The sequence below is a fragment of the Ptychodera flava genome, chromosome 1 (assembly GCF_041260155.1).
Source record: "Ptychodera flava strain L36383 chromosome 1, AS_Pfla_20210202, whole genome shotgun sequence".
Lineage (NCBI taxonomy): Eukaryota > Metazoa > Hemichordata > Enteropneusta > Ptychoderidae > Ptychodera > Ptychodera flava.
The window spans coordinates 38062136-38188208 of record NC_091928.1 but is presented as its reverse complement, the minus strand read 5'-3'; the positions used below and the strand labels follow the sequence as shown (position 1 = coordinate 38188208).

At 38.6% G+C, this 126073-nt stretch overlaps 7 protein-coding genes across 13 annotated transcripts; 5 read left to right on the top strand and 2 right to left on the bottom strand.

The window, feature by feature from the left end:
• Nucleotides 1–34061: 34061 nt before the first annotated feature.
• Nucleotides 34062–47169, bottom strand: LOC139136685 (aminopeptidase N-like). The gene is made up of 15 exons (XM_070704478.1): nucleotides 46272–47169; nucleotides 44965–45235; nucleotides 44606–44726; nucleotides 43873–44030; nucleotides 43112–43225; nucleotides 42655–42795; nucleotides 42243–42374; nucleotides 38858–39030; nucleotides 38477–38565; nucleotides 37788–38128; nucleotides 37421–37500; nucleotides 36605–36715; nucleotides 35857–36231; nucleotides 35476–35548; nucleotides 34062–34970 (listed from the first exon to the last, which is right to left on the bottom strand). The coding sequence occupies exons 1-15, from the start codon at nucleotides 46880–46882 to the stop codon at nucleotides 34818–34820; spliced, it is 2943 nt and encodes a 980-aa protein (XP_070560579.1). The 5' UTR covers nucleotides 46883–47169; the 3' UTR covers nucleotides 34062–34817.
• Nucleotides 47170–51452: 4283 nt separating this feature from the next.
• LOC139136613 (aminopeptidase N-like) lies at nucleotides 51453–66768 on the top strand. 2 transcript variants are annotated; one of them, XM_070704383.1, is made up of 16 exons: nucleotides 51453–52275; nucleotides 55154–55424; nucleotides 55740–55860; nucleotides 56204–56358; nucleotides 57273–57386; nucleotides 57786–57926; nucleotides 58340–58471; nucleotides 58996–59165; nucleotides 59551–59639; nucleotides 60012–60349; nucleotides 60775–60854; nucleotides 61417–61527; nucleotides 62265–62633; nucleotides 63461–63533; nucleotides 64545–66083; nucleotides 66305–66768. In XM_070704383.1, exons 1-15 carry the CDS (start codon nucleotides 51665–51667, stop codon nucleotides 64680–64682), a joined length of 2913 nt encoding a protein of 970 aa, XP_070560484.1. In that variant the 5' UTR covers nucleotides 51453–51664; the 3' UTR covers nucleotides 64683–66083; nucleotides 66305–66768. The 2 variants fall into 2 exon arrangements, with proteins under 2 accessions (XP_070560484.1, XP_070560492.1); XM_070704391.1 differs by having other exon boundaries at nucleotides 51457–52275; nucleotides 66297–66768.
• Nucleotides 66548–75559, bottom strand: LOC139136625 (patched domain-containing protein 3-like). Its single transcript, XM_070704402.1, has 2 exons — nucleotides 74273–75559; nucleotides 66548–70317 (listed from the first exon to the last, which is right to left on the bottom strand). The coding sequence occupies exons 1-2, from the start codon at nucleotides 74289–74291 to the stop codon at nucleotides 68243–68245; spliced, it is 2094 nt and encodes a 697-aa protein (XP_070560503.1). The 5' UTR covers nucleotides 74292–75559; the 3' UTR covers nucleotides 66548–68242.
• On the top strand, nucleotides 74748–88934 carry LOC139136647 (leukotriene-B4 omega-hydroxylase 3-like). Of its 6 annotated transcripts, XM_070704454.1 has the most exons (12): nucleotides 75503–75627; nucleotides 76095–76157; nucleotides 77636–77753; nucleotides 79380–79510; nucleotides 80428–80572; nucleotides 81313–81485; nucleotides 81899–82035; nucleotides 82577–82838; nucleotides 83647–83843; nucleotides 83996–84129; nucleotides 84441–84588; nucleotides 85952–87137. In XM_070704454.1, exons 5-12 carry the CDS (start codon nucleotides 80548–80550, stop codon nucleotides 86136–86138), a joined length of 1263 nt encoding a protein of 420 aa, XP_070560555.1. In that variant the 5' UTR covers nucleotides 75503–75627; nucleotides 76095–76157; nucleotides 77636–77753; nucleotides 79380–79510; nucleotides 80428–80547; the 3' UTR covers nucleotides 86139–87137. The 6 variants fall into 6 exon arrangements, 5 of the variants coding, with proteins under 5 accessions (XP_070560548.1, XP_070560555.1, XP_070560535.1 ...); XM_070704447.1 differs by lacking the exon at nucleotides 77636–77753 and having other exon boundaries at nucleotides 74748–75627; XM_070704434.1 differs by lacking the exons at nucleotides 76095–76157; nucleotides 77636–77753 and having other exon boundaries at nucleotides 75540–75627.
• On the top strand, nucleotides 88664–96528 carry LOC139136678 (leukotriene-B4 omega-hydroxylase 3-like). The gene is made up of 9 exons (XM_070704466.1): nucleotides 88664–88955; nucleotides 89492–89636; nucleotides 90002–90174; nucleotides 90813–90955; nucleotides 91337–91598; nucleotides 92979–93175; nucleotides 94024–94157; nucleotides 94439–94586; nucleotides 95279–96528. Exons 1-9 carry the CDS (start codon nucleotides 88728–88730, stop codon nucleotides 95463–95465), a joined length of 1617 nt encoding a protein of 538 aa, XP_070560567.1. The 5' UTR covers nucleotides 88664–88727; the 3' UTR covers nucleotides 95466–96528.
• A 464-nt stretch (nucleotides 96529–96992) lies between these two features.
• Nucleotides 96993–104717, top strand: LOC139136636 (cytochrome P450 4F4-like). The gene is made up of 9 exons (XM_070704409.1): nucleotides 96993–97356; nucleotides 98372–98516; nucleotides 99598–99770; nucleotides 100297–100433; nucleotides 100603–100864; nucleotides 101530–101726; nucleotides 101851–101984; nucleotides 102547–102694; nucleotides 103511–104717. The coding sequence occupies exons 1-9, from the start codon at nucleotides 97138–97140 to the stop codon at nucleotides 103680–103682; spliced, it is 1587 nt and encodes a 528-aa protein (XP_070560510.1). The 5' UTR covers nucleotides 96993–97137; the 3' UTR covers nucleotides 103683–104717.
• A 624-nt stretch (nucleotides 104718–105341) lies between these two features.
• On the top strand, nucleotides 105342–117638 carry LOC139144724 (uncharacterized). Its single transcript, XM_070715451.1, has 5 exons — nucleotides 105342–105414; nucleotides 108858–110079; nucleotides 110744–110854; nucleotides 111238–111720; nucleotides 112159–117638. Exons 2-5 carry the CDS (start codon nucleotides 108882–108884, stop codon nucleotides 115329–115331), a joined length of 4965 nt encoding a protein of 1654 aa, XP_070571552.1. The 5' UTR covers nucleotides 105342–105414; nucleotides 108858–108881; the 3' UTR covers nucleotides 115332–117638.
• The last annotated feature ends 8435 nt before the right edge of the window (nucleotides 117639–126073 follow it).

The window sequence follows — 126073 nt, the reverse complement described above, 5'->3', positions numbered from 1 at the left end:
TACCTGCTTGATCTTCGAGACAGCTACCCCCATTCGTTCACCGATGCAGTTAATACAGAAGAAATGAAGCAGTTACAACAGAAATACACAGACCACATACAGAAGTGCTGTGAAACAGAAGTGCTGTGAAAGCAACGTCAATTATGCTTTCTGGAGTTCGTATTTGAACATGGTACAGCTACTACTCCTATTCATCAGAGGTACACGTGAGGGGGACTGGCATTTACATCTAGCTGCTATACGACAGATGTTACCATGGTACTTTGCATATGGGAAGGTCAATTATTCACGTTATCTTCCAGTCTATCTGCAGGAAATGTTAGCTCTGCCACAAGCACATCCCCATGTATATGAGAAATTTTGTGAAGGTGAATTTGCTGTACAGCGATCATGTGACCATCCATTTTCAATGACAGCATGTGATCAAGTCATCGAGCAGACTTTTAATCGCGAGTCGAAGACCAAAGGTGGTCTGGTTGGTTTCACGCAGAACAAGGGGCACTCAACCGATGGATTCTCAGTCATCCTGCACGTTCAGCTATCACAACAGGTTGCTTCACCCAAGCTGGTAAGACAGACAAGCAGTCAGAATACAAAGACCTGACACAATCTAGAATGAAGAGAGATGAGTCTGATGTGCAGGAAGTGATGTCAACTTTGCTGTCAGTCGGGTCACCGTTCACAAGTGATAAAGATAGTCAATTAGTTCATCTTACAGCTGGTGCCCTAGCTAGTGAAGAGATCACATCAGATCTTACCAATGCATATTCAAGAGGTGAAGAGGCCTACCTACAGTTTGAGAATGAGCGTCTGACACAAGGAGTAAAAGATTTGTTTGACAAAATGTCCGTGGTACGAGGGAAAACGTTTGCAGATATATCCAAGAAACCAAAGTCAAAAGTAACCATGAACTGCTTGTCACTGAAAGAAAATAGAAATCTTCTCCAGAGAATGCTGTTGATTGCACAGGTACGACAACTTGATCTTCATGATGCCCTGACATACCCACTAGGCCCTGTTCCAGCAATGTTGGCTAACTTTGATGAGACAATGACCAAGACAAATAAAGCTGTTCTTGCTCATTATCTGGAGGCAACATTTCGAGAAGCTGTTGTTGTCCTCAGTTTCAAAGGCAAGACTGCCATTATGGTTGATCTATGGCGACGATACAAATACAGAGTAGGATACCGGCCACATTTGGAGAATTTGCATCCAGCATATTTTACCAGTTGAGAGCAATGGCCGCTAAGTATGGTGCCACAAAAATTGACTTTGTCATCGATCAGTAGAGAGAACAGTCTATAAAAGATGCAGAGAGAAAATGTAGGGCAACAATAGGTACTCTTACTGAGATCCGGATCACAAGACCAACTCTAAATATGCCAAGGCAGTTCAAAAAGTATCTTGCCTCTGGTAAGAATAAGGAATCTCTCCTACTCTTTCTGTTTGAATCATGGAAGAATATGAATCAGAATGCCTGCAGGGTATCACCATGTATGTTACCAATGGCGAGTTATGCTACAGATTGCAATCTGCAGATGGTGTCATGGATGTAACTGAAATACCAGAATTGTATTGTGACCATGAAGAGGCTGACACAAGACTACTACTCCATGCTCAACATGCATCATACATTGGGGAGGCAGACAACATTGTCATTCGCAGTCCTGATACAGATGTCTTGATGTTAGCTGTGAGTTGTGCTCATCAATTACAGGGCCAGCTGTTCCTTCATCAAACCAGCAAAAATGGTAAAATACTGCATGTAAACAAAATATCAGAGTCTTTGGGAGACAAGACTGCCCTGGCTCTCCTCAGCCTTCATGTGTTCTCTGGCTGTGATAGCGTGAGTGCTTTCAAAGGCAAAGGCAAGAAGAAGATGATAAAACTGCTGCTGGGAAGTGCTACCTACACTTGTACATTCCATGAGTTAGGAATGTCATGGACATTGTCTGATACACTGATGACACAAATAGAGTCCTTTGTCTGTGATTTGTATGGACAAAGCCGATGCAGTAATGTGAATGAAGCAAGATACAATTGCTTTCGTCTTGGCCTACAAAGTGATGGTGCCCTCCCTCCAAACAAAGACAGCCTGAAATTGCATACACAGCGTGCAAACTACCAAACAGCAATCTACAGGCGATGTTTGCAAGCCAAAATGGATGCACCAAGCCCACATGGACATGGATGGATAGTGCAAGACTCGGATGTATCAATCCAGTGGATGACACTTCCCCTGCACCAGATTCTATCATCAATTTTGTAAGCTGTAAATGCAAGAAGTCTGGATGCTCATCAAGATGTTCGTGTAGAGAAGTGGAATTGTTTTGCACAGAGCTGTGTCAGTGTGTTTCCTGTACAAACACAACAAACATTGATGAAAGTGAACTGGGAGATGAAGAGAATGATAGCTTCTCAGACATAGAAAGTGACATTGAATGAACTAATTAACTGTATGGGAGACAAAATAGAACGCTCAGTCATAGTGATAACAAATTGGACAATACTTGCTAATGAAAGAGAAATATGAGGAATATCTGTGTCTTTTAAATGCAGAAAATTTCAAATTTCAAATTTTTCAGCCTATCGAAATGTATTTCTGCTGATTGATGCATTCACGAAAACAGGGAGAATAAAAACCTGTTAAAAGTCTAACAAATGTGGTCATTTCTCCTTCACATATTTTCATACGTCCATTTTATTTTGATCATATACTCTGAAAGAGTTTAGCACATAATGGTCAAAATTACTAGAATGGTAGATCCTAAGATTTCTCCATATTTGGTAATTACGAATACTTTTGCACAAAAAATAAACACTAATCAGTTTTTTTCAAGAAGGAATAACAAAACACATAACACCTTTTCATATCGGATCAGTAACCATTTCACTAAAATCATTTGAAATGCCCTTTAAGTATGTCTTCAATTTTAGTGAAAAAAGCTTAAAAACTGCAGTTTTGGTTAAAATATACATTTTAGACATTTCCAATAAATGAATGTGGATGTCATGTCATGAAAAGGGAGATGTTTCAACGTTTTTTTCACTGAAAGTAAACCATTAAACCATTTGAAATGCCCTTTAAGTATGTCTTCAATTTTAGTGAAAAAAGCTTAAAAACTGCAGTTTTGGTTAAAATATACATTTTAGACATTTCCAATAAATGAATGTGGATGTCATGTCATGAAAAGGGAGATGTTTCAATGTTTTTTCACTGAAAGTAAACCATTAAACATCGCCTCACTCTTTACTTGAAAAAAAATGCAAATTTACGGTGTTTTTTTGTAAAAACAGCTTTTTTGTGGTTTTTTAATGAAAAAAAACTGGTTTTAATTATTTTCATGGATTTAATCAGTAAACTCTGCAATAAATATCATTAACAGAGCAACAACATACATTTCTCCGTTTTTACTGAAAATATCAAAAAATGAGCTTTTTGGTCAAAAACTCTAGTTATTGCTCCAGATCTTGCAATTGAAGCATGTGATTCCATACAAGCATGTTGTCAACTGTCATTTCCCATCATATCAATATGCCCTAATACCCTGAAATAAAAAATCACTTCCAGAGCCTTTTCAAAGGGTTTGGACCACAGCTCACTATAGTCCTTTGTCTTTATATTTCTCAGAGGTATGGCTTCTGGAACCGAGTTGATGTACACATTATTGTCAACATGTACTCATTTCCTGATCTTGTTTTTGGTAGGGGCCCAACACAGTCTATTAGTATCCTACTAAATGGTTCTTGAAATGCAGGAATTGGCTGTAAAGGGGCCTTTGGAATGGTCTGATTTGGCTTTCCTACCATTTGACATGTGTGACAAGTTTTACAGAAATGTGCTACATCCTGCCTGAGATTAGGCCAATAAAAGTGACTGAGAATTTTATGATAAGTTTTTCTTACTCCTAAATGACCAGCCCAGGGGGTTTCATGGGCCAGGCGCAATATTTCAGCACAATAGGGCTTTGGAACCACAATTTGATGTTTTATAGCCCAATCGTCATCAACCAAGACATCTGGAGGTCTCCATTTACGCATGAGAATACCAGATTTTGTATAATAGGAAACAGAGCTATCTGAAGTTTTATCTCATCAGCTACCCTGTCAACAAACACAAAATATCTGGGTCTTTGTGTTGTTCTGCAATGAGATTTGATCTAGAAAATGTCTGACTTTTGGTCAGCAGAAGAGAAGTTTTCAAATCCACGAGGATAACGGAATGATCCGTGTCAAACACCTGACTGAGAAAGGTGTCATTTAAGTCAACATCTGTGACATTATTTTTGAGAGTATTTTGATTCTCAGAAGTTTTCTTTGACATGGCTCGAGTAATGGCACATGAAGGAAATAAATCGGGATCTCTTTTCAATTGGCTCGGATCCTGATCTAAACTAGGATTATCAGTCACAAGTGGATTAGTAATGACCTTGTCCCCAGCAAGGTCTTTTCCAAGAAGAAGGTGAATCCCTCACAAGGCAAAAAAGGCCTAATACCTAAAGCCACAGGTCCAGAAACAAGTCCGAAGACAAATAGACATTATGGAGAGGAACAGGAATGTAGTCATTACAATCTACCCCCTTAATAAGAAAACTTTAGAACCTGAAAATGACTTTTCAGAAAACGGCAGGGTATCTGCCAACAAAAGAGACTGGGAAGCCCCGGTATCTCTTAAAATTTTGACAGGGGTAGCGGAAGAAAAATCACTAGAAAGTTGATATAAAACCATCATGAATAAATGGTTCGAAAATACCCATAATGCTATCTTGAGAAGAATTGACCTTGACCTCATTAATTGGGGATAAGAGGGGTTTAACCTCAGAAAATGTGTTACACACATTATTAGACTCTAATTGAGTTGATGAAGAAATAAAGCCGGTTGGCTTAGATCCACTTTGACCACTTTGACCTTCACGTTTTCTTTTCAATTTGAAACAATCTGACATTAAATGGCCGTCTTTCTTACAATAATTACAAGAAAGTGTACCAAACTGTTTGTCAGAAGGAGATTGAGACTTGGGATCTGATGATGTGGAAGTGTTACTTGAACTATGTGAATGTTGTCATTTGATTTTCTACTCTCCTTTGAAAAATTCTTGGATGAAAGGAGGAGTTAAATTTACCTGCATTGTTTCTGTATGAAAAGGACTGGGATGGTTTGCTGAGGAATGAAGATTTGTGGGTCAATGAATAATCATCGGCCAAACGTGCAGCAACCTCCAATGTATCTGCCTTTGTTCATTGATAAATGTCTTGATGTCACTCCGAATGCACCTTTTAAATTCCTCAATCAAACAAGTTGTCGTAATTTGTCATAATTCTGACTGACCTTTACAGAAGACACCAACGATCAAACAGTTGTTCTTTTGTTCGAGCAAATTCAACACAAGTTTGATCTTCGCCTTCTCACAATCCCTAAATTTCTGACGGTAAGCTTCAGGCACCAACTCATAGCCCTTGAGAATTAATTCCTTCACAGAATCATAATTCTGAAACCTGCTCTACTGACAACTGAATATAAATTTCTCTGACTTTACCCACCAAAGCACTCTGCAAAAGCAGACCATGACTCCTTAGGCCAATTCAGATTCTGAGCAATTTTTCTCAAAGTCAAGAAGATATTTATCAACATCCTTTTCTTTGAAAGGGGGAACTAACCTGAAATGCTTAGTGATGTCAAAACCGTCTGAAGGGAAGAATTTTCCTGACTGTCCAAGCTCTAAACGTCTCATTTCTAACTGCAGTCGGTTCTGCTAATTCTCTTTCCTTTTCTTTTTCCTTTCTCTCTCTTTTTCTCCCTTTGTCTTTCTTCCATTTGCAATTCTTTTTCCCTCTGTCTTTCTTCCATTTCTAATCTTTCCTGCCTATCTTTCTCTCTCTGTCTTTCTTCCATTTCCAAATTTTCCTTTTCTAATGCCTGTCTCTCTTATTCCATTTGTAATTCCATTGTAATTGTAATTTTCTTAATCTCCAAATTTGCCTGCATTTCTAATTCTAATTTTCTGAGTTCAAAGGAAGACTCAGGCTCATAATCATGCAAGCGGATTCCTCAAATATGCCTAAATTAACTAAATTTTTTGCGATATCATACTGTATTTCCCTCTTGCGCATAGATCTTTTGACTTCTACTTTAAGAGAAATTGGCCAGTGCTATGAGGTTGTCTTTTTTGAGGGAATCAAATGTGTCCTGATCAAGGTCATCCATAAATTCATCTGGCTTGAATTCCGCCATGATTGAATTTCACTTAGTTCACCGTATATAGTAGTTTGGAAAGGCTGGCAAAATGTTGTCAAACGGCTCAAAATATTCGTATCCCGGACAAGCCCCCAATTTGTTACGTGCAGAGAAAACGAACAAAAGGGTGAACTCAGCAGTTTCCGTTTAAACTAAATTTATTACGAAAAATAAAACTAATTGCTAAGTCAGGGATAGAATACAAGCTGTAAAAGTGTACAGACTACTTATCTCAGCTGGGACGGCACAGCTCCGATCTCAGAGTTGTAACAGTCAGTCGGATGAATGAACAGTCCTTTGGCTTGCAGGCTTGAAGTTTGCACAAAGTCCAACAGTATAAATCCAGCGTTGGCAGTGAAGGTCTTGAAAAGTCTTGAAAATAATACTGCTGGAGTTTGAGTATTGAAGTAACATGCAAGAGACACGATCCCAAAAGTCTGACTGGAAGCTGTGTACGTCCCTTTTATACCCGTGTGCTTACATAAGAGCATATAAGAACAATCTAGAACTTTTATTGACATGCTAGTCACTGTTCTAAAATTATCTCTCTTACACAACCAATTAAATTTCCAGAACATTCCAAATGTGACTAATTGAATTCAAGGTTGTGAGTTCATTAAGGGCAGTGACCTTGAGAATGTTCTAGACTGATAAGACTCAGGTCATGATGAGTGTGGGGGAAAATGACATACATAACACATTCCAAAAATCCTGCTCAGGACTTTTTCAATGGCTTTGATATATGATGAATTCCGACCTAGTGTTATTAGACTATGGATTGGTATTATTGCCCGATATTATACACGGACATATTCCTAGAAATACTCAATTTTAAATCTTGTCTCCGGCCATATTTAAAAAAAATTGTCTTTCCTAGTAACCTGATCAATTATATTTTAAACCTTTCCATGCCCTAAACTTCATAACATTTTCAAAAATCGTGTATGCTTTTATCAAACAGCCACCGCTTTCTGATGGCTCACATCCACATGAAATGAAAATAAATCCTTACGTACATGCTCTTACCCTATTTCTTCAGGGCATCTAAACAGATAAACAAATTATGCCCAGTTTACAGATAAATGTTTACATTTGGAAATTTAGGAATATTTTACAATTTCTGTTATATAAGTATACATAATATCTATCTATCTATCTATCTATCTATCTATCTATCTATCTATCTATCTATCTATCTATCTATCTATCTATCTATCTATCTATCTTTCTATTTATTGCTATCTACCTCAAAGTAAACAGATGTACTCGTGGGAAATTAGAGTGTTCGAGCGGAAAGCAAAGCATTATAAATAATACTAAAAATTACTTCATATGAAAAGTAACATATATTAAATAATAGATATAATTACGTTGTACTTGAAGTAATTTGTATTATATATATATATATATATATATATATATATATATATATATTATGTATGTATGTATGTATATATATATATATATATATATATATATATATGTGTGTGTGTGTGTGTGTGTGTGTGTGTGGTGTGTGTGTGTGTGTGTGTGTGTGTGTGTGTGTGTGAGAGAGTAGATTGCTCTACAATGAAGCAGCGCTTGATAAGTAACTGTCTTTACAAGGAGAAACCAGTTGACATTCCCTCTTCAAATTTGTTCAGTATAGTCAGCAACCTGTTAACATGCGAACGTTCATTTCTTTTCTAATAAGAGCGAATAAGATCAGAAAAAGGGATATGGTCAACACTTCATTGTCAACATAAACAGACTGTAAATTCAACAGATTTTTAGTGGGAATATAGACTGGTTTATCCTAGCAAAATTAGAGAGAGAGAGAGAGAGAGAGAGAGAGAGAGAAGAGAGAGAGAGAGAGAGAGAGAGAGAGAGAGAGAGGAGAGAGAGAGAGAGAGAGAGAGAGAGGGGAGAGAGAGAGAGAGAGAGAGAGAGAGAGAGAGAGAGACAGAGACAGAGCAGACAGACAAAGACAGACAGACAGACAGACAGACAGACAGACAGACAGACAGGCAGGCAGAAAGATTCCTTACTTTAATTGCCAGCTTCTTGTTCACGTTGAATACCCTGCACGACAATACACATCCTTATTTGCATTCAAATGCGATCTGTAAGTGATTTGAGGTAGGCTTTACTACACAGAAGGGATCAATAGAAATACAGTTCTCTAAAACTAAGGACTGTACAATATTAGTGATAGCATTTACTGCGATTTTTCTGCACCAGTGGCAACGTGTAACAAATAACAAAAACGTATTATACGAGTCTTTACGTTTAAAGTGAGTAGGCTGTATGACATGGTCAATGGTGCACGAAGTGTCCAGGTATTCCTGTTAGGTATACTCACGTCAATTTTGTCCGATATTCTACGTCTGTATGACGTGCGACACTGTAGGTACAACAGCTTGTCCCGAAGATGATTCACTAGAGGTCATCTGACACAGGTAACTATCGTATTCTCTACTGCGGGTTGAACGAAAAGAGCGTTGATACTCCAGCTGCGTAGGACTATCTTCTGACCTGGCTGTAGACAATGATAGAATGGGGTACAAGCACATGTCATGTGACAAATAAAGACGTATAATGTAAAAGAACTTGATACTTACACAAATATTAAATGTGAATATGACAAAGAAATATTTTACAACAACAATGATCGATCAAAATTACTATTCTTTACGAGAACAAGAACTATGTTTTGACATGGTCTGACCAACTGAAACAATTGAATCAAGACGACGAAGATAGCGATCCAGTCACACAGTGCATTTGGTCCAATCCAAACATTCAAATCGATAATAAATCAGTGCATTATGTTAAGTGGCATAGACATGGTATCTGCAATTTGGAAGATTTACTAGATGAAAATCACTGTGTCATGACATTTAATCAATTTAGTCATAAATACAATATACCACAATCAGAAAGGTTGAAGTTCATAAGTATTATTGATGCTATTCCTAAGCAATTGAAAGCAAAAATAAAAAATAAAACACATAATCGATTAATAAACCAGCGTTTTTCAGAAAAAATATGTAGGAAAGTATATTTAAGTCTTTTTCAAAGTACGGTAATGAACAAAGTTAAAACACAAGTCAGTACGACCAAGTGGATAGAAAGATTTCATGTCGGTGACCTAAAAAAATTCTTTCCATTGACCTTCAAAATTACAGACGATACTGCCCTGCAAAGCTTTCAGTACAAGATTCTTACACGTACAATAGCTACCAATAAATTTTTAAAAATAAGAAATGTAATCACAAATGACAAATGTACTTTTTGTAATGAATGGGTGGAAGACATAGTCCATCTTTTTTTTGAGTGCAAACATATTCTTCAATTTTGGAGTGATGTAGAATCGCTTTTGCTGAAAAATTGTAATATTCCAATAACACTGATTCCAGAGAACCGTTATATTGGGAATTATAACGAAAGATGATACATTCACTGTTAATGTTTTAGTAATTTTAGGTAAGAAATACATATATGATTGCAGAAGATTGCACAGAATACCAAAGATTCAACAATTTACAATATGGGTACAAGAAAGAATAACAGTAGAAAAACATAAACATAAATTAAGTTTCTTTGATAAAGATGACACGGATTCAAAATGGTCAAAATTAAGTCTATTTTGCCAATAGAATTTTGAGATTTTAAACCGAAGCACTGTCCTGCTTTTTTGTTTTTTTCTTTGTTTGGTTTTTCATTTCTGTTGTTGTTACCACTGTATTTATGTTTTGTCTTTCTTTTTCTGAAAGCCAATAAAAAAATTAAAAAAAAGAAGAAATATTTTACAACAACAATGATCGAACAAAATTACTATTCTTTACGAAACAAGAACTATGTTTTGAGCAGCGAAGAGTTCTCATACCTCAACGAAGCGTCTTGTGGGCCTTTGAGGAACCGTATAAAATTATTTATGTTTCGCGTCTGTCGTAGCGAACACAGTCGTATTGTCACAACAAATACGTCTTTGTTGTGTCGGCAGATTGCCAACGGCGACCATTGTCAGGTTTGCTCGTTAAATTGTAAACAGCAAACTATTGGTGCTTATTTAAACCAACTATTGGTCTTTGTACTGCGCTCCGTGGCTTTCAAAAATGTGCATTCATTTTTGGTTGAACTCACTAGATCGGCATTCAGATAAGTGGCCCGATACTGATTCGCACCTCTATGCTTAACGAGAACAGGCTGGACAACCTCCAAAATGACTTTTTTAAGACCTTTGTAATATCTAATAAAGAATAAATATTTATATTTCAGCTTGTCTTGCTATTTCAGGAATAACTTAGTAGATTATAATAACAAAAGTACTGCCACAATTGCGGCTTCGTTGTCATTAAATCTACCACGTAAACCATATTTACTATAAAACCTGTATAATCACACATTTCCAATTTCAAAGGAAGAAACTTTATAATCAGTTCGAAAACATAAAGCAGTCAATTCTCAACGAGGATTGAACCGAATTACCATTCTATATAAACAACGTTGACGACACAGTACTTGCTATTCTCTACAGAGCTCAGGTCAGTCTATTGTCAATAGCTTAGCTAGACTCTTGAACCAACCCATTTCAAAAGGTTTGGATACCAAACGTGCTTTTTGTATGCCGAGCTCACTGCGAGGCCTCTTAGATTGCAGGCTAATAAAATTTGAATTTCAATCGCAGAGTCTATCGTTAAAATTGAAATCTAGTAGTACAAATTTATACATTTATTAATTTTCTCATTTGACATACGGGCTCTCACGTCGTTCCGAGTAAGATCTGTCGGCGTCTGAAAAGCTTGCATGTATTATCCATATCAGTGCGTCAAATTTCCAGACTAATAAAAAATATGCTTCTTTCCTGTAATCAAAAGTATCCCTAAACTTTGGTTTTCTCATTTTGAAAAATCACCAATGATATGCGAAATGTTTCATCTGTTTGATTCGCACACCTAGTAAAAGTAGAAATACAAAAGTTCCTGACCGACCTACCTAATTTAATTTGGGCATTTGACAGAACGGTCAATCTGTATTTAAAACAGACATACATTCGGATGTCATGGCATTCTCTAGAAAAATTATCGTAATTGGCAAATTGTGTACTTACCAGTGACACGTAAACAATGTTCATATAATTAAAGATTTGATATTGGCAATCTATAACCAAGCAATAACGTAGCAAAAGACTATAAAATGCGTTTTATTTAATACGTTTACCGACTTATTTATCTATTTTATGAAGCTTATTTCCTTGCCAGGGTTTGCACAGAATAGGCCTTTTGGATGGTGTGCAGTTTCTTGAGCGTTGACGTTGCTTTCAACGGTGCGATAGATTACAAAACTATATAATTACAGCAACGCGGCGAGTGATAACATGTGGACTGAACTCAGTCAGGTAAGAAATAAACATAAATCATTAATTTTATAGAAGAGTGAGAGAAAGAGAGAGTGAGAGTGAGAGAGAGTGTGCAAGAGAGAGAGAGAGAAGAGAGAGAGAGAGAGAGAGAGAGAGAGAGAGAGAGAGAGAGAGAGAGAGAGAGAAGAGACAGACAGACAGACAGATAGACAGATAGACAGACAGACAGACAGACAGACAGACAGACAGATCAGACAGACAGGCAGAAAGATTCTTTACTTTAAATGCCAGCTTCTTGTTCACGTTGAATACCTGTACGACAATACACACCCTTATTTGCATTCAAATGCGATCTGTAGCTAAGTGATTTGAGGTAGGCTTTACAACACAGAAGGGATCTATAGAAATACAGTTCTCTAAACTAAAGGATTTTACAATATCTATATGACATTGACAGCATTTAATGCGATTTGTCTGTATCAGTGACAACGTGTAAAAAGGGACCGTTTAATAAAGACTGATCAAAGTCGTATTACACGAGTCTTTACGTTTAAAGTGAGTAGGCTCTGTGCCATGGTCAATGACGAACGAAGTGTCCAGGTATTCCTGTTAGGTATACTCACGTCAATTTTGTCCTCTATACTACGTCTTTACAACTGCGATACTGAAGATACAAAAGCTTTTCCCGAAGATGATTCACTAAAGGTCATCTGAGAAAGGTAACTATCGTATTCTCTACTACGCGTTGAATGAAACGAGCGTCGATACTCCAGCTGCGTAGGACTATCTTCTGACCTGGCTGTCCATAATAATAGAATGGGGTACAAGCACTTGTCACGTGACAAATCAAGATTCTACAATAATAAAGAATTTTATACCTACACAAGTATTAAATTTGAATATGACAAAGAAATAATTTACAACAAAAATGATCGAACAAAGTTACTATTTTTTACGAAAACAAGAACTATTTTTTAGCAGCGAAGAGTTCTCGCACCTTGGTAGCGAAGCGTCTTGTGGCCTTTGAGGAAGCGTATAAACTTTTTATGATCCATGTCTGTTGTAGCGAACACAGCCGTAACGTCACAACAAGTAGGCCTATATTGTGTCGGCAGATTGCCATCGGCGACCATTGTTAGGTTTGCTCGTTTAATTGTAAACAGCAAACTATTGGTCTTTGTACTTGCGCTTCATGGCTTTCAAAAATGTGCATTCATTTTTGGTTGAACTCACTAGATCGGCATTCAGATAAGTGGCCCGATACTGATTCGCACCTCTATGCTTAACGAGAACAGGCTGGACAACCTCCAAAATGACTTTTTTGAAAGAATAAATATTTACATTTCAGCTTGTCTTGCTATTTCAGGAATAACTTAGTAGATTATAATAACAAAGGTACTGCTATAATTGCGGCTGTGTTGTCATTATATCTACCACGTAAACCATATTTAATATAAAACCTGCATAATCACACATTTCCAATTTCAAAGGAAGAAACTCTATAATCAGTTCGAAAACATAAATCAGTCAATTCTCAACGAGGATTGAACCGAATTACCATTCTATATCAACAACGTTGACGACACAGTACTTGGTGCTTCTCTTCAGAGCTCAGGTCAGTCCATTGTCAATAGCTTAGCTAGACTCTTGAACCAACTCATTTCAAAAGGTTTGGATACCAAACGTGCTTTTTGTATGCCGACCTCACTGCGAGGCCTCTTAGATTGCAGGCTAATAACTTTTGAATTTCAATCGCAGAGTCTATCGTTAAAATTGAAATCTAGTTGTACAAATTTATACATTTATTAATTTCTCTCATTGGACATACGGGCTCTCACGTCGTTCCGTGTAAGATCTGTCGGCTTCTGACAAGCTTACATGTATTATCCATATCAGTGCGTCAAATTTCCAGACTAAATAAAAAAATATGCGTGTTTTCTGTAATCAAAAGTATCCCTAAACTTTGGTTTTCTCATTTTTAAAAATCACGCATGATTTTGCGAAATGCTTCTGTTTGATTCGCACACCTAGTAAAAGTAAGAAATACAAAAGTTCCTGGCCGACCTACCTTATTTAATTAGGGCATTTTGACAAAACGTTACTCTATATTTCAAACAGACATTCGGATGTCGTGGCATTCTCTTGAAAAATTATCATAATTGGTAAATTGTGTACTTACCAGTGACACGTAAACAATGTTCATATCATTACAGATTTGATATCGGCAATCCATAACCAAGCAATAACGTAGCAAAAGACTATAAAATGCGTTTTATTTAATACGTTTACCGACTTATTTATCTATTTTATTAACTTATTTCCTTGCCAGGGTTCGCACAGAATAAGCCTTTGGGATGGTGTGTAGTTTCTTGAGAGTTGATGTTGCTTTCAACGGTGCCATAGATTACAAAAACTAATATAATTACAGCAACGCAGCGAGTGATAACATGTGGACTGAACTCACTCAGGTAAGAAATAAACATAAATAAATCATTGATTTTATAGAAGAGAGAGAGAGAGAGAGAGAGAGAGAGAGAGAGAGAGAGAGAGAGAGAGAGAGAGAGAGAGAGAGAGAGAGAGAGAAGAGAGAGAGAGACAAGACAGACAGACAGACAGACAGACAGACAGACAGACAGACAGACAGACAGACAGGCAGAAAGATTCCTTACTTTATTTGCCAGCTTCTTGTTCACGTTAAATACCCTGCACGACAGTACACACCCTTATTTGCATTCAAATGCGATCTGTAAGTGATTTGAGGTAGGCTTTACTACACAGAAGGGATCAATAGAAATACAGTTCTCTAAAACTAAAGGACTGTACAATATTTATATGACATTGACAGCATTTAATGCGATTTGTCTGCATCAGTGACAACGTGTAAAAAGAGACCGTTTACTAAAGACTGATCAAAAGTCGTATTAGACGAGTCTTTACGTTTAAAGTGAGTAGACTCTGTGCCATGGTCAATGACGAACGAAGTGTCCAGGAATTCCTCTTAGGTATACTCACGTCAATTTTGTCCTCTATACTACGTCTGTACAACTGCGATACTGAAGGTACAAAAGCTTTTCCCGAAGATGATTCACTAAAGGTCATCTGAGACAGGTAACTATGGTATTCTCTACTACGGGTTGAATGAAACGAGCGTCGATATTGCAGCTGCGTAGGACTATCTTCTGACCTGGCTGTAGACAATAATAGAATGGGGTACAAGCACTTGTCATGTGACAAATCAAGACGCTAAAATGTAGAAGAACTTGATACTTACACAAATATTAAATTTGAATATGACAAAGAAATAATTTACAACAACAATGATCGAACAAAATTACTATTGTTTACGAAAACAAGAACTATGTTTTGAGCAGCGAAGAGTTCTCGTACCTCAGCGAAGCCTCTTGCGGCCTTTGAGGAACCGTATAAAATTATTTATGTTCCGTGTCTGTCGTAGCGAACACAGTCGTATGGTCACAACAAATAGGTCTATATTGTGTCGGCAGATTGCCAACGGCGACCATTGTCAGGTTTGCTCGTTCAATTGTAAACAGCAAACTATTGGTGACCCAGTCTTTGTGCTTCGCTCCGTGGCTTTCAAAAATGTGCATTCATTTTTGGTTGAACTCACTAGATCGGCATTCAGATAAGTGGCCCGATACTGATTCGCACCTCTATGCTTAACGAGAACAGGCTGGGAAATCTCCAAAATGACTTTTTTGAAAGAATAAATATTTATATTTCAGCTTGTCTTGCTATTTCAGGAATAACTTAGTAGATTATAATAACAAAAGTACTGCCACAATGCGGCTTCGTTGTCATTAAATCTACCACGTAAACCATATTTACTATAAAACCTGTATAATCACACATTTCCAATTTCAAAGGAGGTAACTTTATAATCAGTTCGAAAACATAAAGCAGTCAATTCTCAACGAGGATTGAACCGAATTACCATTATATATGAACATTGTTGACGACGCAGTACTTGTTAATTCTCTACAGAGCTCAGGTCAGTCCATTGTCAAAATATCAATAGCTTAGCTAGACTCTTGAACCTTCCCATTTCAATTAAAGGTTTGGATACCAAACGTGCTTTTTGTATGCCGAGCTCACTGCGAGGCCTCTTAGATTGCAGGCTAATAATTTTTGAATTTCAATCGCAGAGTCTATCGTTAAATTGAAATCTTGTAGTACAAATTTATACATTTATTAATTTCTCTCATTGGACATACGGGCTCTCACGTCGTTCCGTGTAAGACTGTCGGCTTTTGACAAGCTTGCATGTATTATCCATATCGGTGCGTCAAATTTCCAGACTAAATAAAAAATATGCGTGTTTCCTGTAATCAAAAGTATCCCTAAACTTTGGTTTTCTCATTTTTAAAAATCACCCATGATTTTGCGAAATGCTTCTGTTTGATTCGCACACCTAGTAAAAGTAAGAAATACAAAAGTTCCTGGCCGACCTACCTAATTTAATTAGGGCATTTTGACAAAACGCTCACTCTATATTTCAAACAGACATACATTCGGATGTCGTGGCATTCTCTAGAGAAATTTGGCAAATTATGTACTTACAAGTGACACGTAATCAATGTTCATATAATCACAGATTTGATATTGGCAATCCATAACCAAGCAATAACGTAGCAAAAGACTATAAAATGCGTTTTATTTAATACGTTTACCGACTTATTTATCTATTTTATTAACTTATTTCCTTGCCAGGGTTCGCACAGAATAAGCCTTTGGGATGGTGTGTAGTTTCTTGAGAGTTGATGTTGCTTTCAACGGTGCCATAGATTACAAAAACTAATATAATTACAGCAACGCAGCGAGTGATAACATGTGGACTGAACTCACTCAGGTAAGAAATAACATAATTATATTATATCATGCTACCATGTGCCATTCTGATCGGACGAAAGTTCATTCCACCGATACTAAAATAATGTTTTAGCACTGATAGCATTGATAAAACGGGCCCCTAAACCAGCATTTTCGAAAATTGCCCGGTCGGTGCATTTGAACGTACCTATCTGAACCATAAACCCTCGAGAAATACCGAAACAGTCCACTTTGTTTCAAAGACCGAAGACTGAATTTTGATACACAGATAAAGTGAGGGTCTGTACTCACCTTTTGGTGTAAATAAGTCGGGATCGATGATGAAAGACATCTCTGAAGCAGCACATTTGGGGTGTGATGCACACAAATATTAGGGCGACAGCGCACCGTGCACTTTGCTTGATATTGGTGAGTCGAGATGCGATATATCCTACCGCTCTTTTAAAATGAAGATAGTATTCGTTCATACACAAATAAATTGACTCCTCACAGTAACGGTATGTCAGATATTCTTTACCAAAGTCTGGGCTGTAACAGACTGGGGTGTCCTAAAGATGTACACCAAGAAGTCCAAATAACAATGGGATGACTCCTGGCGACTGCGACGAAATTAAATTTGACAACACAATGCAACGAGCAGTGTCAGCGTCCACCTCTCCCTGCATCGAGCTGCACACTCTGCACAATTGTTCATCACAGTTGCAGTCATCGCAAGTCTCGATTATTTCAGAACTGCTTGTTTTCTGGTACAATTAACGTCCAAATCATTCATCAAAAAACATGTAGATCCTGTAACTTCACTGTACCACTGAATGTCGCGACGGGTTGAAGTATACCGTATACGCATATGCGGTACAGAATGAGACAAATCTATTTTTAGTATGCTAAGAAAGTTTGGACTATTGTTCTTATGTAAATTTAAAAAAATGTTACTTTTTTTTCTTTTGATTTGAACTCTTGACCCATTTTCTGTTTGACTGCAACAGGTATTTTTGACAGGTATAGTGTTCGTGTTGCATGCGAATAAAATGCAATGACGATATGAACGTAATGCGCATTTGTCGTAGGATACTGTGTGCCTGTGCGTAATCGTAACTTATAAAAATGCTCGGTCTCGGGCGCAGAATTTCCGACGTTCGATCTCAGACATCCGTTTTCTGCATTTGGCGCTTAGAGTGATGAAAATACCCGAGTAAGACAACAAAGACACGCAAGTTGATATAATATAATAGCAATAACCCCCTTTGCAGTCGGGTATACACTCGATTTTGGTACAATTCGCTCCATATAGCACTCGCCTCTATCGGCTCGTGCTATATGTCGCGCATGGTACCAAAATCTCTTATATACCCTCCTGCGGCGGGGGTTATTGGTTAAAGTGTGAGTCCCGCCAAATTTTGAGGCTTTTTTCGTTTGACTTGAGGCCTATACTCTAGTTCTGGTTGTCAATGAAATTGGTATTAATAAAACAAACATTTACACTCAAACTGAAGCTTATTTGAGCGGTTTTTAGACGGTTGTATTGTGTTATTTTGACGAAAACATGGGAAAAGTTGCACGTTTTGACTTCAATCATGGCGACATTTTCCGGAAATTGCCGAGCTCGCCCCGTTTTGGCGAAAGTAGCTGTGACGTCACTAATAGGACGCGCGATGGTGACTTAGTGCATTGACTATGGTGACAGTGATAATTTCATGAGGGAAAGCAGTGCAACTGAGAATGTCATCGTCACAGAAAAACTGACAAAGCTGTTCAGAATTTACAGGCCTGCAGATTTTAACAGGCGGGACCTTAACCTAAACGAGAACAAGAGCGGAACTCTTGTTGACCGTCTATGACGAGCCCACCACAGCAGTCCAACACACATGTGAACTACCGTACACACAACCGCAAGCTACCAAAATATGAACGAAGTCTGGAGTTGCCATCCCACCTCATTATTACTTATCAACATAAATTGCCTCGTTCAAAATCTGTATACAAAAATTTGTAGAGATCAAGTTGAAAATTGTCCACCGTTTAACACACATCTTTGGAACCGGCTGAGGGTCACGTTAGCATAAAAACCAAAGTAGTATTCACGCCGCAAAAATCTTCAGTTTGGCGTTATAAAACCTCACATGAAGTTTGGCACTTTTACATGTAAAAACATGTGACCGTGAAGACATGTCTAGCCAAATTCTCGGGAAGAGATAAATGAAAATTGACGTGATGTAAATATCGGGCACACTGGCAACCGAGGCCGGGCGGCTCAGCTGGCCATTTCTGTGACGGAGTGATCAACAACGCTTCCGCAGGTTTTTTCTTGATTAAGTGTCAGCGATATAAAGCACAGTCTTCATTGTTTCATGGCTGTGAAATTCTCAAAGAAGCTAAAATATTTTAGGGGAGACTTAGTCGGGCAGAAGGGAACAGATGATGACGACAACGCGACTGCTTCGTCAGCAGTATGAAACTTCTTCGCTACACGTTGTGTCACTTTTACTGGCAGCGCCGTGCTGTATTATACACAACCTATCGTTCAGCCTGAGTCTCGCAAAGAGGAAGTCAATCACTACGTAAACTTTTTAGGAATAAGTTAGATGTCTCCCAACGTTACTAATTATAGAGTCACACATACATGAGATGTAGTACTTGTATATTTTTTATTTACAATCACTTTCGTAAAGCAGCTGAATCGGCGTTCAGTCCTGGTGGATGTAAACACGGTCATACTTCTACGGCCCCGCATCCCCTCGACATGTTTTGGGTAACCTGTCGCAGTCTTGCTGCTGTTCTCGCTCTTGTCCACAGTTGATGATGATACACGCGAACGCTTTCTGGTGACAATGGTCATACTGGTACGGCATTGCGATCACATAATCGATGTAGTAGCTCCAGGAATTAAATACTATCTTACCGTACATCTGGCTTCCGAACCGTGTGTATTCGACGCGAAGTTACAAGGCCAATGCACGGCATGCGAGGCACTCGAAAATGTGCACCGCAGAAAACGCTTGTCTGAATGCCTCTTTTCCGACCCTTCCTTGTAATTTTGGCAAATACGGCATCCTAAATAAAGTGCATGTTAAACTGGCAATGGCTGCGGTTACTTCAGCCACCAAAAGGGTAACTAATTCTCACCATGTTGAAGCCTCAGCGGTAAGCATTCGCTATGGCCGTGGTGAACACGCTCACTCGTACGTTCAATTAGTTACGTCATTTCCGGTGGCAATGCCCGCGAATTCCGAAACGACCCGAAAGGCAGCCAACTTCAAAATCGCACAACATAATGCATTTTACAATATTTAACCGCGTCGTTTTCCTTGGGATGATGCATTTATTTGATAATGTAGGGATGGCAATATCATATAGCATGGCTCATTTTAAGAAAAATTAACTTTGAATTTATGCGGGACATACACTTTAAATAAATCATTGATTTTATAAGAGAGCGAGAGAGAGAGAGAGAGAGAGAGAGAGAGAGAGAGAGAGAGAGAGAGAGAGAGAGAGAGAGAGAGAGAGAGAGAGAGAGAGAGGAGACAGACAGACAGATAGACAGACAGACAGACAGACAGACAGACAGGCAGACAGAAAGATTCCTTACTTTATTTGCCAGCTTCTTGTTCACGTTGAATACCCTGCACGACAATACACACCCTTATTTGCATTAAAATGTGATCTGTAAGTGATTTGAGGTAGGCTTTACTACACAGAAGAGATCAATAGAAATACAGTTCTCTAAAACTAAGGACTGTACAATATTTATATGACATTGACAGCATTGATTGCGATTTGTCTGCATCAGTGACAACGTGTAAAAATAGACCGTTTACTAAAGACTGATCAAAAGTCGTATTACACGAGTCTTTACGTTTAAAGTGAGTAGGCTGTGTGACATGGTCAATGGTGCACGAAGTGTCCAGGTGTTCCTGTTATGTATACTCACGTCGATTTTGTCCGCTATTCTACGTCTACACGACATGCGACACTGAAGGCACAACAGTTTGTCTCGATGGAGATTTACTAAAGGTCATCTGACACAGGTAACTATCGTTTTCTCTACTACGTATTGAACGAAAAGTGCGTTGATACTCTAGCTGCGAAGGGCTACCTTATGACCTGGCTGCCCATAATAATAGAATGGGGTACAAGCACTTGTCACGTGACAAATCAAGATTCTACAATAATAAAGAATTTTATACTTACACAAATATTAAATTTGAATATGACAAAGAAATAATTTACAACAAAAATGATCGAACAAAGTTACTATTTTTTACGAAAACAAGAACTATTTTTTAGCAGCGAAGAGTTCTCGCACCTTAGCGAAGCGTCTTGCGGCCTTTGAGGAACCGTATAAAATTATTTATGTTCCGTGTCTGTCGTAGCGAACACAGTCGTATGGTCACAACAAATAGGTCTATATTGTGTCGGCAGATTGCCAACGGCGACCATTGTCAGGTTTGCTCGTTCAATTGTAAACAGCAAACTATTGGTGACCCAGTCTTTGTGCTGCGCTCCGTGGCTTTCAAAAATGTGCATTCATTTTTGGTTGAACTCACTAGATCGGCATTTAGATGAGTGGCCCGATACTGATTCGCCACCTCTTTGCTTAACGAGAACAGGCTGGACGACCTACGAAAGGACTTTTTGAAGACCTTTGTAATATCTAATAGGAATAAATATTTATATTTCAGCTTGTCTTGCTATTTCAGGAATAACTTAGTAGATTATAATAACAAAAGTACTGCCACAATGCAGCTTCGTTGTCATTAAATCTACCACGTAAACCATATTTACTACAAAACCTGTACAATAACACATTTCCAATTTCAAAGGAAGAAACTTTATAATCAGTTCGAAAACATAAAGCACTCAATTCTCAACGAGGATTGAACCGAATTACCATTATATATGGACAACGTTGACGACACAGTACTTACTGATTCTCTACAGAGCTCAGGTCAGTCCATTGTCAAAATATCAATAGCTTAGCTAGACTCTTGAACCAACCCATTTCAAAAGCTTTGGATACCAAACGTGCTTTTTGTATGCCAACCTCATTGCGAGGCCTCTTACATTGCAGGCTAATAACTTTTGAATTTCAATCGCAGAGTCTATCGTTAAAATTGAAATCTAGTTGTACAAACTTATACATTTATTAATTGCTCTCATTGGACATACGGGCTCTCACGTCGTTCGTGTAAGATCTGTCGGCTTCTGACAAGCTTGCATGTATTATCCATATTAGTGTGTCAAATTTCCAGACTAAATAAAAAATATGCTTGTTTCCTGTAATCAAAAGAATCCCTAAACTTTGGTTTTCTCATTTTTAAAAATCACCCATGATTTTGCGAAATGCTTCTGTTTGATTCGCACACCTAGTAAAAGTAAGAAATACAAAAGTTCCTGGCCGACCTACCTTATTTAATTAGGGCATTTTGACAAAACGCTCACTCTATATTTCAAACAGACATACATTCGGATGTCGTGGCATTCTCTTGAAAAATTATCATAATTGGTAAATTGTGTACTTACCAGTGACACGTAAACAATGTTCATATCATTACAGATTTTGATATTGGCAATTTATTACCAAGCAATAACGTAGCAAAAGACTATAAAATGCGTTTTATTTGATACGTTTACCTACTTATTTATCTATTTTATTAATTATTTCCTTGCCAGGGTTCGCACAGAATAGGCCTTTTGGAAAAGTACGAAATACAAAAGTTCCTGGCCGACCTATCTTATTTAATTAGGGCATTTTGACAAAACGCTCACTATATATTTCAAACAGACATACATTCAGATGTCGTGGCATTCTAATCCGTGGCACAATTCGGCCAACCAATAAACCAATTTGCATTTTCAAAAAAGAAAATCGAAATGGAGCTAATTTTCAATTTTCAAATGGTTTTATCATCTTGATTATTAACTTTTAGGCCTATTTCTAAATTTAAAATCTTTGGGCTGAGATTGAAATATAGGAAACAGGTGTATACTGCTGTGAGGATGGCACTTTACGGCCATTCAAATTTCCCTCTGACAAACTCTATTTCCCACAATTCGTATTTCCGTTTTTTCAATATCCAATATACCAAATGTCCGATTTTCCCATTTCATTTAGGGCGTGGCCCAGTATCTTTTCATACGGAAATAATTGTATCGAACTAAGGTGTAACATTTATCTCAGTGTGACCAAATGTACTGGGGCGGGGCTTGGTTACGATACTTAGCACAAGATACTTTTAAACATTAGCGGGAATGAGGGACTGGTCATTTTCTTCGGCCTTGGAGGCCGGTGGATTCATGGGGGTCACCCTGTTTTCACTTTGGTGATGGGGTCACCTATTTTTAAATGCCCAATTAGGGGGTCAGTGTGTTTTTAAATTTCGACACGGGCTCATACTTGCCTAAAATGCATCGTGCTAGCCATGAATTTCATCATTCAGTTTCATATTTCGGCGCGCCCTTCGGGCGCGTAACTTTCCTAATATGAGGTTTACGAAAATACCGCAAAGGATGCACGAGGACAATGGCGCAGCGTATCGCTCGACGCCAAGCGGAAGTTGATGCACGGCGCCGATGTCATAGTGCATCCTTTGCGGTATTTTCGTGATAATCTTATTACATCTTACATTCTTCACTGGGACATCAAATTGTCTAGCTGTGCAGCTATCTGTTGGCGGGGTAGGGTGCATGGCTATGCAGGTCATCAAAAGGTCGACCCCGCTTTTTGATGATCCGCATAGCGGCGCACGCTACCCCGCCATGCGCCAACAATAGCTGCGTTTCCACAGCTACAAATTGTCAGAGTAGTGACCGTTTTAGTGCAATATCAACATTTTTTCTTCCGATTTATAGTGCAAATGTAGAACGCTATCTCAGACGGCTTCTGCAAGCTCTGGAGTGTGTGTACTAGTACTACACACGTACGTACAGAGCGCGCGAGGCTGAACAAACTGGTCAGTCCCTAACATCGTATCACATCATACTGGAAGACAAGAAAAAAACTGTTCTTTGGTTGGTAGAGTGCGCGTGCACTTCAGGCAATGAATTTAAGTTGGTGCGTTCAGCCGCAAGAAAGTCAAGAAATGGGTGATAAAGAAAGAAGTCACCTCGAAATAGGTGTTCATCTCCAAAATGTTTTAAAAAGGGCAAGTGGTATCTCTGAACGAACTGTTAGACGATGATGTCTCACACATGATATATCAAACGCCGGGTCAAGATTTTGATCGGGTTGGAACAGGTGCAATTTATAAAGTGAGCCGGCATACGGATTAAAACTATAATTGGTTATGAGGAGAACATCATTGCGTACAAAGATTGACAGCTGAATAAATTGATCAGATAAAATTAAATGTGGATGCCGCGCTCTGATTGGGCTGATGACTGTCACAATTTACACAATGTTCCAGTTTGCGACGTTGACGGGAAGCGCGCAAAACTTCAGCAGGTCAGGTCTAAGTGATTATATCGGACTCGCCCTTCCGGCGGCCGCAACACTATTGTTCTTTGTATGTTCGTTACTCGATCCATTGAACGAGTTGCCCGCGCAAATAACTGTCACAATTTGATGCATTCCTAGGCCAAAGATAGATACTATCAGCTGCCACGCCCCAAATGAAATGGGAAAATCGGACATTTGGTATATTGGAAATTGAAAAAACGGAAATACGAATTGTGGGAAATAGAGTTTGTCAGAGGGAAATTTGAATGGCCGTAAAGTGCCATCCTCACAGCAGTATACACCTGTTTTCTATATTTCAATCTCAGCCCAAAGATTTTAAATTTGGAAATAGGCCTAAAAGTTAATAATCAAGATGATAAAACCATTTGAAAATTGAAAATTAGCTCCACTTCGATTTTCTTTTTTGAAAATGCAAATTGGTTTATTGGTTGGCCGAATTGTGCCACGGATTCATTCTCTAGAAACAATATCGTAATTGGCAAATTATGCACTTACCAAGACACGTAATGAATGTTCATATCATTACAGATTTGATATTGGCAATCTATAACAAAGCAATAACGTAACAAAAGACCATAAATGCGTTTTATTTATAATGTTTACCGACTTATTTATCTATTTTATTAACTTATTTCCATGCCAGGGTTCGCACAGAATAAGCCTTTGGGGTGGTGTGCAGTTTCTTGAGAGTTGATTTTGCTTTCAACGGTGCCATAGATTACAAAAAGTAATATAATTACAGCAACGCAGCGAATGATAACATGTGGACTGAACTCACTCAGCTAAGAAATAAACATAAATAAATCATTGATTTTATAGAAGAGAGAGACACAGACACAGACAGACTAGACAGACAGACAGACAGACAGGCAGAAAGATTTCTTACTTTAATTGCCAGCTTCTTGTTCACGTTGAATATCCTGCACGACAATACACACCCTTATTTGCATTCAAATGCGATCTGTAAGTCATTTGAGGTAGGCTTTACTACACAGAAAGGATCAATAGAAATACAGTTCTCTAAAACTAAAGGACTGTACAATACTTATATGACATTGACAGCATTTAATGCGATTTGTCTGCATCACTGACAACGTGAGGTAAAAAGAGACCGTTTAATAAAGACGGTTCAAAGTCGTATTACACGAGTCTTTACGTTTAAAGTGAGTAGGCTCTGTGCCATGGTCAATGACGAACGAAGTGTTCAGGTATTTCTGTTAGGTATACTCACGTCTATTTTACGTCTGTACAACGTGCAATACTATAGGTACAAAAGCTTGTCCCGAAGATGATTCACTTAAGGTCATCTGACGCAGGTAACTATAGTATTCTCTACTGCGGGTTGAACGAAAAAAGGGTCAATACTCCAGCTGCGTAGGACTATCTTCTGACCTGGCTGTAGACAATAATAGAATGGGGTACAAGCACATGTCATGTGACAAATCAAGACGCTAAAATGCAGAAGAACTTGATACTTACACAAATATTAAATTTGAATATGACAAAAATAATTTACGACAACAATGATCGAACAAAATTACTATTGTTTACGAAAACAAGAACTATGTTTTGAGCAGCAAAGAGTTCTCGTACCTAAGCGAGGCGTCTTGTGGCCTTTGAGGAACCGTATAAAATTATTCATGTTCCGTGTCTGTCGTAGCGAACACAGTTGATGGTCACAACAAATAGGTCTATACTGTGTTGGCAGATTGCCAACGGCGACCATTGTCAGGTTTGCTCGTTCAATTGTAAACAGCAAACTATTGGTGACCCAGTCTTTGTGCTTCGCTCCGTGGCTTTCAAAAATGTGCATTCATTTTTGGTTGAACTTACTAGATCGGCATTCAGATAAGTGGCCCGATACTGATTCGCACCTCTATGCTTAACGAGAACAGGCTGGACAACCTCCAAAATGACTTTTTTAAGACCTTTGTAATATCTAATAAAGAATAAATATTTATATTTCAGCTTGTCTTGCTATTTCAGGAATAACTTAGTAGATCATAATATAAAACGTACTGCCACAATGCGGCTTCGTTATCATTAAATCTACCACGTAAACCATATGTACTATAAAACCTGTATAATCACACATTTCCAATTTCAAAGGAAGAAACTTTATAATCAGTTCGAAAACATAAAGCAGTCAATTCTCAACGAGGATTGAACCGGATTACCATTATATATGAACAACGTAGACGACACAGTACTTACTGATTCTCTACAGAGCTCAGGTCAGTCCATTGTCAAAATATCAATAGCTTAGCTAGACTCTTGAACCAACCCATTTCAAAAGGTTTGGATACCAAACGTGCTTTTTGTATGCCGACCTCACTGCGAGGCCTCTTAGATTGCAGGCTAATAACTTTTGAATTTCAATCGCAGAGTCTATCGTTAAAATTGAAATCTAGTTGTACAAATTTATACATTTTTTAATTTCTCTCATTTGACATACGGGCTCTCACGCATATTTATTGTTCCGTGTAAGATCTGTCGGCTTCTGACAAGCTTGCATGTATTATCCATATCAGTGCGTCAAATTTTGCAGACTAAATAAAAAAATATGCGTGTTTCCTGTAATCAAAAGTATCCCTAAACTTTGGTTTTCTCATTTTAAAAATCACCCACGATTTTGCGAAATGCTTCTATTTGATTCGCACACCTAGTAAAAGTAAGAAATACAAAAGTTCCTGGCCGACCTACCTTATTTAATTAACACAACTCTCACTCTATATTTCAAGCAGACATACATTCGGATGTCGTGGCATTCTCTAGAAAAGTTATCGTAATTGGCAATTACTTACCAGTGCCACGTAAACAATGTTCATATAATTACATATATTGGCAATCTATAACCAAGCAATAACGTAGCAAAAGACTATAAAAATACGTTTTATTTAATACGTTTACCGACTTGTTTATCTATTTTATTAACTTATTTCATTGCCAGGGTTCGCACAGAATAAGCCTTTGGGATGGTGCGTAGTTTCTTGAGAGTTGATGTTGCTTTCAACGGTGCCATAGATTACAAAAACTAATATAATTACAGCAACGCAGCGAGTGATAACATGTGGACTGAACTCACTCAGGTAAGAAATAAACATAAAAAAAATCATTGATTTTATAGAAGACAGAGACAGAGACAGAGACAGAGACAGACAGACAGACAGACAGACAGACAGACAGACAGACAGACAGGCAGAGAGATTTCTTACTTTAATTGCCGGCTTCTTGTCTACGTTGAATACCCTGCACGACAATACACAATCCTTATTTACATTCAAATGCGATCTGTAAGTGATTTGGGGTAGGCTTTACTACACAGAAGGGATCAATAGAAATGCATTTCTCTAAAACTAAAGAAGTGTACAATATTTATATGACATTCAAAGCATTTAATGCGATTTGTCTGCATCAGTGACAACGTGTAAAAAGAGACCATTTACGAAAGACTGATCAAAAGTCGTATTACACGAGTCTTTACGTTTAAAGTGAGTAGGCTCTGTGCCATGGTCAATGACGAACGAAGTGTCCAGGTATTCCTGTTAGGTATACTCACGTCAATTTTGTCCGCTATTCTACGTCTGTACGACGTGCGACACTGTAGGTACAACAGCTTGTCCTGATGGAGATTCACTAGAGGTCATCTGACACAGGTAACTATCGTATTCTCTACTACGGGTTGAACGATACTCCAGCTGCGTAGGACTATCTTCTGACCTGGCTGTAGACAATGATAGAATGGGGTACAAGGCACTTGTCACGTGACAAATCAAGACGCTAAAATGTAGAAGAACGTGATACTTACACAAATATTACATTTGAATATGACAAAGAAATAATTTACAACAACAATGATCGAACAAAGTTACTATTGTTTACGAAAACAAGAACTATTTCTTAGCAGCGAAGAGTTCTCGTACCTCAGCAAAGCCTCTTGCGGCCTTTGAAAAAGCGTAAACAATTATCTGTTCCCTGCCTGTCGTAGCGAACACAGCCGTCTTGTCACAACAAATAGGTCTATATTGTGTCGGCAGATTGCCAACGGCGACCATTGTTAGGTTTGCTCGTTCAATTGTAAACAGCAAACTATTGGTGACCCAGTCTTTGTGGTGAAAACGTTCAATGTTTGCTTCTCTTAAAACTTTAACAGTGTTAGGTCCAACAAAATATAATTTCATGCATTTCAAATCACACGTTTCCGTACGAATGATGATCTATTTGAAAGCCATTTATTGCAAAGATTTTTGGAACACCAATGCGTGGTCTCTATATCCGTTTTACGCTAAGCCAGCGTGTTTTTCTTGTTAGTAAGATTTACAAACAGGCTTTATTTATTATACTGCTAACGGCATATCAAGAGATGGTCACGAGAAGACGCACAAAGTCCGACATCCGAATGCCTACACGCTCTTTACTATTATTCTTCGAGGCCAAACGAGCCCAATTATTACCCGTCAAAGACGCGAGGATTATTTTTAGGTTAATAGCGATCATGCATTTTATGATTTTAAATCATACGTGTTTCAGACTTTCTTTTAAAGAAATGTACTTTGTCATATTCTCAACTCAGAGGGAACGGACGTATTATTTTGAAAATTAGGTCATTTTCTATTTCGAAATTGGCCAATGTCATAATCTTCCAGATTGGCGCACAGTATAGTAACATTTTACGCTCACAATACATTAGCGTTCTGGGACGCGAGTGATCAAGCTGACGTTTCTTTGTTTGGACTCTGACAATGCTGGCGCCACGAAATACCAGCACAGTATCGACAACATGATCTCGCTCATTTATACATTTGAAAGAATTACCCAGTAACTATTTTTTATAATGGAGGTACTCTGCGTACTACCCCCATGTTCTATTGTGTTTCAACCAATCGTAATATTGAGCCGTTGTTATCATTTTAATTTATTCATGGCCTGGGTTTGATACAAAAGAATTGTAGCAAACCACGCACGGGCATGTGATAATTTATTTATTTATTTATTTATTTATTTATTTATTTATTTATTTCACATTAAAGGATTTCCCATTTACATACTCAAACAGGGGTAAAGACTCCTATAAGGTTGTAATCTACCATGGGGTCCGACATAAAGAGTAAAATATTCAAGTTTTAAACGTGAAAATAACTATAAAAAAATCAAATAAAAAATAAAATCAGTACAAGTAAAATGTAGAGCAGTGACTACTGGTAGAAACATACATAAAAAACTGCTGAAATGCGAATAGTCTATCTGCTTACATTGTCTCTGATGTAAGAGTTCAACTGGGATTTGAAATTATTCATGTTCGTACTGCATCTAACCACATCAGGCAGAGAATTCCAAGCTCGAGCTGCACGCATGGCAAAAGTCCTTTGACCCGTTTCAGTACGAAATCGAGGCAGTAATAATTTACAAGTTGAGGCTCCTCGTGTTTGATAAGCATGAACGTCATTCAGCGTAACAATTTTTTCGATAAGATAACTTGGAGCAGTATTGCTGAAACATTTGTACACCATGATACAAGTAAAGTAAAAAATACGTTGTCTAACAGATAGCACATTGAACCTTTCAAAAAGTACTTCAGTTGGGGTATCAAAATCAGCATTAAGTATCACTCTTAAGGCACGCTTCTGCATTTTATAAACCTTATCTATATTTTTAGAAGTCGTATTGCCCCAAACAAATAGAGCAATAATCAATGGCAGATTGAATCAAACCGTAATATAAAACTTTTCTAAGGTGCAAAGGAATAAAATACACAGGCGCCTAAGTAGACCAACTCTCCGACTCAAAGTAAGACACAAATTATCAATATGTTTGTCCCAAGAAATAAACTGTCTAATGTTAGTCCTAGTATCTTTTCAGAAGAGACACATGAAATTTGTTTGCCATTAATAGAGATGTCTAATTGTTCACCAGAAATATTAGCGTCTTTTATTTTTTGACGAGATCCGACTAACATGGCTTTCGTTTTGCCCTCATTTATGATCATTCCATTACTACGAATCCAGTTATTTGACGACATTACATCATTTTGAAGGGATCATTAACATGTGGAACAGAAATACCAGAGGTAAGAAGGGTCTGGTCATCAGCGTACATATCAAGTTGTGAATTATGCAAAGTAAATGGTAAATCATTGATAAAAATAGTAAATAGTAGTGGTCCCAACAACGATCCCTGAGGCACACCTACAGTCACCTTTTGAATATTCGAAATTTTACCCGTGTAAGTAACTACTTGAGAACGATTTGATAAAAACGATTTAAACCAGTTTAACCCATTAATTTCTAATCCATATAAAGATAACTTTTTAAGAAGGGTTTGGTGATTAACTAGATCAAATGCTTTTGACAAATCCAAAAATAGAATACCAGAATTTGACCATTGTCAATATTTTCTAACAGTTCATCACACATTCTTAATAAAGCTGTTTGACAGGAATGGTGTCTTCTAAATCCGGATTGTGTTTTATGAAGTAAATCCTTACTAGACAAAAACTCATAAAAGCTACAATGTACATGTCTTTCAATAACTTTAAAAATAGCAGGTAAAATTGAAATCGGTCTATAGTTGGACATTTCGGTGACACAGCCAGAACCTTTATAAATAGGAACAACTCTTGCACATTTAAAAATATCAGGGACGACTGCACTGTCAATACTTAAATTTAACACCTTTGTCAACGAATCTGATATTACTTTTGTAATCTTTTCTAATGTCGGTAAATCAAAGTATTGTCTTATTACATTCTTTATGGCGTTGGCATCCGACATAGCCAAGATACTGTATAAATAGACACACTAACTCAGAGGAAAAACTAGGAGAACTGAAGGACCGATAACCACGGTCACTCCTTGTGGAGTGACCGAGACAGGACATTCACTCAGAATCGAAGGAGAACAGACACTAAGGAGAACTTGGACCACGGTCACTCCCTGTGGAGTGACCGTGGTCCAACAGAGGACAAACTAACTTGATCCGACTGACACACGGGCAGAATCATGTATCAGCGGCTGGGCCGAGAGGCCCAGTCATGGTTTCGTATATTTCCAGTTATACATCAGCACTCGTCGTCAGATCCAGCTTCTTTCCTTTATGTTATGACACATACATACATACATACATACATACATACATACATACATACATACATACATACATACATACATACATACATACATACATACATACATACATACATACATAAAGACAAACGGACACATGTGGAAAAACAAGAAAGAAAAGCGAAAAAAATAACAGAAAAACAAAAAAGAGAATAAAATTGGTCCAGTGATATTATTTTTGTTGCATTCTCTCATTTCGCTAATATTTACTCATGTATTCTCATTATTTATTGCTCAGACGCAGGGAGCCACAAAATGTTCTGTATGTTGCGAAATTTAGACCAAAATGTACACGAAACAGGGAAAAACCAAAAAAACTAAAGAATAAAAGTTGTCAAGTTTTGTTTCCTTATCATACGCTCTTGTTATACTAATATTTATACATCTTTATTAGTGGCTCCCTAGTGGTTGTATCATTTATGCTCTCATAGTACCCATATTGTGTAACTATTGGCGTTTTGACGTAGTTCACACATCACTGATGTTATCTTCACTGTTCCACGACATGATATGCAAGTAAGTACACAAGAAATCAATAGAGGTTCTAACTGGCACATTGCAATCATAAGTCTGAGATAAGTAGTTGATGCTGATTAACACGATAGGTTTGTCAAAAATAATTCGAAAATGGCAATCTTTAAAAATTTCTGTTTTGAAGAGTCACCAGGGTAATGAATGTATACAATTAGGTGCGTAGTTCCATAGGAACACACATCACAGGAACGACAAAAATGGAAGACGATTTAAAGAGATGTTCGCATTATGTAAATAGTAATGTTTAACGAAAGGAAGTGGGTCACGACATATTCTGATATGAAGTATATACTCAATTCATTTGGTAGTTCCTATTCCATTCCGTATGTACGTGTATGTATGCATTCCATTGTGACTTTACGTACTTGATTTTTGAGCTGTAAGCTTAAATACCTTTCGACACTGGTATGCCAAAGCTTGAACGGGGAGGGGGTCATATCAACTTATGCCGTTGAGAGTAATGATGCTGAAGGAAGGTCGCAACGAGACATAATTTGTCCCTCTGGTGTTGAGTAACATAGAGGCAACTTGTCGGAAAAAGTGGGATTTTACGTGCTTGGTTGTCTAGAACTGCTTGACAATCGATTTGTGATGATTATCCCGCAATGCAAAGCTTCAAAGCTCTTATACAGTACACTGGTCCATTTAAACTTTAGAAAAGAGCACGTTGATATATTAAACATTTGTACATATTTGGGATGTCTTATTCGTCTGGTCGTTGTTGTAGCGTTTGAAGATAGATGTTTATACCATTCTAGGGTTTACAACATGTCTCAGTATATCAGTATCTCGTGTAAATCAATTTATCGTGATTGCTAACCTTTTAGCATGCACAATTACAGACTTACAAAATTGTTATCGTCACTACCACGTCACAACAACTAGCATCATCATAATCATCGAATTTATAGAAATGCAATCTGAACCTTTCTGATTGAGTATCACGAGTTGCCAATGTCACAAGTGATTCTTGAACTGTCTTCAATTTCGAACCATGAACTTTATGGTGACCACTATGTTCTAAATCCTTTCCTATCCTTGAATCGATCAAGCACTCATTCAGTGCAAGTTTCCCGTTACACTGATCCATAAATGCAACGACTAGCTGTATTCCATGACAGATATTTCAATAAATTTCCCTCAGAAATGCCATTCCGAATTGATTTATAGTAACTTGAAGTAGGAACGGAAAATGATTTATAACAACTCAAAAAATTATCGGCCGGAGTGTAAGGTACTTTCTAGGTCATTACATAAACTTTGAAGTTGAAAAGCGTTTGCCAAGGTTTTCTGTCGTTCAGTACAGAACTATTCATATTCAACAAAGCTCTTGTACATCTGGTCACTGGTGTTGTTAATAAGTCGCTTAGCATTTCACTGATGAGCAACTTCACTTTGAATTTTGGAAAAGACACCATTAATTCGTTAAAGCAGTCAAACCTGCAACTGACCTCATGAGATATCGAGACAAATGATCCACATTAGAGTAATACTAACAGCCTTCCGTGCAAACTACAAAGCAGGCATTACGAGATACTAGAACTCCCAGCTGTTCAAGTAATCAACGCTTTCTGTAGCAAACCTTTGAATGACACAAAGCAGACCAGTTTTCAGACACAACATTTCTGAAACAGTACTATTCCTGATCATTATTCAAGAACTTTTAGAAATCCTGAATATCCTGAATATACGTGTATCAGCATTTTTCAGTATTTTCAAATATCGGTATTACTCCGTTTTTGTAATCCTCTTTGTATACATAGTCAGAACCTTCCTCGACGATGGAGCCTTTGCTTCGACTCCGTACAGGACCTCCCCGAAGTCTATCTCGTGGCATTTGATGACCCTGCCTTGCCATCCTTAACTTCCCTCCATTCCCTTTATATATCTCAAAGATATCCATTGATAACAGTGTGTTTTGGCAAAACCTTGACGGTGAAATGGTTAAGATCAAGAACTATTTGTTCTTCGTATGTACTGGCCTATAAAACACACCCATCAAGGCCTAAGTTAGCTGCATATACAGGTAAAAGACCTTTCCTGACGTAGATTAACCCAAATTTTAAGCCGCTGCTACAACGCCACTCGTATACACATCTTCAGTACACTTTCTCATATTTGCTGGTTGGGACTTTTTCGAGCTTACATGCTGCATGTTCCGTAAAATGACTAACGAGCCATTTATATCACGCAGCTGACTTCCATTAAACTTTGCGGAGAAAAAATATTGCTCAGTTTGAAAAATTCCCTGTGAACCTTTAGGTACAACCATTATATCTTTTTATTTTACACTATCTTCTGAGATTAAATTATTGGAATTTTCTTTCGGTTGTTAAATTATTCATATACCTAAACTTAAAAATGTTTTATATATTTTTATGGTTGTTTTATGAATATTTCACCCAATTTGCGAAAGCTGTCTTTTCTCTCTCTATTTAGTGATTTTCCTCAATGAGATAATCGGCTGCTGACAAAACACAGAGTTAAGCCTATTTGCATAGGCGGCATTCAGGTCGCTCAAGGGTATTGGTTTCCGCAAACTTTATTATTTTAATTACTACAAATGCAGCAAAACGAAACATAAAACAAAATACAAGTAAAAAAGGTAAGTTGTTAACCTGGGTATAAGAAACTGAAAGAAAAACACCAGAACGTTAATATCGTGTCATTGAATGATAAATAATCTGGTCAAAACAAGAAGCCTCGAGAAAGCCTTTTTTACATCTAGATCAAGTTTCTACTTAAAGTATTGCAGATAAAATATTCACAACTGATGAGTATGCAGCACGCAAACTATGCATACCAATGGCATGCAGCAGGTCGCGTAACGGGTAACAGTGGTGAGTGGATAAATTAATATGGAGAAGCAGTAATGGAGAACAAAGTACAGTAAACACCATACCACTATAGCAATTTGACGTACGGCTTCCTTAAATGCTGTTAACAACGTAACATACATCTCAAAGGCAAGGATAAGTGAATTGTTGACAAAGAAAATAATCAAGTAAATAATCGTAATCGCTACAATTGTCGTTTTGTGAAATTTCGTAAAAGACACGGTAACAGAAATGTTGAAAAACGTATTCAAAATATTGGTGTGACCACGCTTAAAAAAAGACAGGATTATCCTCTCTGTGGTTCATTGATAATATGAAAAAGGATACAGTATGAACATGAAGTATACATTAAGTACATTCCAGTTTTACTTGTATGATTTGAACTATTCCTTTACTCAAATTCAGGTTATTCGAATTCTTTTAAAGTTTTTCTCTAACTTCTTTGTCATTGCTGGGTATTTTGTTCAAACCATTCCTCAAGGCCCGCATAGTTACGCGTCATCCATTGAATGTTAGCATTGACTTGACGCAAAGTCTTGTAGAACTTCGTGACCTGGTTGTCTGGCATGTCACTATATTTCCTAGCAAAGTCCTCGAGCTGTAAAAATAAGGATAAAAGAGTACAATTGTTGCAGACAAGTGCTATTATTTGCCGTTTTAAAATATACTATATGTTCACAAATAATACAAAAGGTATGAATGTTTTCCTTACAGCATCTCTTATACATTGTTCTTACCCTTTCTGTAAAGAGGTTCTATCCATTACATAATGCATACAGCAAGCGACAATTGTTAGGTTATCTTTAAACAAAAGCTCCAGCAAGCAGTATATTTATGAATTAAATAAGATGTCAAACATTTTAAAGATTTTACAACAGTGTACACCTTCGGCTGTACCAACCCCAATATCCCGTTAAAATATCGTGAGAAATATGGACTGTTTTATCTGAGATAATTGTGGTGGTTAACTGTAGGCATTTTTACCAATCAGGCTTTCGTTTTAAAATATCTAATACATAACTATCTTTTTTTCACAATTAATAAGATGAAGCAAGGAAGACACTGTGGATTAAACTATACAACTGGATGAATTTATGATTCACCTCCATTAGTTGCTTGGCAGTGTTCATCTTCCTTGCAAAATCCCAGATAAAACTGTAAGCTTTGTCTTCATCACTGTGAGAGAAAACAGAATAGTAATTGACTATGATATCAACTCTAGCTGCTGCTTTTAGACTAAGCCCTTACCTTATAGGCCATTATATAGTATATGACAAGGACTTAAAAATGAAAATGCCTCAGAAATATTTCGAAAGTAATATTTGGTTCAGCCACAGCATATTGATAATAGCCAACGCACTGTCAGAAATTAACATTCGGACAGACAGTGAGACTAATGGACAAACAGAAGATAAAAAAAATTCAATATCTAGTTTTATCTTGTCTTACGGTTCAGATTTTTACAAGAAATACAGATATCTTACATTGATCGCAGTTCATCGAAGTGGTTCCTCATAAATTTCCACATGGTCAAAAAGCCAAGCGGTGATTGGTCCCTGACAAATCCACACATTCGGTAGAAGTCGTTGACTGGACCCAGTGAGGTCAGCTCTGTTGGCATTATGACATCATCATTTTTTACAGAAGACACGTTCTTGTAATGCTGCAATGATTCTGCTAAATACATGTGGAGAATCCAGAGTCTTGGAGTACAGGCCAGGGCATATGCAATGTCACTCTGTAGTGCATATGTATAGTCAGAGGTGTTGGCGAAAACCTCATATGCAAATTTCCACTCTTCGTAGTCGCCATGTTTGATCGCTGTGCACATCACTGTGGCCCGGATGTCGTCACGTATACTGCGGAGAGAAACGTGTGCATTGCAGCTAATGAATTTATTAAAAGCACTATTATTGTCATAATATTTTTTTACCTGTACGATGGTAAAGTGTAAAGAACGTAGAGATTTTCTTCCGTAACTTTCAGGCAAAGTATTTATTTTCGAGGAAAAATAATATTTACCAGTCTGGCGGGAACAAACAATTGTTCAGAATATCATAAACAGTGATATTCATTTTACTAAGACCGAGAAGCAGAGATCTCTGGTATATTATAGTTTTTGCTTTGCTTTGTTTTGACAACGCTGATAAGGTAGGACTTGTGTTTCTTTGAAACAATTCTATTGATTATGTCACAAAGTAACATTACGTTTTTCAGCACATATATATTTACCTGTTCGTTTCCTGGTCATCCATCCACCTTGAATATATATCCCTGGCTTTCTGTACACAGTCTCTCTTGTTCAATTGACAGGACAGTTTAATGGAGTCTAGTCTCAGATAACTGAGATTGTAAAAGAAAGAAAAATGTCCAGCGTGAGGTGACAAAGATTCAAGAGAGCACCTAAATTTATTATTATTATTATTATTATTTTATTATTATTATTATTATTATTATTATTATTATTATTATTATTATTATTATTATTATTATTATTATTAATAATAATAATAATTCTTTATTTCGGACAATGAGCATGTCCATATATATAAATGGTTACAGGATTGGGAGAAAAGAATGATACAAAAAAGGTGACAATCTTTATTATGAAAACTTTGGGGTTTTCTCATGGGTCCCTGTTTTTTAAGCATTCCACCCTCCTACCGAAAAAAAAACCAGCTGTAAAATGTTCGGAGTGGGTCTAGTATTGTTTAATCTTTCTGGTGTTACGAATTATTAGTAGAATCTCATCCCAAATGAATTTCAAAAGCCAAACAGCTTCTTTATCTCTTTTATATGAACCTCACAGCTCCTAGATTAAAAAACGCTCTTATCTTTTAAATGTTAACATTGACGTGCAAATAAAGTGCGAAGCACATGTCGAACCTCGAATTTTTCTACGTATATCTGTGTTGCACAGATTATTATAAAATGTTTTGGAGTCTGCGTGAGTGCAAAGTAGGTCATGTTACATAAAAGATGTTTTTCATTTTTTTTCTCCATAAGTAAAATTTGATTTGAGGCTCAGTCTGTTATATGTGTACTTACTACTGTATGTGAGTGTCGTCATTTGAGAAGGCCCAACCAAGATCTTCATATAATGGCTCTATCAGTTCTCGAATATAACTCTTAAAATGAAAAGATGCTTATTAAAATATGAATATATGAAAATATGAATGCTAATGAACACTTGCTATCATGTCGATCGCAGGAAAGTCAAGACCACAAATATGTCGGATTGAAGACTGTTTGATAGTCATCATTCAAAATTTATGTCAATTTAATATCTTGTAATAAGCCTCCTAGACGCGACTAAGAACATTAAATTTTCCTTCTAACGATTCTCAACAAAAAGTCATCAAAAAATGACCAGAACATTATGTATAATTCGCTTATTATTTATTCTTTCTTTTACCTGCAGGTTTCCATATGAGGGCGATGTCTCCAACATATCCCTTATATAACGTAAATTCCGGATTGCAGCATTCCAAGGTGAATACTCTTTCTCATCTCTGAGATAGCCAATGGCACTCAAAGCCAATACCGCGTCTACGTCACCGGATCTCGCGAGATTGAAAGCGTCATCTATCATAGCAGCACTGGTTCGGACAGGTATCGACTTGTGGTCCGTCTTTAGCTGACTTATCAACTTATTCCAGTTTTCGTCATCGTATTTGACACGATAGTAACCATTGTGGCGAATGTTGGCCAGGATCCAATTGTTTTTGCCATCATCATCAAGGTTTATCACTTTATCTGAATTAAGATTAGGATGGTTGTATAAAGAGTAGTTGTCCATACTGAATTATAAAAGCAGCCAAGAGTTTCAAAGGCCTGTGTCAGGTGTCAGATTGTCTTGCCAGGAAATTTATTTACTACATCACAATTCCCATGAAAAACAATAGGCTACGACACCTCCATAATCCTCTTACAGACTAGAACAAACGCAGTCCCTGTGATCGAGTTCCCTACCTTTAAAGAATGACTATTTCAATTTAATATAAAAATTCTTCACATCCATGACCGTTCAAATATGACAGATGATTTTTCAGTGTGTATAATAAGTGTGTCATAATAATGTTCTATAAGAAGTTACATGTGTACCTGTCGATTTGTTAAGCCATGTCATCGAAGGATCACCGTAGTTCAGGTTACCAGAATGCATATATGTCAGTGGAACATGCCAAGAGAAGCTATCATAGTAGAAAGAGTTTTAGTTAAAAGAATATTGTTTTCGGATTCGCAAAGAACAACGAATGAAGACTCTATGCTGCCGAGAATGAAGTATGTAAACAGAAGCCGACGTTAAGAAAAGTGCCATCTTCTTTCAGCTTGTTTTAATACTGTCATTGTACATATTTCCTTTAACTCCTTTTATTTTTATTTTCCAGTTGTTTACTTAGTAGACGCACTAACACTATCAGTAGCTCTGTTATTGCAAATTGTACAATACTTAATAAACTTCACTGTTTATCGTATACTTACTCGTCGCCTCCCGGAATGTCGTCGTCAGGGTCAAGTTTGAACAGCCATTGAGAAGCAGATGCTCTGTTCACACCGTCACGTGACACCGTTACCACGGGGAACCCAAGTTGCAGTATCCACGGGTTCATGATGTCTGCCACGTTGATTTGGCCCTTCCCAGCATCCTTTGCACTCTTAGATCAGCAAAATATGATATTTTCTTTAATAATAGTCGCACACTCCATCACTGAATTGATCTGTACTCTCCGATTACGTATGTTTTGACGGACTCTTACCTTAAGTAGAACTAAACGTCGATAAAAGGAAACAAAACGCAACGGACCCGCCATATTGGCAACCTGGACAATCATGCAAATATCTAGTTAATACTGAGATTATCGTACGATGAGAACAAATTTAAAAAAAAACCTTTCATTTCCTTCTCTCTCTCCATCTATCTGAATCTGTTTCATGTCTATCTGTCTGTCTCTGTCTGCCTCTATCTCCGCCTCACTGTCCCTGGTACCGGCCTTCCCTCCCTCCCATCCCCCCCCTTCTCTCTGTACATATGTATACAGACAGTTGTTACTACTATAAAGTAAAAAGAATTCAGGTTGACCCAATTACGCCCGGATCTTTTTTTCACCCCGTTCTCCAAGCACAGATCGTAAAGAGAACCTGTTTTGTAGCCACACGTTCTCTTCTCCTTCAGGAACACGGTGGTACAGAAATATGTTGATAAAAATTCATAATTTTGATAAAAAAAATGCGATTTTTCAAAATCTCTCGCAAAATCCCGTGTACTCTCGCTTACCCTAACAATTGACGGTGCCCCCGCGCGAGAAATTATAATAAAGGCAAATATAAACAAACACAATCGCATTTAATGAGGTACATTTTGGTAAGTTTCTTGCGGATTATTTTGACATTCACCTGGTTTAATTTGTTTGCTTAAATAATCTCCGTGTTTGCGATTAATAATTATTATATCCCGTCTCCGGTGGGGGGCTCGTGACCGACTTTTTGTTTGTAAGTGCGTCCGACCGCTATACGTGACCCCCGTCGCTTACCCTATGTTCTAACGGAACAAATTCATCACAAACGAAAACCGCTAATTTCAAGTATCTTTACGCGTATAATGTCCCGAAACATGTTAATTTACTCCAGCCATAGCTTTGTTTACTCGTCCCGTCTTTCAAATTGTGAATGGGTTTGATTTAATGTGAATTAGCGACATCAAACGAACACTCCGGACAAGCCGCGGAGTCGCACCCCCGACGATGTTTCGCCAGTGCAGACAAAAATGAACCTGTTGACCGAAACGGCATACGCTCGTATAAGAGGCGTAGATTTAGATCAATAGATATGAATATGATAGGAGCCATGAACTTTTAAAAATTGTAACCTTTAAACAACATGAACTATTCAAACTTCCAATTTTTAAACGATATTTCGATTTCGCGCGCGTCGCCCAGTCGGTCGCCCAGACGTACAATGAGGTCAACGAACTCCTATGTATTTTGCAAGCCGATGAAAGGCGCGCCGTATCTCCTGGCCTGGGAAAACGTATATTTATGTGCATATCCAGCATATCGCGCAAAGTGAGGAGTTTGTGAAAGGATGTTTGGATAATAATGTCAGAAAGATAAAGTTTTACAATGAGTAGGGATGTAGTGTATTTCTTTTCAAGTAATGCTGTCAAATTGCCGTGATACATCCAGTCCGGCCGGGGCTGACACCGGGATGGAGTGGCGAAGGTCGATCATCACACGAAAGGACGTGAAAATGTTCTTATGCGACGTAGTCCGTCCCTTGGTTTATTCTCAGTGCATGGAGCATAAGCTTATTATTTACGCGATTGGAAATGTGTGATTTATAAAATATCCGCAAAAAAGTAATGCGAGGTAGTAGTAAGAAAACTTTACATGGTATGATCTATCAACGCCAACGCCGGTCTCTGGGGTGATTGTAAAGGCTGGGTGATCGTACTCAAACATCCCCCCCCCCGGGCTCTCGCTTTGTTCAAAGTTGTGACTTGGCATCAATGGATGTCGACTTTCCTTCAAGATGTCTATAAAATAAGTCCAAACTATCATTGGACGATATTTTAAAAATAAAGCCCTCCCATATCCCTCGGGTTGATTGTCTTCTCTAAAACTTGCGCCATGATTGGCCCTTTCCGAATATTGTCTCAATTTTATACCACATGGGGGAAGTTTATCAATAACAAGGTCTGTGGGTGGTTCACAAATTGCAACTTTCGTCTCACAAGATTATCAATCGAACAGTGTGGCGTCCCACAACGTTTTGTCGCCGCACTCCACAGGGTGAAAAAGAATCACTTTGCGAGCAGACAACGAACATCTAACGCCGCACATCGAGTCAGAAAATCCTATCGAAAGTACTGAATCGTTTTTTTTTACTCACCAATCCGAATTTATTCTACCTTCTTTTCTACACTGAACTAATTTTAATCAACTAACCACATTAGCCTACAGCGAAGTTATATTTTGGTTTTATCATACATTTTACACTTTACCAATTATCTGTGATGACAAAATGCAGAAAAAAATGAAATATTCGATGTCTAAAGGTTTTATTACATTTTTCAATCTGCAGCATCAATGACTGATTGCCAGTCTGAGACTCAAACTTCAACAAAAATAGTTCCGGGTCAAAATTGGTAAATACTCATTAACATAAAGGAATGGCATAATGTTTTTGGTATTGCACTGCAGTGCAAATACCGGTAGTACGAGCGGGCTTCGATGCAAGTAAACTGTGGTACATATGTAAAGTATTTTTTCGCTCAGACAAGTTTATAGACCGCGTCTGAGGTCATGACCTTTATCCAACCAAAGAGACGTACGAGGCGAGGCACACTCAGCATGCTCAGTAATTACTGGCAACAATTTCAAAAAAGTGATTTGGAGACGAATATGTGCTTGAAGACGTAGGTATTTAGTGAATATCACTTTGAATTTTGTGTCCTAATTGACCACATGCAAAGTAGAATTAATGATATTAAGCTGAAGTTCAGATCCCGAGGAAAATTTATAACCTACTAGACAGAGCCGGACTCATTGAACAATCTTCAAAAATTAGCACAATCAAATGGAATACAAAAGAAATTCAAAGAAAAAAATTGAGTATAATGATATTAAACACTAGGACGTAATCTAAATTAAATTAATTAGACTGCAGAGTCTAAATTCGGTATTAAATTACTAACTATTCCAAGGCAAAGCACTTCAGCAATTTTGGATCTGACGCTTCGCTTCTCAATCGTTTTGGTAGCGCAGTTTAGCTCTTACACAACATAATCGGGAACTATTTCACTCAGAAGGGTTTTGCATGCGAAGCATCTTGTTAACAGTAAGTTTCACTGTTCGTGTTATTGTCTCACCTGTTCGAGTTCAGCCCATACGTCATCACTGACTGCGTTGCTGTAATTGTATTTGTTTTGATAAGCTCTCAAACCATTGAAGACTGCATCATGTCCAAGGAAACTACGCACCATCTGTATTATGTGCGCGCCCTGGGGTAAAAGACGCATACGGTGGATTTAAGTGAGCCCAAAGTGACAATCCCATAATTTAATATCGATCTACGCTAAGTTGACTTACTATATTTTGTTTTTTATATGTTATATACTTTAACATCTGCAGTCGCCAGACTCTAAAAATAATTGTCGCGTGAATGTCGTTCACATTATTCAATAGATCGCGTGCTGTTTTATCACTTTTTTGTAAACCATATGACCTTATTTCTTTCCTCACCGTTATTGCCAGAGCAAAATGCATAGCGTAAAAACTTACCCTTTCGTAGATTCTGGTATCATATTGGGTCCATATTTCTTCCCGCCATCCGACTTTTGACTGCACCGTTGGGTGAGATTCGCTGCTGGCGTCGTCGTCCATTGATTTGAAAGTCACTGCATCTTGGTAAAACTGATTGTACTGATAAAGGAAAAACGAACAGTTTTGTCATACTGGGAACTCGCCATTTCACGACATTTATGTCACGCCTGGACCAAAGTCATACGCAAACCTTCTTCCGTTGCAGTTTTACGTTGAAGTCAGACCTAACTTAAATTGCATTTCAGTCCATCTGCTGGACCTCACCTGCTGGAAGCTTTATTTACACTTAGTTTGTATACAGCATATGTCTTTGAAGAATGGACAGAGATATGGTCGGTTGCGAGTCGTGGTACTAGTACAAAGTACGACAAATGATGTTTACTCGACTCAAACAAAAATGCATCTTTCGACTTACGATGTCCCATTCAGGCAAGACTTCGTCCACAGCGATGAACTCAAAGTGTCTTCCGAAACCTTCATTCAACCAAGACACGTTCCACCACCTCAGGGTCACAAGGTTACCAAACCACTGTCGACGATGTACGCAGACACAATTCGTGAATTTTTGGGAAAGAAAGAAAGCACCTTCTGTTGTTTACGCAAACTGTTTTATCAAAAATGTTTTGGATCGTGTAACTTTACATTTCTGATACAAATCAAGAGCCTATAGACACAGCGTTTACGCCTTATAGCAAAACTGTGATCCCTCCATGTTTATTTGCTTTTCAATTTATGTGTGTATTTGTTTGTTTGTTGATTTGTTTGTTATAATAATGACATAGGCATATCATGTTGGATTATTTTACTCCCATATAGAACTTAACTGCAACACGATATGAACTAATTTGGGATAATTGGATGGTGAAGTGATGTCGATTTCATCTGCAAATGTAACCTCATCTACTTTTCGTTTTAAGTTACAAACTTGTTTTTGGGAGTAATTTGTAATATTGCCTCATTGAGCTATATAGGGCACCAAACACTTTTAAGAAATTTGAGAAATGTGAAGATCCAATTATCCAAAATTAGTTCCAATCGTGTTCTGCGTATATTTTAGTTTCTTCCAGTATTGAATTTGTACGGCCCGTCCTGGTGCGACATATTGTTTGCCAGTTATGTATAATTTACATGTTTCGATAACGTCATCGGAAGTTAGAGTTCAAGATAACACTTTACCATGTGAGCAAGTTCATGGGCGACAATCCTGGCGACTCGTTGAGCTCTGGGTGGATGATGTACTGCTTCGTCGTATAACATCCAATCGTGTTTGTACATTATCAAACCCCAGTTCTCCATCGCTCCGTAATCCATGAAAACCGGCAGAGAGACCATGTCTGAGATCAGGAACAATAATGCAATGTTTACAGTCACCTCATATGATATTAATCGATGTAAATGTAAGTAAAGTGTATCCGAACTCTATCCCTGCAATACTAAAAATATCAACGTTACACATGATACAGTTTTAAATGTTTTAAACGTTCATTTCAGAAAATACGGTATTTTCAACCGGGATTCGAACATCACAACGTACGGCACCCAGTCAGCGAAGAGGCCACAGGCAGAACCGCTCGGCTAAATCCCCAGTTATCTCAAAAAGAGTGGATCAATAACCGACCTTGTATATATATAATAGTTACAATTTCTGACTGCGACCGCTCCACACGTTTTAGAGTTCATGAAGCACTCACGCTCGCACACTCACCATTACACATCGCACACAGACTTAATCGAAGCAATGAATACATCGCTTAAACGAATCATCGTATTTTAAGCCTTAGGCCGCTTTCCCAGTTGTATTTTACGTTATAAAAGCGCAGTGCAACTTTTCTCCTGTATTTATCTCTCTAAAATCCAAGAAACGTGAGACTTACGATACGTTCTTTTGATGCAACAATTACATACTCACCAAGTTTTGGAAGTGGATATGGAATCTGTAACAAGTCTTCAAAGTGCTGCAACGACTTGACACCGACGTCCAGAGCAAAGTCCGTGGCATTGATGTTAGTTTTAGAAGCCCAAACTCGAAACTGTGTGGAGCAAAAAGCCAGAATTGTGTAAAAAGTTCCGTATTACTTCAGACAGAAAATGCGAAGTCGACTGACAGACGTATGATTGAGAGCATTTTAATCACTAACGAAACTGTAAAACCACAACAAAGCTTAAAATATGGTGTAGTGTCTGTGTTATCCCCGCTACGAGAAAGATGGGATGGCTGTAACCAGTCGATTAAGTACACTTTATATGAATATTCATGATTACGATTACCTTGACTCCAAGGTTCGTTGTCGCTTCTTTGCAGACGAAATCGGAGACTAGCACAGCCAGCAAATAGACTGGCATTACCGGCGTTGTGTTGAAATACGCCGTATTCCAATCTCCGTCGGTTTCATTTCTGATGTTCGGCATGTTGGACAGAGCTGATCTCTTAGTACGGTGCTTGATGATGACGTCAAACGTGGCTTTCAAGGCAGGCTCGTCGAAACACGGAAACACTCGACGACCGTCTGTAACGGCTAGTTGGCTTGCAAGTAGATATCTGCAGAGAAACCGACAAATTTAACAAAACAACAGAAGGCGGCTTGCACAAACATGAATATGTGATGTTGAACAATAGAATCGATCCCTGATGTTTGTATTGCTACTGAGCCTGGCTAGGGAGTAACAATGATGAAGTGTGCATTGGAACTAATTTGGGATGATTGGATGGTGGAATAATGTCTATTTGATCTGCAAATGTAAGCTCATCTGCTTTTCTTTTTAAGTTACACACTTGTTTTATGAGTAATTTGTTATGTTAGAACATTAAGCTATAGAGCACTTAACACTTTTGAGAAATTTGAAAAATATGAAAATGCAATTATACCAAATTAGCTCCAGTGGTGTTTTAAAATGTTCTCAATTTACGATGTCTGTAAATTCCAATCTGTCAGCCAGAGTTTGTTGGAAATGACTGCATCAGAAAATGATAACTTTACGAGAGTTGTGCTTTACCATCATGATAAAGGATATCTCGAGTGATCTGATATGTTCATCATCTTTTCTACGCCATGTAACTGTAACGAACATGTATGGATGGGTAGACCTCGTAATTCATGACGCTTTTCGTTCTGTCTCTGTTTAAGTCTAGGGGCCGATATTTGACTCAAACTACGGTTAAATAGAAGGAAAGCCATTGATACATTGCCGAGGGCTTTCAATCGGAAGAAAAATTGAAAAGTACACACAGCGTTGCATCACAACTTCCCATTCAATGCCTTTCAAAAATTAATGTAGGTCTGGCCTTTGAACAATATCATACATGTACATAGCTTCACATACATTGCGTTACTACCAAAAAAACGCATCTCTGAATTGAGTATTAGCTTTGAGTGCCCAACTTCCTCTTTCCATTTTCCCACATCCAACTGTATAGGCTCGGAGATGTATACGTGACGCTTTGAAAGCTTTCGTATATCAATGATATGGGCCGCATGCTTACTTTGTGTTTTGTCTTGCTGTAAGCACGAACGCTCTACTTCCATTTATCAGAACCCAGCCTGCTTGCCGCAACAAGCTGGCGCACAAAAACTCACCTTGGTTGACCGTTTTCTTCGTAGACATTCAGAAAAAGAGCCATTAAATCGGTGTTGTTCATTAATGCCACATAGCTCATCGATATGTGATACTCTTTACCCCTTTCCAAAGTTGCTGCTGTATTAATGATGAAGAAATCATATTCCTCGTCAACGCTGATGTCCCTAACGTCAATGCTGTTTCCACTACTGACTTCATTCACTGTTACTGTGTCTCGGTCGATATCTAGTTTCAGCGCATGGAGGGTGATGCTGTTGCTCGACTTGACACAGTTCACGGTTATCTGGACTTCACCGTCGACAAGAAATCGCTTGTCGCCGTCTTCCTCGTCCAGATACGGAGTGAACTTGACCCGGTAGTTGACTGGTTTTAAGTTATCAGGCAGTCTCCCGTCAAAGGGTTTTCTAACGCTTGCAAAGGCTGCTGGCAGGCCATCCGAAGGGTCGGTAGATGTCGTCGCGCACGGCCATCCAGGGTGAAGAAAATACACCATCACTATAACCAGTGCCAAGACCACCAGCACCAATATAACGGCGATGACCAGTGCAACATATTTGACAAATATTCCATTTTTTTCTGGCGCGATCCGATACTTTTCCTCTGTCGCCATGTCCGATGTAGAAGTGAACGCCTTTTGAACTTCGGGTTATTCAAGGATTCCTGAACTGTTAAGAAAACCCTCTGACCTGACACTCTATACACGATCAGTGAACTCTCACAAATAACCGCTGACCTCAATTCTTGAAGACGCTCCCGCCATCCATTCAACCAGTCCCTCCAATGCAAAACAAGCATACAATAAGTCTTGTCGCGTTACCTCATATATTCGCTGGAGGCTACAAACTATGGGGGAAGTCATGTTTTGATGCCGTGAGTTGCTTGTCAGGGCATGTGTTGCTATACGATAACACAGGATAGACAAAAAAGTTTTTAAGAGGGCCCCATTTTTGAAATCGTATGCTTTTGTCAAGTCAAGGACTAAATAAAAACAAAGCTTTGAAACAATTAAAGGTATACTGTCACCTGTTCCAATTTTGCCACAGTTACCATGGAAAGAGAAAATCTAACCAATCACAGATTTTAAGCAGGTGGTCGCTTTTTAAAAACAGCGCCCTCACATGGGCATTTTGAATACCAAGGAACGCCCCTTTGACCATATATGGGCATATTTAGATTACAGGTGACTCTATACCTTTAATTTACAATTGTTTGAAATATTAAATTTTAATATTTTATCCGTTTTGAATGTCCGATCAAATGACAATCATTATTGCTGTTATACCAACTTTTGTGTGTCTCTGTCGTCTTGTCAGTTAAAGTCTCAAATGCAGAAACAGGGCACTATTTTACAAGTGGTATAGCCACAAACTGATGACGTCAAAATCGCTGTACACAAAACACGGACGCCTTGTAATTACGACACTAACTAATAACGTTAAAATAAAATAAATTTTCCATTTCCTTCCAATCACTTTCACAATTTTCGACTGCTTAGTTTTTTGTGTCGGGTGAAGAACAGTGGGGGCCAGGACTTGGGGTTAGCTGACCAAATTGTCCGGAATGGAGCAAGTCTAATGCAAATCCGTAGTGCTAACTATTGAAAACCAGATATGAACTGAATATGCTCACGTGTTTTACAACAGATTCATTAATAGTAGTACGCTTCACAGAACAATGAGATATATGTTATCACTATATGTAGCAGGTTTTTTCAACTTCGCACAGTATTCTCAGAGTTTAATCACTAATTACAAAACTTTATTTAATATGCAAATGAGCTATTAATTAACTTGGCACTGCTCAATGCTTTATGGGACAATTAGATATCCATCAGATCAACATTTGTAGCACGTTTTATTTAATTCAATGCTGTAATTTTAGAGTAATATCACTAATTACAAAGTTCATTAAATATGCAAAGAAACCCTAACTTAACTTGACACTGTTCAATGATTCATAGCACAATTAAATATTTATCAAATCAATATCTGTAGCACGTTTCAAAAAATTATGGTGCCAAAATTTCGGAGTTATATACCTAATTACAAAGTTTATTAAATATGCAAATGAACCCTTAATTAACTTGACACTACTAAATGCTTTACAACACAGTTAGATATCTGTCGTATCAGTATTTGCAGCAGTTTTCATCATATTTGATGCAGTTATTTCGGAGTTATATGACTAATTATAAGACTTCATGAAATATGCAAATGAGCTAATTATTAACTTGACACTGCTCAATGCTTCTCAGTACAATTGGATATTTATCAGATCAACATCTGTAGCTAGTTTCATCAAATGTAACGCTGTAATTTTGGAGTAATATCACTAATTACAAAGTTCATTAAATATGCAAATGAATCCTTAATTAACTTCACACAACTAAATGCTCTACACCACAATTAGATGTCTGTCGGAACAGTATCTGCAGCAGATTTCATAACATTTGGTGCAGTTATTTTGGAGTTATATCACTAATTACAAAACTTCATAAAATATGCAAATGACCTATTCGTAAACTTGACACTGCCAAATGCTTCTCAGTACAATTAGATATTTATCAAAACAATATCTGTACCCAATTTCACTGATTTGGGTGCCGTAATTTCAGAGTTATATACCTAATAACAAAGTTCATTAAATATGCAAATGAACCCTTAATTAATTTCACACTACTATATGCTTTACACTACAGTTAGATATCAGTCGGATCAGTATCTGCAGCAGATTTCATCACATTTGGTGAAGTTATATCGGAGTTATATGACTAATTACAAAACTTCATAAAATATGCAAATGAGCTATTTATTAACTTGAAATTGCCCAATGCTTCTAAGTATAATTAGATATATATCAGATCAATATTTGTTGCAAGTATCATCAATTTTGGTGCAGGAATTTCAGAGTTATCTCACTAAGAACAAAAGTTCATTAAATATGCAAATGAGAAGGTAATTAACATGACACTCACAGTATCATCATAATGTTCTGAGATTGTCATCTGTGAAAAGTTTCATGAAATTTTGTGCAGTATTTCTTGATATATGTCTACACTGTCATTACCGTCTCCATAGGGAAACCATTGTACGGAAAAAAACAATATTGCATAACTTCATTAATATGCAAGCCACACTAACCGAAATCTAATCAGTTCTTGCAAGTAGCATATGGTACCTGTGTACCAAATCTGACTTGAATCCGTTCAGGTGTTTTTGAGTTATCGTGTAAACAGACAGACAGACACACACACACACACACACACTAACACACACACACACACACACACACACACACACACACACGGACAGACAGACAGACATCGCTATGACAATAGCCCACGTGTTTACACACGTGAGCTAATGACATATGACTTCCTGTATTGCAGCTTCGTCTTTGATTCGAAAAGTAATTATGACCATGGAAAATCTACGAGTCCCTGTTTTGAATAGGAAAGGATAATTTTTTTCACACATTTCTCGTCCTGTTCTAGCGACATCGGTATGTTTTCTGTCATTATATTAAATACTTGGCTTTCTTCCAGGTTTTTTTCTCAATGCCGTTCTCGGTAAGTGTATCTGCTAGCATACGAAATGACTGACAAAAGCGCTTTGAATTGAATGTGCTGAAACTTTTATGTTGTTGCATGATTTGCTCGCCGGTTTTATCACAGGGAATTTGCAACAGGCTGTGTCTTTTCCTATAGTTAATACAGTAAATGATTCGCATCAAAATATTTATGTTTTCATTTGTGTCAAATATCCCGAGCTTTATCCAAAAATGTTTCTTTTACTTTACGTATTGAATTGCACGAACGCCCGTGCTGCGAGCGCGATTGCACTCACTCAAAATGCCACGAGCAGCGTTCGTCCCTGTAATTGTTGTTGTCGAAGAATTGTCGAATGGTCGTATCAGCGCCAAGTAATATAAATTGGATTTTTCATAGAGCAAAATAAATGAATATGGCGATTACGGAGAAACAGCTTGCACTTCAAGTTCGCTTTCGATTCATATAGCCCGGCGTCGCACATAAGACAACACTGTAACAAGTACAGGCCAAGACTTGTCTAGCCTAGATTCATTTTCCGTCCGCTTGCCTCCGTACCTCCGTCCCCACTACCACTGGGGACGGAGGTACGGAGGCAAGCGGACGGAAAAGGAATCTAGGCTAAGACTTGTCAAACAGTAAGAAACAAGTAGAGTGTTACCGTTCCAGTTACCAAGACTCATCACCCATACAAGAAATGTATTTTCTCGTCAAACGTCAGTTGTACCTTCTCTGCATCGTATATGTGTTTAATGTTGCAGCGTCTTTAATCAGCCGTTTCATTTGAAGACTGCTGAGGCACAATATTACTGCTATGAAACTTGTTTGTGCTATTTGATGCTTCTGTTTTCATCTCTTAATATTTTAAAATTGAAAACAGAGTCACCCTGTGTTCACTGGTGTTTGGCAGCCAGTAATAAACGACGCTGTGTCACTCAACCGTGTAGCTTTCCATTCAGCGTTGCACAATAGTTTCACCTCGTTGCATTGTTGTTCCCCAGGGTCACAGTGTCACTCAAGGTCACGTGATGGCGTCTCCTTCAGTGCGTGGCACATACCGTCTAACCTTCACATCGCCAAAGTTGTCAAGCATCTCCATAAAAAACTAATTTCTCTTTTATGATCAAAATGATCCAGTGTGATGGCGTTGTTCTTTAGTACGCATATCAGTATCGTTTGGTAAATAACGAATTATAATGTACGGCAGATCGTTGTTTGCAATGCGCGGCAGCATTACATTGTGTTAGGCCTAATATATGTTTTGCTGTGTCGTTCCCACCCACCCCCTGGAAACCTCCTCACTGTTGATTTTGAAATATTTGCATATATCTCGTACAAGTTTACGTATGACTTATCCAAAAGTTCAGTCAATGGGGAGAGTTCAAGTACTGAAATTGTATTGCATTGGATTCTAAAACAGTGATAAATAAATGATAAACCAACACGTCTCGTCTTCTTGCAGCTGTGTTCGTTGATCGCATGTGTAAAGTGTCACCATTTGAGATATTACAGTTTCAAATTTCTGAGGCTTTGCCTGAGCATATAGTAGTGAAAGCTGTTTTCTGCAGGGAGGCGTCGGCCTTGAGCGTTGTATTTTCTTTGTACCGTCTGACCCTGACTGTACCGCGCCCTCAATGAAACACGTTCGCTTTGAAGTTCTACGGGTGGGTCATTTCGTCGTGTCGTCTCCTTTTATGTCACAGAGAAGGTCGATCAGCGAACGTGCATTTCTATTTACAAAAAAGGTGCACGTATTGACACCGCCGAGGAATAACAAAAGCTTTCAGAACGTTTTTGTCTGTTTGTCCGAGTGGCGGGAACTGAAGACTCCGTAGCCGCGTCAACATGACCACGGAAAAAACGTACCAGGTTAATCCAGTTGACGAAAGAAATGGCACATTCGTCAAATATTTCGTTCTTCTTATCGCCATCATTGTGGTGATTGTGATCTTCATAGTTGTTATCTTGATGGTGTACTTCCTTCACCCTGGATGGCCGTGTCCGACCACCACAGCTGTCAACGACCTTCCGACCGTCACCGCGAAGTCGGAGAAACTGTTCGACGGGCGATTGCCCGACGATCTGGAACCCGTCAACTACAGAGTCAAGTTCACTCCGTATATGGACGAGGAGGACGGCGACAAGCGATACCTCATCGACGGCGAAGTCCAGATCACCGTGAACTGTGCCAAGTCGACCAACACCATCACCCTCCATGCTCTGAAACTAGATATCGACCGAGACACAGTAACAGTGAATGAAGTCAGTAGTGGGAGCAGCTTTGACGTTAGGGACATCAGCGTTGACGAGGAATATGATTTCTTCATCATTAAAACAGCGACAACTTTGGAAAGGGGTAAAGAATATCACATTTCGATGAATTATGTAGCGCTTATGAACAACTCGGATTTTTCTGCATTTTACATCAGCAGCTCCGAGGAGGGCGGTGAAACAAGGTAAGATATATGCCATGGGTCAAAATGGTTTCATTCAAAAATTCAAGGACTCAAAAACTGATTACACATTGAGTCGATAAACTCAATACAGACGTGTGACCTCTGACCAGTATAATTGTTTAGATCTTTACAAAGGAGACACTGGTGACCAGCCTGCAGTATTTACACTAGCGTCAACTAACGACATACAAGAGCTTTTACTCTCATCGCCTTCAAATATGCACAGTTGATTTACAACGTAGACTGCAGTTACTGTAGTGTTTATGTTTGTACATACATACATACATACATACATACATACATACATACACACACACATACATACATACATACATACATACATACATACATACATACATACATACATACATACATACATACATACATACATACATACATACACACATACATACACACATACACACATACATACATACATACATACATACATACATACATACATACATACATACATACATACATACATACATACATACATACACACACACACACACACATACATACATACATACATACATACATACATACATACATACATACATACATACATACATACATACATACATACATACATACATACATACATACATACATACATACACATAAGTTTATTTCTAATTTTAAATTTAGCAGCAAATGATAGTATATCGCAGCGACATTATATCACATTCGCTAGGCGTTATTGTCTTCAAAGGGTGCATCGGATATCACTAATACCCTCGATGACCTACATATACATACATACATATATCTACAGAACAGCTTTTGATAGTGTAGCATCTGTATGGGAGTTGAGTTCACATTTCATGGAGGATGGTAAAGTGATATGAGAAGACAAACATAGCTGAACGGCGTCACTGTATAACGGCCTGCTTAAAATTGTGTGTTGCGGAATGTCATCTGACGCAGCGAATACAGTGGTATATAGCGGCGGCGTCAGTCTAGTTCAACTCGCACCAGCGCTCTAAAGCCCTTTTGCATAGATTCACGGGCGTCCAAAATACCAAATTTATTTCGCCAGACGTACAGCTGTCGCTGCGGCATTCGTATCAGACCGCGATCTGTCATGGAAACAAATTGACTCTCACAAGTCATTTTGATCTCCGCATGACGAATGGGACATATACCGCAGAAACTGATATTTACCGTAATTGTTCCGTCGCTATCCCGCTACACGTTTTGTCATAATGAAACTATTGGACGCCCAATTGAACGCTTGTTGTGTTTTTTTTTTTAAATAAACGATCTTCCCTAGAGTATGAGCGAAAGTGGGCATCGAATTTAGTTCGGTCGAACGGTCAGCTCATTGACGCGAATAACTCAGTGGAATGGCTCAAGCCAAGACGTAAATAGACTGTCGGTGTGTACCACACACGGTCCCTTGAGGGACCATGTGCCACCTTCTTGTCTTGTGTATTCAAAACATGGAAATGTTTTTAATAAACTATGAAAAACAACAAGACCTAAGAGGTTACCGTAATGTAACTGACGAAACAACTGAACCTACATCCCAAAACAAAGAATGGCGCAAAAGAGTGTTTTTTCGAGCTTGACTGTGTCAGGGCTTGGTAAAGAATTATGAATCTACTTCAAACACATCTTACTATGAAATGAGGCGGAAGTACATTCACAAAGTCACATGTTGTAGTAGCGCGAGTAAGCAGCTTTCCATCATGAAAGCAACTCTTTGTAATGTGAGACGATAATTATTGGCTTTGCCGAGTAACCTCACCTGTGACAGTGGTGTCTGCCTCCTATATTAGGGCGCCACCAATGGTCAGAGTTTGCAGGTTTCCGAGCACAGTGGTTTTACGGCAGTGCCATTTTAAGGATTTCAAAGTGACCGGTTTCAATCCGTATCGTAGTACATGTTTAAATTATTGTCAGCGGGGCTTATAAATGTTGAAGAACAGAGATTTGTAACTATTTCGTTGTCGGAAGAGGAGTTTTCAGTTTCGGCGGCAGTTAGGCCGTCATCGTTATATGACCGAAAGTATATGACGATGTCAGTGGTGCTTGGTCCTCTGTCAACGGTAATATGAACCCCGAAATTGAAATACTAAAATATTTGCCCAAACTTTCTCTAAATAAGACTCTCCATCATCCTCATTCCAAATCAAGAATACAAATCTGAAACCACCGTGCAAATGGTCGTAATATATATTCCACTTTTAAAAATATTGGAAATTCAGAACGAACGGCACCCTCGCATTAACCCTTTGCGTGTTATCTTCGGACCAAAACTTTAGTTCAACTTTTTCCAATATCTTTATGAATTTTTCTGTAATTCTGTTAAAGTTTTGGATCAAATGGATAGCTCTTTTCATAGAATTCAGTTTGGGGTTAGAACTTTGGGAAAGCTCTGGAAAAAATGTTTGGACCTTGGAAATATTGTCTTGGTTATATTTTTTATAGAGGTTACTAAAATTGACTTTGGCACTCAAAGGGTTAATTGTAGGAGAAAATTTTTTTTTCGACTGATACAAAAACCAAGACCTTAAAATCCTTTACTCACAGCCAAGTTGAAGACTTTCGAAGTTCTGTAAGATCCCACAAGCTGTCATGTTCAAGTTGATAAGGATAGGTCTGGGCAAGTCAAGTAGTGACTGCCAGTGAGGCGCGTTCTACGTTGTGATTGAAAAAAAAGACTACTACACAAGTTGCAGAAGCCACAGGCGTTGCATATGAAACGATGTATTATCTCAAATACTAAATTTTTAGAACACATGTTTTGGGGTTTGAAAAGAGTCTACACATTGTCGTACTACGTACAATTTAGTGTCATTTTTGATATTTATCGGTTATCCGATGTGTTATGTACAAATATCTCCTCTTCATTCGCTTCTCGATGAAAAAGGTACGTCATGGCCAGCCAGCTTGAAACCACATACAGTCGTCGCGTGTTTCCGTGCTTCGACGAGCCTGCCTTGAAAGCAACGCTCGACGTCATCGTCAAGCACCGAACGAAGAGATCGGCTCTGTCCAACATGCCGAACATCAGAAATGAAACCGACGGAGATTGGAATACGGCGTATTTCAACACGACGCCGGTAATGCCAGTCTATTTGCTATCTGTTGTAGTCTCCGATTTCGTCTGCAAAGAAGGAACGACGGACAATGGCGTTAAGGTAGTATTGACTAACTTTCCTCTTACAATTATGATACACTGCAGGTTCACTACTAATTTTACTGAAATTGACAGTGTTTCATATTCTTAAGCCATTTGTATGACAGAGAGAACATACAAACAATTAGATGTGATTGTACAAATGGCACTAAAATGCCAGAGTTCTGCATGTATTTGCTTTCGGCCAGTTCTATGCCATTTTTAAACTGATGGCTAGTGTTAGCGATATCTTAGCATTCCAGACCCCAACATCAAGGTAAAACACGATACAAATACAAAGAGGACGGGGTGACTTTGACCGATTCGTTCATTTCAGTTTCGGGTATGGGCTCCTGAGGTCGACATCAACGCCACTGAACTTGCCCTTGAAGTAGGCATCAAGATACTGGAACATTTTGAAGAATTGTGGAAGATCCCTTACTCACTTCCAAAGCTTGGTGAGTAGACGTAAAAATGCTTGGTATTATACTGCTAATTTTCACTGCATTGTTGAAATTAAAGTACCTTGTAACAATAACTTTTTTCATGATATTTTAGTTCTGAACGTGACACCGTCCTCATATGTTGCAGTGCTGCTGCCAGTATGCCATGAATACCAACAATTTACACTTCTGCCCTTAAACTCATTTATTTTCATCAAATGTGAATTCTCAAACACATCGCTATAACATTAACCACCAACCGAAAAACATCAAAAAGGTTTACCTCTTGCACGTGATAGCTATTAAATGCTTGAAATATTGACAGTCAGACTATGTTTATATGTTTGTTTACGAACAGATATGGTGTCTGTACCAGTGTTCAAGTTCGGGGCCATGGAAAACTGGGGTCTGATACTCTACAAGCGTTCTCGAATGTTGTACGATAAAGATATACACCCACCGAGCAGGGCGATGCGCGCTGTGAGACTCATCGCACACGAGTTGGCGCACATGGTAAGATAAATTAACTGTGGTGGCGCTCTTATGGACATATTTAGCACTCATTTAATAAGGTTATGTTGACATGAAATTTGTATCGACAGAAGAGCTACTCATTTGTGACAAAATGTTAAACAATTCAATGAGTTCCACCTCTGTGTTTCCTTAATTTGACTTTGTGTTTGTTTAAAGTAAGTAAGTATATCTATGATTGTGTAGGTAAAATCATCTCATCATTATGAATTCAGTTTTAACTTCGAATATCTCATGGTCATTTTTACAATGGCTACCCACAGATGACGTCACATAATGGAATTTAAACAAAAGTGTTCATGTTTTGAACGCTGTTACACTAGAAACGTGCATTCGATTCCAGCTTCCACGACAATTCTCATGGGAAGATTTTATTTATTTACCTATTTGCTTATTTATTTGAAAATCGTATTATTTAAAGTCCCATTTACAGATTCATCAAAAAACTCATAAAGAAAACTTTAAAGAAAACACTGAGTAAAGGTAGAACACAGTGACCAAGCCAACAATAAAACACAGAGAAATATTTGCAGAGCTAAAAACGAGTGTAGGATAAACGCCAGGAAAACAGGAAAAATCATCAAAATGTAACATGTCCAATGTCAGTTTTGACGAATCACCAAAATATGAATATGATAATTCTTAGTACGAACCAGCTCAAACATATGTTGTTTGGAGAAAATTTAAAAACATTGATATGGTTACCAGGAGGGGGTCTAAATGTTGGAAAGTCGCGTAAACGTTTAATCGGTACATTGAAGCAAAGCTTTGACAATTTTTATCTGGTAAGCTATAAAACAAGAATTATACCTGAAAGGATTGCAGTCGTTTGGTTCAGGCTTCAGAGTTCATTACGTAATTATACACATGTGGTTTATCATTTATTTTCTCGACAGTGGTACGGTAACCTAGTTACAATGGGATGGTGGAACGTCTCTTGGTTAAACGAAGGTTTCGCCAGGCACTTTGAGTTTTATGTCGTGAATGAAGTCAAGCCGGAGTGGGATATTGTAAGTTGGCCTTTGACCTGTCCACGTTTTCAGGTCAAGCTAGCGTGGGACATTGTATATTGACTCGTCCATACATTTGCCATCGTGGCGTTTTATTGGTGACGTGCTATCAATTCGGAGTAACACAAAAAGACATGAAAGTTCTGCCTGTTTGAATGACGTCGTTTTTTGTAAATTCCAATATGGGTGTCTCATCCACTATCCGCTTTAGCAAAGACAATTTTTGATGAGAATGGTGGGGAATTTTGATTTTTGTTGTTGTTGGTATTGTTGTTGTTGTTGTTGTTGTTGTTGTTGTTGATGATGATGATGATGATAATAATGATGATGATGATGATGATGATGATGATGATGATGATGATGATAACGATGATAACAATAATAAACTACTATTTACAGTACAGACAGTTCTATCCGGCACAAGTGGTTTACAAATCAATGGATAAGGACGCCAGCAGCGAGTCTCATCCGACAGAGCAGACCGACATTGGTTGGTTCAATGACATATGGACCCAATTTGACACCAGGGTATACGAACGGGTATGTATGAGAGAGAGAGAGAGAGAGAGAGAGAGAGAGAGAGAGAGAGAGAGAGAGAGAGAGAGCAATGCCTCATCTATGAACTTAGTCTTTGAGTTGATAATATCGATACTGTTAAGTGTGTAATTTCAGTAATGAATGATACCTTCAGCAGGTAAGATATAAAAACCATAACTGATGACAAATATTGCCAGCGGTAAGCGGCATAAAGGTATTTGGTCCATTTCAGTCATTTTAGAAAAAAACGCATTCAATCCTTGCAAAAATAGTTACAATTGGTTACAACCGAAATACAATAAGTGTGATCTAAGTGCCGAAATGCTTAAATCCGCAGTATGGAAATACAAAATAAAGCCTTTAGTGTGATTTTCTGGGAAATTCCTCTTTGAAAATTTTGTTTTAATTTCTCTTAGGGTGCGCACATGATAGAGATGATGCGTAGTTTCCTAGGCGACGATATCGTCTTCGATGGTTTCCGATCTTACCTGAATAAACACCTGTACGGCAATGCCTTCAGTGATGACGTGTGGATTGAACTGACGCAGGTAATGTTGGAAAGCAGATAGTTTTCAAGTTCATGCACAGTGGAAGACCATAAAATCTTGCATGCGATCTCTCGATCATTTTACATGATCGCATTGTGGTTTTGTATAATCATATTTAAGAGTTTGTTACATTCGCGCCATCACGGTGCAAATGGGACCGTTAATAGGACGTATTTCACTTTACGGTCAACTAAAAGGACATTGCTCGTCTATTACGTTTGGCGGGTACCGCTTCTGACGGAAATACTTCGAATTCATAATGAATATTATGTTCCCGGCTCCCGATCTTTTTATGTGAGAGGATAGAGGGCGCGCTCATTAAATCATTTATGTATGAGGAACTCTGAAACGTATTTATTTGATACAAATGTTTGATAAATCAAATGTCGCCATCAACGTGGCATCATGCAAATTCTTGCGTGACACTTCTCACATATTCTAAATTGGCGACGAAATATGCAATCAAAAAGGGTGGAAAGTCTCGCTATTTTCAGTGTAAATGCCTTTACTTACTTGAATTTCAGAAAGCCAAAGCTGCTGGCCTCGACATTGACGTTAAAGAAGTTATGGACCCGTGGATGTTGCAACTTGGCTTTCCTGTGGTGACGATGTCACGTAATTACGTATACTCGGCACAGGTGACACAAAGGCCCTTCAAACTTGATCCTGAAGATGACATTCTAGGGAGCGAATAGTGAGTTACAATTGTGTCAATTTGTTCAACTATTGAAGAACGCATCCGCGAAATGTGTTTGTGGACTCTGTGTTTTCCCAGAATTTTTGATGTCACATCCAGCATCACGTGTAAAACTTTACAAACATAAGTACATCTCTCTCTCTCTCTCTCTCTCTCTCTCTCTCTCTCTCTCTCTCTCTCTCTCTCTCTCTCTCTCTCTCTCTCTCTCTCTCTCTCTCTCTCTCTGCCATCGGCACGTTGAGCGCGTTCAGAAAAACAAATGTTTCAATTTTTTTACCCACCTGAATGCCAATGAAGATGTATAAATTTTTTTGCGTTTGATTTGGATTTAATTTTATTTTGATGGTTCTTGCATGTTTGACGTACATCTCAAACTTTGCAGCTTTTCCTGGTATACTCCGCTGACATTTGTTCACGCCAGTAATCCTGCTTTCGACAATCCTTCACTGACGTGGATCAACGGTACTTCAGGTATGCTAGCTGCGTTTCTGATTCCTTTATTTGTGACAAGTGTTGTTTGTACGTACGTGTAGCTCTCCGTACTGCTTGTCGCTTTTTGATTCAGTTAGTTTTATGTTGTATTTACTTTCCATAGATTGTGCTCGTACCGTTTCTTGTCTTCTTGTTTGCCCTGTAGCGTAATCCAGCATGCCATTTAGGGAATCCCCAATCTTCACAACATTTTCTTCTTTTGCTTGCTAAGTAGCTAATGTAGACATTTTAGGCAAATGTTAAGATGTCAAAACGAGATATATCGTGTTATTATCTCTATTGACGGCTTGTAATTTGATAGAGCGCCCCCACCCCGTTCTTGCAATACACGTGTGTTTCTATTTGTGACAGGTACACTTAACCTGAGCGGCTCAACAAGCGACGATTGGATCCTGGCCAATGTGAACCAGCGTGGTTACTATCGCGTGAATTACGACACCGACAACTGGGAGAAACTGATCGGCGTCCTCAACCTATTCGCCACCACCTTCCCGGTACGGAACAGGGCTGGCTTGATCGACGACGCTTTCAATCTCGCGAGAAGTGGCGACGTCGACGCGGTACTCGCCTTCCGCGTCATTGAACACCTGAAAACGGAGGACAACCTGTCGCCCTGGCAGGCAGCGATCAGAAATCTGCAATATGTCAGGGACATGCTGGAAACATCACCATCGTATGGAAATCTACAGGTGAGATAAGAAAAAATTGAACGATTGTAACACCAATTATTAAAAAGACGAGTAAACAATTCATAAATCAAATATGACAATGATCGATGACGATTAACATTCAGTTCATATTATTCATATTACACGGTTTAGAAAGTGAAGACATACCATGAACAATCGTGCTTGCAATGTCGATATTCGCTCTAAGCACTCTTAGATGTAGGACGCAACATTTTGGTTGAATGGCAGAACACTTAGAGATAGAGGCAATGGGTCGACAAACTATTACAAGAACGTCGCTAATTTTATGGCAATGTTTAGAGGATGCGATCAACACCGTTCCCGAATACGTTCGTTCATGGTTGCCGTTGCAATCTGTAGTCTCTTTTCACAAAGTAAACACCAGCACTGCCATGCAATCAACTCGACATGGTTTTATCTTTCAGAGTTATATTCGAAGTCTGGTCGATCCAAAATATACGGAACTCGGCTGGGACTTTTCAGACGAAGATACGCAGCTTGAATAGTAAGTTTAGTAAAACATCAAACACAGCTTTGATATTTTGTCCACCATGATCCTAACAAGGACTGAATGTCCAACCAATGTCTGTAGTAACACCAGGTGATCTAGGAGATGCTCAGTCTGTTCATTGAATGTGCCCGAAACAGTACTACCAAGTCTGTTCACTGTCGTGTCTCTGCCGTGAGAGGCGCTGTTCGACATAGTGAGCGTTCACCAGATCTCTAACCAGCGAGGAAATCTAAGCTTGCAAATACAGACAGCACAGGCCAACTCTTGACTTATAGTGCATGTATTTGCGGGCTTTCAAATACACAAGTGATCATTTTTGTACACAAACGAGCAAAACAGAATATACACTAAAAATTACACTATCACACACAGAACGCAAACAGTAACTGTTACTCAAAATATGTTATGACGCGTGGAGTTACGTTCCCTTTTCATTAATGAAAAGAAAATATGAGGGCTTCACATCTACAGATTTAACAACCGTTGTCAGTCATGTTCAAAGTTTCACAATTTTGCAATGCTAAAAGTAATTTTATTTACATGGTTATTATTTCAGTCATTTGAGATTGGATATCATCAAACTAGCGTGTGAATTAAACAACAACAATTGTGTCAGAGAAGCGCAGGATTTATATTCGAAGTGGATGGAAGATCCAGACAAAAACAGGCAAGATGGTCTTCTTCACGTATTCACACAAATTTGCACAATCACGCAATAATGTACCCCATACTGGTCGAAAGGAAACTTCTCACAACATAATGTACGAGGCGAAGTCGAGTACATTGTAGTGCTTGAGTCCATTGTGGGCAAGAAGGGATATATTATTGCCATTATTTTATACTTTTGGCTATTCAAGGGAATTTGTAGATGTAGAAAACATCTTAGGCAACAATATTCAGACACCAATGATAATTTGATACAATATCAGTAATAATCTGGGGGATGACGTCACAAAATTCACATGTATTGGCAAAGAAGTAATATAATAGGCTTTACTATCATAAAAACAAAAATGACCGTGAGAACTTACTGTAAAGAGGTCAGACAGGCCATTAGACAGACAAGTGCAAAGATAGACAAATAGACAGACAAACAGATAGATAGATAGATAGATAGATAGATAGATAGATAGATAGATAGATAGATAGATAGATAGATAGATAGATAGATAGATAGATAGATAGATAATACGTCAAGAACAATATCATTGCCTACCTAGTTATGTTTTCGAGTGGATGATAAGTTTTGCCTCACTAGTTATGGAATGTGTCCGACCGTTTGGTAAAAAAATGTGACATGCAAATAGGTCAAATTTCCAAACTCTCATTGCGTCATGTTTGATGACTTTGAGTCGGTAGCGGAATTACAACCAGGCTTTCATTATTCTAATCTTAACTTTGCAGTATACGCGGCGACCTTCGAGCAACAGTGATGTGCACTGCTATCCAACATGGCGGCTACGAAGAGTGGAAATTTGCATACGCAGTGTTTGACAACACAACGGACTATTCTCTGCAAAGTGACATTGCGATGGCTTTGGCCTGCACACCCAGGATGTGGATGCTGGACGTCTATTTAGCGGACTTCCTGCAGCGTTATCTGAACGAATCCTACGAAACCAAGGACGCTACAGAATTTCTGACCTCTATATCTACACTGGACGATGCCATTAACATTTACAAAATTGGCGGGCTCGTAAGGGGCCAATCAGCAATCGGATTTCTAGTGACTTGGGATTTCGTCAGGCGCCATTTTGACGACTTGCGATCAGTGTAAGATTTTGTTATAAAAACATTTGAGACTCCGTTAGATAGCGAGAATGTTTCAAGTACGATTGTTCAGTCATTAGATATACATTTTGTATTTCAACAAAAGTATTGAAGAACCAAACAAAATTCTTTAAGCTATTGCTTTTGTCTCAGGGATTGTTTGACACGAGTTTTTCACTTATTTTAATATTAATCATTATCCTGTTGATCTTCAAATGATAAAATCCCGTCTTAAGGTAGGATGCCCCTCAAGGTTAGATAATTAGACTCAAACTTTACGGCTTCTTATTTGATCTACCACTTGTGAAAGCTGATTTTGAATCCCTTGGAGCACGAAAGACTTTCACCGTCTTAGTTTTGCGAAATTCGAAAATTTAATTTTCTCCATTGAATTAACACGAGGATCTGCCAATCTGTAATTTGTTTCTCTAGTACCCAAATTTTCAAGGTGACCCCTGATTTTTATTCTTGATTGTGAAGGAGAACTTGAGATTGGTTGAGTGATTCCTCCTAGGAAAGTTTTAGCAAAAGTTTTTAAGTCTTTCACTTTTGAGGCGCATACTACCTTAAAATCACAATTTGAATTAATTTCATTTTGTACTAGTGTTTTGATGTCGTATTGCTACTATGGCAGTAATCTGCAACATGTGGAGTGATCACAAAGTTTTTGTCACTCAGATGCTCGATTAAAAGTGGGCTTGTAGATAAAGGTGACGTGTGCAAAATTCAAATTCAGTAACACAGTAATTTTGAGTGCTTCTCTTAACTCGAGGCTTTGTGTCTGACATCTGTAGACCTATAAACATTTATATGTTTGTTTTCTGTTCCAGCAATGAGCCATCCGCTTTCAAGTTTATCTGGGAATTTGCACACAAGATGAACACCGAGGAACACCAAACCGAGGTAATTTGACAGACGAGCTTCAAAATTCGAATTGCAAACCTTATTATGGTGATTCATTTGACCGCATTTAGGTTGAACTGACAAAAACGAGTCTGCTTTGGAAACGAGTTGAAGTATACAGATTAAGAGCCACCATCCAGGTTTTGACCATTAAGGATATGATGAAGTCTATATACATTATTTGGTACATTTTTTATGAAGGTATATTCTAGTAATTGTCTGCTTATTTTATATTTGAAGGGCTAACGGTCATCGCGGTATAAACCTTATGATTTTCCAAAACTACCTTTATTTCAAATATCAATTAAGCTTCTTCTTATACGCCCTAAAGTATATGGAAATGCATCACGTTTGTCATCTCAACCTGTACATGTGTGAACTGCGTTGTTATTGTTAACAAGACTTGAATTCTGGGCCGGACTAGAATTCAGATGTAAACAATAACAGGTCATTTTTACACTTCTGGATGCTTTGTTACAAGCTAAATAATTTGTGTTATAATGTGCTTAGAAAACCCAAAATTTGTTTACAAGACAAAATATCGAAAAGGTTTCCAACAGTAACTGTGAGAGCTACAAGCCCAAATTATGGACCTATAATCAGGAAAGTATTGGTGTTTATACTTGCAATCATTCCGGATAGTACACCGCGCGAATGAGTCCATTGATAGTATCGCTTAAGGCATGGAAATGACAGCAAGCCTTAAAACACAGAGAAAAAATAGACGGCAAGCACTCGGTTGGGACTGACGGACGTCTGTCAGAGGTTTGCGTGCTGGTTACGTGACATCTGAGTGAATTCATACGCTGTGGTCTATGATGTAGCTCGACTACTCCATAGACCCTAGGTATGACTGCATCTTTGTGTATAGCTAAGACGACTATAATAATCTTTGAGTGAAACTATCCACTACACGGCAACTCTACACAATGGTAAGATTGGCACATTATCAAGAATGGTTCCGTGGATATTGTACAAATAACCTATTTGCAAAAAATGTTATTCTTGCAGCTCGAGGACTTTGCCCGAAAATACAACGACATGCCGGATAAAGAGGTCAGGGAGTTCTACAAGGCGTTACGTCAAGTCAAAGCTAATATTCAATGGATGAAGCGTAACTATGGAGACCTCGAGGAATGGCTCAAATGAGAACCCGATGACGTAGTCGGTCACACGCTATAATCAGCGAATTAAGTAGTGGTCACATGAAAAAGTACTAAGTTTGAATTTTAGCATCTCGTTAATCGACAGTCGCTTTGTTGTGTGTTATTATGGATACACTTAACAGGCCTAGGTAGTTCATGACAAAAGCTATAGTTGGGCTCATCACGAAACTTTAAATATAAATTTTCGTCTCCGTTTCCAGTGTTTTAGAGTTCGTAATAGTAAATAATCATATGAATAAATTTTCTAGACCATAGAGTTGTATAGATATAACTTTGTATTAATGTGAGTCAATTTATCTGTCGTGTGTTTTTCTTTTTCGATTTCATTTACACTATATATTCAGGAAATACTAAGCAATAAAGCACACCCAGCGATGGTATACCACGAGATTTTGACCAGTTCACGACCTATATGCACGAGCGATAGCGAGTGCATATATGAAGTGAACTGGTCAAAATCGAGTGGTATACCCTCGCTTGGTGTGATTTATTGCTATTATATCATAATAGTATATTGAAATTCTGGCGTGGAACGTCAAAAACGGATTTTTGCTCAAGCTGAGAGCTCACGCGTATGCCAGCCGTGGTATATCGCCAATATAACACGGTTCTTTTCGCGTCTTGACCAATCAGATCGCTGTATTTGTACCATCAATATACTGGTATGATATAACTGATGATAAATCATACTGAAATAAACTACAGTAATTTTAAGGAACCAAAAAACTCCTAGAACAATGCCTTCATTTAGTATAGATTCAGATTTAATGGTGTACGACTGTTGAATTCTGGGTATTGACTATAACCGGACACTTTAAATCCAGCTGGTAATGCTTGGCCAGGGAACATGGTTTTTTGGAAGGTGTCCGATAATTAATCGTCAAGGGGCAAAGTGTTGTACAACAAGGATGGTCACTGGTTAAGGTACCATGACGCTGAGATCATTGTGTGCACAAGGAAAAACCTTTTTCGATTAGTTCTGAAAATTTAATATTCGTTTGCGAGTTCTGTTGTTTCTTTAATGTACCTTTTCATTGTGCAGTACTATAGAAGAACTAACTGTTCGTTTTGCAGTGTGCTTTCAAGCGGATGATTTGGAATTCAGTAACTCATAAACTGTCTAGGGTATTTAGTAAAATTTTGGCTGTAATTTCTCATAGCATAAAGAATGCATTTCAAACTGGTTTTTGTGATATATACACATAACAAGATTTTTGTATCCAGTAGTCGTTATCAGGAGGCAAACCAAGTGAGCACACATCAGCCTTGATGTATGTATTCAGCATGCATACCTACCTACCTACCTACCTACCTACCTACCTACCTACCTACCTACCTACCTACCTACCTACCTACCTACCTACATACCTACATACATACATACATACCTACCTACATACCTACCTACGTACCTACCTACATACATTACATACATACACACACACACACACACACACCTACACACACACACACATACATACATACATACATACATACCTACCTACCTACCTACCTACCTACCTACCTACCTACCTACCTACCTACCAACCTACCTACCTACCTACCTACCTACCTACCTACCTACCTACCTACCTACATACCTACATACATACATACATACATACATACATACATACACACACACACTACACACACACACATACATACATACATACATACATACATACATACATACATACATACATACATACATACATACATACATACATACATACATACATACATACATACATACATACATACATACATACATACATACATACATACATACATACATACATACATACATACATACATACATACATACATAACTCAAATAATCGCCAGTCACTCTAAGTGAGCCACAGTAATGAACGAAATTTATTTTTTGTAGGTCTGCGGTAAATGCTGACTTAATGTCATCTTTACATTCAACTTGAAGTTGTTTCTCTGTAAATAACGTTATCGTTTTTAATACTATGTCTACACTGAGGCTGTATTTCTAGAACGTCTTTAATGTATGATCGCAAATTAAAAAACATTCGCAATTGTTTGATTTTCAAATTTCATCACCAGTGTTTTCTCTTCATATTTTTCTGTGTTCTTTGAAGTGTAATTTATGATGAGACTGATCATAGACCCTCGAGTTTTTCTCGAGGGTCTATGGACTGATAGAGTGTGTCTTACCTTATCAGGAATCGAAACGTTACATACGGCTTGTGATAGTCAAAAGTCATTTAAGTTAACACCACAAGTATTTATTCGGGATATTTCATTTTTGTCAGTAAACGAGTCCAGTAATAAGTAACCTATAATTGAAATCTGACCGAATTACACCACAAAAAAGGCAATGTTAATGTGCAAGGCATGTCAGATTGAGACCTCGTTCAGATTAAAAGCATTCGATGCCATCATAATTGTTGATATTTAGGTGAAGAACAACCGAGTTGCAATCGCTCAGGTCTCAAGTTGGGTCTTGCCTTCGCCACTATCTCACCGTTAGGTTTTGGACGTATAATAATGCTGAAAGATCATTAACTTTGAATAAAAATTAAATCGTAGAATCTATAGTTTTAGCTAAAAATGTTTAAGGGAAACTGATAATACCATTGTACCGGGGTCATATGGTTGATAGATGCAAACGTTGCGGTGTCTGATTGGCTTAGTATCAAAATGTGGCGACACAAAGTGCTTTAATTGGATGATACATACTGGTATACAGCTTCTGAGCGGACGTGAACTTGGTAACAACAGAAAGTTTTTTGAAGTTCAATGTATCCCGACCAAATGCATGATAATAAACCTTTCGGTTTACTTCGCCCTATTGTTTTCGCAAAATTAATTAAAAACGAATCACAAAAAGATAATGTCATAAGCTCCATGTCATCATTTGTGTAGATTATTAGCATATGCCATGTCTTGATTACATATTATAAATGGTCCATTACTAATTGGATATAGAATTGAACGGTAGCGAATATACTAACAGGCGCCATTCATTGACTCAATCACGGTGTCTGTATATTGTAGCCATCGCCAGGGCGTCGAACTTTTTTATTACAAGTAACAACGCTTGAGAATTCGCATGGAAATCAACTGGTGTGACTGCAAAAGCTATAAGGTATTATATTATATTATATTATATTATAGAGGTTTGTCAATACTAGTGAATTTTGTGACGTCATCCCCTCCAGGTTGTTACTGATGATGAATTTCCAGTATTGTGGCCCAGATGTTTTCTTCATCTACAAATTCGCAGGCATTGCCAAAACTATATAAAATAATAGCAGTAATGTACCTACTCCCGGCCGATTACGGACTCAAGCAAACTTTACACTCCCCATAATGTACTGGGCTTCGCCTTTCCATTATTAGTGTATGTCATGCTAAGTTTCCGTTCGTCCATTATTGGCCGGGAAGGAGGTACATTATTGCTTGAATATTTAGATAACACCACCAAGTGAAAATACGTTTGGACACACAGGAAGGTCATTTGAGGTATGCAGTAGAATTGTCACTTTGAGAGTTCACAACCGTTTGATACTAGTGATAGCGGTTCTGGCCTGCATATCTTTCACGTTGGTAAGGTCGGCCGTCAAACGCGGCTGACATTGGCCTCATCGATATATCCGTTGGTGGCCTTGTGGGCAATGCGCGATCGTAGACCGCCGACATGGGTCGTAGGTTCATGTAATTTGTTGTAGGGCCAGCGATGACTCCGTTTTGTGTCGGCTGAACTCGACGGCCGACAATGTCCCCGTTTTGCGTGGATTGAACTCGATGATGATTGCCAAAGACGGCGCTGTTTTCTTCAAATTCAGGTTCAGGGGGATGACCATCGATAGCACTCTTTTGAGTCGGTTGAACCCGATGACCTTTGTACCAGTAGCTACGACAAACTTCACTGATCCAAGTCTGCATATTCGAATTCATCAATGGATTATCCGCACTATGGCGTGTCTGGGGATACCTGCTGCCGTATCTGTTCATAACAGGGTTATCATATCCTTCGATGACTCGTTTCTTTGTTTCGGCGCCAGTGATTGGCTCTCTGTCGCTCTCCTTTTCCCTGACTGTGCCGCACGGACCAATCAGCGTCAAGATTACTGGCAGAAATAGAAGCCCGTGGACTGCTCCGAAAAGTATAACCAAGAACATGGTCTTGAAAAATGTCCGGAAGATGTACGACTGCGATATCGAGAGGATCACGACTCCGAGGATTGTGGATAGCGCCCCCTGTAGTATCGGCCAACCAAGCATGTATAGCGCATCTATTGCGCGTTTGTTGCGAGATTTGTATGGAGCAATGACGAAAGCATACGTGATATGTGCAGAGAAATCCACACTAAAACCGATACAAATTATGATATTAATCATGGATATGGAATCTAATCTAACATCCCATAATGTCATAAAACCAACAACACCGGTCGAAATCGTAGCGATTGCAAAAGTCACGTATATTGAACAGACTGGGTGAGGAATTAATATCAGAGAGACTACAAACATGGCGGCTGCTGCTATTCCGATATTCTGTAGTGTGTTCGGTAACACAGCGAGGTACTGTTCGTAGAATATGAACGCTGGATGATAGGCGAACATCTTGATGTCAGATTTGTCGACAATGCGACGAGCGTCCACCATCATTGCTCGTTCACGATTTGCTGTATTTGGGTCCTCTGAAAAGACGTAGAAACGCGATGACAAGATGCTGGTGTTGTCTTCGTTGAAGTTGATGTCAAGTTTGTATGGCCTCGGTCGAACTGATAAAAAAGAATCTCTTAGAATTTCGACGAAGTCTGCAGAGTTGTTGTACGACGGGACGGTTGGAAGTGTGAGGAAATCTAAGAAGTCACGAAGCCAGGATTGAGTGACGTTGTTGTTGTCATGGAAATACGAGCTTTCTTCCAGTTCTCGCGTTACTTCTTCAATCGCTTCCTGTACCGAAGTTTTGGAGTAATCAACTTCTTCATCGATCACTATGGCAACGCCCGGTCCGTATACCTTGAAATATTCATCTTCCACGTCATAGAATGTCACAGCATAGGAATCGTCGTTTGCTAAGTGCTTGAGTCTGATTCCTTCTTCGAGTTGTAGGCAGCCCCATATACCGACGCCTAAGTAGCCGGCAAAGAGAAGTATAGTGAAGATTTTCATCGGAATGGACGTGATGAAGGGCCCGTACGCGTTTCTGAAGAACTTCATTATGGCGTGGTCACTGTCCTCGCTCGGCGGCGACTTCATTGATGAGCCCCCGGCGCAGAATATCTTGTACCCGGTCGATGGAGCCTCTCTCTTCGGCAGCACCTTCATGCAGGTCATGCAGTGGCGGTTGGCCGCTTCCCGCCGTCCCATCAACGTCATGCACGCACCGAAGAACGTGATCTGGTAGGCGTAGTCGAACAACACCGCTATGCCTGTGTAGATGCAGAATATTCTCACGGACGGGAAATACGTGATTGCGCCAACGCCGAAGGCCAGAAAGTCCGTGATGCTCGTAATTGTGATCGACATTGCGGCTTCGGAGTACGCATGTCCCATTCGTTCCTCCACGCTGTGTCTTGGTGAAGTTCGTCGCCAGGCGGCGATCATAATAAACATATCATCGACTCCGATACCTGAAAAAAAACCGAACGAAAACGAAATGCTTGTTACTCTCATGAGAACAGTAGCCAAAGTCAACGTATTGAAGGGAGGGTGTCGTCGGAACTCTGCTCAAAGGTTGCCGGGGACCGCTACGACCGATGTCTATATACGGTATCTAGGGTACGTTGGCGATTGTTGAAAGTTGTAACATGTTTTTGTTAACAATGAATATTGTAAAATTTAAATGTTGCAGATATGTTGACTTGATGCATCTAGATATCATGCATGTTTGTAAATAAGAAATTCGCAAATACGCACTGTTCTGACGACACCTCTCTTTAAATTTTAATATCGCTGATAGTAAAAGAAATATTCAGGACAGTTCCAACAGGAAGGTTTCTTGCAATCTTACCACTCCAATTACATCAGTGAACCGAATTAAAGATCTCTCATCGGCATGAAAGAAATATCTGCATTAAGTGAGTTTATTCATACAAAATACGACGACACAATGCCCCTCTCTATCTCGATAAGTTCAAAAAAGTATTTTCGCGTCAAGAAACAATTGATAAATGGAAACAGCTTGCTGAGAGAGAGAGAGAGAGAGAGAGAGAGAGAGAGAGAGACATACAGAGACACAGAGAGAGAGAGACACAGAGACACACAGAGAGTTATGTACATAGTGACCAATTAGCATGTATGTATAAGAACATGGTTAATAGAGTTACTTATTATGAAAAATGACACCTGTAATGTAGATGTTGGAAAGCGACAAACAGACAGACAGTGCTTGATAGTGGTAAATTCTGAATCGAATGGACTATAAGCACTTATTTACCAAAAGGTTGGTGACATTGTACCAAAAACGAGTAATTAGGATTGTGTCAGTTTTGGAGAGTGTGTACCATGGAGTCGTGATAATAGACACACATCAACACTGCATCTGGCAGTTACACGACAATGCTGTGACCTATAGAAGTGCATTTGGTGAAAATGTGGCTTTGAGGATTATATTTGATCTTGTACTTTCTTTAACACTTTCGAATACTCGGATAAAGGTAGTCGGCTCAGAACAGATATCAGATACATTGAATGGGATAATGTGAATAGTACAAGTTCTCTGTGAGTGACTCTATAGGTACCCTTGAGTTAAATTTCTCTTTCAGTCTTTATTTCTGTGTGCCTCTATCCTTCGCCATTTAAATGCCAAATGAAATATAACTCTTGCGGATGTTCTGGGTACATATCCGTGTTAAGAAAGCTCCATTAGCTTATGTTTACATAATACCAGCATTACCACTGTTCATCTGTATTCAATCTGGTTTCATTGGTTTTGCAATACCATAGGCGTACCAAGGTATTAGTGTCTTGACATGTTTGCATTGAACGTGTTATCAAATTACCATTGCAGATAAATGATATGTGCACTGGTGTTGGGAATACTTGCACATTTTCAAATACTTATATGATCTAGGATTTGATCCCCGAAACGCCTAATGTCTATTTAAGAGATTCATCGATGATAGTGCTATTAATTTACTAGATACGGTTTTAAAATATATCAAAAATATTCAGCGATTTTAAAAGATTGGCGTTTTTGAAAAAGAGATAAGGAGAGATACGATTCTTTCGTGTAAGGGTATTGTTTTGTATAATAACATGTACCACTTCAGTTGTTTAATAATTTAGTTTCACTTTTGATTGTTTCAGTAGGCTAGAAGCGAATTTCCGACAGGAGCTTGCAATCAACTTTGAATCATTCACAGAGAGAGTTTGAAAATGAAATGCGTAGAAATTCACCATGACAGCACATAGATGGCCATAGGTGGCCTGATGTGATAAACTAAATAACGTTCCGTTTGTATGGAGTCAATGCCCAGCCAGCTTATCCAAATTGACCTGTTCCTTTTGGATTCACAAAACGATCCGCATGGAAGACAGAATTCACACAAAAGCTGTACTGAACATATTTTGACATTTTACCATGTTTGTCTCTCAAACTGAGTCATTTTACACGACACATCCTGAGACAATATTGATCATGCACATGGCAGATGAATTGTCAGGCAACCACACATGATTTGTGTCTCGGGTTTGCTCTGCACACGTAATTTCGATTCTCCTCTGAAGGCAAACTTATGAGAGCAAACAATTACGAAAGAATAATGTGTTTGGTTTCATAACGCCATAGAACTGAATCTAATATTATCTTAGTGTTACGCCACTTTCCATGTTGTATTGCGACAACTGTCACTGATCTCTGCCTCACAGACAGCACATGATGAAACAAGACCCATGTCTGTGAGACACATCATGCGCCTCAAAAGTGAAAGACTTAAACTTTTGCTCAAACTTTCCTTACGGAATCTTTCAACCATTTCCTTTCAAAACCAAGAATAAAAATCGGGGGTCACTCACTCACTTGCAAATGTTTGTACTGGAGAAACAACCCAAGATTTATGGATATTTGAAATTCAAAATGGCCACCATCCCCTGTGTTTACTCTATGGAGAAAAATAAAATTTTCGATTTTCGAAAAACTAAGCCTTTGACAAAGTTTCTTACACCAAGAGCTTTAAAATGAACCCCCACAAGTGGTAGATCAGAAAAGAATTGTAAAAGTTTGAGAGTCCGAATATCTGTCCCCGAGGCACATCATAGGCATTAGCCGGTCGACAAAAGCCTGCAAGTAACGACCTTCTTGACTTCTCCTTTGTAGCTATGCAACGTTCTGCCAACAAGACCCCCCCTGTCCTCGGCACTGGGTTATTTGAGAATCAACAATACGGCACTCGCTGCAAGGGGGATTATGCTGATAATACATGTAAATACTATTCAACCAGTTATGATAGCGAAAAGGCACGACGGGCTGCCGATATATAGTTCACGATGGTCCGTAAAATGTGAACCTCATAACTACTGACACACAGGTGTACGTTTCATTTAGCTTTCAAGCTGTGTACGAGCTATTCTATATGAGCCTTTCTCTGCATCGTGTAATTTGACACTTTTGCATGCAGTCATTCCTGCCTAGCCTATCCGATTTTTTCTTAATAATCCCGGAAAAAGAAATCTCAACGCGGCAGTAAGTACAAATTCCTCGAGCTCTTACATTTTTGGGGGTATGGGGAAGCAGTAAAATAGATGAATTACAGGAGTTATAACACTATAGTAAGTATTGCGTACACTTTTACTCCCCTTCGTCACAATGGTGAAACCTATACAAGGGTCAGACAGCCTACAAACATTGGAGCCAGTACTCAAGTTGTCCATTGGCTGTGCAATTACCGCACCTTTTTTTGTTCATGCTCGGTCACGCTTTGAAAAACATCGTATGCAACTCAGACAGCCAAACGACCATCGTTTCCTATTTGCAGACACTCGCAAGAAGTAATTTTGGTTAGAGGAAAACGCCAGCATGAATAGGAGAAATATAGAAACGTTTTCTTGGTCAGTCAGCGCAAAATGCTGCACGTAGCGTGTTGTATGGCGTTTTGTTGTTGATCTACTTTCACAATAGGTGATGATAGAACAGGAAATTCGCGCAATTAAATAACCCCATCTCTGAGATAAGGTCTTAGTTCATAGCCCTTTCCCCGTTTGCGTCGTCAACGCATTTCCAGATTTGTTCAGTCAGATTACCGACATGCGGATGTTTGACTTTCATATACTTTATGCTTTTCGTTTGTACGTATGTATTATGACCACCGGGGTCACAGCAACAGGTCAATGCTATGTCATATACTCGTTGTCCTACACCGAGCAGATGAGGTCAAAGGGTTAGTTAGGTATTTAAATTGACCATAGCTGTTTTCACCGTCGTCCTTGTGTGACTGCTGCAAGGCGTAGAAGTATTAAAGAGTTACAGACAAGGTGGCTGTTCTTTGTGAGGTCAATCAATATAAATACCCTACACTCGTCTTAAAATAGTGCTTTCAGATCGCATTATTGATTTCTGCGTGACGGCGTCGCATCGCGTTCACTTACCTAATATGAGGAAAGGCATGGAGGCAACGACATTGATAAACGGTAAGCCGATGTAGCTGCCGACACCCAGGGCTGAGATGACCGCCAAACCAGCCGACAGAACGCCGAGCTGACCCAGCCAGGGTTTACTGAGTACCCAGTCGCCATGATGCAACACAGAATCGAAAATGTTATCAGGACAGTGAACGTTATCGAGAATAAAGGTATTACACTGAGACTGCTGTCTGCAAGTTCAAGTTCTCGTGTCTGCGATGTAAAATACGCAATGTTTACTTTTTCCGATTCGTATTCAGCTATTCTGTCCATGAATTCCAACTCCCAAGCTTTGCTCCGTCTCTCGTCGTCATCAGAATCGTACTTCAATAAATAACTCAACTGCATGGCTTTCGCTGACTTCACAGTTTCTGCGTCGTCGTAGAAGTCGACGCCGCCGAGATCAGTTCCGATAAAAACCAGTGAGGTGGAATCACCAGGGTCTGTCGCGGTTGGGTAAGTAATGTTCACAGTATCAGCCGTTGTGGCATCATGGTTGTACAGCTGCAGGACTCCGCTCGTGTCACAGTTTCCCTTCCATCCCCCGCAGAGGTCTTCAAATTGATATCTCTCGCCGTCATCTGTAATGTTCAACTTTCGAACATAATCGTCGATTTCTAAGATCTCACTCAAGATCTCTTCTCTAAGGACATCGCCACCGTCTTTTGACGTCAATATCAAACGACCGAATAGACCGAATCTGTGTTGTCGGAGAGGTAGAAACTCATCGTCATCGTCTATCGGGAACAGTTCCTCGGCCCTGTCCCGGTTCTTCATCGCCAAGCTGTTCTCCGGCGTGAAAAGATACTCGATATCCGTGTTTTGATGGAAGAACACCATACCAGCGGCCAGACCGCCGGCTACTAGCAGCGGTATAAACAGGAACGGCAACGGGTGCCGCCCGATGAATTTACCGTAGCGATAGTATGCGGAACTTAATCTCTTCTCGACGCAATCGAACTGGCAGTTGCAGGCCATTTTGTAGTCGGTCTCACTCCGAACGGCAGACGGTAGCTGACATTTAAAGCGCGGCCATTTGACGTTCGACCTCTGGCAAACTGTTTTCACCTGTTCAAGTTAAAATGACAACTTGAAGCTTACGTTATCGCACAGGTAACCTAAAGTCGACTGAAACCCGACGCCCTGCACACCTAGACGTTATACGACAACAACAACCCGGATGTAATGCGGATAGAGAACGACTACCGAAGCACTTTCAATAGCTGTGACCTTTGTTGCACTAACTGAACGACTGCGTAATTACTAATTCATGAGGAGTTTAGTTCCTGCTATACGGCATGGTTACTAGATGACATCATGTGGTAAAATTGACATTTTTATGTCAATGATTAAACATTTTTTCCTTACTTTATTGTAGTTAGCAGTAAAAAGAATTCCTGTTAGCAATGTACGGCTGTTTGAACTACATGTATTTTCCAAGGTACGAGGGTGGTTTGCGGTCCACTAAGAATATTAATGATACCCGTATAATCACTCTGCAGTTTACTGCGCCTACATAACAGGCCTGATGTCGTCGGGTCGGTCACACAAAACAGTCGGCAAACTTGCTGAGATCATCCTTAAAAAAGTTAACTCAGAGGACTGACAGTCACGTGTTAGTTTTGGATAAAACCAAGCAGCTAGTAGGACACCGTGAGGCAATTCTTAGTCCCCAGTGCCGTGAATTTAGAAAGCACTGTTTATCAGCATTGTATATCAATTGTTCAGTGAGAATGAAACTCAGTTCAATAACTCCATAGTGCATAATTGGGTCTTTGTTTCTTTGAAGGAGATCAACCTTGTGACATCCGTGCGGGTACTTGTAAAATCTTTGGCACCTGAGTCTGTGAGGGTAGGTTTACTATTTATTACTCTATCACTCCGCAGGGGGTTTCTCCTTCACTGAGATACCGAGTATTTGACCTGTAACCCTCGTACCCCAGCATATTCACAGCGTTGTTTATTTGTGCTATCAAAAACTATGCACGATTGAGCGACAAGGTCCCATAAAAAGACTGTGACAACAGACGGTCCTTGAAAATCAACAGGTGTCTGTGGACTAATGTAGACTGTATAGCGACACAGCATGCTATGGTTATTGGCTAGCCTTGACCGCTGATACCGCCTGGTCAGTCATGAGGCAGGCCATACTAGCGTGACACGGTAGTGTAGACATACATGTAAATATTTACGATTACGGGTATCGAACGTCACTCTTGTTTATATTTGTCTATAGCTATAGATTACGCTCTTTAAATTGTCCTTGCCGTCGAGAGCTTGTTAAACAGTGTTCTTTAGATCAATCTGATAAAGTCACGCCTTAACACACATAATTCATTGTCTGCTCTCTGGGCTGGAATTTATTCTACAGCATTCTACAGCGAAAGACTGTCACTTGTCGGCTTGAGGTATTTAGGGGCCGTGGATAATTAAAACACGCGCACGGCAAACGTAACTTCCGCGTTTGGGGGTAGGGACCGGGTTTGGCTGTATTTCGATTACCGTGCGCAAAATCGCACTACATCATGTTTTCATATCAACATCTCGTTACACGTTTTACTGATCGCAATATATCGCGCTATACTGTTTAGCGTGTACCAGTGATGGATTCAGTCGAGTATTTCTGTCTGACGGTTCTCCACTAAGGTGACTCGATGCTTTATGTTGTGGGTTTGAACCCGATATAGGTATGATACAGAATGAGGCTGGGTTGGATTTTCGCACTTCCAAACTTTCGTTTAGAAGGGGGTGGGGTGGAGGTTTGAGGCCAAACGCACTTAGTTTCGTCTACCTTGCGCATGCTTTAATTATCCACGGCCCCTTATGTTTCAAGGTGTCATGTCAATTACCTGGCTTTCTCAAAGTTTGCCCTCCCCATTAACATTCTCAACTTTAACCCGTTCTTATAGCTAGGTTCACTTTCGTTATCAGACCAGTTTGGTTAAAAAAAGCAAAACTAGTGTAGCGAAGCATGTCAAATATAAGATAAACAAAAAGATTTGACAATTCAATGGAGGGATATCACCTTCAGACAAGTAAAGCGCGGGGTTCACCCGAGCTAAGAAATACATAACCATTGGTCATTGCTGCTGACATGGAAGCACATGTCAGGTCGGTGTGAGTCACAGTGATAATGGATATCAAGTTGTTGTTATGTTCATTTTGAACACATTGCTGTGATAAAAGCTAAGATAACTGTCTCCTGTCAGGACGATGCAATGTAAGTTGTGGCTTAGACAAGAGAACGGAAGTAAAACTGGATTTTTAATTGCGTAAATTTAAACAGTTACAAATGAAAACCATTTCTTGTTCCTGAAACAATTTTTATAGGTTTATGAGTGGCAGTAAGTACGTAACTCCTACATGTTTGCCGTTGTGTAGATTTAACAACAGACACATATACAATCATCAGACCACCTGGCACCTGTGACCTTCAAATATAAGTAAGGTAAGATGCGCCTCGGGGACAGATATTATAGAACGAGCCTCGGGCCCGCCGGGGGGGCACATTTCTTTTCTGGTCTACCACTTGTAAGGGCTCATTTTAAAGCTCTTGGTAAGAAAAAGTTTTCACCGTCCTAGTTTTTCGTGTTTTACTCCATAGAGTTAACACAGGGATTGCAGCCATAAAATATTGGTAAATCTTGGGCAATTTCTTTCTCTAGTACCAAAATTTGCGCAATTTCTTTCTCTAGTACCAAAATTTGCGAGGTGGCCCCCGATTGTTATTCTTGGTTTTGAAAGAGTATGGTTGAAACATTCCTTGAGGAAATAAAGTTTGAGCAAAAGTTTAAGTCTTTCACTTTCGAGGCCCATACTACGTATAAGTTCCGACTCGGAGCCCCTCAGTTTGCAGAGTGTGGTGAAACCGTTTTTTACAGTCTTGTGTTGCAGTCGTTAACAATCGGTGTGCATCTAATACATGATTTCCTTATAAACCGATTGATTTTATATTATTATATACATATTGCTTGGTATTAAAGGTCACAGATTTTCCTCCGCGAACTACCAACGTAAAGTTGGCGTCATCCTCATACTCATCCTCAGCCTCAGGGGTCACGCGAAAATGAGGATGAGGATGACGCTACAGCGTCAGCTTCACCGGCGTCAGATCCGATTATTCCCGAATGCGTCTGATGGAATGATAAGTGTAAAAACGACTTTAAAAATGTGCTCCAAGTTTTATATCACTGTAAATATTAATCAAAACACAGTGTGGTATGTATTTCATAATATTTAGTAACCTCTCCTCTTAATATCCGTTTCTCACGATGTAGTTATAACGCAACATTCTTAGCCCTTAATTTCCTTAAAGTTCAAAGGTTGTATGTTTAATACTTTGACTTTTCAGGCCTCAAGTCATAGTTATACCAGTTAATTGTTTTATATGTCCTCTTAATAATTAGGGCTTTCATATCGCCTCTCATGGTGGCGATTTTTACACATTTCGGGCCACGTATACTTTTTTGCACCAATTTTTGGAAAATTTTAACGCAAGAGTTGAGAGGATACCAACCAACACACCCACGGATCCATGGACTGAAAATTACGAACATTTCCAAAAACTAGTCTGTATGAGATATTCTAACGATAAAATGTTACCTGCGAACCAGTTTTACGATGCAAAAGAAAGTTGAGAAAGAATGGAGTGGTTATTTTCTTAAGTTTTGGGCGAATTTTATCATTTATCCATCATCAGGTAGCGCAACTTCGGCAATCTTCGGATACGACGCTGAAGCTGACGCTGAGTAGCGTCATTTTCAGCGTCAGCTAGGAAGGTCACCTGAGGCTGATGATGAGGATGAGGATGACGCCAACTTTACGTTGGTCACGAACTGTATTTCCGTCTGTGTCTCGATGCATTCGTGTCATGCGCGGCCAAAGTTCAAAGGTCACTGGATTCTACGTTCACGGTACCAAGGAAGTGTTGGCACTTTGGAACCGGCACAGTCCCTCCACCGTGGAACCGGCTACAAAATGAAAGAAATTGTCAGTTCTGTGTACCAACAACTGTCAGTTTCAGCGTTGACAGTGGTAAGAGTTGTGTTCAATTATCGCATTTTACTATTTGCAGCGGTGCTGACGGTTGTCCTCCGAATCCTGTACGCTGTCTACCGACTGTTCCAGACAAAATGGCGCGGTGAAAGAGAGCTGTCACAATTTCCCTGTCAGGACAGACATTGGCTGTACGGACATCTACACATTGTAAGTAAACTCAGTTTTAGAACTGCATGTAAGAGCTTTCACAAATGTTACAAGTGAATGTCCTCGTGTTATTGACTGGGTGGTAGGTTTTCAAACTGTGTAATGCGAGTCGCCTTCTGACTCAAGGGTCAACATATGACTGACTATGCTGAAGCTACTGCACGTAGACAGAAAACTTTGGTTGTACTTTGCACCTTTTTAACATTCTAAGTTAAAAAACACTGACATGGCATTCGGAGCCGAGGGATATGTAGCATATAGGGCTATAACAAAATACTCCTTGACATTTCTTTCACGAGAAAGCGTACAAGGTACGTCACACGATTTGGAAATGAAATACATTACGTAATACCATATAACTGTGTACAAGTTTCAACCACCATGCATTCATGGATTCTATAGCTGACAGCGTACTGTCACGTGACTAATCTCATTGAGACACTATCATCACAGTCACCTGTGGTATATTCCGCTCTTTGTCTATATAAGCTTATATGCGCCCCATAGACGTGTGTACATACGCCTGAGAAGAAGATCTCCTTCTCAGGCATACACACACACACATATATTATATCTATCTATCATATATAAATTATATATATATATATATATATATATATATATAAATATATATATATATATATATATCAGATATATATATCAGAATATATATATATATATATATATATATATATATATATATATGTGTGTGTGTGTGTGTGTCTGTGTCTGTGTCTGTGTGTGTGTGTGTGTCTGTGTCTGTGTGTGTATGTATATCGTGTGACATACCTTGTAAGCTTAATCGCGGGAAACTCCAGACCTATAGATAAAATTGAGAAGCCCTATTTAGTTCCCGTCAGAAACTAACGATGTATTGTTGGACGACCAATTACATAACGTTCGTGTTTTGTCCACAGTTTAGAAATGACGAAGCATCGATTTGCAGATTGATTGAACGGTCGACAGAGTTTTCCCCCGCTACGGTCAGTTGGATTGGTCCTTTCATTCCTTGCGTTATTGTCAATCACCCGCTCACAATGAAAGCGCTTTTGGCTACCACAGGTAAGTCTCTATAAGGTCAAGTTATGGTTGTTGGGTCGGCACAAGGTCATGTCTCATGGTCTGTTTCGAAACCCCAACAATCTGACTCTCATCTACAGCTCCCTTCCTTTCACTTTCTTTCTCTGATGCTTTCTATGCTTTTGTCGGAGTTTAACTTTCCAATGATTAATCTACTGCATTTAAGAAATATAATTCTTTCATAGAGAGTCTGCCCAATTTTTGCACGAAAAAAAATGGCAAAACCAATACGGCTACAAGACGTTAGATGGGTACTATTCCGAGTCATTGCCTACAGTTCATTCACGGTGAATTAATGTCCACTTCTGTAGTCCCTAGTGAATTAAGGTAGTATGCGCCTCGAAAATGAAATAAACTTTTGCTCAAATTTTCCTCAAGTAATCTTTCAATCATTCACCTTCAAAATCAAGGATAGAAATAGGGCGTCAACGTGCAAATTATGGTACTAGAGAGACATATTAGGGAGACCAATATGGCCGCCATCACTGAGTTAACTCTTTGGAGGAAAAAACTTTTCGATTTTCGAAAAACTAAGATGGTGAAAACTTTTCTTTCGTAAAGAGCTTTAAAATGAACCCCCACAAGTGGTAGATCAGAGGAGAATTGCTAAAATTTAAAAGCCCGAATTTCTGCCCCCCCCTGGCCCGAGGCGCGTTCTACCTTAATGCCCATTTCTTTTTAGTCCCTAATGAATTGCCCATTTCTTTTCATAAATTTTGCAGAGCCGAAAGATGACCTCATTTATGGCATGTTGAAACCATGGCTGGGTGATGGTCTCCTGATAAGTTCTGGTCAGAAATGGTTTCGCAACCGACGCCTTTTAACGCCTGGCTTTCATTTTGACATCCTAAAACCGTACGTCAAGGTTTACAATGAGTGCGTCCAGACGATGTTGGTAAGTTTTCTGTTGGTTTGTCCGGCATTATATAACATTCTTACAGTGTTTCCGATCCTCATTAAGTGCTCCTAAAGACTTTTCCGTTCAGTTTTGTCAATTTTATATATGCTTTTAAAGTTGTAAGCTTCCATTTTTCACATTCAAAAGTTGGAGTCATTACTCTCAATAAAGTGAAGCCGAGCATCAAAGTCTGTGAGCCAAACAGGAATTGCCTGTTTCGTTTGCTTTTCCAGATTTTATGTGGCATTGACAACACTGACGCATAAGAATGCAGCATAATATTTACTTGATAATTCCGACTCCAGCGAGCTAATGCTAAAGCTATTCGTTTCATTTTACGTTGGTTTGTTTACTTCGACCTTCCTGAGTTACGTTATGGAATTGCATTATTATATCAATCGCATTTTCAGGCAAAATGGTCAGGATTTTGTCATGACAAGCAAAACAACGGCTGTGATATCGAGATTTTTGAACAAATCAGTTTGATGACACTGGACAGCTTACTGAAATGCATCTTCAGCCAAGAAAGCAACTGTCAACTTGACAAGTGAGTCAACAGATCGTGTTCAGACCGTTCCTTATAGTCATCAAAGTATCTTTTTTTTCGAAATTGATAATAGTGCACTTATGCTAGCCGACCGTGTCAGGGATTACCTGTAATGACGTAGTCATCGACTCTCTCAAAGTTGCTTACCTGAAAGTTGCAGCGATTGGTTCCTTAAATAAACCACGGGCGGCCCAGAAACTATTAATAAGCTTATTAATATTGTCTGGGCCGCCTGTGAATAAACTTGGGCTTGTTACACTTAGTGTCTACATTTTTTAAATGTTGAATCTTAGCTCTATTCTCGTCACTCTCACTAAAATTTTTAGAAGTCAAGCCGGAGGAAAGTTCTATTGAGATAGTGGAAGGTTCGCTGTAACTGAATTTTTAACTATTATAGTGTTACTGTATCTGACACAGTATTTCAGCACCTTGTCGTGAAACCAGCCACTGCTGTCGTTTATGAATCACAGCCCTTTCCCGTTGTATAGTGTTGCAACGTAGCTTTACTCACAAGAAATACCCCTCTATATCTCTTTCACAGGAATAAGAATCCTTACATCCGGGGTGTTTATGACTTATCGTATCTCATCCCAGCGCGCACCAGATTCGTGCCATACCACAATGACGTCATCTTTCACATGTCAAGGATGGGGTACAAGTTCCGCCGAGCTTTGAGAAATGTTCATGAATACTCTAAACGCGTGATCCGAGAAAGAAGAAACGTTCTGGAATACGAGGATGAAAAAGTGGCGCTGCAAAAACGCAAATATATCGATTTCCTTGATATCCTGCTCAGGGCAAAGGTCAGTATTTAACAATGCTGCCGGCCTCTCCCTTTCCATAAACGTCCCTTCGCCCGTTTGCTAATGCTGGCGGCAAATCTTCTTGATTGGCTATCGTTCGTGTCACTCTGTGCCTCCCTTTCATATTATTTCTACACCACCTAAGATGAAGTCATATCTCAACTGAATAGAGACCAAGATAATTTATCCATTCATCCGAATGAAATAGGTCACTATCTATATTACAACTATAAGCCAAATTATTACACAAATTACTCACATTATTGTAGTAAGTTCTAGGGCTTATTTGTTGACATGTTACATGAGGGCAGTATACGCCTCGGAAGTGAAAGACGCAAAGTTTTGCTCAAACTTTCATCATTGAAACTTTCAACTGAAGTGCTCTTTCAACTACCCTTACTGCTGTTCAAAGTTTGCAAATAGAGAAACAAATTACCTACATCTGTCTATTGAAAATCAAATAGCCTCCATCCCTGTGTTAGCTCAGTTAGGAAAAATAAAGTTTTTGAATATTCAAAAATCAAGGCGTGATAATTTTTCTTACGCCAACATGTGTCCGCAAGGTGCATCGTACTTTTTGGATAGACAGCTGTTATTCATGTAGCTTCACACCCACCAGTACATTTTCAACCTTTAATATTCAAGTTGTTTTTGTAACCATTTTCTCCCTATCACAACCAAACACAAGTTGATTATATTTGTTAGAGTTATACTAAAGATGGATTCTCCATTTGAACGATATTTTTATTCTAACAGAACTTGCAGTTTTCATGAGGTGCAACTTGTCTCATTTTCCTTATTTAACCAGGACGAGGACAACTTGGGTCTGAGCGATCAAGAAATTCAGGATGAAGTGGATACCTTTATGTTTGAAGGTCACGACACAACGGCCAGTGGCATATCTTGGTGTCTGTACAACATGGCCATGAATCCTGAACATCAACAGAAATGTAGAGAAGAAATTGACGATCTCATGGCAGGGAAGCTGAATACAGAGATAGAATGGTTAGTATATGTTGACATAATGATGACATTAAAGAACACGAACATTTCTTTAACACGTTTTCTCATAGAGTACCCATTTCAATGAAAAAGTCAATTTGGACAAAATATCATTACAAAATTTTACCTCACACATTTGTGTATTTTCTGTATAGGGACGATCTTCACAAGTTATCGTATACTACCATGTGTATCAAAGAAAGTCTGCGAACCCATCCACCAGTGCCAATTGTAGCACGTCAGTTAAAGTCGCCCCTACTGTTGCATGACGGGAGAGTCGTTCCTTCAGGTACCTGTACACGTTTAATATCAATACACTGCCTCTATTTCGTCTATTTCATCTGTTGCTGAATTTATCAATAAATAGCAATGATCAATGCAAGAAAAGAATTGTGATACATTATCGGAGTCCAACAAATAGGTCATTGTAAAGGAATTTTCCAAATCTCTTATGTTTATACGAATGATCAATAATTGTAATCAAGTATCGATTATTGATTTCGTTTTAGCCAAAAGTATTTTTTTGAAATATCGTTTGATTAAACTGTTCTCGACGATTAAGGTGAGATCAACATTTCTGACTGGATCATTTCTTTTTAGGACACACTGTGATGGCCTCTATATTTGCATTGCATTACAACTCCACCGTGTGGCCTGACCCGACCAAATACGATCCTCTACGGTTCCTACCAGAAAACTGCACTGATAGATCACCGTACGCGTTTCTGCCGTTTTCGGCTGGACCCAGGTAAGAAGAGAAGAAGTAAATTGGATTTCAGGAATAGATAATTACCGACATTTAGGAGTTCATGGGCTAGAATCAGCTCTGTCTGGGGAAGTTAACTCCTAAGAAAGGGACAACTCCAAAAGTATCATGAAAAAGGTTAATCTGTGTAGGCAAAGGAATGCTCTGCTATAGGTTCGTTTCAGTAGCTCTGACGGAATTGCGACCCCAACTACCTCACTGCACTGGCTTTCAGTTTTTACCCCTCGACGTCAAAGTGCATCTGACAAGACATCATGAACTCTGCCTCGGTGCTATGTGTTCGAACCGAGCTTGTCAGTCTGTTGAAAACAACGCGTCGGAGTGGCATGCGTTTCCTCCTTGATATATCAACCATGGTTTACCATCTCTATTGACTTGTACACTTATTTGAACATGGGTCAGATCACACACTCCATATCTCCATTCATGCCAAATTCTGCCGCTGGTGGCGCTATTCTTAGCTAGAGCAGTGGGCAAAATTCTTGATACACAACAATATATACACATACTGGTTCTGTACATGTGTCAAATATGTTAAGCATACGCATATGTCTACTAATAAAATGCATTAATACAGTGTACACTTGGTCTGCGAAGACTGGCATTATGTAAACCCTTGATCTGCATAGATATACGCCACGTATATCAACGTATTGAAATGTTCCATATACAAAGATATACGTAACGTATGCAATTCGTATTGTGTTCCATATACGCCGATATACGTAAATATACTGAACGTATATCAAGCATTTTGTCCAGTGGAGGTTCCCCTTTAATCGTGATAGCTGCACAGTGACACACAGAGCTGGTTAGGGAACAAGAAACAACTACCGTCTGCTCTAAGAACCGGTAATATTCATTTCATACTATGTTGTTTGAATATTTCTTTGACACTTTTTCTGAACATTTTACCATGGCGTTTCAGATACTGTTGCTTACCACAGGCTTTTCAATAAAATATTCTATGACCATTGAACACATATAATGTACCAAAGGGTGACCCTATTATCATTTTTTGTTTCTCATCTCCTGAGGGATACTCACTGGCAGGGTGGACGGGCGAAATAAAAAAAATAAGTACCAAAAAAACTCTGTTTGTTTTAGTTCAATGTTCTGTCCGTTCAGTCACTGCAATTTCTTGTCTTTCAATTTAGTGTTCTCTCATTTTAATCTCTACAATTTTTAAGTACATGCTAAAATGATCGCCTTCAGAGGCGGCGCAAATAAAACAGGTTTTTTTTTATTTTCATGTCGGAGCTGAAATTTACGGTCGGTCGGGAGATGAGAAACACAAAAATTAAAAATGTCTGCCCTAATGTGACCTATGTTTCATTTTTTATAGGAACTGCATAGGTCAAAACTTTGCCATGAATGAGATGAAGATCGCCATAGCAGCCATACTGAACAGATTTGAATTATTTCCCGTGAAGGACAAAGTACCAAAGAGAACCAACAACGTGGTACTCAGATCTTCCAACGGAATCCATCTTCAAATCAGGCCAAGAACACCCTCGACATTAAAAAAATGATCGCAGCCCACCGAGAGCGAGACGCGCAAAGAATGATGGCTACTTTTACACAGGTGACGTCACAAAACTCCTGATATCACAAAAGTCACAGTAATATACATAGACAATGAAAGCTAGCTGTGTGTGATTCTTTATCCAGTTTATATTTAGATTAAGCAAGGTTGCGGCGTATATAGCATTGTAATAATTTATATAGGAGAATACGCGAGAACAACTTCGTCATCTCTATAAACTGTGCTCCAGAACTGTAAACCAAAACTTTTCCACCCTTCTTGGTTGGACTGTGCAGAATGAAAGTGAATCCTCAATATTTAAGCAAGAATATCATCGTTCTCAGTTACTGTAATTATCAAAGCTCCATATCTTGTTGATTCTTGGTTCAGTGCAATGTACATTGAATACTTGAGGTGCGTTGCGGCTTGTACATTACAGAAGCTATCTCATGTATTTATGACATACAATGGTCCGCTGACTGGTATGATGTCATGTCATCGAGTAGTGATGTCGTTGTATCATATATGTACAGAATGTGATGACGATTTAAGTCATCAAAATGTCAAAGCAGAAAAATGAAACTTTCGATTTTCGAAAAATTAAAGGCCCAGGAGCTGTAACTCTGCGAAATTTGTCCAACCTCAAGGCCCCTCCAATTTCCTCAGATATTCATTGCAATCTGCAAATTGAACTTAGGAGCTTTAAAATGAACACCCATAAGTGGTAGATCAGAAAAGAATAAAGTTTGAGAGTCCGAATATCTGTCCCCGAGGTGCATTCTACCTTAATACATTTTTTGCCAATGTATAATTTCTTTGGTATATTTAAACTGCTTGAACATGGTGCTACCACTACCGATACATAGCAATATATTTGTCATTTACACCTTCACTGACCAGGTATACAGAAATGTCGGATGAGAAATTCCATTTTGTTATTTGAACTGAAATCATGTATATTTACAGATATTAAATGACAGCAATAAATGCAATATAGGTATCCTGATATTGAATCTTCTCATTCTATGTTCTATCGTCTCACAGCACGTTGAGCGAAAGTTGTTTTTGTTTTGTTCTTTTCAAGTCCATAATTCTTTCATTTATTAGTTATTTATTTAAATTGTACAAATAGTAAATAAAAAGATAAAATAATTCAAATACAGATGAACAAGCGCAAATATAAAACACTCTCACGATTAACAGCTATTTGTTCATAAACAACAAAGGAAAGTCCTGAGACTGATTTCCTCTACTGTACAAAAGAATAAATGCTCTTTCGGTCTGATACCAGGTACAGTCTCATCTTCGTCTCTGTTCGTACTGTACAGTGGGTATTTGCATATAATCTAAATGTAAACTCATTCTATCATCCCATGTGCATGTGGATATCATGCTTGATAACAGACGCTCTCACGCTGCTACGTCAATATCATTACCACTTTATGGATGTTTGTTTATGAGTTGTAACTTGTTGGTCACTGGTAAGACGTAACAAGTATAGTGAGCGAAAGCTAACAAGTATTCGACCTTTTTTTGACACATTGCATAATGATTGAAATAAATAGCAAAGTTGACATAAAGGTTGATGACCCTTGTAACGTCTGTACCAACTATCCATTGTCCGGACGTCCGACGTCTTAAAGGGGCAGGTTCTTTATCAGCTTCAAGCAAATTGACCAACTTGATAAAATGTCAATGGAAAACAAAGGGCCAACACCGTGTAAATACTCAATGTCAACAAAAACTAGTGCGAGAGCCAGGGATTTGAGATCGTCCCTTTAAACATATTTATGCAGTTGGAGTGTTTGTGGTGTTTTTGGTTATTTTCACACTACAGTAAAATGCTTATATGATTGCAATCCTACCCCGCCAGCCTAGTCCGTCCACATGTTCCCCTATATCAGAAAACTTATTATTTACGGGGAATTCTGAGCTTATTAACCACCTGAGAGAATTGTTAGATTAAAAAAGTCAATTTCTTGTCTTGGAACCTTAAGCGCCTTGGGACAGATATTTGGACTCTCAAACTTTTACAATTCTTTCCTGACGCTCTTGGTGAAAGAAAATTCACCGTCTTAGTTTTTCGTGTTTTTCTCCATAGAGTTAGGGATTGCGGCCATTTTGAATTTAAAATATCAGTAACTCTTGGACAATTTGTTTCTCTAGTATCAACATTTGCACTGTGACCCTGATTGTTATTCTTGATTTTGAAGGAGTATGGATGAAAGATTCGTGACGAAAGTTTGAGCAAAATTTTAAGTCTTTCACTTTCGAGACGCATACTACTTTAAGTAAGCTTATTCCGAGCCTCTTAGTTCACTGTGCGGCAGAGTGTGGTGAAACCGTTGTTAGTCTTGCCCATCGGTGTGCATTTAATACATAACTGCCCTCTAAACCTATCGATTTTATATTATTATATAGATTGCTTCGTATAAAGATCACAGAATCGTTTTAACTAGTGTTGTCTGCACACGAACTGTATTTCCGTCTGTCTTAGTGTATTCGTGTCATGCGCAGCCAAGGTTCAAAGGTCACAGGATTTTACGTTAGTTTACGGTATCAAGGAAGTGATGGTACTTTGGAACAGGGTTTCAGAATGAATGAAATTGTCAGTTCTGTGTACCAACAACTGTCAGTTTCAGCGTTGACGGTGGTAAGAGTTGTGTTCAATTATCGCATTTTACTATTTGCAGCGGTATTGACGGTTGTCCTTCGCCTCCTGTACGCTGTCTACCGACTCTTCCAGACAAAATGGCGCGGTGAAAGAGAGCTGTCACAATTTCCCTGTCAGGACAGACATTGGCTGTACGGACATCTACACATTGTAAGTAAACTCAGTTTTAGAACTGCATGTAAGATCTTTCATAAATATTACAAGTGTCTCTCATGATGTCAGGTCGATCCCTGTTTGACGGTGAGACTCAGTTTACAGTTGCCTTTTGACTCCGATGCGCACTGTGCCAAATTAGGTCGTACATCTACTTTGCACCTGCAGTGACTGTTGAAATTAGTTAAAGTGGCAACCTGCACTGAATGAATACGTGGCAACCTGAGCAAAGGGACGTACTGTCATCGGGCCCCTAGTATTAAAATACAACATAGTATCTTTAAAGAAGTGCATTAAACACGATGACTGCTGACAACAACTACATTGTACGTATGCATGGACCGTGGAGGTAAAAAAGAGCACTGCAACAGCTAGTTGTGTGACTTTCTAGCGAGAGACGGTATGTTTATCACAATTTTAACTTAATATCTGGCCATTGGGCGTTACTAGTGGGTAACTCCCTATACAGAAGTGACAGAAGTCTTATTGTTCGGCGACGAATTAGATAACATACATACGTGCTTTGTCCACAGCTGACAAACAGCGAAGCATCGATCGGTACATTGGTTGAACGGTCTGCAGGAAACTCCCCCGCTGCGGTCAGATGGCTTGGTCCTTTCATTTCCCGTGTTGTTTTCAATCACCCGCTTACAATAAAAGCTCTGTTGAGTACCACAGGTAAACTTTCTAAGGTCACGTGATATTTGTTGGGATACCATGATTGGGTCACATCGTCTCTTCCGAGGCTTCATCACACTTACTCCGTCTCGCCTTCCCACCTTTCATTTCACCCTAATTTCCTCCATTTGTTGCCTTCTATGCTTTTGTCAGAGTTCAACTTTGCACTGGAGACTTACTGCATTTGAAAATGAAGGTAGTTACTATAGGTATTTTATAAGCCTCTGCCAAACCTGTGTACACGAAAAAAGATGCCCGGACTAATACCGCTAAATTAAGACATCGTTTGAGTAAACGGTCAACGATTCCGACATTTATGGACTCGGAATAATAATTCTCATTTCTTTTCGTTTCAAAAAATGCAGAACCAAAAGATGACCTCTTCTATGGAATGTTGAAACCATGGCTGGGTGATGGTCTCTTGATAAGTTCTGGTCAGAAATGGTTTCGCAATCGACGACTTTTAACGCCCGGCTTTCATTTTGACATCCTAAAACCGTACGTCAAGGTGTACAATGAATGCGTCCAGACGATGTTGGTAAGTTGTCTATTGGTTTCAACTGAGTTGTTCGGCATTACAGAACATTCTAACATTAATAACTATTTATGTTAAATTAACACTTGTTTTGTAAAATCATCTTTCAGTGCTTCTGCCTACTCTTTTGTTAAATTTTGTCGAAGTTATGAATGATTTAACGTTCTCCATTTGTAACTCTTTGCATTTAAGAAGGGCGGAGTCATGGGAACTGCACCTGTGCGACTTTCATAAGAAGGAAAATGTGTTCATGCAAGACATCTAGTCGCATCTCGTCAACATAGCTGCAACATTTAAAGTTTACGATGTGCATTATGACAAGCATTTTGATCAATCGCGTACCATTATTGTTTTTATGTCCCAACTTGAAGCGACACTCGAGCGCAGATCCGACGATCCCGCCTCTGAGTAATTGCAACAATTACATCTCCGAAGCCGTAACACTTAGTATGTGTTTGCTTTTCGTAACTTTATGTCGCATTGGCAATATTGATGCATAAGTCTATTAACGTTCATTTTATTCCAGAATTCCAACTTTTCAATGGTTAATCATTTAATTTATTTTTGAGCCAACGCTTCTGCTTTGTACCTTCCGAGGTGTTGATCATAGAATATTAACGACATGTCAACTGCATTTTTAGGCTAAGTGGTCGGGATTTTGTCATGATCATGGCGAGCAAAACAACGGCTGTGATATCGAGATTTTTGAACAAATCAGTCTGATGACACTGGACAGCTTACTGAAATGCATCTTCAGCCAGGAAAGCAACTGTCAACGCGACAAGTGAGTCAACAGATCACTTTCAAATGGTTTTAAATGGTCGTCAAGGTCAGTCTTCGAAATGGAACTGATTTGTGTCAAGGATAGTCCTCGACTCTCTCGTAGTTGCTTACATGCAAGTTGCAGCGATTGGTTCCTTTAATAAACTTCGACTCAGTATATTTAGTGCCAACCTTTTTTTGATATGGAATGCTCTCTTCATTCCCTTCGCAGTCACTTAAGTTTATTTAATTCAAGAACAATAATATGATGGAAGGTTCGCTGTTTGAACTAATATAGGTGGTCTTGTACGTGTCACTGTTACAATTCACATATATTTTCTACGTCTACAGTCCTAAACCTTGATTTACTCAAAAGAAAATACCATTCACACTTCTTTCACAGGAATAAGAATCCTTACATCCGGGGTGTTTATGACTTGTCGTATCTCATCCCAGCGCGCACCAGATTCGTGCCATACCACAATGACGTCATCTTTCACATGTCAAGGATGGGTTACAAGTTCCGCCGAGCTTTGAGAACTGTACACGAATACTCTAAACGCGTGATCCGAGAAAGAAGAAACGTTCTGAAATATGAGGATGAAAAAACAGCGCAACAAAAACGCAAATATATCGATTTTCTGGATATACTGCTCAGGGCAAAGGTTAGTATGAACTTGGCAATGATGCCGGTCGCTTCTCCCTTTCTGTCGACATCCCGGATGCTGCCGGTCGATCTGCTTTAATGGCTCTCGTTTATTTTTTTTATTTATTTTTATTTACACTTTTACTGAGCGACCGAGTTACTCAAGGAGTAATTTTCGTCGGGGCTCAAATAAAGAGCAAAAATCTCAAAAAACAACAAAGCTAATTACTAATTACAGAGGAACATTTTCTTTTATAAATTGTTTCACTTTCACCTTAAACGTTGTTATATTTGGAGCATGTCTTAATGCACCGGGTAAAGAATTCCATACTTGCGATGAACGATATTTAAAACTTCTCTGACCCATACATAAATTTGCTTTTGGAATGTTAAAATCCATTTTTTCTACAGAACGTGTATAATATTGATGAATTCTACTTCGGAAGATTAACATATCTGAAAGATATTGCGGAGCATTACCTGTCACACAGTTAAATGTTAAAATTGCAAGGAAATAATAAATTCTTTGTCTTACTGACATGACATTGAAAAAGAAAACAATTCTACAGAAGGAAAATCATAGGGCAATTCAAAAGTACACGCAAAGCTCTCTTCTGCAGTGTAAAAAGTTTCTCTAGATTTTTCTCAGTCGTGTTACCCCATACTACGCAACAATAATCTAATGTGCTTTGAATTAAACCATAGTATAAAACGATACGATAATCAATGGGTATAAAAGAACGTACCCTGCGTAAAAGGCCAATTCTTTTGCTCAACGATGTACACATGCAATTTATATGATCATTCCAAGATAAGCTTTCATCAAGAGTTACACCTAAAACCTTTGCAGATGAAACACATGGTACAGAAAATCCATGAATGTTTACAGATAACGACACTCTGTGTCTGCCTTTCATATTTTTATGCACCGCCTGAGATGAAGTCGTACCTCGATCAAATAGAGACAAACTGAAGATAATTTATTCCTTCATCCGAATGAAATGGGTCACTATCCATGACAATAAGCTAAATTATTACACCTTACATGTTAGTCACATTATTGTAAGAGGTTTTAGGGCATAAGCTTATTTAATGATATATTACTCGTTTAAGGTAATATGAGCCTGGAAAATTAAAGACTTAATATATGACCCCCAAGGCGCATTCTACGTTAAGATAAACAAGCATTATCCATGTAGCATCGCACTCACCTGGACATTTTAAACCCTTTCTTTGATAATTGGTTTTTGTAACAGTTTTGTTTCTATCACCATAACGTACACAAATTGAATGCTTTTATTAAAGTTATACTGTAGATAGATTCTCTATTTGGACGACAGAACAGAACTTGCAGTTTTCTTGAGATGCAACAAGTCTCATATCCGTTTTATTTAACCAGGACGAGGAAAGCTTGGGTCTGTGCGATCAAGAAATTCAAGACGAAGTGGACACGTTTATGTTTGAAGGTCACGACACAACGGCCAGTGGCATATCTTGGTGTCTGTACAACATGGCCATGAATCCTGAACATCAACAGAAATGCAGAGAAGAAATTGACGATCTCATGGCAGGGAAGCTGAATACAGAGATAGAATGGTTAGTCAATGTTTACATAATGAGGACATTAAAGCACACGACAATTTCGTTCACATGTTATGACACATAGTGTATCCATAACACGATTGGAACTAAATTGGGATAATTGAATTGGCAGAATTTCTCAAGAATTTTAGAAATTTCTCTAATTTTACACCATATTGCTTACCATCTTTAAAATTTTATACACAATTTGTGATGCTGTTGAAATCTTATGAGTAAGAATCAGTGCATGATAGTATCTAATGCAATATTGTTCAAAATATATGAACAATATTCACATTTGAATGAAAATATGAGAGTTTGTCTGTAGTTTCTTCATTACTGAAACACTAGTAATAATCTCAGTTTGTCATTTTTCCTCGACCAAAATGAAGCTTTTCGATTGATTTACAGTTAAGTCAGTCAGGGTCTTTTAAAATGTGCCCTGACTCAATTTTATGTTTATGAAGCCTTAAATTCATGAAAAAGTCAGGGGCATTTCAAAAGTGCCCTGACTCAAAATTCGTCATTAGAGGAATTTTAAGCATTTTGTCTCGTTTCTTCAGTACATTTACACAAAAATGAACTTATTTTCATAAAAATGAATCCGATGAAAGAGGTATGCAATAATCGTTGTGTTTTCGTTGTTTTGTCCGATGAGAACAATATTTCAAATTTTACACTATTCTATCATTTTGTAAAATTTCAGCTGTAAAAATTTCGATTTCGTTACATTTTCGTAATAATTACTCTCATCCAATTTTCCCAAATTAGTTCCAATCGTGTTCCATTTTAATAAAAAATCAATATCGGTACAAAACTGTATCACAAATATCACCTCACATATTTGTGTATCTTCTATGTAGGGACGATCTTCACAAGTTATCGTATACTACCATGTGTATCAAGGAAAGTCTGCGAACCCATCCACCAGTGCCAATCGTAGCACGTCAGTTAAAGTCGCCCCTACTGTTGCATGACGGGAGAGTCGTTCCTTCAGGTACATGTACACGTTTACGTTGAATATGAACACACTGTCGTATGCCTCTTTTTCGTCCGTTTCATTGTTTGCCGACGTGAATTTATCGTTTGATGGCAAGAGTTAATTTTTAATCAGATGAAAAGGCATACAAAGAATTATGATGTATCCTTGGAGTCTGAAATAGGTCATGGTCAAGTAATTTTGCGAGCCTTAGTCGCTTATGCTGGTACGAAAATTATAATCAAGTACCCATTATGGCTTTCGTTTTCGCCAAAAGTGTTTTTTTTTAATCTTTGCAGGACACACCGTGATTGCTTCTATAATTGCAATGCATTACAACTCCAACGTGTGGCCTGACCCAAGCAAATACGATCCATTACGTTTCCTACCAGACAACTGCATTGACAGATCACCGTACGCGTTTCTACCGTTTTCGGCTGGACCCAGGTAAGACAGCAATTGGTCACTTTTCATCAGCGATAGATAATTCACCGACACTTGGGTTAGAACTCGGCTCTGATTTGGGATTTTCACTCCAGAAACTCCTGGGAAAGAGGCAATTCCAAACGAATCATGAAAAAAGTTTATCTGTACAGACAAAGGAGTGCTATTAGGTTCGTGTTCATTATGCTCCCCACTTTCTCCTTCAATTTTAATCCTCTACGTCACAGTTCATTTGACGAGAGATTAGGATCAGTGAAATATGTTCGGTTGCAGACATTGTCTCTGAGAATTGAGCTTGTTGGTTGAAAACAACGACTCGGAATTGCATGCGTTTCTTCCTTATTATATCAACCATGGTTGACCTTTTCTATTGATTTTTTCTAACTCTTATTTGAGCATAGATCACTGATCACACATAACACAGCTCCATTGGTGCCAAATTATGCCGCTGGCGGCGCTGTTCTCATTTATCGCGATCACAGTACAGTGACTTACAGAATAGGTCAGGGAACCTGACCAACTACTGTATATTGACTACTCTCACAACCAGTAATATTCTGTTTGTTGTAAAGTAAGGTGGTTCAATCTTTTCTTTGGTCATTTTTCTTAATATCTGGCCATATATTTTATGATATTGTTGCATACCACCTGTATACATAATGTTCCAGTTTTGACCAATGTTTAATTTGTTATAGGAACTGCATAGGTCAAAACTTTGCCATGAATGAGATGAAGATCGCCATAGCAGCCATACTGAACAGATTCGAATTATTTCCCGTGAAGGACAAAGTGCCAAAGAGAACCAACAACGTGGTACTCAGGTCTTCCAACGGAATCCATCTTCAAATCAGACCAAGAACACTCTCGACATTTAAAAAATGATCGCAGCCCACCGAGAGCGAGACGCGCATAGTGTGATGGTTACTTTTACAAAGATCACAGATCTCCTAATATCACATGAGAAACAGGGCATCGCAGTAATATACACAGACGGTAAAAGCTAGATGTGTGTGATGCTGTATCCAGTTTAGATTATGCAAGGTCGCGGTGCATATAGGATTGCAAATACTTTTTAAGAGAAAACGCGAGAACAACTTTGTCATATCTACTAACTACTACTCCAGAACTGTAAACTCAAAATTTGCCCGACTCTTCTTGGTTGGACCATACATGAAATCAAATCCTCCATAACTAAGCATGAATAACATCGTTCTCAGTTACTGTTGTTCTGCTTCCCTATGCTCAATATCTTACACTTTAAATCTGTTGATTCTTGGTTCGGCGCAGTGTACAAGGAAAACTGGTGGTGCGTTGCGGGGCGGTACATTACAGAAACTATCTGATGAGGCACGTCATCGAGTAGTTATGTCGTTGTATCATGTACACAGAATATGAAGACGATTTATCTCGTTATAATATCAAAGCAGGTATTCCTTCTTAGGTGACCTAAAGCGAATCTTTGGATGGCTGTCTGTACTCTCATACCTCGCTATCACACAACGTTCGTCTTCTGTAGCTCGTCCGCCATGTATTTTTAGCCTTGGGGCAATGTGCGCCTCGCAAGTGAGAGACTGAAACTTTTGCTCAAACTTTCCTCGAGGAATCTTTTAACCATTCTCTTTCAAAATCAAGAACAAAAATCAGGGGTCAAAGGGTAAATTTTGTTCCTGGAGAAACAAATTAAGCACGATTTGTCGATGCTTGAAATTCAAAATGGCCGCCATCCCTGTGTTAACTCTTGGGAAAAGTAAATTTTAACACGATTGGAACTAATTTTGGATAATTGGATGGTGAAGTAAATTCGTTTAAACCTGCAAACATAAGCTCATCTGCTTGTAATTTGTAATGTTGCAACATTCAGCTATGATATACCACCAAACACTTTGGAGAAATTTGAAAAATATGCAAATCCAATTATCCCAAATTGGTTTTAATCGTGTTTTTCTATTTTTTAATTATGCTAATCCGTGGACTTATCAGGGATTTTACGGGTTGGTCAACATCGCGAAAGATAGGAAAACATCTCTATCTTTGCAATGTTGACCAACTCTTGATAAGTCCACGGATTAGCATAATTAGTTGTGTTGACTAATTAATTACAAGATGTGTATATGAGAGATAAACGTCCTTGTAATTGGTGTAAAATGAATAAAGGGTTTATAAGAGGCTAGGTTAGATTATATAACCGTTTATTTTATTTACTCCGATCATTCAGAGCATGAAGACACAGTCCCTATATCCATAGAGGGACTGTGATGAAGAAAAGGAGAGGAACTGATAGAGAAAACAGTGAGAAAAACTCAATGACAAGCTTATTTTATTCTGTCTGGGTAGCCTGTGTTCACAGTAAAGTAATTATGCTTATATGATTGGAATGTTACCCAGTCCGTCCACATTGCCCGGTACACTGTTTACATGCCAACGAACTTTTCCGTCCAAAGGTCACACTAGATTTGTCAGTGATCACCATAACCTGTGGTCTCTCGTGACAGTTGCAGCTTACCTGTTTTCATGTCGTCTTCCTAAATTCGACGGTCTGGAAATCGTTGTAGTCATGATTTCCATCGTGAAGTCTATGTTTGAATTTGTATTCTCGTTCGATTTTCGACCATTTCTCACCCACCGATATCTCTTGCTCGCGTTCACCTCTTACCTCGTTCTCCGTGTGGCGTTTAAGATATACCAACTATTTCAGACGAAATGGAAGGCAGAGAGAGAACTTTCTTGCTTTCCAAGCTTTGACAGACATTGGCTCTTCGGAAATTTATTAAAGGTGAGCATAAAGTACACTTGTTCTGTTTTTATGTAACCCAGCTGCTAGCATAGTATTTTTCGTACATGTTTCAGCACTATAATAGCTTATTAATAGGTACAAAAGAGGCCGAATGTTTACTCCCTCTTACTGTTAGCCCTGTACTCAGTACCGTATCTGTTCTTATAGCATAACCAATTTAATAGAATCATGGAGGTACCTCCATGATAGAATAGTCGTTTTCTTTAAATAATGGCCAGTACAAGATCAAAAATGACAACAGCACCAACAAAGTTATTCCGAGTCGTAATAACAAACTGAAGTCCCGTGTGTGTTTACTTTGAATGTGGATGCACCACAAAGTACAGTTGTACGTCCTCGCCTGGAATGGTTCCTGTGTATCGCCACCACGGAAGCGGTGTATATCTGTGACGTAATCTCTCCGTATTACATCGCTTAATTTGTAAGCTGTTCGTGCAAATAACCATTAGTAAGCATTTTGACGCAGGAGCAGGCGTTTTTCCACGCATAAGCGGGCAATGAATGGGCAGGCTGGCATTTTTTCACGTTCGAACGAACGCTGAAAATTTCATTCTTTCAGCAGAGAAATCGTGAAAAGTATCGGCGTTGAGTATGCTACGGTTGTCACCGGGGTTTGTTTGTCGGGAGTGCAAATGACAGGGGGGCAAAGGTAGTTGTGTGGTTGTGAAACTTCCTGAGAGTGGAGGAAACGTCGTTCAAGTGTAAAGGGGAATCATGGAGCTTTACTACTTCAAGTTTAGAATTGTAGGAGGAGGAGGAGCAGGGACAATACCAAGGGGGCAAACCCAGGTGGAAAACAAAGGACAGAAGGAAGCTTCTTAATCGAAAGAGGGGAAGCAGTAAGGGTATTTATGGAGCCCCTTCAAAATGTTTATTAATTAATTACCGTAACGCATGAATCATAATGATGCACTATATTTTTAATTCATATGTTTATATAAGTACATGTATGTATTGTATCGTCAAAATAAACTTTTAAAAAAATGTTTTTCAGTTGCGAAATAATGAAAGCTCCATGCAAGAGGCAGGCCGTCGTTCAGCCGAAGGAAGCCCTGTGACGGTAATTTGGCTCGGTCCATTCATATCACGTGTAGCTGTCAATCATCCACTGACTGTGAAAGCTGTTTTAACGACAACAGGTAAGTCGAAGATTGCATTGCTTGGCGTTCGATGATGGTATAAATTCGAAGTGACAGAAAAATTACAATTTCTGTGATACCTTAAGCAGGAATCCGAGTGCCATTATGTTATTACAAGTTTTCCTCTGCGTTGCACGACGAAGTACATACATTGCAACTGTGACATGGGCGATTGACCAACTCCTCAGTGTATTTGGCTAATGGGATATTGAAAGTCCTGTTTGACGTCACGACCAGCTATGCTGCCATCATGTTTGCTGTCATAAGGTAATATGCGTCTCGAAAGTGAAAAAGTTAAATTTTTTGCTCAAACTTTCCTCAATGAATCTTTCAACCACACTCTTTCAAAATCAAGAATAAAAATCAGGGGTCACCGTGCAAATTTTGATACTAGAGAAACAAATTGCACAAGATTTAAAGATATTTGAAATTCAGAATGGCGGCTATCCCTGCGTTAACTCTATAGAGAACAATAAAATTTACGATTTTAGAAAATCTAAATATATAAGATAGTGAACATTTTGCTTACACCAAGAGCTTTAAAATGAGCCCTCAATTAGAAAAAAAATTGTAAAAGTTTGAGACTCCGAATATTTGTTCCCGTGGCGCGATCTGTCTTAATGCCTATCATTTGTTTCTATCAGACAATCATGGTAGCGATAAGCAAAATTTACCCACTTATAACACTGAGAAACCCCAACCCAATTGACACATGCAAAAAACATGGTCAACTGGAGTCCTGGAGATTTGCATTCGGCAACTCCGCTATAGAATTTTTGCCAGCGGTAAAATAGCGCCCTCTATGCTGTTCCTTCTGCCCGTCCACATACACATGGAGTTGGAATAGAACATGTTGAATATTGAATATGAACAAATTTCACAAGATCTGCAAGAGGTATGATTTCTCAAAACACTTCATTACCTCAGTCAAGCCTAAACCATCGCTTGAAGCCTTAAAACTCAGGACTGTAGTTACCTTTTGGCACTAATTAACAAATTTCAAGGACCAGACTGTATTCCAAGTCTAACGCCCACAAGAGAAGGAGAGTACCTTCACTTTTTCAATTCTATTATTTTACAGAGCCCAAAGACGAACTATTCTACAGTATGTTGAAGCCATGGCTTGGTGACGGATTGTTAATCAGCACTGGTCAGAAATGGTTTCGTAATCGAAGACTGTTGACGCCAGGCTTCCATTTTGACATACTCAGACCGTACGTGCAAATCTACAACGAGTGCGCCCAAACCATGCTGGTGAGTTAACCTTCACTTCCAGAGTTCGAAAACCACACATCCCTTTGACAAATTTGTTTACATTGGAGCATGGAGCATTTAGCGTTGTACTATTCTTAACATCGTTACTTTTCATCGATATTGAGTCTGTCGGAGGAAGGGCAACAGCAATTTGATATCCCAGCTTCTCTCCAAGTTTACGTTGGCGTGATTTTAGCTGCATGTAAACCTATATTCACAAAGATTTAGTGTGGACTAGAAGTCTCCGTAGTTGAGATATTGTATAAAAGGGAGACTGAATAAATGGGACATTCTCGCGACGGTTTCATTGATCGTGTCTAAAACCGGGGTCGAATATATGCATGGCCACCCATTCATTCAGTATCTTTTCAACATGTCAAACAATGTAAGCAGTATCTCTTTTCAAACAAAATTCATCAAAGATGGCCGACTTTGTCCTTTATGCGTCTTCTGTCTCTGAGACTTAAGTTTGCCAGAGTATTGACTCCACAGAATATCATGGACTCCATATTTGGTTATCTCCTAGGATAAGTGGTCCAATCTTTGTGAAATCAGCGCAGATGGCAGTCGTGTTCTTGAGATGTTTGAGAATATCAGCCTGATGACACTGGACAGCTTATTGAAATGCATCTTCAGCCAGGAAAGCAACTGTCAACGCGACAAGTAGGTATACCAGTCACATAATGATCTGCGCATATTTCTATGAAGGCCTTTGCTTTATACATGTCTTCTTACTGAAGACTCATTCGTGTTCAATTATCTTAGCGGATGGGAGGGGGGTCATCGCATGTGTTAGATCGAGTGCATGAACTTTTTCTCTACTTTTCTACAGGAATCAGAATCCTTACATCCGGGGAGTTTATGCGCTCTCCTACCTGATCGCAGAGCGCATCAGACTTTTACCCTATCATAGTAACGTCATCTTCCATTTGTCGCCGATGGGATACAAGTACCGGAAAGCGTTGAAAGCAGTGCATGACTATTCCAAACGTGTGATTCAAGAACGGAAGGAGGCGCTGGAAAATGAAGACAAGGAGAAAGAGACACCACGACGAAAATACATCGACTTCTTAGATATTCTTCTTCGAGCCAAGGTAGTATACTCACTGTTTTTGATAGCAATTATTGGTAATTATGGGTACTTACAAGAAGTTTGGTCAATATCGCGAGAAAAAAAGTCAAAATACGGACACATCGATATCATTGACGCGATATCGACCAAATTTCGTGTAATAACCTTTATCAGACATACATACTTTGGTTATGACCGTACTTCCTAGCAACTTTCAGAAATTATCGACGAAATAGACAGAGGTTCACCTTGCTTGCACCTCACTGTACACATAGAAAGTTGGTTGCTAAGGAGTGATAGCAACCGTATCTCTATATCATTCCGCTGTCTGGGCCAGCCGTTTTATGTATGAAACATAAGCTTACTAGCTGTAAGTAGTTCCGGTTACAGTGAAAATGTGAATCACATTTTAACATTTTAAAATACGAGTTAATATCAGCATTCTCAAACCAATAGGAGATTGACAATACAGGTATAGCATGTATGATACTTTACTGTAAGTCATTTTTCACAGCTTTACAAATATAGTTTACTTTTGAAAAATTAAAGTTATACATTCACCCCATGGAGGTACCGAAACATCGACTTTTAAAGCTGCTTTGGTCAGCTTTAACAAAATGAATCCCTTGTGCTTTGAGAATCTCAAATAGCATTGTTAAAATAACCGCCCATTTCACCATCTCATAGGACGAAGACGGACATGGGCTGAGCGATCAAGAAATCCAGGATGAAGTGGACACGTTTATGTTTGAAGGTCACGACACAACGGCCAGTGGCATATCTTGGTGTCTGTACAACTTGGCGATCAACCCTGAACACCAACAGAAATGCAGAGAAGAAATTGACGGTGTCTTGATGGGCAAAGAGAAAAAAGAAATAGAATGGTGAGATTGTAGATCGTCGTAAATTCTTTTCTGTTTCCTTTTCAATGGAATTTTATATTTCTCTGTGTAAGGTTTTCATCTCCAGATTCTTCAACTATCCGTGATTTTAATTTCTCATTTCCAGGGATGACCTGGGATCGCTACCGTACACGACAATGAGTATCAAAGAAAGCCTTAGACTGCGGCCACCTGTGCCGGTCATCGCTCGTGATTTAAAATCTCCACTGGTTCTTCATGACGGCAGGGTTATTCCAAAAGGTGACGCGTTCAAATAGTCTTGATCATGCTTTAAGAAAAAAATTCAGTAAATTCGACCTCACAACGTACGGCAGCCAGTCACCTATAGCGAAGACATCACAGGCAAATCCTAAAAAAGAGTGATTTTAATAACCGAGCTATAGCTGTTACTATTTTACTGACCATGACTGCGACCCCTCCACACGCTGTGGAGTTCATGATACACCAACACACACACACACTATGAACATCGCTCACAAAGCAACGAACCATGAATATATAGCTTAAATGGGGAAAGACAGTCTCGAAAACTTCAAACTTTACAAACTTTCATATTTATGTTGTCTTTCTGAGTAAATAACTTCGAAATATTTATTGTTTATGGACATTAAAATTATAAAACTTATGATGTTTACAACACATACGTCATTTGAGGTATATGTCTAATCTAAGTCGTATGCTTGTTGTACATTTTTATAAGGATTACATTCTCATTTGTCTGTTCAAAATTGAGTCCAAAGACATGGCAAAAATCGGAAAGGAGGGTGGAACTATACTTATTAATGATTACTCTACGATACAGGTAACGTGGTCATCGTTGCCATCCATGCACTGCATCACAACTCCGAAGTGTGGCCGGAGCCAACGAAATATGATCCGTCGAGGTTCCTTCCAGAAAACAGCAAAGACAGATCACCTTATGCGTTTGTACCTTTCTCAGCAGGGCCTAGGTAAGCCGTCAACTTAATTGACGTAGTGCGTAAACACTTTTAGTATTGTATCAATAAGGCTAGAGTCTTCAGTGTTGCTTCGGGGTGTTTATTAACGGAAAGATACAGCCGTGAACGGGTCTCTTCCAACTCATAACCTAGACTTGGTTCAAGTCTGCGATTTGTGAAGGTATGAGTGGGGTGAACGCAATGATTTGTGTTCTCTTTTCATATGAAAGATGCGAATGGGGTGAACGCAATGAGTGGGGTGAACGCGATACACCAGCAGAAACTCACTACTGCGCAGACTCCAAGGCAACGCGTTCGATCGCTCGGAAAGCCTGACCTGGGCTGCCAAATTTCAAACAGATTTGCATGAAACAGAAGAGACACAAGAGATATTGAATTGTATTTCTTTTAAATTCACCGACTTGAACCAAGTTTACTCATAAGCCAACAACATGGTTGATTGGGATCTGAGTTAGTGGCTGAGACCAAGCCGTTCATGATCGTATCTTTCAGTCTCGGCTACTATGATAGAGAAAAACATGTATGCTTTATGTGTGGGAATACAGGAAAAGAAAAAAAATCGTAACAGGAGAGAGCTGGAGCGAAGTTGATGATGCAGGAGTCTCATAATATAAATACCACAATATTAATATTTAATTAAGCTGACATTTTTTGATAGTAGACGTAATAAATAACTTTCCATCGACTTCCATATCAAATTTGTCAACAATTAATTTAGTCTTTCGTTTTTTTCTACAACATCAAATAGCATTTTTTATCTTCACCTCTTACCGGCGCTTAATTAGTACGGTTTCTACCTTGTTTTAGAAACTGCATCGGCCAGAACTTTGCCATGAATGAGATGAAAGTCGCCATAGCAAGCATATTGAGCCGATTCGAGCTATTTCCGGTTGAAGACAAGATCCCGAAAAGGACCAACAACTTAGTTCTGAGATCATCCAACGGAATTCATCTTCGAATTGAACCAAGACGACGATAGGAATTCAATCCTTTTATGACATTTTGGTACGGTTAATTTCTTTGAATCAAAATAGTCGTACCGTGGCGTCTTTATACAGCAATAGCATATGTATTTCTAACACATGAAGCATGTACAAAGTTACCAAGATTTTACTTGCAAAAAATCTCCCATGTATGACCTTTAAAATTGCCTCACTTCTCGAACTCAAACTTAAAAAAACCTGGGAAACACACCGTAGATCTACGTTTACAGGTGCACATATTCAGCATGAAGTTAGATTATACCATGTCAAACGTGAAAAAAGAGTCGAGTTTTAAAAATAAGTAAACCTACATTATGTTAGTCGTATAGATGATTTGAGATTTAAATCAATCACAGCTGACACAGCTCGGTGTCATTAACATTAGACATCTTCGTAAACTATTAAGTTGTTATCCTTGAAAAATTCGTAAACCGATGCGACAAAAACGGACGGAATACCAACAGCTATTAGTTTTATTGCCCTTTTCCAGATATGAACGAAAAAGCTTTTCAATTATGGGGAAGTAGTCATTATCACTAACCTCGCTACAAACCATGACAATAAAAAACGACTAAAATCAAATATTGCAGCACATAGCGTCCCAGTGAAATACCTTTTAATGGCTTACAATTCATGTAGCGTGTTAGGGGGCGGGGTAGCTATATCTAGGATACCTTTCGCTAATTAATGTTGTGTGCTATTTTCACACGATAATACACGAAGAGTGTATGGACGCGAAGCGTTTCGACTTAAAAATGCATGTTTATTGAGATTTTGCTTTGAAAGTACCTGCTTGAACAGCAAACCATTAAATCATTGTATTTTATTGATACATGTATTTGCTTCAAGATGCAATCGTATTTTTCGTCGAGTTGCTACACTGTAACGCATTCGTTTGGGAAAAGGCAGGGGTTTAGGTCAAACGCATTGACCTTTCGCCGAGAGTTGTTTTATTCTCCACAGCTCATCAGCATACACTGTGATGATTAATCATGATAAAGAACATTAAAAATTTCCCACATCTTCATTTACTTTGCATTTTCATGATTGTCATCTTTTCTACATTGACCGAGCACTTAAAAACCCTGTTACTTTGTTTATACTAGCTGAGTGATTCAGTTCACACGACAAGAAATAACTTCTTATATAAAGTGAATTTGTATGTAAATGTTCTGATTAACTGCAGAGGCAATAAACAAAGCTGTTTTCAACAGAGAGAGAGAGAGAGAGAGAGAGAGAGAGAGAGAGAGAGAGAGAGAGAGAGAGAGAGAGAGAGAGAGAGAGAGAGAACCGCTTTGTTTGCGGGCCCTCTACAATTCCACATTGTTCATTTGCTCAGCGGACAGTTGGAGAAAAGCAAAGTCAGCGGAAAGAAAGTTGGATTTAATCGTTCGCGGGGTATTAGTACGGTACAAGGAGCAATATGTAAGTGCCTTAGCTTCTACGTTTAGTTCACGCCCCTCTTCTGAAATTACATTTTCATATAAGCACCCGGGAGGCACTTTACAGTAAAACATTTAAATATTGCCGAGATATATTGAAATGAAGAGAATAGAGTATTGAGCAGCGTCTTGTTCTAACTTCCGGTATTCCGACTTCTGACCGGAGTAGTGCATTGTGGATCGACGTTCAGGGGCCACTTGAACTCTACTTCTTTTGCGTAGTGAACAACGGTGTCGAAGCACTGTCGGTAGAATTCAATTCGCTTCCTCTGCGAGAAAAATTGAAGTAAGTGATCGCTCGCATCGTTCTTGAATCGGGTAAATAATAATTATGTAATATATATGATGAACTCTTCGTAGTGTTTACAGATAGAAAATACCATTTTATGCAACCAAGCTTTTATCTGTCTATAGGCAAACAGCCGTTGCTATGTAGGTCATATGAGGCCTATTGAATAACTTATAATGGCTCGTACAGTGCTCATTGTTTGAGTGTTTACTTCCCAATCGGATGTATAATTGTCGTTTGCAGAGACGATTGGTTACTTCAGGGTATACACGCACTTCGGTTTTAAACATTGCTCATCAGATTTCTCGTAGTTCACCTCATATTCGGTTGCAATACAGATTGTAAAAGCCTGATTTGGGGCCTCCTGACCAGCTAATTGTACTACTGTATAATATGTATGAAGCGGCAAGCTATTACTGACATCTTTGTCGTTTTAGCCTTTACTCATGTCTTCTACTAGATATGATATTTGGTGAGAGTAATTTTAGGGACAAAAAAACAACTTTGATAAAAATATCCAACCAGCCATTTGAGTACGTCAATCTATTTCAACCTGAATAAAAGCATATTGTTTATCTATGGTAGACTTTCGACAGCGCGCGCACTTCCTTCAATCATTAAAGCCCCAATTTTCAACCCCAGGTTCTCGCATTAGTGCAGTTCTCCTCCCAGTCAAACACTTGGCCAGTACGATGTTTGATTTCTATAACATTAATTACACAAACAGATCTCAACCTTTAGACGCCTTCTGCTAATCCTGCAAACAGAGTTTATACAAGCGTTTGATTGACGGTCGATTCAAATCGCCAACGGTCATTGATTCCCCACCAACAACGCTCGAATTTCCTCAAAAATCTTCTTCCAGTGGCGTTAGAATTTGAATATAACCACAGACTTCGATCGGCAGCAGCTTCGCGCTGGGTAAGCCTAATACAAGCGCCACCAGCCACGTGCCGCGTTGCACGAGCGTGGGGCGTGCCGCGAGCCAAAGTTCACGATGCACGATTAACATGTTCATCTAGAAATAGGTGCATTTTCACTCCAATTTAATTCATTGATTCATTTTCATAGATAAATCAACATTCGGGCTTCAACGCCGCCTTCTAAATGCATGAACCAGTGACAAGCGAATGTGTGTTTATGAATTCTACATCAAGGGGTATATACAGAAAGGGACTCGAGAGAAATTATAGGGAGGGAGGGAGGACCAGTGTTTGTCAAAATCACACTGCGCGTAAAAATGTAACATTAAAAATTGATCAATCAAAACTCAGTACATTAATTTTGTAGACCATTTGGTAAGGTTGCTATATTTTAAATATCTATATGTCTTAAGCCATGATAATATTAAAAAGATTTTTACAATATTATTTTTTAGAAATTATGACCTTTGACCTGCCCTATCTCCCCTCTGCATCTAAGCTGTGGCTTATCCTACCTAAGAGTCAAAGACGGCTGGTGTCTATCGAACTGTGACTGGTATGGGACACGACCTTCGACCCTCAAATCATCCTGTACCTCACTAATTATGCACATCTATAAATTATAGGCCAGCTAACAGACGTCGAGGTCTGAAGTTTAGTGGATGGAGATAATTATGTTAAATAAGATTTAAATGTCAAGCGACCAGGATGAAATTTGACCTGGATTTAACGAATATTCCGATAAATCAGTAACTACAAGTTCTACACCATTGATATTTATGGACATGAGGCAACCAATGGTGCAACATCCTGTATCTTATTAATTATGCACATGTCTAATTCACGGCTCACCAATGTGACTACAGGACCGATTTTTGCCTGAGGGCCATCATGGGAGGAAAGATTACAGCAAAAATATTACGTGCCAGGATGACTTTTGATCTGAGTGTAACATATTTGCCAGTAAATTAGTGCAACAGTCTTCATATTTGGTGGGATGAGGCGTCACATTATACATTAGTAAATATTTGTCAAAAAAAATATTTAATGATTTTGACTATGTGACGTACAGGGACTGTCAATTTTTGTTGGACATAACAATTGGGGAGAATCACTTTTCTCAGCATCTTTTTGACAATTCGCCCTCCCTCCCTGTACTTTTTTCCAGTCCCTTACTGGCCAGCACATGTTGGATTCGTGAACACACATACCGCAGGTCACAACTTCATACACATACAAGGCGTCAATTAAATGTAATTTAACAATGAAGATGAATCGATAAAGTGAATTAGAGTGAAAATGCATCTACTTCTACCTTAAAGGCGGAGCCTCCCTTTTAAAGGGCGCGAAGCTATGGCTGCGTTCATCGTGTAAGTGGACATCTAACAGGCAAAACCCGGGCACACGCTCCAGAAAATGCCACTTTTTAGTTTTTTCCGGCCGCAAAAACACAGACAGACTGCCAGGCGGTCAGCTCGAAGGTGCTGCCGATCGAACTCAGTGGTTGTATTCAAATTCTAACATGACTGGAAGACGATTTTTTAGGAAATTCGAGCGTTGTTGGTTGAAAATCGTGACCGTTGGCGATTTGAATCGACCGTCAATCAAACGCTTACATAAACTCAGTTTGCGGGATTAACAAAAGGCGCCAAAGGGTTGAGATCAGTTTGTGTAATTAATGTTATAGAAATCAAACATCGTACTGGCCAAGTGTTTGACTGGGAGGAGAACTCCACTAATGCGAGAACCTGGTATGGATAAGTTCGGCTTTAAAATACAAGCTGTGAATGTGAACTTTGGCTCGCTGCACGTGACACGTGGCTCGTGGCGCTTGAATTAGCCTTACCCCTTCGCGCTGACCGCGTGGCAGGGCAGATCGTCAACACGTGGCAGTCTGTCTGCATTTTTGTGGCCAGCAAAAACTAAAATGTTGCATTTTCTGCAGCGTGTGCCAGCGTGTTGCCTGTTTGGCGTCCACTTCAATGAACGCCGTCATAGCTTAACGCCCTTTTAAAGGGAAGCTCCACCTTTAACACAAAGGCGGTGAGTGCTACCCTCGGTAAACAATATACAAACAATTATCGTTCCTTAGATTAGAAACAAAAACAAACAAATGAATGAATGAAGCTTTCGGTAGCTATTGAGTGCATATGCTCTAGGTTCAAGGAGTGACATTCCCAATGTGATAATGGTACGTCCGCCAGAAGACAAAGTGATCCTATAGTGCTATAACAGAACACTGTGGACTATTCTAGTTCAATTCTTTGGGGGAGAGTCAAATTTGAACGAAATCAGGCTGCCTTGTTACCAACAATATCAGTTGACCAACTTTTCAAATCTTCGTTGATAATGAAATTAGCTTTTGTCGCTCACATTTTGCCCGAACACAAGACAATTGAATACATGTTATAAAGACGTGGAATAAACTGACAGTTTGATCAAGAATAAGGTAAATAACATAATGAACTGACATTATTTCTGATAAATGTAGTCAAGATAATTGTTTTTTTTTCCTAGTTTATACGTACCAGGTGCGTCAAAATGACATCGCTATTCCTGGCTGAGCAGTGGTGTCGAATTAGAGACAGTGTATCAGCTCTCAACTGTCAACTTGCAAGTCTTGCATCACAGAGCGGGCAAAAGAGGACATGCTGCGTTGTTTTCAAGGCAACTGAACAAGAAAAGAGAGACGCTGCCGCCTGTGGAGTGGAACTGATTCTGCCGTGTTTGAGCGAGGAGGTTGTAGTTGCCTTTGGAAATGATAAGCCGGAACCGAATTGGCTTTTGTCACCTGAGAATTACTTTACGACTCTGATTGACTTAAAAGATATAGAACACATCGTTGAACATATTCAGGCGTCGACAGAATTCTTGTTTGCACATGTACTGAGAAAACGCTATTTCAAAGATGCTAAAGTCATAATTGTCAATCATACAGTGCCTCCGGGTAATGACGAACTTAAAGATACACACTTAAAATTTGCTGAATCAGCAACTGCAGTTTTCTCCATTGGACCAACCGTCTTCGATGAATATGAGAACCTCTATGAAAGAACTGGAATTGAAGTAAAGCATGAACTGTACCTTCCAAGGCCAGAGAATGCGTTCTTTGATCTAAATCTAGATAAGATTACCAAAACCATGAACTTGAAACAAATACTGACCGTGATAACGGACAAAGACGTTGAATCAAAAAGGTATGAACTTGTTTCCACGGCAGTAGATATAACAGCAGAAATTTTTCACAGCATTGATAATAAGAATGTAAAATGGTCTGTTCGTACTAAGTCAGTGGATGATATTCATGATGCCAGAACATCACTCAAAAATAAGTTAAAATGCTCGTGTGTAAAACTAATTACCTCTCCTCCATACGGATCGCACGACAATATTTATAGCGACCTACGTCAGAGTGACGTCTTGGTCATTCCCCCCGATGAGCCATTCAGTGTGGAGGCATTGCAAGCTATAGCTGCTGGACTTCCTGTGTTAGTGCCAAGGAGAACCGCCACGGCAGAACTGCTTGAGAAGTTCTTCCCCGGCAGTGCAGAGTACTTTTTGTATGACCCTACCGTTGACGATCTATCACGGCAGATCAACGGTATGTTGAAAAAAAGCGCGACAACCAGTATGGCCACCAAGTTGAAAGACGATTACTTCAACAACCAATCAGTCTCCAAAACTCATGAAAACTTCAGATCATGTATCCTAGGTGCTGTTGCTTTAAAGACCAAGCCAGGTAATGGGTTCATTTATTGTTTAAGTACTTAACAAGGTCTAACGAGATGCGTTAGCAGAAATTGTCAGGGCCATAAGTAAACATTTGAAATAAGAGAATGAAGATGATAACTGCAAATGTGTAAAGGTAGGGGACTCGATCCTAGGGATCGAGTTTGTTTTAGTCTGTAAGAGAATTATGAAAGTGTCACAGGCTTTTGTTTTCCATTGAAATTGTAATCTAGTAAGTATATTTTTTGGAAAGACAAAAACGCCTTTAAAAGCAAAACAGAGTCACAAGTTGATGGATTTGGTTCTTGGTACACGATGAAAAGACCTATCCAAAACCTTGGGCATTAAGACATACCGGTATGCCCTGTAGAAGAAATGGACTGACTGCTTCATGGATGGATGGATGAATAGATGGATTGATTGAAGGGGATTGATTGAAGGGTGGATTAGATGGATTTCTCGACTGGATAAATGAATGTGTGGGTGGGTTTATGGAATGGATGGATTGATTGATTGATGGATTGATGGAGCGATGGCGTCTCTTGGCAGAAGAATGTTTGAGATATACTTCATCTTCATAAGAAATTTAAAGAATCTATGCATCTTATTTTAGGCATTTTAAATGCTACACTCACACGTTATTTTATGTGCAAATTTTCTCACCTTCTACACAGGTACCTTCATTCGAAAATGGAACTCAGAGCAGGAAGTCAACGAAAGCAGAAGAGATAAAAAGGAAGACACCTCTCATGCCAAGTATGTTAGGATGTCCTTGTTTGTGATTTGTTTTTCGAAAAGTCTTGCAGAGTTTCCATAATGTCAAATTCCGAGTCCTTAGCATGCACCCATTGAAACATGGATTTGTTATTAGTGCTTATTTCTCCTAAAGAATGCTACTAATATATAATAAAAATACTGTCAACAACCAAAACATCTACTTCCTCACTGTGGTGAATATCAATACTTATCAATGGGCGGGTCTAAATGTTTTCATACTCATTATTTCACCATATTATATTTTTTAACTATCGCTAAGGTACTCTAATTATAAGCTACTAATTTTTTTTTTCATAAGACACAACAAGCCGATGTGAATTTCCGATTAGATTTTCAATATTTCAAATAGTTTTGCTGATTGCATTTTAAGTGAACTTTATGAAATTTGCAGCACTACAATGTGAAGTTCAACTTGAGATTAAAGAGAAGAAGATGAGAGTTGAAGCCCAACGAGTTACATCACAACTACAAGTATTTGAATTGCAAAAACTGAGAGACCAGCATGAATTCGAACAAGAGAAGAAGAAAATGAAAATGAAACAAATAGACCAGGTCTTTCAAAAGCAGATAGAATGGTTAATGAAGGGACATGCCCCTGATACGATAGATAAGATGGACAAGGCATATGAAAAGTTTCAAGCAAGGTTAGATAAAATTGATGAGGGATCCTTAAGGTGCTTTTTGAGTTTCCTCTCAGAAGAGAACATCGACTATTTCTGGCAGAAGTTTGAGGCAGGTGACGTTGATAAAATCTTGAGTGACATTCTAGTGACACCAGTGATGCAATCTTTGGCAGACGAGGCTGGATGCACTGTCAGAATCAGATCATTGGTAGAGAAGAAGGAGTATGAACTAGTCAAACAGATTCTTCACAGTAAGTACAAAGACATGGTGTAACATCACGTTGTATCATGTCTCTCTGACGAAACAGTTTTACAGATATATATATATATATATATATATATATATATATATATATATATATATATATATATATATATATATATATAATGAATATACTAAACTACCATTCATTTGGACAGCCTTTCTGTAATGAAGGTGACACGGAACGGATTTTCCTTTTCTATTAACGCCATCAAAATCCTAATACGACATAATTTATGCAAAGATGATGACGAAATGAGCAATCAACAAGCGATCATGCTTTCTGTTATAACGATGTACGATCCAATCCTGCCATACATTCAGTAATTCTAGTATTCTGGTCCGTGCTGCATAGCGATTGTTCACATATAGTTCTTTACTTTTGCCCTGTCCCAAAGCTCATATGTTGTTTCGTGTTCCTTTCTAGATATGACAGCCGTTTATACAGTCCCTGAGCGAACGCGGGTGAGGACTATTGCGCATGACAAGTGGGAGAGATATGCCTTGCAATGTGTAGGAGAAAACCAAGCAAGGTATTTGATAGAGCAGTCGAGATATCACCCGGTTGTAAGCGAGTTGAGAAACGATGATTTTTTCTTCCCCTCATTCATATCTTACTGGATTGAGAATTCTTATACTTTGCCACTCACTATCACTGAAGCAACCGAACATGCAATTAAACACCACATAGACATACACTGTAGGGAACATAAACGAAAAGTAGAAAATGTTTGGGATGTAGTACAGACTGGGTTCTGTGAAATAGGAAATCACATATTCGATGAAATACTACAGGCACCGACATTTTCTTTGACGCTAGATGTTCCCTCTAGTGATACATATTTATTTGGTCTGTTTAGGGATGAAAAGCCTTCCGACACATTATCAAGTTTGGAAAGCCAACCTTGCGAAAGGAGAGCTTTTGTGTCAGAACACGTGCACTACTATTGCTTGGCACTTTATTTGAGTAAAATGGAAAATATGTTTCAAAGGAAACACATTTTTGAAGAATTTGCTAACTCCGTGCCAAGGGTGCTCGGATATTTGGCTGGTATTCTGAAGGAGAAATCATTACCGTTATTTCAAATGCTGACAACGTGCCTAATGAAATATAATCCCGCAAATTTTGAACACCTTAGTACCCTCGGCATTTGTCTCCATGAATCAAAATGTTCAGAATCTGACACGTTTCTAGAAATAGTCGAGAAGATGTTAGAGACAGACTCTGCCTGTGATTTGTCCGTCTTAGATTTCAGTAAAATCTCTCTATATGACTTGGAAGCATCTGCTTTCATTTTGGAGAAAACCCATCATCAAATGAATGCCATCGTAGTGTCCGAAAAAGAAAAACCACACCTTTCAGGAGAGTTTCAAGACCTCCTTACGGGTCTCATAAAAACTCAGGAATCATTTGTACACGCGAAGATTAGAAATACAGTTGAATTAATCGTGATAGCTAGATTTTTCAAATTTTATTCATGTTTGTTGGCTCAAAATCGCGAGTACGATAGAAGAATTTGCCAACCTGTCATAAAATCGATTAAAATTGAACCAGTTGATGAAGGATTCAATCAAATTGACAGCGCAGTATTACAGGCATTGGTCGATGCACTAGCGTCATTACCATTTTTGAAATCATTATACATTATCGGATTCAATGAAATATTTGTAAGAGAAGTTTTTGGAATAATGGTAGCTAACAACATCATACTCAAAGTGAAGCAACTGGGATTATCACATAATGGTTTGGGATACACTTTTACAGGTGAACTATTGGAATCAATACAATGTTTACCATTTCTTAGGTCTCTCGACTTAAGTAACAACAAGCTAGGGGGACTTGGTTGTTTTACGTTGGTACCTTTGCATGGTGAAGTTGACGTTCTTCTGGAGAACAATGGCATTGAAGACAGCTTAGATACGTTGTCAACATCAGAACAACTTGCTATGCATCTAAGGGATTTAACAGCAAAGTTAAATACATTAGAGGATATCAAAACAATTTTGGAAAATACGAAAAATATTATTGATTTGGATTTATCAAATACTCCAACCAATATTGTTTCCGAATTGTGCAAAATCATAGCTTTCTTCAATAATTTGAAACGACTAAATCTTAGCAAGTGTAATGTATCGAAAGATATTGCAGTCATACTTGCTGATAGTTTTTGTCATTTATTGTCGCTCAGCCATCTAGATCTAAGTTCAAATAACATTGGCGATGATGGGGTTGTGTATGTAGGAAGTAAATTACACTGCCTGAAAAAGTTTAGCTATGCAAATTTTCATGACACTGGAATAAGTGCCAAAGGCATTATTGGATTGCTCAACACGGTACCACATAATCTTCATAAACATATCAATGTGTCCCACAACATTCAACACCTCGCCCACATACTACCATACCTTGGAAGCAAATTATCGCAATACCCCTATGATTTGAATCTGGATGCAAAGGAACTTCCCCTTGCGAGTTTAATGTTTGTTAAGGATCTTGAGGTTATAGATGCGGTCGAAATAGACAGCGTTTTGTGGACTCGTAACGACTTTGTAAGTATCTGCAAAGGTTTAAAAAATATCGACAATGTTAAGACACTTGCCTTAAAAAATACCAACATTGGCTGGGTAGGCATTGCTTCTTTAAGTAAGGCTATCGAGAAATTAACAGGAATCCGTAAACTAGACCTCAGGCATAACAGTATAGGTGATGTTGGTGCTGAAATGTTAGGTAAATCGATGGAGAAATTGACCAAACTGATGCAAATTTGTCTACCGTATAATAATATCGGATATGTTGGCTGTGTCAGTTTAAGTAAGGGTATGAAGAACTTGACCAAGCTTCGGCATTTAGATTTAAGTCACAATAATATCGAAGATGTCGGCGTGGAGAGTTTAAGTAATGTGATCGGGGAAATGACAAGGATGAGACATGTAGATCTGAGTTATAATAGCATAGGAAGTGTTGGTGTAGAGAAACTAAGTGAAGGGATTGGGAATTTGTCTCAGTGTAGACATTTTGATCTCAGCCATAATAACATTGGGGATGTCGGTTTGCAGAGTTTAAGTAAGGCGCTGGAGAAAATGACTCGTTTAAGACATATAGATCTAAGTCAGAACAACATCGGGAATTTTGATGGCGAATGTCTTAGGAAAGCGGTGAGCCAAATGAAATGGTTAAGATATGTGGATTTCAGTAATAATAAAATTGGGAATGCGTGCATGACGACATTGAGTGAAGGAATGAAGAATCTATCTCGTCTGAGACTTTTGAATCTCAGCAATAACAGCATTGGAGACGTTGGCATGGAGAGTTTAACTAAGGCAATGGAGAACATGAGTCACCTGAGACATTTAGATCTTTGTAATAACAACATTGGCGATTTTGGTGCCGAGTGTCTCATGAAAGTGGTGGAGAAAATGACTAGATTGAAACATATAGATCTCAGTGGTAATAAAATAGGAAATGTTGGTATGGAAAAAGTCAGAAGAAGGATCGTGAATTTGTCGCAGTTTAGAAGTGTGGACATTCGTTATATAAACATTGGAGATGTTGGTGTTATTGGTTTTAGTGAAGGGATGGTGAATATTAATATGATGTAAAATGTGATTGCAACCAATAGCAACATTTGTGACTAGAAATTGAAATGGAGCGATGTTGAATATAGCTCGTCATGTACATAACATAGAAACTGTTATTACTGAGAGTAACAAGTATACATTCGATTACCAGAACATTACTTACCCTTTCAGTGATCACTGATAGAGTGGAGAGGAACAATTAACATTTGTTCTATATAAGCACGTCAAGAGAAGTGAAACCCAAGAATTTTACATGGATGAGATGAAACCGCATCTTTATTTGATGTAGATATTTTAGAAGAAACAAGCGCCGTCAGTCATGTGATTTGACAGATAAGTCAAATACCACTTCCATTGCTAGTCATTGACATTGATGTAAAGATTAGCAACCAAAAGACAATTTCACACAGAACATTTCACACGGTGACCTTTCACGTCACTCCTAATGTCTGTTCTGGGTAATAGAATATTCAAAGACTAATACAGTGTCAAGTAGACTGTTAATCTTTATGTCATAGTTACACAATTTACCAAGTGAATGTAAAACTAAAAATGGTTTGCATTAAAGTGATAGAAAAAACAAGTTCGACCATTGTTCTAATATGATCAAAATGTATGAGGAACCTTGCCATAATTAATACAAATAGCCTACAAACACTGTTTTCACGATATGAACAAATTTAATAAGACAATACGTTTGATAAATAAATTACAAACAATGTAATTGTACAAACAATTTATTCCCCCACCCCGAATCATTATTTATTTGTGAATAGCAGTTCAAAAATGAAGTGTTTTCCATGCAAGTTATTGTCGATTCTGATTTTGTACAAAAGGGGGTACATACTGTGACAGTCTACTGGTAGGACAGTAGGACATTTATAAATATGCGTATTCCGTATTTACCACAATTTTGTATGACTTAAGATGCAAGGCATATGCTTTCATTTCCAATGTTTTTCACATGTCGTTTCCTTAGTATGCAATAGCGAGATTCGTTCGTTTGATAGATATGAGGAATAACTACATTTCGAGTTACACAGTATTTTTACCTGATTGAAGACACTGTGACTGATACTGTGACTGAGATACATTAATGTTCGTTATCTATGACTAGATTTTAGTCCTGATATATGGCACATTGTACACTATGTTGCATAGGAAATACCAATAGAGTATATCTAAGTTACATTGTTGGGAAATATAGTTTTAAAAGAAGGAAAATGATAAAATATCATCAGAAATTATGAATTTTGCCCATTAATACAATTTTGATTCTATTGTTATTGTTTTCAGTCGTAAATCTAGATTATTGAATTTGTTATTATCTTTGCCTTTTACCACAGAGAAAAAAGTACGTTACTTTGCAGCACACATTCTGTGTCTATTTTGCACCCAAACCTTTCTTGTTCAAGTATATTTTATGCAACATTCATTAATAGTCCTGAGAAATTGTACTTCCTTTCACACTTCATCACCCTAATGCAATATCCTACAACGAAATGATCGATTACCTGGCCTTGTTTGTGGAGCTGAAGCGCCAAAGAAAATGACCGGAAGTTGTCACGGGTGTCAATAACCTTTTGTGGCTGAGATATTTATTTTTTGACTGGGTGGCCATACTAGTAGTACTACTTCTCTGTAACATCCTATTTATCTGTTCTGACATATTGTCCATATCAGGTTCATACAAAAAGTAGTCTGCGATTTCGTTGAAATATTCTTTAAGAAATTCTGCCGTCACGGTGGCGGTTCTCCTTGGCACTAACATAGGAAAGTCCAGCAGCTACAGCTTGCAATACCTCCAAACTGAATGGCTCATCAGCCGGTATGACAAGGACATCACTCTGAAGTAAGTCTCTACATATTTCATCTTGAGAACTGTATGGGGGAGGAGGTAGTTGGTTCTATGCACGGGTATTTTTCGTTGTTTGATAGAAATGTTCTTGTTTCGTTAATGTCATCAACTGATTGAACGCGAACAGACCACTAAATTCAGCAAATATTAAGTGTGTATCTTTAAGTTCATCGTTAATCCGAGCTACTGTATGGTTTACCATAACCATATTAGCATTTTTGAAATAACTTTTTCTCAAAGAATGTGCAAACAAGAAGTTTGTCGAATTATTTACATGATCAACAATGTAATCCATGTTTTGAAGGTTCAACAGGGTGGGGAAGTATGTCTCCGGCGAAAGAAGCCAGTTTTTGCTTTGGTTCATCATTTTCAAAAGCAGCCATGAGGTCCTTATTCAAACATGGCAGATTCAGTTCCACTCTACAGTCAGCAGCATGTCTTTTTTCTTGTTCAGTTGCCTTCAAAACAACACAGCATGTTCTCTTTTGTCTATTTTGGCCTGCAAGACTACAAACTGGCAGTTACGGGTTTTCAAACTGTCTCTTATCAGGAACCACTTCTCAGCCAAGAATAGGGATGTCATGTTGATGCCTTTTCTGGAAAAATAAGACTTAAGATGTATCATTTACTGAATTTCTTTCTTCTTTCTGAATAATGTCAATAATTATGTAACGTATTAGAGTGCTACAATAATTTCATAGCTTCATCATGAGTTGTTTATAATTTTGCATGTTTCACAAGACGTCAAATTCTGTATAATGCTACACCAGCCCACAACAGCACGTATATTTTTGATGTAAGAAGTCGCGATGTATCACTTTGTGAAGATGGCTCCATTCTTTTGAAGTTCACCAAAAGCCATTGTCGTTTGGTACTTTCAACCTTACTCCTTCTTTGAATGCCTTGATTCTTTCGATAATTTGTCAACCCATGTCTTTCTTTGCCATTCATGTTTACAAACCAACGTTGATGTTACCAAACAGAGTGAGATTTGAGAGCAAGATCGTTTTATTTTCTATGCATACAGTCAATAAATTAGCCATTGATGATTACTGTAGAACACACTTCAGTTCCATCAAGACTTATCTAATGTACTTTGTATTTTGTGTAGCGCTTGTCTGTGATCAATACATCAGTTAAAGATTGCCTAAAAATCATCTTGATGTCAATAAAGTTATCTCAATCCTTAAGAAAGTTTGTGAAATTTTTTGTCAGAATGGCATGATAGCACGCTGTGGTTGAAAAAATGATTTTCCAACATTGGTAGTATTTTGAATGCTGTGGAGTGCATCAATATGCTCTCTTATGACAAATTGCGGGACGGTATTTTATACAATGAACAGATCGTAGACTGTTGCAATTCAGAAGTCATGACCCCTTGATTGCCTATGCTAATCAGGTGACTCACACGGCTAATATATTTGCTCGGTCTCATATTGATTTATGACCAGACACCATAACCAGGACCAACCAGAATACACATATACGCTGTTTAATCGGGTTCGAACTCACCACATACTGTAGCTAGTTGCCTAGCGGAGAAGCAGCAGACAGAATCGCTCGGCCAAATCCCCATTCTCAAAAAAGAATGGTTCAGTAACAAAGCTTAATAATTACAGTTTTTCTGACTGCGATCACTCTACACACGTTGTAGAGTTCTACAGCTCCAACGCTTGTATACTAACTATCACACATCGCACACAAATTATATCGAAGCAATGAATACATCAATTAAAGTGGACGATAGACAAACTCTGGGACAATGCTGTCCATCAGCAGGATTATCGACCTAGGATAAAAAATACGTTGTCGTTGTTTTCAATCGGATTTGAATTTACAACATGAAGAAGCCAGTCACCTACCGGAGAAGCAACGGACAGAACCAAACATTGGCAAATGACACTATGCGCCAGAAGCCACTGCGGCATCGGCAATGAATGTTGTGAAGCTCATGATTTGTTTTCTACGTTACCGGATCATAGTAAAAACGAAGATTATATTCCTGAGTTGTGGGTATACTTTCCAGAAGTAACATATTGTATAAGGAAATAAACCAGCACCAGAAATCATAAGCCCTCCACTAATCCTGTTAACCAGTCAGTAACTGATATGGTTTTCTGGAACGGCATTTTCTTCCGGACGGGTTTATAATGTATTAAGAGTAAATCTGGCACCCAAGTACTCGAGTACGAATAATAATAATAATAATAAAGAATATTTATAATGCGCCTAATCTCAAAAGGGAGCTCTAGGCGCAGGACAAAATACACTACTTTCTGAAAAAATATGTCTTGAGGGCATGGCGGAATGAAATATTTGAATCCATATGGCGTAGGTTGACAGGCAGACTGTTCCATGTTTTCGGTCCTGAGTGGGAAAATGACCTTTCACCAAAGGATTTTGTGGCAACACGCGGCATTCTAAAAAGACGTGTGGTACGAGTCTAACTCACTTACTATAGATAGAGAAACGACATTTGTAGTGTCAAATTCCTGCCAGTCTCCTTAGAAGAAACTTGTCACTCCACTTCTCCTGGGAAGCTTGCCCAGAATGCACTTCTCAGGTAGACAATCGAAAGGTCGGCTTTTACGTTTGGCGCGGTCAAAGCATCCAGGATGTCAATTATGTTGACAATTACTATCAACTGGTAGATTTTATATCTGTTATTTATAGCATATAATATTTACAGCCCTATCTATTGTGCCTGTCAATATACATATTTAAATTTATGCCTTGACCGAGTGTTTGTTTTATCCAACATGCAGGCCGCTTTGCTATTGTCTACTTGAGCATTGCATTCTGGGTAAGCTTCCGTTAGGGGGTTGGGCCAATACGTTCTTTTCAAAAGAGAATCCAGTGTTGCGGGAATGCGACAGCAACAAGCTTCATTTTCCTTCTAAGATAGGTGAGTTATCCTTCATACTACCGTGATTTGGTAATTGACTAATCTAAGAATCTGATTGAGCCTCACTACTTTTAAGACAGAACGAAAATTACCTTAAGTTTTCAGAAAGCTAGATCAGTGGCCTACTAGAGGACCACAGCCCCTTTAGGTCGTGAAAGGTTACTTGATGTCGAGTTATTTCCTTATTCAATTTTGAATGTGGAGATTATATTTTCAACTCTGAAATTTTATCGTTGTTTTCAATATGATCAGTTAACTTGTCAAAAACCACAATGTTCATCCTTTTTCTAAATGCCTTGATCACTTTTGAGGATTTGCAGTGTCAAGTACGCATGTTTGGTTTATGCACTCTGGCTGGTCTTGGTCTTGGCGAAGCGCACATAAGTCATTATCAGCCTTCATGGCATTCTGTCCATATTTGATGTTATTATATTTTTGTACGATGCCATGTTTCGATTTATGCAAGTAATTTTCGGTGAAAACTTCGAAATGAAAATCAAATCTGTGACCGATCACAGATTTACCTAGCCAAGTGAGTCAGTTGATCAGTATGTACATGTACAAGGGATTATAACTTCTAACTTGAAAATTTACGATCGTCCTATTGTATAAAATGTCGATTAGACAAACAGAAAATAATAATACATTCCATAGCGCACACACAGAAAGCACTATCATTAACCTATGATATTCATTATTCTCAAGACTCTTTCCAGCCATACTTTGGGGTACATTCCAACTTTTCCCCACACAGAAACTGGGCAGTTTGGATTATTCATACCTATCTTAATCCTACTGTTCGTAATGTTTATGTCGTAAACACATCTATCGCACACTTTAAACACCTTTCCCGGGTTCTTGAACCCGGTTGGTCAAAATTGGCTGTTCTGGCCTTTTTGATCACCCCTCTTAAAATGCTTGGATAGTTGACTTGGAAAACAATTAACATTAAAAGTTTCATTAGCAATTAAGCCAAACACCGGAGACATCATGAGACACGAACAATCGCAACAACACCAATTCAAAGAAAAGTCAAATTGGACTCCACGAACAGCAAAAATACAAAAACCTGAAAGCTATTGAAGCTGCTAAACTCGCACTTCTAGAGGTACCCTTTCAAAAAGGAAACAAAACATGTCGCGTGCCCAAGGAATCGCGATAAACCAGCTTGCAAACAGTAGACCAATTACCATAAAAACCCTTCGACAAGGGTCGGGTTTTGTCTTTGTCAACACAAAAGATTACGTACACGAATGCGAAAGGCAATTACGCAACACTAAGTATTATACACAACTAGCCAGTGACGACACAGAACAAACAGTAAACAAAGTACACGAACTATTAAACAAAATGTACGAGAACAAACACATCGATCATGATACTTGTAAGTATCTTGATCCAGAAAACATAAAATCCGTACCCCGCAGTGGTACTTATTGCCTAAAATACACAAACCTCGGCAAAATTCTAAAAGACACACTATTCAAAACAAAATTTACTGAAGTAAAGAAACATAGAGCAAACAAACTGAACCACCAAACGGACTCACAACGAGACCCAAACATTAATATACTTGCCTCGCTACTCGAAGAGCAAGACCACTACATGCATAAAATAATTTTCACAAACACAAACTAAGGAAAGAGTCTACACTGCGACTGATGAGAAACCACTCTCGGGTTTCGAAACGCAAGCGTCAAAGGGCCACTCTATCAACTCTGTAACACAATAGGTCCGGCTGCGTCTCGCCATAAGCTTTCCCCACACAAACAAAACATTACCGTACACACTGATCCAAACTCCCTACAAATATCCGAGGCGAAACAAACATTTTTGTTAACACAAACAATCGGATAAGAATGTAGGAACACATTTTTGAAACGAATCAAACACAAACTCGACACAAAAACATTTTGCATAGTTAGGTGGAGCCTCTTTCACACTTTTTACATTCATTGCTCTTGTGTGGGGGGTTGTCAACCTGATGTAATCGCAAATCCTCAGATTTCCATCTGATATAAGTATGTACGTACACAAGAAAAGTAAACTCATGAATTTTAATAGACGGGGTGGCTGAGACCAATTTCAATCAAGATTGGTCTCAGCCACCCCGTCTAAGTCTGTGTGGGGAAAAGTTGTCATGTATCACTCTGGTAGCATTTCATAAACTTTGTTGAATAATTTACCTAATATTGCTGATATCGAAATGAATACTAGATAATTATTAACTTGTTTATCGATTATGAACAAGAGCCACGCAAAGTTACATCAGACAAGCCGAGAAGGAACTGAAATGTATTCCATGGTAAATATTAACAGATGTCAAGTGGCTCTATGACTCCAAGCGCATAATATAACACGATTGCACCACGCTCTCAAGTCAAACGCTGCGTGGGATAATATCAAAAGTGATTTACAAGCATGACTTCAAAAGAAAGACATACATTGACAAATCATCAGAAGGAGATACAAGAGACAGCTGTGAGCTGAGTAACACACACCAATGCTATCTAAGAAATAAAAGAGCCCACTTTTAGCATAGATTATAATAGAATAGACGATTCTTTACAAATTGATACATACTGACTTTGCTAATGGAAAAGTCTATACCCTGGCCCTTCATACAGGCTTAACATTTGTAAAAGCATATGGTATCGTAATTCATAGAATCTGATACTTGGGAAATAGGTAGATATTGGCGACAGGTAAAAATGCAACATGCTGTAATACGGCTCATAATGATATTACATTCAATAGTATTCTGCATTTGTGTATTTATTGAAACCACAAAATCGAAAGACAAATAAATAATAAATTTGTATTAACACTTCATGTTCTCTACTGCGGATTTTTTTTATCAGAAACGGCATCAAAATGACATCTCTTTTCCTGGCTGAAAAGTGGTGTCGGGTAAGAGACAGTGTATCAGCTCTCAATTGTCAGCTTGCAAGTCTTGCTGCAGAAAACGGACAAAAGAGAACCCGCTGCGTTGTTTTGAAAGCTACTGATGCAGAAAAGAAAGATGCTGCTGACTGTGGAGTGGAACTGATTCTGCCATGTCTGAGTGAGGAGCTGGAAGTCGCTTTGCGAAATGATAAGCCAAACTCAAAGTGGCTTCTTTCGCCAGAGACATACTTCCCCACCCTAGCGAAGTTTCAGAACGTTGACTTCATCGTTGAACATGTACAGGATTCAACAATGTTCTTGTTTGCACATATATTAAGAAAACGCCTCTTCAAAGTGCTGATATCATAATAGTAAATCATTCACTGCCTCCAGATGATGACGAACTTAAAGACACACACTTAAAATTTGCTGAATCCGCAACTGCAATTTTCTCCATTGGACCAACCGTCTTCGATGAATATGAGAACCTCTATGAAAGAACTGGAATTGAAGTAAGGCATGAACTGTACCTTCCGAGGTCAGAGAAGGGATTCTTCGATCTAAATGTAGATAAGATTACAAATACGAGTAACTTGAAACAAATACTTACTGTGATAACGGACAAAGACGTCGAATCAAAAAAGTATGAAATTGTTTCAGGTGCAGTCGGTCAAACAGCAGAAACGTTTCATCGCATGTATGCTAAGATTCCAAAGTGGTCTGTTCGTACGCGATCAGTGGATGATATCAATGATGCTCGAACATTTCTAAAAAACAATTTAAAATGCTCGTATATACAACCAATTACCTATCCTCCCTACGGCTCTCAAGATGACGTTTACACAGACTTACGTCAAAGTGATGTCCTAGTCATATCCCCGACGAGCCATTCAGTATGGAGGCATTACAAGCAATTGCTGCGGGACTTCCGGTGTTAGTGCCGAAGAGGACGGCAACGGCAGAATTCCTTAAAAGTACTTCCCCGACAAAGCAGAGTATTTTCTGTATGACGCAGCAGTTGACAATCTATCAATGCAGATAAACAAGATGTTGAACAGTAGCGTAACTAACAATATGGCCATGCAGTTGAAGAATAAATATCTCAGTCACAAAACAGTCACTGAAACATGTAACAACTTCAGATCATGTCTCACGCATGCTACAGCGCAACAAACCAAGCCAGGTAATGGATAAGTTTGCTTTTAGAACTTTTAGAAAGGATGTTGCAATGTGTCGAAGGAGATGCTATTTTTGTAGGATTTTAAAAAAATATCAACAATCAACACTGTGACTTTCCCTTGAATCAATTCTGTTGTAAAATGTTTTTTACATATATCGTTGCCATGTGCCTATTTTGGAGTAATTGGAATCAATACAGTGTGTGCGTGATGCTGCTTTATGTAAAACTGCAATATTTTGCATCCTATCAATGACATTTAACTACGTTTAGAAGTCTCCTTGATATTGAAATTTGTCTTAAATTGTTAAGTTCGCACCTTCTTTCCGCCAATCAGTAACTTCTTAAATACTTTATCAGCTCAAAAAGTGTTGTAACAGGAAATCGGCGGCGAAGCGAATTTCTTAATACGTCGCCAAATGCAAGCATACACAGAAGCGCGAAAACATTTTACTCTAAAACAGCTGTAACAATTTTATCTCCCAGTCACCACTCGGAAGTCGTTGGCATGTAGTCCTCAATGCGATTGACTGATGACAGTGTTGGATATTTCGAAGACAGTCAATCAAATGAGCCACAGTCTCTTGAGCGAGGTAGGGACGCTTATTGTCCAATGCTGTGTTACTTGAACGATACAAAACATTCAATTGTCTTTCACATTTTACTAGTTTTTGACCTGTTAAAGCAATATATGGTATTGCCTCATACTTGCCTATATTTATCCTTTTTGGAGCATTAAACTACATACCCTGTTTATTTATATATTTGTTATTTATTCACTTATTTATTCATTTCTTTATTTATTTATCTTTATTTTTATTTTTCACCGTTGTTTGTTTTTCTTCCTTTCTTTTTAATAGTCGCGCCAGCGGCTTACTGACTACGCATGCGCTTATTCATAATATACTATGCGAGTAACCGGAAGTGTACCCTTCTTTCGTGGGCGCCGCCATGTTTTTTTTTGAGTACTCGTAAATAAACAAATACGAAACAAATTATTATTATATAACATGCCATTTATAAAATATACCTCTTTTATTAGCCAGTAAATTTTATTATGCACCTTGTCGCTGATACAGAATATCGTTAATATAGATAAAGGGAGAAAACAGTCGCGCATATGAACGGTGGCATACGCAAAGAATGCTGGGATTGAATTTTAGAAAAGCGCCCCCAGTGTCAATAATTAAATTCAAAAATTGCCAGTTTTTAGACGGAACACTATAGTTTTCAGCTTGCAAGTGGAAGTTGGGCAGTGCGGTTACCATTGCAATGATAATGATTGCATGATACGTCCCTTGTTTAACGCAATAGGCTGTTATCAATGTAAAACTTGCCAATTTTTGTCCAAAATTTTTACACGTTACAGAAAATCTATAGGCCTATACCTGCACTGCTGCAGGGTTTGACGTCCGCGCGTGTACGTACGTGAACTGCTTTCATCAGAGGGAAACTGGGCATAGTTGTCATATATACGTTTATGAAGTAACAATTAATTACATTTTATCATGAATCAATACAAATAACATTGCCAATCTTAACCCCTGGCGCGACACCAAGGGCTGAGCCCTATATAATATTATTTTAAAGCTCTTATCTTTTTCTTATATTAGTCAGAAATATTATGCTTCAGTCTGTAAATTGTTAATTATTTTTCCAAACGGCAAAAAGTGTATTCCAGGTACCCATGAGAATGTAACATGCCAGCGCAGAAGGCGTGTTCTCCGTCCAATATAAACGTCCCCATCTTTGCTGGCTCATGAATAAAAAATATACAATAGCGCCCTTTCTGGTCGTCCGCGACACATATACAAGCCTAATTTCACCATACCGTCTATAACTTCACTAAGTATTTCAAACTATTCATATTAGTAAACGTATTTACATTGACATTTCGAAAACATGATAACTGAAAACACTGTTAACTGGATAAATAC

Bases quoted from the DNA above. Each gene is read 5' to 3' on its own strand.
- LOC139136636 (XM_070704409.1), top strand. From the start codon at position 97,138: ATGATTTCCATCGTGAAGTCTATGTTTGAATTTGTATTCTCGTTCGAT. The intron at 97,357-98,371 runs GTGAGCATAAAG...AATGTTTTTCAG, and splicing joins TCTTCGGAAATTTATTAAAG to TTGCGAAATAATGAAAGCTC. The intron at 102,695-103,510 runs GTAAGCCGTCAA...ACCTTGTTTTAG, and splicing joins CCTTTCTCAGCAGGGCCTAG to AAACTGCATCGGCCAGAACT.
- LOC139136685 (XM_070704478.1), bottom strand. From the start codon at position 46,882: ATGGCGACAGAGGAAAAGTATCGGATCGCGCCAGAAAAAAATGGAATA. The intron at 44,727-44,964 runs GTAATCGTAATC...TGCTCCACACAG, and splicing joins CAACGAACCTTGGAGTCAAG to TTTCGAGTTTGGGCTTCTAA. The intron at 35,549-35,856 runs GTAAGATATCTG...TTTCTCTCACAG, and splicing joins TTCGATGAACTGCGATCAAT to TGATGAAGACAAAGCTTACA.
- LOC139136613 (XM_070704383.1), top strand. From the start codon at position 51,665: ATGACCACGGAAAAAACGTACCAGGTTAATCCAGTTGACGAAAGAAAT. The intron at 57,927-58,339 runs GTATGTATGAGA...AATTTCTCTTAG, and splicing joins ACACCAGGGTATACGAACGG to GGTGCGCACATGATAGAGAT. The intron at 60,350-60,774 runs GTGAGATAAGAA...TTTATCTTTCAG, and splicing joins CATCGTATGGAAATCTACAG to AGTTATATTCGAAGTCTGGT.
- LOC139136647 (XM_070704421.1), top strand. From the start codon at position 79,163: ATGCATTCGTGTCATGCGCGGCCAAAGTTCAAAGGTCACTGGATTCTA. The intron at 82,839-83,646 runs GTCAGTATTTAA...TTATTTAACCAG, and splicing joins ATATCCTGCTCAGGGCAAAG to GACGAGGACAACTTGGGTCT. The intron at 83,844-83,995 runs GTTAGTATATGT...TTTTCTGTATAG, and splicing joins CTGAATACAGAGATAGAATG to GGACGATCTTCACAAGTTAT.
- LOC139144724 (XM_070715451.1), top strand. From the start codon at position 108,882: ATGACATCGCTATTCCTGGCTGAGCAGTGGTGTCGAATTAGAGACAGT. The intron at 110,080-110,743 runs GTAATGGGTTCA...CCTTCTACACAG, and splicing joins TGCTTTAAAGACCAAGCCAG to GTACCTTCATTCGAAAATGG. The intron at 110,855-111,237 runs GTTTTTCGAAAA...TGAAATTTGCAG, and splicing joins GATGTCCTTGTTTGTGATTT to CACTACAATGTGAAGTTCAA.
- LOC139136678 (XM_070704466.1), top strand. From the start codon at position 88,728: ATGAATGAAATTGTCAGTTCTGTGTACCAACAACTGTCAGTTTCAGCG. The intron at 89,637-90,001 runs GTAAACTTTCTA...CAAAAAATGCAG, and splicing joins AGCTCTGTTGAGTACCACAG to AACCAAAAGATGACCTCTTC. The intron at 90,956-91,336 runs GTGAGTCAACAG...CTTCTTTCACAG, and splicing joins AGCAACTGTCAACGCGACAA to GAATAAGAATCCTTACATCC.